The 124,545-nt window shown below is 42.9% G+C and overlaps 2 protein-coding genes across 7 annotated transcripts; both read right to left on the bottom strand.

The window, feature by feature from the left end:
• Positions 1-16,656: 16,656 nt before the first annotated feature.
• SMIM28 (small integral membrane protein 28) lies at positions 16,657-23,037 on the bottom strand (the record flags this gene model as incomplete). Its single annotated transcript, XM_082756183.1, has 2 exons — positions 16,657-17,076; positions 22,927-23,037. The coding sequence occupies 2 exons, from the start codon at positions 23,035-23,037 to the stop codon at positions 16,657-16,659; spliced, it is 531 nt and encodes a 176-aa protein (XP_082612309.1).
• Positions 23,038-34,587: 11,550 nt separating this feature from the next.
• On the bottom strand, positions 34,588-123,145 carry ARFGEF3 (ARFGEF family member 3). 6 transcript variants are annotated; one of them, XM_082758376.1, is made up of 35 exons: positions 122,823-123,145; positions 121,756-121,807; positions 106,994-107,075; positions 102,939-103,070; positions 89,989-90,057; positions 87,334-87,465; positions 86,301-86,423; positions 84,638-84,680; positions 83,543-83,621; positions 80,095-80,199; positions 77,939-78,263; positions 76,483-76,595; positions 74,860-75,770; positions 69,988-70,154; positions 68,863-69,028; positions 66,863-66,970; positions 66,397-66,612; positions 66,033-66,143; positions 64,699-64,849; positions 63,831-64,145; positions 62,267-62,400; positions 60,752-60,897; positions 59,037-59,216; positions 58,174-58,318; positions 57,013-57,135; positions 56,631-56,728; positions 54,932-55,076; positions 51,774-51,902; positions 51,067-51,243; positions 50,372-50,486; positions 49,648-49,750; positions 48,891-49,022; positions 47,321-47,451; positions 42,325-43,549; positions 34,588-41,575 (listed from the first exon to the last, which is right to left on the bottom strand). In XM_082758376.1, the coding sequence occupies exons 1-35, from the start codon at positions 122,905-122,907 to the stop codon at positions 41,384-41,386; spliced, it is 6,660 nt and encodes a 2,219-aa protein (XP_082614502.1). In that variant the 5' UTR covers positions 122,908-123,145; the 3' UTR covers positions 34,588-41,383. The 6 variants fall into 6 exon arrangements, with proteins under 6 accessions (XP_082614502.1, XP_082614499.1, XP_082614498.1 ...); XM_082758373.1 differs by lacking the exon at positions 86,301-86,423 and having other exon boundaries at positions 34,588-35,130; positions 41,344-41,575; XM_082758372.1 differs by lacking the exon at positions 86,301-86,423.
• Between the last annotated feature and the right edge of the window lie 1,400 nt (positions 123,146-124,545).

The following is a 124,545-nucleotide window of genomic DNA, read 5'->3' as shown; positions in this document are numbered from 1 at the left end:
CCAGGACTGGGGACCAGGACTGGGGACCAGGACTGGGGACCAGGACTGGGGACCAGGACTGGGGACCAGGACTGGGGACCAGGACTGGGGACCAGGACTGGGGACCAGGACTGGGGACCAGGACTGGGGACCAGGACTGGGGACCAGGACTGGGGACCAGGACTGGGGACCAGGACTGGGGACCAGGACTGGGGACCAGGACTGGGGACCAGGACTGGGGACCAGGACTGGGGACCAGGACTGGGGACCAGGACTGGGGACCAGGACTGGGGACCAGGACTGGGGACCAGGACTGGGGACCAGGACTGGGGACCAGGACTGGGGACCAGGACTGGGGACCAGGACTGGGGACCAGGACTGGGGACCAGGACTGGGGACCAGGACTGGGGACCAGGACTGGGGACCAGGACTGGGGACCAGGACTGGGGACCAGGACTGGGGACCAGGACTGGGGACCAGGACTGGGGACCAGGACTGGGGACCAGGACTGGGGACCAGGACTGGGGACCAGGACTGGGGACCAGGACTGGGGACCAGGACTGGGGACCAGGACTGGGGACCAGGACTGGGGACCAGGACTGGGGACCAGGACTGGGGACCAGGACTGGGGACCAGGACTGGGGACCAGGACTGGGGACCAGGACTGGGGACCAGGACTGGGGACCAGGACTGGGGACCAGGACTGGGGACCAGGACTGGGGACCAGGACTGGGGACCAGGACTGGGGACCAGGACTGGGGACCAGGACTGGGGACCAGGCCTGGGGACCAGGACTGGGGACCAGGACTGGGGACCAGGACTGGGGACCAGGACTGGGGACCAGGACTGGGGACCAGGACTGGGGACCAGGACTGGGGACCAGGACTGGGGACCAGGACTGGGGACCAGGACTGGGGACCAGGACTGGGGACCAGGACTGGGGACCAGGACTGGGGACCAGGACTGGGGACCAGGACTGGGGACCAGGACTGGGGACCAGGACTGGGGACCAGGACTGGGGACCAGGACTGGGGACCAGGACTGGGGACCAGGACTGGGGACCAGGACTGGGGACCAGGACTGGGGACCAGGACTGGGGACCAGGACTGGGGACCAGGACTGGGGACCAGGACTGGGGACCAGGACTGGGGACCAGGACTGGGGACCAGGACTGGGGACCAGGACTGGGGACCAGGACTGGGGACCAGGACTGGGGACCAGGACTGGGGACCAGGACTGGGGACCAGGACTGGGGACCAGGACTGGGGACCAGGACTGGGGACCAGGACTGGGGACCAGGACTGGGGACCAGGACTGGGGACCAGGACTGGGGACCAGGACTGGGGACCAGGACTGGGGACCAGGACTGGGGACCAGGACTGGGGACCAGGACTGGGGACCAGGACTGGGGACCAGGACTGGGGACCAGGACTGGGGACCAGGACTGGGGACCAGGACTGGGGACCAGGACTGGGGACCAGGACTGGGGACCAGGACTGGGGACCAGGACTGGGGACCAGGACTGGGGACCAGGACTGGGGACCAGGACTGGGGACCAGGACTGGGGACCAGGACTGGGGACCAGGACTGGGGACCAGGACTGGGGACCAGGACTGGGGACCAGGACTGGGGACCAGGACTGGGGACCAGGACTGGGGACCAGGACTGGGGACCAGGACTGGGGACCAGGACTGGGGACCAGGACTGGGGACCAGGACTGGGGACCAGGACTGGGGACCAGGACTGGGGACCAGGACTGGGGACCAGGACTGGGGACCAGGACTGGGGACCAGGACTGGGGACCAGGACTGGGGACCAGGACTGGGGACCAGGACTGGGGACCAGGACTGGGGACCAGGACTGGGGACCAGGACTGGGGACCAGGACTGGGGACCAGGACTGGGGACCAGGACTGGGGACCAGGACTGGGGACCAGGACTGGGGACCAGGACTGGGGACCAGGACTGGGGACCAGGACTGGGGACCAGGACTGGGGACCAGGACTGGGGACCAGGACTGGGGACCAGGACTGGGGACCAGGACTGGGGACCAGGACTGGGGACCAGGACTGGGGACCAGGACTGGGGACCAGGACTGGGGACCAGGACTGGGGACCAGGACTGGGGACCAGGACTGGGGACCAGGACTGGGGACCAGGACTGGGGACCAGGACTGGGGACCAGGACTGGGGACCAGGACTGGGGACCAGGACTGGGGACCAGGACTGGGGACCAGGACTGGGGACCAGGACTGGGGACCAGGACTGGGGACCAGGACTGGGGACCAGGACTGGGGACCAGGACTGGGGACCAGGACTGGGGACCAGGACTGGGGACCAGGACTGGGGACCAGGACTGGGGACCAGGACTGGGGACCAGGACTGGGGACCAGGACTGGGGACCAGGACTGGGGACCAGGACTGGGGACCAGGACTGGGGACCAGGACTGGGGACCAGGACTGGGGACCAGGACTGGGGACCAGGACTGGGGACCAGGACTGGGGACCAGGACTGGGGACCAGGACTGGGGACCAGGACTGGGGACCAGGACTGGGGACCAGGACTGGGGACCAGGACTGGGGACCAGGACTGGGGACCAGGACTGGGGACCAGGACTGGGGACCAGGACTGGGGACCAGGACTGGGGACCAGGACTGGGGACCAGGACTGGGGACCAGGACTGGGGACCAGGACTGGGGACCAGGACTGGGGACCAGGACTGGGGACCAGGACTGGGGACCAGGACTGGGGACCAGGACTGGGGACCAGGACTGGGGACCAGGACTGGGGACCAGGACTGGGGACCAGGACTGGGGACCAGGACTGGGGACCAGGACTGGGGACCAGGACTGGGGACCAGGACTGGGGACCAGGACTGGGGACCAGGACTGGGGACCAGGACTGGGGACCAGGACTGGGGACCAGGACTGGGGACCAGGACTGGGGACCAGGACTGGGGACCAGGACTGGGGACCAGGACTGGGGACCAGGACTGGGGACCAGGACTGGGGACCAGGACTGGGGACCAGGACTGGGGACCAGGACTGGGGACCAGGACTGGGGACCAGGACTGGGGACCAGGACTGGGGACCAGGACTGGGGACCAGGACTGGGGACCAGGACTGGGGACCAGGACTGGGGACCAGGACTGGGGACCAGGACTGGGGACCAGGACTGGGGACCAGGACTGGGGACCAGGACTGGGGACCAGGACTGGGGACCAGGACTGGGGACCAGGACTGGGGACCAGGACTGGGGACCAGGACTGGGGACCAGGACTGGGGACCAGGACTGGGGACCAGGACTGGGGACCAGGACTGGGGACCAGGACTGGGGACCAGGACTGGGGACCAGGACTGGGGACCAGGACTGGGGACCAGGACTGGGGACCAGGACTGGGGACCAGGACTGGGGACCAGGACTGGGGACCAGGACTGGGGACCAGGACTGGGGACCAGGACTGGGGACCAGGACTGGGGACCAGGACTGGGGACCAGGACTGGGGACCAGGACTGGGGACCAGGACTGGGGACCAGGACTGGGGACCAGGACTGGGGACCAGGACTGGGGACCAGGACTGGGGACCAGGACTGGGGACCAGGACTGGGGACCAGGACTGGGGACCAGGACTGGGGACCAGGACTGGGGACCAGGACTGGGGACCAGGACTGGGGACCAGGACTGGGGACCAGGACTGGGGACCAGGACTGGGGACCAGGACTGGGGACCAGGACTGGGGACCAGGACTGGGGACCAGGACTGGGGACCAGGACTGGGGACCAGGACTGGGGACCAGGACTGGGGACCAGGACTGGGGACCAGGACTGGGGACCAGGACTGGGGACCAGGACTGGGGACCAGGACTGGGGACCAGGACTGGGGACCAGGACTGGGGACCAGGACTGGGGACCAGGACTGGGGACCAGGACTGGGGACCAGGACTGGGGACCAGGACTGGGGACCAGGACTGGGGACCAGGACTGGGGACCAGGACTGGGGACCAGGACTGGGGACCAGGACTGGGGACCAGGACTGGGGACCAGGACTGGGGACCAGGACTGGGGACCAGGACTGGGGACCAGGACTGGGGACCAGGACTGGGGACCAGGACTGGGGACCAGGACTGGGGACCAGGACTGGGGACCAGGACTGGGGACCAGGACTGGGGACCAGGACTGGGGACCAGGACTGGGGACCAGGACTGGGGACCAGGACTGGGGACCAGGACTGGGGACCAGGACTGGGGACCAGGACTGGGGACCAGGACTGGGGACCAGGACTGGGGACCAGGACTGGGGACCAGGACTGGGGACCAGGACTGGGGACCAGGACTGGGGACCAGGACTGGGGACCAGGACTGGGGACCAGGACTGGGGACCAGGACTGGGGACCAGGACTGGGGACCAGGACTGGGGACCAGGACTGGGGACCAGGACTGGGGACCAGGACTGGGGACCAGGACTGGGGACCAGGACTGGGGACCAGGACTGGGGACCAGGACTGGGGACCAGGACTGGGGACCAGGACTGGGGACCAGGACTGGGGACCAGGACTGGGGACCAGGACTGGGGACCAGGACTGGGGACCAGGACTGGGGACCAGGACTGGGGACCAGGACTGGGGACCAGGACTGGGGACCAGGACTGGGGACCAGGACTGGGGACCAGGACTGGGGACCAGGACTGGGGACCAGGACTGGGGACCAGGACTGGGGACCAGGACTGGGGACCAGGACTGGGGACCAGGACTGGGGACCAGGACTGGGGACCAGGACTGGGGACCAGGACTGGGGACCAGGACTGGGGACCAGGACTGGGGACCAGGACTGGGGACCAGGACTGGGGACCAGGACTGGGGACCAGGACTGGGGACCAGGACTGGGGACCAGGACTGGGGACCAGGACTGGGGACCAGGACTGGGGACCAGGACTGGGGACCAGGACTGGGGACCAGGACTGGGGACCAGGACTGGGGACCAGGACTGGGGACCAGGACTGGGGACCAGGACTGGGGACCAGGACTGGGGACCAGGACTGGGGACCAGGACTGGGGACCAGGACTGGGGACCAGGACTGGGGACCAGGACTGGGGACCAGGACTGGGGACCAGGACTGGGGACCAGGACTGGGGACCAGGACTGGGGACCAGGACTGGGGACCAGGACTGGGGACCAGGACTGGGGACCAGGACTGGGGACCAGGACTGGGGACCAGGACTGGGGACCAGGACTGGGGACCAGGACTGGGGACCAGGACTGGGGACCAGGACTGGGGACCAGGACTGGGGACCAGGACTGGGGACCAGGACTGGGGACCAGGACTGGGGACCAGGACTGGGGACCAGGACTGGGGACCAGGACTGGGGACCAGGACTGGGGACCAGGACTGGGGACCAGGACTGGGGACCAGGACTGGGGACCAGGACTGGGGACCAGGACTGGGGACCAGGACTGGGGACCAGGACTGGGGACCAGGACTGGGGACCAGGACTGGGGACCAGGACTGGGGACCAGGACTGGGGACCAGGACTGGGGACCAGGACTGGGGACCAGGACTGGGGACCAGGACTGGGGACCAGGACTGGGGACCAGGACTGGGGACCAGGACTGGGGACCAGGACTGGGGACCAGGACTGGGGACCAGGACTGGGGACCAGGACTGGGGACCAGGACTGGGGACCAGGACTGGGGACCAGGACTGGGGACCAGGACTGGGGACCAGGACTGGGGACCAGGACTGGGGACCAGGACTGGGGACCAGGACTGGGGACCAGGACTGGGGACCAGGACTGGGGACCAGGACTGGGGACCAGGACTGGGGACCAGGACTGGGGACCAGGACTGGGGACCAGGACTGGGGACCAGGACTGGGGACCAGGACTGGGGACCAGGACTGGGGACCAGGACTGGGGACCAGGACTGGGGACCAGGACTGGGGACCAGGACTGGGGACCAGGACTGGGGACCAGGACTGGGGACCAGGACTGGGGACCAGGACTGGGGACCAGGACTGGGGACCAGGACTGGGGACCAGGACTGGGGACCAGGACTGGGGACCAGGACTGGGGACCAGGACTGGGGACCAGGACTGGGGACCAGGACTGGGGACCAGGACTGGGGACCAGGACTGGGGACCAGGACTGGGGACCAGGACTGGGGACCAGGACTGGGGACCAGGACTGGGGACCAGGACTGGGGACCAGGACTGGGGACCAGGACTGGGGACCAGGACTGGGGACCAGGACTGGGGACCAGGACTGGGGACCAGGACTGGGGACCAGGACTGGGGACCAGGACTGGGGACCAGGACTGGGGACCAGGACTGGGGACCAGGACTGGGGACCAGGACTGGGGACCAGGACTGGGGACCAGGACTGGGGACCAGGACTGGGGACCAGGACTGGGGACCAGGACTGGGGACCAGGACTGGGGACCAGGACTGGGGACCAGGACTGGGGACCAGGACTGGGGACCAGGACTGGGGACCAGGACTGGGGACCAGGACTGGGGACCAGGACTGGGGACCAGGACTGGGGACCAGGACTGGGGACCAGGACTGGGGACCAGGACTGGGGACCAGGACTGGGGACCAGGACTGGGGACCAGGACTGGGGACCAGGACTGGGGACCAGGACTGGGGACCAGGACTGGGGACCAGGACTGGGGACCAGGACTGGGGACCAGGACTGGGGACCAGGACTGGGGACCAGGACTGGGGACCAGGACTGGGGACCAGGACTGGGGACCAGGACTGGGGACCAGGACTGGGGACCAGGACTGGGGACCAGGACTGGGGACCAGGACTGGGGACCAGGACTGGGGACCAGGACTGGGGACCAGGACTGGGGACCAGGACTGGGGACCAGGACTGGGGACCAGGACTGGGGACCAGGACTGGGGACCAGGACTGGGGACCAGGACTGGGGACCAGGACTGGGGACCAGGACTGGGGACCAGGACTGGGGACCAGGACTGGGGACCAGGACTGGGGACCAGGACTGGGGACCAGGACTGGGGACCAGGACTGGGGACCAGGACTGGGGACCAGGACTGGGGACCAGGACTGGGGACCAGGACTGGGGACCAGGACTGGGGACCAGGACTGGGGACCAGGACTGGGGACCAGGACTGGGGACCAGGACTGGGGACCAGGACTGGGGACCAGGACTGGGGACCAGGACTGGGGACCAGGACTGGGGACCAGGACTGGGGACCAGGACTGGGGACCAGGACTGGGGACCAGGACTGGGGACCAGGACTGGGGACCAGGACTGGGGACCAGGACTGGGGACCAGGACTGGGGACCAGGACTGGGGACCAGGACTGGGGACCAGGACTGGGGACCAGGACTGGGGACCAGGACTGGGGACCAGGACTGGGGACCAGGACTGGGGACCAGGACTGGGGACCAGGACTGGGGACCAGGACTGGGGACCAGGACTGGGGACCAGGACTGGGGACCAGGACTGGGGACCAGGACTGGGGACCAGGACTGGGGACCAGGACTGGGGACCAGGACTGGGGACCAGGACTGGGGACCAGGACTGGGGACCAGGACTGGGGACCAGGACTGGGGACCAGGACTGGGGACCAGGACTGGGGACCAGGACTGGGGACCAGGACTGGGGACCAGGACTGGGGACCAGGACTGGGGACCAGGACTGGGGACCAGGACTGGGGACCAGGACTGGGGACCAGGACTGGGGACCAGGACTGGGGACCAGGACTGGGGACCAGGACTGGGGACCAGGACTGGGGACCAGGACTGGGGACCAGGACTGGGGACCAGGACTGGGGACCAGGACTGGGGACCAGGACTGGGGACCAGGACTGGGGACCAGGACTGGGGACCAGGACTGGGGACCAGGACTGGGGACCAGGACTGGGGACCAGGACTGGGGACCAGGACTGGGGACCAGGACTGGGGACCAGGACTGGGGACCAGGACTGGGGACCAGGACTGGGGACCAGGACTGGGGACCAGGACTGGGGACCAGGACTGGGGACCAGGACTGGGGACCAGGACTGGGGACCAGGACTGGGGACCAGGACTGGGGACCAGGACTGGGGACCAGGACTGGGGACCAGGACTGGGGACCAGGACTGGGGACCAGGACTGGGGACCAGGACTGGGGACCAGGACTGGGGACCAGGACTGGGGACCAGGACTGGGTCCTTAAGCTTTCCAACCCAAATCAAACACTCACCTGCCAGCTTCTGAATTTGACCAGCTGCCCAACAATTTCACAGGGAAGTAACACCACCAGTTTTTTCCTGTTCTGATTTTTCTCCCCCCATGGTAATATCTTATAGCATCTTCAGAACAACTTCACAGAGATGGTTGAAAACACAAAGAAAAAACATCCTACTTTGGAACACCAAGTCAATTTCACCAGGACAGTGCATGGAAAAGCACTTTCAGTAACCTGAATCTCAAACTCCCCTAGAGTGGCAATTCTTCCCATAAGTCCTCATGCTTCCTATATAGCAAAGGTCAAATGATCCCCACCTGGCAGATTTCACTTCACATGTGTGGAGTCATGAGACCTTGTGGAATAGGCTCATCAACCTCGTTTCAATGTTTAAGGTTCAATTGCTCCTTATTGCTAACGGAAAGAACCTGACAAGGAGCTTAGTGGTTAGAGTTGACCTAATGAATTAAATACAAAAGGCATGTAAGGGTCATATTTCTGCTAGTCATTCTGTGAGGAAAAGTAGTACAGAGCCTGTTAAAATAAGAAAAATAAATATAAATAAAAGAAATAAATAAAAGAAAAAAGGAAATGACCTAAAAGGCAAAATTGGTGTCATAGATTTTCATCTGTCTAGTCACAACAGATAAAGAATATAGCAGTCAGAAAGACTTTACTTGACATTAATGTTGTTTAAATTTGCTTTTCTGAGATCTCTTCTTTATGCAGGACTTTTCAAAATCTAGCGCCATGACCTCCGACTGCAGTATTTACTTTGGCTGCATATAAACTATCACGTATAAATGCCAGGATCTGGATCCTCACTCCCTATTCAGGTCAAGGGCCGGGCTGAAAGTTTTGGCTTTAATTTGGTTACATGACTACATTGCTGTCGTCGTGGTTTCCCCCAGCCGGCAGCTAAGCACCACACAGCCGTTCGCACAGCCGTTCGTTCGTTCAAGGCTTGTTGGAGCTGTGCCGGGGGAACAATGGGGGCCCCTGCCTCCCAGCCTAAGACTCTCCCAGCCTCACAACAGTGCCATCCATCCAGCTGCTCTGTGTTGGCCAAGAATTACCCATGTTTTACCAACTCCACAGGTGCTGAGACCATGGTGGGGAATAGGTTGGGGGTAGCTTATCTGTCCTGTAGAGCGTTGACACATTTTCCAGCTGAGGTGTCAAGGGGAGAGAGGCCAGGAGTGTGCCATGGTCTGGTCCCATCGCTGTCTGTTTCTGGCTTTAAGAAGAGAAGGAACAACAGAGCAGCATCCCCGTGTGACCACGGGCAGCCCCTGCCTCTGTGCCCAAGAGTCTCTAGTGACTCACCAAGGCTGTCCGTGCCCCATCATCCTGATGCAACGGTTGACTCCCGTCCTGGCCCGATTCTGTCACCTTCCTGCTTGCTGTTGGAGCCTGGTGGGTGTGGGTTGGGGCGATCTCACCTGTCCTGTAGGGCGTGGAGAATTGTCTGGCCCAGTGCTGGCAAGGAGCGGCCAGGAGCATGCCACGGTTTAGTTGGGTCCGTGTGCTGTAGGGCGCTGAGAGCCATTTGAGGTGAGGGCCTGAAGAGAGAGGAGAGAGGAGCTGAGTTCCTCTGGTGGAGTTTGTGTCCAGAGCTGAGGCTGAAGCAGGAGCAGGCAGCTGAGCAGCCTCCCCGTCAGCACGGGCAGCCATGGCAGGGCTGTGTGGCCGTTGGGACCAGCGTTCTGGGGCCAAGGCTGTCCCCGCCCCTTTGTGACATGGGGCACCCCCTGCCTGCTGTGACATGGGCGCTGCATCCCCATCCCCATCCCCGGGGGGTGGCAGCAGGTGATGCGGAGCCCAGGCCCAGGCCGGGCGGTGGAAAAGGTGCCCAGGTGTTTGGGCAGGGCTGCGGAGCCGTGCCAGGCAGCTTGCGAGTGTGCTGGGGTCTGGCTGGGGCTGTGCTGCCCACCCTGCAGGGCTCTGAGAGCTCCCTGCTGAGGGGGCCAGGAGCGTGCCCCAGTTTGGTGCCATCGCTGCCTGTGCTTGTGGCTGGGAGAGGAGAGGCAAGCAGACAGGAGGCCCCCAGCTGCCCCCATGTCTGTGCAGGGTGACTCGTCTGTTCCTGCCCACTGTGGAAGCGAAGGAAGAACTAAATGTATAATAAACATTGAGAAGCCCAGAGCCATGGGTTGTGATTCTGGGGAGGGGAATCAAGTATTTCCAGCAGCAATTGCAAGAGCAGCTGCTCAGCAAAGGGGATTAAAATGAGCTTTTTCCAGCTAAAGAGTAAAGTTGAGGAAAGACTAGGGAGAGTTCTTTAAAGGAAACGTTTTGCATAGTTTGGGACAATATCACTGAAGAGTAGGTCTACTTAAATGATTTGAGGCGAGATGAATTCATCTTAAAATTGTGCAGTTCCATTGATTTTATAGCAGGATCTTATTTTTTCCTGGTTGTGAATCTTCAGTTCATTGCTGCTTTTTCTCTCTCTCTCTCTCTCTCTTTTTTTTTTTTTTTTTTCTTTTTTTTTTTTCTAATCCCTCTTCTCCTCCTCGAGCAGAAACCAGGAACGCACCTCTGTGAATGCCTCCAGCTGTGCACGGCTGAGTTTCAGTGCATGGGGCATCTCTGGATGCGCCTTCTACAAGAGTCAGGAGCGTGACTGTGCAAAAGTAGCGTCCCCTGGGCTTTTGTTTTGAATCCGTCCCAGTTTGTTTCTGGCAGTCGGGTTTGTAAGCAGGAGGTAGCCAGGCCGACTAGGAAGAAGTTGGCCTAATGTGAGCTGTGATGGCCAGCCATGGCAAGGCTGGTGCGTGTGAGAAATGTGCAGCAAAGCTATGAGAGGCACTTAATTTCCCAGATAGAAAGCATGGTTCTCTCTTTGATTTCCAGCAGTGGGGCAGCCCCCGCAGCAGCTCCACCTTGGGTCCAGCCCTCAGGTGTTATCCAAAGGCCCGGCTTTTGGGCCAGAGGTGTTTGTAGCAGCCTACGCTCTTCGTGGACAGTGACAACACTTTTATTTGGCTTTAAAAAAAAAAGGGGCAGCTTCTGAGTATGGGGAGGGTTTGGCATGTGTTGTTTTTTTTTTTTTTTTTTTTTTTCTGTAAAAAATTTAAAGGGAATTTTCTGGTTTAGAAAGTAGGAAGGGGACTCTCTTGATTGAAGAGTGACAAATAATAGCATACAAAGGAAAAACAAGATGAGAATATATCACACTGATTAACTGAGAAACATATATTCAAATCCGATTTTACTACTTGTATACACGTTTTAAAGTGAATTTCTGAGTTGTTGTTCCAGTTCTTGTATGTTCCAGAAGTTGGTGTGCTGTTCGTCACAGAACTGAGCGATGTTAAGGCGTAAGCTGCCTCTAACAGGTTGTTGGCTGGTCTCGGCTCCAGTTCACTGAGAGTGGAGCACGCACTCAAGTATTTTGCTGAGCTGCAGTATTTATGATTTAGACATGCAACAGCCATTCTGATATTTCTAGTAATAAGGGACCAAGAATATCTGGTCAGCCTGAGTAACTCCTAGCAATTACCAGCTGCTGCATTTATTTGTGGAATTGCTTCATACTATTCATTAAGCATCTTTTAATGTCGTGCATGAGATTTGCTGCGTTTTAGGTTTTGTCCTCAGAATTTGGGCTGTATTTTGTCCTCTGGCTCCCCTGGAAACATTGTCAGCTGATGGGAACCCAAGCAGGAACTGGCTGAGAAGACAAATTTCCTTTGTCATAGCACTGTACAGTGTAATTTCTTGGTAAAAGAGAGAACACCATTTGTCCTACCAGCTCCCTGGCAGTAGCAGTTTACTTCTCCACCTTGAAGTATCTGGTTTTGTCCTCTTACACCTATTTGATTTCTGCAAGGGGAAAATTGAGCCCACAAATACATATGGAATAAGGCAGGCATCTGCTTTTTGAGATCCTATTTCTAGTTTCCTCCTCTTTTTCCCATTTTTTCTGTACTAAAATACTATCTTTTTTGGATTTCCAAAGACTTGGTGTTTTCTGTAGCTAAACTGGTGTCTCCAGATTTATACCAACAAATTTAATCCACGTGCTTTCCATCTTCCCTTAACAGTCTCACTAAACCTACAGTAGCTGTTAAAGCAGTTCTGCTGCTAAAACTTATATTTAGCTTCGCCTTTTTTTCAACATCTCTTTTGGAAAGATTGATGTCTGCAGATACTTTTAAGCTTTAAATCTTTGAGTTTCTTCAGGCCTCGTAATTAGAGATGATGGGGCAGTTACCTCTGTCATGGAGCCTCTGCAGGATGCCTTGAGTGCGTGCAGCCACCTCTGCTCTGTAGATGGGGGTTACAAGGGGAGCCCAAACCCTTTCATGGCTGGCTGGTGTTAGAGCATTTTACCTGCTTTATTTATTTGCCACAGCTCCAGTGTTTTCCAAGGTGACCAGGAGATCTGCTTAGGCATGCTGACGGGTGTCAATGTAAATGGTACTTTCAGCCCACTACTGCTAGGATAGCTGTCCCACCGTCCTCTTGCTGCTAGCAGAAGAGGCCCTCTTGCTGGCAGTTGCAGTAGAGCAGCCGAGACTTGCACAATTTTTCAGTTCCTTTCCAGGGCTGGTGCTTTGCTGAGGATTTAGCTTTGTGGCTACTTGTCGTGGTTCTGCTCCAGTGGGCAGCCGAGCGCCACCACAGGCGCTCTCTCACTCCTCCTCCTCAAAGAGGAACGGGGAGAAAATATGATGAAAAGGGCTCAGAGGCTGAGATAAGGAGAAGAAGATCACGCAGTAATTATTGCAACTGGCAAAACAGACTCAGCATAGGGAGATTTATTGCTTATTACTAACAAGCTAGAGAAGTGAGAAACAAAGGAAAGAAACCAAAAGCACCTTCTCGCCCCCCATCCACCCTCTTCCACCTCCTCCCCCCGAGCGGTGCAGGGGAACGGGGGAATGGGGGTTACGGTCAGTCTACAGCACTTCTTCTCTGCCGCTCCTTCTCGGTCACTCTCGTCCCCTGTGCTGTGGGGTCCCACCCACGGGATGCAGTCCTTGATGAACTGATCTGGCGTGGGCTTCCCACAGGCAGCAGCTCTTCCAGAACTGCTCCAGATATGGGTCCGTACCACGGGGTCCATCCCTCGGGAGAAAACTGCTCCAACCTGGCTCCCCTACGGGCAGCAGCTCCTGCCAGGTCACCTGCTCCTGCGTGGTCTCCTCTCCACGGGCTACAGGTCCGGCCCAGAATCTGCTCCGGCAGGGGTCTTCCACAGGCGGCAGCCTCCGTCGGTGCAGGGCCACCTGCTCCACCGTGGTCTCCTCCACGGGCTGCAGCGTGGGACCCTGCTCCACCGTGGTACTCCATGGGCTGCAGGGGGACATCCTGCTTCACCATGGTCCTCACCACAGGCCGCAGGGGACTTCTGCTCCGGCGCCTGGAGCACCTCTCCCCCTCCTTCTACACTGACCTTGGTGCCTGCAGGCTGTTCCTCACCCCTCTCACTCTCCCAGCTGCTGTGTGGCGCAGCGTTTTTTTCCCTGTCTTAAATATGCTCTCACAGAGGCGCAAAACAACATCGCTTATTGGCTCGGCTCTGGTCAGCAGTGGGGCCCTTACCAAACATGGGGCAGCTTCTAGATCCTTCTCACAGAAACCACCCCTATGGCCCCCTGCTACCAAAACCTTGCCACGTAAACCCACTACAAGTATTAGTCCAGATTGCTGTATGCATAAAGCATGAAGGATTATTTTCTTCTGTATGCAGTTACCTTTTAAGTATTTGAAAACTTAATATCTCAGTCTTGTCTAGAGCCAAAAGTCCTGTGTCTTTCTTTTAGATGGTGTGCTCTAAACCTTCACCTTTCAGGTTTGTGGAGCTGGATATGATGTCTTTGTAGACTGTGAGCTATGTTTGCTTCAAAGGACCTGGTAACTGGTCAGCCACCAATAGCACTAATAACAGTAGTTCTATGGTTACTGCCCGGTATGTCATCACAGGCTGATATGATCAGTGGTAGCTGCTAGGCAATGGAGATCAATATTTCACAATGTTTGCACATGAGATCTCATTATTATTATTATTTTATAATTTATATTTTGCTTTACTGGATTTTTTTTTCCTTTGGAGTGGAGATTTGAGTGAGATGATGCTTGGGTTAAAACCTACCAGGGACAATTAACGTGCAATACCAGACAAAACTGTGTTGGAATGAAGGGACACCAATTATAGATGGGGGGGGGGGGGGGGAGTCTATTAGAAAAAACAATTGAAAACATGGCAGTATTGTTGCTAATTTGGATTTGAGCAAGTACCTGGTCTTATTGCTATAGTACAGCTAACAAACAGAAACTATTTGTCTAAGGTAGGATTTGAGAGTTTCCTGATAAATACTATGTGAGAGACGAACACTCACCATTCCTGACTAGTTCTAGAAGTATGTTGGTCCTGATCACAAGAAACAGCACCGAAGAAGTTATCTGAATTGTAACCAAGATAACTGGAGAGCAATTTAGAATAATGAACCTGGGGCTGGGTTTCAGACACTAATAATAATCAAGAACTTCTGCTGAAGAACAGTGTAACTAATTTCAGAACATAGCAGATGTTTTAAGGCAAAGTACACTAAACTTGATGCAATGAAGGCAGACTTGTCAAGCATACCTGTACAATTCTTTTGGAGCTAGTGGAGTATAGAGACACAAGAGGCAGAAATGATTCTTTTTGAGCCTTAAACCTTTTTACCTTGCTAATTAGCAAGTATATGTTGTTTGGTACTCTGCTTTCCATGTAGCTGGCAACAACTGCATGTACCAAGTATTAAGGAGGAAAACAAAATGCAAGGAGACAGTCCAATACAGTACGTTCAAATGCATTAGTGAATACTAGGAAATCATCCCAGATATGGTCTGAAAAGAAAAATGGTTAGTTGCACTTGCATTTATCCAAAACAATAGCTGCTGCTGTTCTCACTGTCTAGTAACCAAAAGTAGGCATTAGAAAAGGAAAAGATATCAAAAATTTAATTTAAGAAAATGGTGCCATTTCTGAATTACAAAGGGCAGAGCGTGGTATTTTTTTTTTTTTTTCTCCTTATTCTAAGAGAACCATATGAGTATCATCAATTTTGACCTGGACTATTTGGTGGTATGATTTGTGCCACTCTTGACATAACAACATGAAACTTAACTACCTATTGTTACATTAAGAGGAAAAAAAAAAAAGGTAGTACATTCACAAAGCAGGATGACTTCTACACTAGCTCATATTGACAACCTGTGAAAGTTACTACAATCACACAGTGCAAGTCAAAACAGCTTCGGTTTTAGGAGTTGTACCAAGACTGCACATGGTCATATATATGTTGTTAAGCCATAGATAATTGTAGTGTCATAGAATAGCTCACACCTGCAAGGAAGAAGCTGTCAAAACACATAAAAACTTCAGGTTTCATGATAGCCACCTTCCAGATGCTCAGAACAAGAGCATCTGTCAGCATAGTGAAAGTGCTATCCTGTAAGAAAGAGTTAAAGATATGCCACTGCCTGAAAGAAAGCATGTGCAAGCTCATGAGAAACAGAACTGGCACCAACGCATCTGAATGATACGTTGCTCTAGTGGTCAAGAAGTGAATATAATGCTGTTTTGAAATAGAAAACAGATTTTTTTGTGCATTTGATTTTATTTTTTTCCCCAGTTCTCTTACACACTGTACCTAAAAGGTCACCAGGTTTACTGTTTTAGACATGTAAATTGAAAAATAAGTCAAGTCAGTAGTCTAGAACTTCAGGACCTTGCAGACCTTGGCTTGCAGCAACAGTGTGGGTGTGCTCTTGTGTGATGGTGCTGGAGTCTTCCTCACCCAGAATGATCAGGTCATTCTCATTGTTCAACTGTAGTAAAAGACAGCCTTTAACAACAGTCCGTAGTTGAACTTGTGGGGACAGTTCCTGGAATCTTTTTTTTTTTTTTTTTTTTTTTAAAGATTTATTTGCTTTCCTGAGAGCTGTGTTCATTTCAAAGCACTGCAGAATGATATGCAATGTTTATACATGTTGATTAAGTAAATCAGCTTGTCAGAAATTCAATTAAAAATAAACACATGAAGTAGAAAAAAAAGCAAACTGGAATAGATTCATGCTAAGAGCCCTTTTTGTGACTGCTGAATCTGTAGCATAACTTATCATAGAATCATCTAGGCTGGGAAAGACGTTCAAGATCATGAAGTCCAACCATCAGTGTTATGTTTCTTGGCAGCTGAGGGATTTCAGGTGGGCACATTCTCATCTGTAAATTTAATCCTTGTATGACATACTCGGTTTTCTCAAATTCCAACATTAACAGCCTAGAACCGATTTGGTGTCACACTGTACATGTAGCCTTGCTACAAATGGAAGATAGAGAATCCTACAATGAGGTGAAAAGGCTCATTCCCTGTTACTCAAAGTTTCTTCCTTCATAATTCACTGGCTTTGGCTCATTTGGAATTTTTTTTGCTAATTTTAAAGGCCATAGCAGATCCCTGTTTGTACCATGAGGGGTTGCATGCTTTGGCTAAGGTGCTTCCGTAGGAAGTTTATTTGGTGCTGCTGGATGTGCCGTGCTCTCTTCATAAGGAGGCACTGGATCTGTAGAGAGCTCAATGTGAGCCTCGTCCAGGCTGGTCTTCATGGTGGCCTCCTCGTACGATGGAGGCAAACACACAGAGAGGAACGTGGCATCAGGGACCAGAGTGGAGTAGTGGAAACTCTGTTCACTGGTCCAGGGCAGCACAGAAAGGAAATTGGGCACCTCGTGCTCCGGCAGGGCCTCGGGGAGGTCGATGCTGAAGATCTGCCCCTGCGGGGTGGGGCGCTGGCAGCGGCGGTACAGGAAGAGCAGCAGGAATGCCAGGAAGAGCATCATGGTGGCAGGCAATATGATGCACAGAAACGGCTCTATGTCTTCTTTGGTTGAACTTATCTGCTGTCTGCTCTGTAAGTAAAGAAAATAGATAGCGCACTAGGTTCCTGGAGACTCCTTAATATAAAATACATCCTCCACCCCCCCTGCAGTGACTTAGCTGATACACTCCCAAGTTACTTTCTGCCTGTATTAGTGACACTCACCAATATGTTTTGCAGGCTAGTGATCTGTCAATTTTTATTTGCCCATTAAAACAAAATACTGTGACAACTAGACACAAATAAAATGAAGTTGAGGAAACCCACCTCCTTGGGAAGGGGAACAACAGACTGGAACTATATGTATTTTGGTGTATGTCTTTATTCCTCTGGAATTATGCTGGGACTAGTCCTCTTTGGAAGAGAGGTTAAACTTTTAAAACTTGAGGCAACACTGAATTGCAGAGTAGGGCTAGTGATCCACTGTCTACTGTTGTTTCTTCCTATTTGGAAAACTGTACTGTTTAACAAACAAATATTGTGACAACTTCCCCTTTCATCAGGACCTACTGCCTGCCATACCTGTTGTTTGGCTGCTATATTCTTACAGGCCAGCCCCAAATAATACTTGGTTTGTCAGGACAGCCTGGACTGGGGCCCTTTCTTGTACTTGTTCTGCCAGCTACCCAAGAACCAGTTTCCCTGTTTAAAACTGTGGAAAAAGAACTTCTAGGAATCTTGGTAGCAGCTGTGACTGGCTTGTCAGCTTTATCTCCTGCATAATACAGCACAAACGACCTCTGTCCTACAGCTGCTGAATTGTGCTGTAGTATTAATAGGAGTTACAAGCTAGTTTTGTTGTTGTTGTTGTTGTTGTTTTTTATAACATTTGAGCACTTCGGCTGTGTTAGTTTAATTTTCAAATGTTAATATAATAAACTTTCCCATTTAATTTGCTCTAGCTCCTAATAACTGGATCTCATTCACAGTTTAGTTTAGAGTAGGGAAGAAAACCTAAAATGTCACTTACTATCAATCGTTCCCTTTGCGAGTACACAAAGAGTAATCAGATTGCTTTTTCACATTGTCATGGTGAGACTAAATAGATCAATGTGTCAGATTTATTTTTTAATGAAGGTGGTTATTTTCAAACCAGGAAAATTCTAGTGTTTTTTTCCTCAGACTACTTGGAACAGGAATACAACAGGCTGTTTGCAGCAATGCTTCTTGGGGGGGGAGGAAGGAAAAAAAAAAAGGCAGTAACTGATACACCTTTTTTAATCTACTAATACTTTCTCTGCTTATTAAGAATCATGGTCATTCTGTTAGCTACAACATCAGTGTAACCTATATTCAACTGATTACCTACCGTGCATTTGTTACCTCTCCACTGCATAGTCATATTATTAAATTATTAGTATGTGGTCATGCTTCAGAAAAAAAAAAAAAAAAAAAAAAAAAAAAAAAAAAAAAAAAAAAAAAGTTTTACTTTACAGCAAAAGAAATAGTGTACAGGAGATTTCTGCTTTTTTTTTTTTTTTTTTTTTTTTTTTCCTTTTTATTTCTTTTCCCCTGAGGTATTGTGGGTCTGAGGCCAAACCCATTAAAGTCATTTTAAAATACATTGAAACTATCATGGACTCACTATTAAGCTTTTTTTTCCTCAGCTGTCTTTTAACCACAGAAATACATACTAAAGAATTGTCTCGTATCTACTGATCATTTCTTATTAAAGAGTTTCTGGCAGTACAAGCAGTTGTCTTACCTCACTGTTAAATGAGCTACAAGAAACAGCAGGGTTGGAAGAAAATGTCCATCTATTACTCTAATGCAGACATTAAATTATTTAATAAAATGAGATTTTTTTCTTATCAAGTTTGCTACTTTTTTTGTTGGTTGTGGTCTTAGAAGGTGCATAAAACAGTACACAGAAGAAATGAAGGAAGGATTGTGTTACTTCTGTGCATTATGGATATTGAGATTCCCTCATACAGTTACGCTAGCACGGCTTTTATAATGGATATTTAAAAGAGCTGAGCTTTTGTACAGCACTTTTCATGATCCACGAAAAGTACATTTCTGAGGTTTAAGTTTTGGGTTTAATTTGTGGGGAGCATGCTTTTGATCAGATTTAATTGTTGTTCTTAAGATCTGTGAGTTGCACACCTGTGGTTGTTGGTGAGGACAGAAGGTGAGACTGCCAGTGTTTCATATATGAGGCTAGTAGAATCTTAGAATCATTAAAGTTGGAGAAGACCTCCAAGATCATCTGGTCTAACCATCCCCCTATCACCAATATCACCCACTAAACCCTGTCCCTGAGCACCACGTCCAACCTTTCTTTAAATGCCCCCAGGAACAGTGACACCACCACTTTCCTGGTCAACCCGTCCCAATGCCTGACTGCTCTTTCTGAGAACAAATGTTTCCTCATTTCCAACATAAACCTCCTCTGGCACAACTTGAAGCCATTCCCTCTAGTCCTATCACTAGTTACCTGTGAGAAGAGGCTGACCCCCAGCTCCCCACACCTTCCTTTCAGGCAATTGTAGAGAGCAAGCAATGAGGTCTCCCCCGAGCCTCTTCCTCTCCAGACTAAACAACCCCAGTTCTCTTAGCTGCTCCTCACAGGACTTGTGCTCCAGGCCCTGCACCAGCTTCGTAGCCCTTCTGTGTACACACTCCAGGGCCTTGATGTCCTTCTTGTATTGAGGGGCCCATAGCTGAACACAGCACTTGAGGTGCGGCCTCACCAGAGAAGAGCACAGGGGGGCGATCACCTCCCTGCTCCTGCTGGCTGCACTATTCCTGATACCAGCCAGGATGCCGTTGGCCTTATTGGCCACCTGGGCACACTGCTGGCTCATATTCAGGTGAGCATTGACCAACACCCCCAGATCCTTTTCCTCTGCACAGCTTTCCAGCTACCCTGCCCCAAGCCTGTAGCGCTGCATGGGGTTGTTGTGACCAAAGTGTAGGACCCGGCACTTAGCTATGTTGAACCTCACCCTATTGGCCTCTGCCCAATGACCCACCCTGTCCAGGTCCCTCTGCAGGGCCTTCCTAACCTCTGGCAGATCGACACTTCCCCCCAGCTTGGCCTCATCTGAGGGTGCACTCCATTCCCTCATCCCAATCATCAATAAAAAGGATGGGTCCCAACACCGACCCCTGGGGAACACCACTGGATTTCACTCTATTCACTACCACTCTCTGGGCCTGACCATCTAGCCAGTTTTTAACACAGCAGAGTGTACCTGTAAAAGGAATATGAAGCCCGATTATCTCACCTTTAAGCCCAGTGAGCTTCACTGGAAGGAAGCTTATATTTTAATCAATAGCCAAGGACCACTGCTATATCCTTCACGTGCTGAGGAAAGCACAGCCTAGTGTTACAGCTGCATGGTGCTTCCTGGTCTGAGACGTGGTCTCGCACAGGGGCTCCATTGTTGAGAATCCACAGGATGGCAGGAAAAAAGAAGAGGGACTGATGGAATAGATGCGAATTTGCTGATGCCCATAACTTGAAGGATAAATCATGGTGACCTACAGTACATTTTGATATTATCTTTTGCCAAGCATTGTACATAAACTGGTTTTACATTGAGATGTGGCACAAGAAGTATTTACTGTAGTTGATGTCTTGTGGGTATATCCAAACACATCAAAAGTACTGGGAGACAACTGAGCAGTGTTGGTCACTGTTTTTCTGCTCTGTTTTTGTGCCTTTTCTGAGAAGAGTGGCTATGGGGCTACTGAAGAATGTTATGAAGATCTTAACATAAAAACCTGGAAAATCTTATAGCCGTAAGAACATGTATACCAAAAACTATAATTAAACTAAACAAACATCTTTTCTGAAGCTTTAAAGCTACAAAAGAAACAATGGACTGGTGGCTATAGGTACTGGAAAATAAGTGCTCTAGAAATGAAACTGAATCTTCAGTAATTGAAAAATGTAAGCAAATTAACCAACTGCTGTACATATCAAAAGTAAAATTTTAACATCTGGAAGTTTCCAAAGCAAACATATTAAGTCACTTAGTGAATTACTTTGTAGCATTTCCTTGATTGGTTTCTTTTGATACTATAGCTTCAGGTGAGGTCTGTAGGCTCTGCCTGTGTTACCATGAGCAGCTATGGTGGATTTGTTAATTGACATAAACAAGACTTGGACTTCCAGCCTGAGATAAGCTACAGACACACAAACATAGGAAAAACAGCCTGTATAAAGAGGAGAAAGCAGAAAAGTGTGCAGCAGTAAAAGGAATTAAGTCTCTAAAAAGTCCCCTCTTTTCCCAGAACTGATTTTTAGTAGGATGGTTTGGCCATTGGGGCTTATTTCCCATCATAATCATTCTTTTCATTTATACCTTTGTGAGGACAGAAACAAGGGGTCAGTTTTCTGCTATGTGTTCAGTATTTTAGAAGTAGTAAAGCCTTTCATTAGTAATCTGTCTGCCTGTGTTTGTGTTTTTTTTTACCATGCTGAGGATGTACAGTCGCCAGCTTACAGATTACATGACCCATATCAGTTCAGATGAGCTTTTGTTCATGTCTGTTGATAAAGGAATGAAATGGAGAGTGCAGAGTTGTGTGGCATTTCCATAATGAGTAATTTAATGGTTTTGGAACTGAACTTTTAGTATAGACAAAAGAAACCTAGTACCTACTTTAGAAGGGAATGACCTAATAAAGCATGAGTTTAAAGGAAGCTTTTGTGTAAGGATAAGGGGGAGAGGGGGGAAAGCTTGCTTGGCTTGCTTAAATTCCCATTGAAGTGGCTGTTTGGTGCTAGAATTTATTATGTGAATGATTTGCTAGGGCACTTAGACCTTTATTTACATGACTTTTAAAATATAGTCCATATTTATGCTAATAGTTTTGATATGGTGTTTGAAGTTGAATCAAGGAACAGGTACTTCTGAATGTTTTAACTGGATTTGGAGCAAAGTCTCCTTTGAAGTCAGTAGGCTGCAGCCCATGCATAGGTGCTTTCCTAAGTTCCATTCTGCTTCTCAGAGATGATTCATTATTGCTTGTAAAAAGCAAAAACATTAAACTTTGGAGAACAGAAAAACATTTTGACGTGCTTTTGTATCCATTAATAACTACACAATTTTAAAGAGATCCTAGACTTAAACTGCATTTTCAAATACTTGTTAGAATGTGCTGCTGGTGCTGCTGTGTGTTTCCCATTGTCAGACAAAAACAGCTTCAGGGCGTGAAGATGTTGCCATTCAAACTCTGGCAGTCTTAGTGATGAGGTAGACTATTAAAATCATAGAGGCATTAAAAAAAAAACTCTTACCCCCTTTCTTTTTACAACAGTATACTTGAATGCTAAGTACCATGGCCAGTTTATTTGCTGGTGCTACTTGCCTCAGACATTTACTAGGGGTATATGTGAACCTGAAATTTTTATTCCTCATCAGAGAACCCCTTTCTCTGCATCCCAGCCAAAGACAGAAAAGCAGGCTGTGTTTTCATCTCTCCTCCCCCCACTTGCCTGCCTGTGATCCTCTCTCTGAGAAGTAATCAGCGCACAGCTTAGAGAACAAGAGTTCATTGCTGCCTGCTACGGACTGTAAACGTCTGTAGAAAGGCTTCATGGGACCAAATCCAAAGAGTAAATATGTATTTAAAAGAAAAGAAATCAAGGAATAACAGAATGCATTATGCTTAAAAGACAAAAACTTCTTTAACTGACACTCCAGCAAGGTTTTCCTTCTGATGTTTATTTTTTTTTCACCATATCTATGGTGAAAAGAACTTAACAGCAATAAATAAATGCTTTGATGATATGTAATTGCACATTACTGCTTTGATACAGCTTGATACCCATGTATTAACTATGTACGTACACTGAGGCACTGTACAAACACACACACACATGCAAAGTCAAAGGAGATGCCACAAACACGAGCAGGAGGGTACAGACCTGGAGCTCTGTTTCCAGCAGTGGCCCACCTGGCTCATTGTTTAGCCAGTCGTAGTTCCCCCTGTCTGCGTGTCCGAATTTCCTCCAGTTGCTGCCCAAGAGCCACCTCATGCTTTCATCCAGCTGGTCTTCTGCCTTCGTGCCTCCACCTTGCTTCGCTGCTTGCCACCGCGTCCCCGCCTCCCAGCCTCAACCCAGCTGGGCTGCTCTCAGCTAATGATCGCCTGGAAACTGTATCTCTCCTTTACAGCACCGAGGAAAGAAAAAAAAAATAAATAAAAAAAATTAGACCCCCACCCCCCATCAGGAAGCCATGCAAGCAGATCTCTGATTCTCTCTCCACTTCCAACTCAATCTCCCTGGATTTGCTTCAGTGGCCTACATTACCAGCAAAGCTGGCATCAGGTATCAGGGCGCCGTGGCTGATAGCGCTCTGATTGGAGAGCTCCCCGCATTAGGATTATTAAAAGGGGAATTTGCATGGGAAGCTGAGACCACATGGTCCTGGCTCCATGTGGATAAATAACCGCCTATATTTAGGTATCTAATAAACACTTTTCCAACAAAAAAAAATAAATAAGAACTTCTGTGTCAAGAGTGAAAGTTGCCTCTCAGTTGCAGGGTGTGAGGAAGCACTGAGGATCCAGGCAGGTTTTTCTTCCCTGCTGCTGGCTCATACAGTAAACAGTGAGAGCAGCTTCTGGGTAGACAAGCAAGGACACAAGGCTAAATGCTATACTGAATTATTTAGCAGCTCGAGAATGTAAATGTTAATGATAAATCCAGAGAGAGAAGTCTGCCAGAGCAGCTTTGGTCACTGAGAGCACATGAGCACTTTCAATAATGAGTTGTCAGTGTAGTTAAATCTGGACTCACTAGGATGTGTGTTGTTAAATGGAGATTGTTTCAAGTGAGAAGCCTTTGTGGTGTTTTTTAAGGAAAGAAAATGTCAGTGATGTATGTTAACATCTGAAGGGAGCAATGTTTAATCTAAGTTGAATGAAGGTTTAACTCTTACTGAGAAGTTGGAACTGTCTTTTCCTTTTTTGCTCAGAGCAGAGGGAGAGGCTGTGGTTAATATCCAGTTCAAGTGTAATATATCTTGTGTGGCTTCTCAAGGTCAATGCATTAAAGCAAAATTTCTGTTCATGACTGATAATACAAAATAGGGGGTCATAATTCTCACGTTTTATTTCTTGCTTGGGCTTCCTTAATTCACTGCTCCCAGAAAACTGTAGGCCTAACTGATGGCAGGCTGAATTCTCACAACTCCAAAAGAGTCAGTAAGAAGTGTCAGTTCTTGACATGTCTAATGAGAGGATTCTGGAGGAGTCTGTTCAGAGATGGGCTTTGATCCCTGCAGCTTTGGCATACAGGGTGGATTTACCCTGCAGATAAATCTGGGCTGTAGGAGAAAAATGAGGTTGATAAACGCAGCCTGTGTTGTTACAGAAGTGAGCAGTGAACAGTGAGCAATGCTGACTGAGAGTTTGCTCTCAGTGCTAAAACAGCTGCACCGTTCATCAGAAATGGGATCCTACTCTTGCTGCTGCTGAGGAGGTTCTGCGTGAAGTGAGGAAGGTCACCTAAGCAAAGCTTGTCTGAAGACTCCTCCTTTCCTGGGACCCTCACTTGTCATCTTGGAAAGCACTTTGTGAAGTGGTGAAAGCATGCATCTGTGGGGCCAAGGTGTGAATTGCAGTGTCCCCTGAGCAGCTGGGTCCTAAACGTGACTCAACAGCACACGCCAAGATAGCCAAATACCTGCCATGATGTCTCAATACCTTGTGTGGAAGCAGGAATGACAACTATATTTCCCAAATTGTGGTGTTAAAATAAATTCCTAAAGGAGTTTTGTGACTGCATAGTTTAAATCTGTCATCTCACTAGCAGGAAACTTTCATATACTATCTTAATTAGGGTCTTATTACAGCCCCTAAGATTATTAATGCTATTTTTAAAACCTTGCTGTAAATTTGCTTTGGGACTGTCATGAATAATGAGGAGAAGTAAAAGATTATGTGTACTTAGAGTGTAAACACTCTGTTTGGTGCTCTTAGAATACAGTTAGATGAATTTTAGCCAAAATAAGGTGTGCGCTTTTAAGACTAATTGACTTGGTATACTAAGTGCTTTGAATTCTTTGTCTCTGGAAAATATTTAAGAATGATTTAATTTAGTAGAGCTATGGCCAAATGGGAATTTGGGGAAATGTGGTCACCTTCGTCATGCAGGTAATTGGAATATAAAATCATAGTTCTCTCTTTGGCTTTATAATCAGTGGACCCAGCAGGAAAATTACTGAGAGGATTGGAGAGAGTCTTTCTGCTGCCAGTGAGTGGTCTGAAGCTCATGTGGTATACTGCATTTGCATGTAAGACCTGCTTGTGCAAAGCTGAAACATGGCCACTCTGGACTTATGTTGTGATGACCAATCTGTCACAGATTTTTAGCAACTCCGTGAGTCACATGTGACTTATTTCTCCTTCTCAAAGAATTCATAGATATCACCATAGCTTGGGCATGCTTTAGTGTGGAGACTGAGAGGAGGAATATCCTTGAACCCAAGCATCGTGGCCAGGTGTTGGCTTGATGCATACGAATGTGGGGAAGGCAGAACATTGGAGGTCTTCAGACTTTAACAGGGTCAAAGCAGTCTCTTCACCCTCTGCCTTTTGTTCTTTGAAATAATTCATTGACTCATTGTGATTGATCCTGTCAGTCTGGAAAAAATAGCTGGCATGGAATGGTACCACCAAATTGATTAAAGTTAGGTAAAAACAAAGAAAAAATTACATTTGTCATTATCATTTAGAGTTGCTAATATCACTTCTAATGAGGAGGGAAAGAAGCCAGGGGATAGGAAGCCAGTGCAGAAAATGGGCACCTCCTCTGTTCTCCATCTGTGATAAATAATTCATATTTCTGATCTGCTGAGATGTTTGAGGCTAGTAGTGTAATTCTACGCTGTATTGCCACTAATATTAGCATGGAACAGAATGTTCACAGTGCCCTAAATGCCTTTGAATTTTCTTGATTTTTTCTTTCCACACATTTTTTTTTCTTTTTTTTTTTCTGCTTCAGTGGCAAACCTTCCCTGCTATAATGACCCCTCTATTTGAGGATGTGTGTGAGGGCCAACCTGAATAATGTGAATGTGATTAATTGTAGGGAAGGAGGTGTTACTGCTGTAACTGTATGATGTTATGAGGTGTAGGTTTATTGGATGAAGTGGAGGAAGATCCTAACTCCTGCCTATAATCAGCTTATAGGTTTAAGCCACAACATAGGTGTTTCTGTGTCCTTTGGGCAGGAGTGGTGTTTGCTCCTGTCCCTTCCTCTTTACTTGTGCAATTAAGCAGGTCCTAATGATGTGGTCTTTACCATATTGAGATTTGAGTTGTTGTTAGACATCAATACCTTTATTTTTCAAACTTTTTCAAATATTTTCAAAAAGAAAGCACCGTCTGAAAAGCAACCCTTCCCCATGCCCCACAACCTATCAAGCTACAAATGCGGTCACTCTGTGGGGTGGAGGGAATTGGGCATAACCCCACTGAAAACCAGTATCCTAGAGAGCAGCGTGTGTTGACAGGCTGAGCACACTTGTGGCCTACAAAAACAGAGTCAGGAGGAACTGGTTACAAAATGCTTCCTAGCCTGGGAGCTTGGTGCTGCCTGCCTTGGCACAGAAGCAGCAGCAGGATGTTTTGCTGAGCGCTGATCCAAGGCTGGGGGCTGGCAGCTGAGAGCAGAGCAGTGGCAGGGCCCCAGGGCAGGGCTGCGGCCGCCCCTGGGCTGAAGCAGCCAGGACTGCTGCAGGCCATGGCCTGGGGCTCCATGGCGTGCAGCTTTTGTATTTTTTTTTTCTTTATTTTTTAAATGTTTACCATTAGTTTCTGTCAGATTTGAGCCCCTTCCTTCACAGCTGGTCATCCTTAACCTGAATTCTTGTTTTCTCCTATTTAAGCCTGCCAGTGTGCCTTTATTTTTGCTTGAGCCCATGTCATGTTGCGTAACCTTTTGGCCATCTTGTCCATACTTTGTAAATCTTTCAGGGTGCTGGGGCACCAGGCAACAGGCTATATAAGAGCATAGTACAGCAGTGTGTGGCAGCCTTTGGTCTCAGGCAGAATCCAGTGCCTGGTACAGAAAGGTGGATACACAAGGGGATCAGTAGCAGCTGAGGTGCCATGACTTCCCCTTGCGTGGTAGGGTGCTGAGTCTACAGAGAGCTGTAACGCAGGCACTGTCTGGATGATTGAGCCCATCAGAGCAAATCTATCAAGCAAAATCCTGAACCTTTCTTTGGGCCTGAGCGTGCAGTGACCGCCTGTGAGCGAGCATCTGGAGGACGTTTTGCTCCTCCAGGAGTGGCAAAGGCTGGAAAGGGTGAATGTTGTCAGGAGCCACGAGGTTTAACCTTGAGCAGTGCGACAAGTTTTTCCTCACTCTCCTGAACTGTTTGTACGAGTGTGTGTGTGCACGTGTGTGACTTACAAGTTTGGGAACTGATTTCAGTCCCCATCATGTTTTAGAGAAAGGGAGATTGGGTTGTGAGTTTTTTTGGGGAACGAAGGATTAAATGCTGTTGCATCTTTCATATTTTCAGCCTGAGATATGCCTATTTTATTTATTCTATCGTACTGATGTTGTCAAGTGCCTCTCCTCCTTGTGATTATGGTGGTGAAAGTTTTGTTACCATCTTTAGCTCTGACTCTTTGCTATCAAAGTTGGTCCAAATTTTGTTATCAGTTCTGCATGAAGGGGCAGATAACGAGCTCTCTATGTCATTTTAACCTGTCAGAGCTTAAGTTCTTGCATGCTCCTGTTCAGTGGAATGGATTTTTAGTTGTGTTTGTTTTAGTAAAGTGCAACTCAGAATGTATTTATCAGGCATAAGGATTATACTCCAAACATATTCAAAGCAGTTCAGTTTCCACTGGTGTCCAAGCTGCATGTAGCTCCAGGTACCTGAACACTTACATAGGCTAACTTATCCTGGTGACTGTGTGGCCTCCTGGTGATCGTGTGGCCTTGTGTCACGAAGAAAGGCCATTCTTGACTGATTCTGCTTTTCTGTGAGGGACTGAGCCTTTCCAGCTGCCACCCACTACTTGTGCAGCTTTTGCTTTTCCACGGTATCTAACAGCTTTCAGTCAGCCTAAGTTGCAAAAAAATCTGTTTATTTTCATCAATAATCGAAACTGAACCTCCTAGCATGGAGACAGATAGCCAAAAAGTAGCTGCAATGAATAATAAGATATGTAAGTATGCATGAAGTACAGGAATAGAAAAATGATACTTAATTTGTATAATAACACTTCCACTATTTTACCATAAGTTTCCTAGCCTTGCTGCTGAGTGCTGGATTTAAGCTACTTTTGTGTGATTCAGAATTACCACTGCTCTCCTTGGAAATCCTATAGACCTTGTAAGCAATCTGTAAGTTTTTTGATTGTGTTTATTCAGTGTGTTAGGAACTGATGAAATAATGTATTATAGTGAAAACAAAACAAAACAAAAACAAACAAACAAACAAAAAAACTAGAAAACTTAGATTACCCAGATTTCAACTTCTCTTGCAGCATTTTTGAAAGATAAATACCAAAATGCCCATAGCATCCTGACATCTCTTTTACTATCATAATTGCAGGAAAAAAAAAAATATATAAAAGGGAGACTTCTCTTTTCTCCTGAATATTCTTGGGGTGCTGATTAAAAGTTAATCATCCTGTTTTGCATTTTTTTTCCATGATACAGGAGTTCTAACTGTCTTTCATGAGTATATCTAAGTACTTGTTTCTTGATCGGTAGGTAACTGTTTGTTTTGTTTGCTTGTTTTTTTTTTTTTGTTTTTATTAGATGTATGATTCATCCAGATTGAACCCCACTTTTTTTCACTGCTATTTCAATAACCTCTTAGTGCATTTGGATTTTTCTCCTTGTATGTGGTTGCAGCATCCTTCTGTACCATGCAGGAATTTAGTTAGTTCTTTATATTAATTATAATTAGTTATATTCAGGTTTGCTAATGACAGTGTGACAAAACAGTATGTAATTCTGGCTATTCTATGATCTTACTAAACCAATTCATCCCAAACAATTGCAGTCAATAATGATATGATATTTGCCTACCGTGACTGAATTTTAATCCATTTTACAAATTTTTGTGCAAAACTTTTTAACTTTCTGATAGAATATTGTGCATTCCTGCATCAAATCCCTTGACATTGTGTCTAAATACAGCAGTCTCCATGTCAGTATTTGTTGCTAGCATGGTATGTCTTGTACAAAAGCATGATTGTATTTTCATAGCCAGGTCTGGTTAACATAATTTGCTGCTAAAAATTTATCAAATCTCCGTGCCAAAGGAACAGGGTTCTTCCTAATGTAGGGAGCCATTATGGCCAGAAGCACTGTTTGAGAAGGGAACCCCTGTCGGCTCTTCTGACTACTAAAACCCACTCAGTTCTTCTCCAGATTGGAAAAAATAGATATTAGTGACTTATTACTCCTTTGTTATAGCTTTAAGGTCAGGAGCATCTCTAGAGCAGAACAACTGTATGCATTAACATCCTCCCTTGCAGGATCAGAGAAGCCTTGGTATCTTTGCTGTCATTAACAACGAGTCTGTATGACTACATTTGCTGTTGTTGAAACGCTCAAAACTTTTCAGAGCTTGAGAAATGCAGCTGTTGAAATACATTCCTCTCCCAAAGCATATTTAGTGATAACAGTAAGAATGTGTGAGCTGAAAACTCTCAATATAACCTGAAACAGCTGATGTAGTACCTGAGCTTGTCGAGCTGAGTGGGTTGCAGTTGCACATACACACATGAGGATGAGCTGCATGATAAACCTGACCAAGGACATGGTAGCGGGAGGCATTCAAGATCTGTAGAAAGTTAGGCAGTGCTTACCTGCTTTCCCTTAACCCCCTTTTATGCCTGGTGAGGCAGCTTTCCTGCAGCTGCAGTTTGCACCTGTATGGGACTGTACTGGAGATACTTGTTCAGCTCTATGCTCAGCTGTCAAGGAAAGGCCCTCCTTGGGGGAGAGGGAGGAAATTGCTCCAATCTGCTGACTTCTGCATGCATGTGAAACTTTCTGAATTGGAGTGTGCATTATTTAACAGAGCATCAGCTGAAAGGTTTTTGGCAATTTTGTGCTGTTTTAATTTAGGTGAACTGGAGCAGGACTTTGCTTGAAATAACACACGTTTTGTTTCAAATAGCACATGCACTGTTTCAATTTGGAGTTCGTGTCCTGAAGCTGAATCTGTTCTGAATCTGGAGATTCCTACTTAGAGCATATGGAGGAGGTGCACAGCCCACTGCAACCCGTAGGATAAAGTTTGCTATTGAAACGAAATACATGCAGAAAATCTTAAAAGTCCTGAGACATTGCAAAAGCTTTATTTTCTCAAGTGCGCTTGTTAATGGTTCAACTTCTCAGTAAAGTCAAGTCAAACCTCAATTCAAGGATGCGACCCTTGTTGCACAAAGGCAGGTGGGATAGCCTTAAGTGCACACAGCTTTACAAGCAGGGCTGATGGCATACATTGACCTCAATGCTATCTGAAGAGGCAGAAAGGGAGAGGGAAAAAAAGAGAGAAAAATTATTCCACCAGGCAGCAGGGAGACGTGAGGGAGTCCCAGGGAGGTGTCCTCCTTGGGGTGTCCACTTGGTTCAGGAGCTGCTCGAGCTCCCTGATGGTTGCTTTTGCTTATGATGCTGTCAGCGTCGACTGCATCAGGTATGATGTGGTGCACCTGTGCATGCTGGTTGGCCAATTACAAGGCTTTGTGCATGTGTGTTACTGGGTAATTTGTATTGGGAAGGCAAACAGCCATTGCCTGAGCAGGTGCTAGAGTTATCAGTGAAAAACTGTGAGGGGAGTGTTGAAAGGATCTCACTATGGAGCTGTAGATTGAGAACTAAGATGTGATAAGGCAGAGAGGGAAAAGGGATGATAAGAACAGGAAGGGCAGATGTTTTCTGACATAAGGGATAAAAAAAAGCTCCAGAATCAAGCTGTGCAAGGCCATGAGGATAAGAGCACTTGGGACACCAGGGAAAAGGCACTGCCATGGTGTCCTCAGGCTGGGAGACAAGGGTTGCCAGAGGTGCTAGTGGAGAAGACTGAAAGCAAAAGGCCCTTGATATTAAAAAGGTTAGGCACCATGCAATGCCCTGGAGAGGAAACCATGGGTGCGAAGACAAGGGCTTTAATTGTGACTTCTTAAAACGAGTGTCATAGCTGGGTTTGGCAATGGAAAAAGGAGATCACAAAATAAACATATTGTCTGGGTGATTGGAGGGGAATAATTGTAGATGAGAAATATTTGGGCTGTGTAAGGTGCTGAGGTATACTTACTCAGTGTGGCTACCATTGTGGATAATGGAGTATTCTTTTCCATCTGCTCTCGTCCCCCTGAAATGCTAAAGGAAGTTTGATTGGAAGCTTGTAAGAAAAAAACATCAGCAAACTAGATTTTAACTTCTGCTTTTCTTCTCCTTCTTCTTTTCCCCATGGTTGGCTTTGCAAAATAATAATCTAATAATCTTTATTCTCTTGGGCTTGGCGGCTGGTCACAAGAGCCTGAGACCTTCAATTATTTAGCATCCTTTCAAAAGAAAAGATATTGTATACAAGGGAGAAGTAAGATCTGCTCCGATGAACATCGCTACAGCTGGGACTGTAACAGAATATTTTTATCAGGGCACACAAACCTTCCCCTTGCTCTTATGGCGTGACCATTGCAATTCTATCCGGGAACTAATTCTTGTGTTTTCTCAAGAGAAAATTAATTGTTTTTGCAGGTAAGAGCCAAGAGCCTTGTCACCTTCCTCTCCTTACACAAGTTACTGCACTACAAAACCATTTTTTACTTTCTCATTATGTTTGACATTCTCATTTCCCAAGTCTGATAGTTTGTCTGTTCTGACCTCTTGGGCTTACTTACAGGGACAGATTTTAGTACAGCACCTTATCCACTTGTATTTCATCTGTTGGTCTCCCCAGAGTCTCTGGCACAAAGGAGACTGCTCTGAAGTACAAAAAAAAAAAAAATGGCCAGGAATGTAAGGTAACATTTGAAAATGTAGTAAAAATCATTAAAAAATGCTATGTAGGATAAATATTTTAAATTATTTTAATCTTAAGTCATTTTTTTTGACTGTGGTGGGAAACGAGGATGATGAGAGACAGAGGTGGTCACACTAACCACAGCAAATAAAGAGCTTCAGTGTGTCTCCCTAGAGCTGCCAAACCAGAAGCATTGTTCCTGCTTCATGGGTATAGAGCTCCTTTTTTTTTTCTTTTTTTTAAATGACCCAAGCCGAAACAATAAAAACACATTTAGTGCCTTGGATTTCTGAAGATTGCACGTGCAGCCTGGCTTTGATTTGTTCAGGAGTCTGTTGGATTTTGAAAGCTGGGTGCCGAGTGCGCTGTTCTAGGACGTTGTATTGGGCATATGGATAAAGAGTTCAACTTGTGTTTGTTTACAGTGACATTAGATGTTAAGAGGTTTATCCTGATGCTAGCTTCTTTGCCAGAAGCGCAGACACTGGAGATCACCCTGTGTTTCATGTGACTCAGCCGGCAGAACCCAAACCACCTTTTATTTCTACTTCTATCATAGGCATACTCAGTGGGCCAGTAGAAAGGTTTCTTCACCTGTAAAATGTCAATACCTATCTTGGAGAGAACATGCTCCCAGCAAGGTTACTGAAAATCAGTTCCCATTATTGCCATAGTTCTGAGTGCACGAGTGTGCCAGCGGTGTCCTATATGACCCTATAGTGCATTAGCCAAGTGTTTCCCTTCTCTTTTGTCCCATTCCTGCTATCCTGCTGGATGTGCTGCAGCTGCTCAAAGTGTCTCCAGTATTTTCTCTTAGGTTGAAATTCAGCTTCCCCTTTGTCCCCACATCAGTGTAAGATAATAATCTTTGAAAAATACTGTGATTTAAAGTATCAGATTTTTAAACAATTTGGGAAACTTTGAATTTCCCTCCAGGTAGGTCAGGACAACAGAAGTTTTAGTGTTTAGTTTGCCTTGCTGTTTATGCTTCCCATAAACTGTCTGTACAGTGGGTGGTTGTTGTTGTTGTTTCTTTCCCCCTCTGGCCAGATTATCCCACATGTCTACTGCCGTGGGATAAGCAAGAGGCCAGAGGACACAACATAGACGCTTGGGGGCCTTTTGAAGTCAAGGACAAACTTTTGACTTGCTCACTTTGTTTTCATCCCTTCTTTCTTTTGCGTGTATGTATGTGTATATATATACACACACATTTTATATATATTTGGTAACAGCTGTTTTCTTTACAAGTGTTTTTAATTAAAGCCAACAAATGGGAGAAGTACAAGTGTCCTATGTATAACTACAAAAAAACTTCACCATTTCCACCCTGTGTAGACCTCTTCCTCTCCCCGCAGTGGCAGCAGAAGCCAGGCTAACCTGACCCCGCTGTCGAGTGAGAAGACAGACAGACCTTGTTCACGTGAAGAGTTGGTGAAATAGTGGAGTAGAATTTTCTGTATTTAACCCGGTTGCTGTTTTACATTCATGAATGCTGTTGAGGAGGAAAAGAAAGTCTTTCTAATGGGATCTGAATGAGACATGTAAAGCAGCAGAAGGCAGCTTCCTGGAATTGAATTAGATCAGAATGTTGGGATTTAACAAACTCCCGTTTTGCCAGAAATGCCATAAGATTATTAAAGCATCGCAACCTCATTTAGTTGCTTTGTAATCTGCTCTAATACATTTCTTTTAACCTTCCTGCTGATGAGGCTGTTGTGTAACAGACATTGATGGCCAGACCTCGTGGTGCTTCGGTGCTTAAAACATTGCAGGGAGTAATATTATGGTGGGAATAATTGAAGAAAATACCCATTCAGAAGAACAGAGGTGAGATGTTTGCGTGGGCAGAGAAGCTCCTACTAGCTTTAATTTAGTTAGCCAGAAGGAATAACAGCAGAAACCTGGCCGTGCCAAATAAACTCATTGTGGCAGGGAAATACAACTAGGGAGTGCCTGGCTTGGAAACCCAATGCAATTTTGCTGTGAACTTGCATGCTGAGGATCTCCGTGCCCGCTGCTTGTGGTGTTTGCAGAGCATGGCTCTGATGCTGGGGACAAGGCAGTGCCTGGATTTCGGTGGCAATGAGGTGGTGTACTTTGATTTGGAACTGCTCTTCTAGAGTTCAGTCCCTACAGCTTTTTAGGGACACTGGTACGACTGGTGCAATTAGGACACTGGTTTTAACCGAAATTGATGTCTTTGCTGCCATGGTGTTTTCTCAAAACTGCTAGCTCCAATGAAATTAAAGTCAAAAATACTTTGCTGGATTTAATGAGGGGAGAAATTCTTGGCTTGTTCTGTGAAACTCTGCATTGTGTCCGCTTGCTCCTTCAGCTGTCTCAGCAGCTGGATCCTTCTTCCCACCCCTCCCTGCCCCTTCCCAGCCCAAACTCCGGCTGGAGGTGGTGTAGGGCTTACTCCTTGCAGTGCTTAGATCTCAGCTCCCACTGAGGAGAGAGAAACAACAGCAGCCTGCCCAGTTCTGTTACCTTGTACGTAGCCAGTAACCGTGAAATAATTATCTTTAGCCAAAACAAGAGCCAGATGCATTTTGCATTTGCTTCTTTATTCTACAACACAAGCAACATAAATAGTTCATAATTTTTCTTTTAAAATATTTCCACTTCAGGATTCAGTCTGAACAAAATATACACAAAATACAGGTTGCAAGCCAGCTTACAGCGACTGCCGGAACAATGGACGCCAAGGAACCAAACAAAGCTAGCAGCACGAAGGGACGCGGCGGGCACGGGGAGTTTCTCTGAGTCAGAGCAGAAAGGCAGAGGGAGGAAACATGAATGAAATGGGGGGACTGCAGCTAGGTATGAGCTCTGTAGAAGGCAAACCCAATGTAAGAACTCTTGACAAGGCGATTTACGGTCTCTCTCAAAAATGTTAGTGGCTCCTCCTGAATATACAGCTATAGAGATGAAGTCCTGGGAATAATGTTTTGTAGTAAACTGTTTCGTATGGCAGCCATCATCACGGAAATAAAATTTGTTTTTCATTTTGGAATAGGAAGGATTAGGTCTTTGGCAAAATGGAGTGTCCACTCCCTTTGGCTTTCGTTCAGTTTTCAGTTCTGGTCAAAGGGCCCATGGAAGTGCATCTGCAGTATCATAACTAATGATAAAAAGGAGGTGGATGGGGAGGGGGGAACTGAAAGAAGGTGCTCGCTCCTGTCATTGCATACTTTCAAATCTCTAGCTCCCACCTGCTCCAGCAAACTGTGCAGTCTGGGGCTCAGGTACCGCAGGGGTCTGCCCTTTCCCTTTGGTATCTCCCTTTGGTGCTTTCCTCCGCAGAGCTGGGGCCTCAGGAGCCACAGCCCAGTTGTGGAGGTGATATTTGTCCCTTGCTGAACCTCTGTACCTGGGCTTCTCTGCTAGCTCTGCGCTGTCTCATTTCAACTGGCTTCATGGGGAAGCTCAGCATTTCACTGCAGCCCAGACAAACCAATGTGTGAACAGAAAATAGGGCCCTAGTGCTTCATGGTATTGGGATGAAATTTGTGGAAATACATAACTACTTTTTAAAGTGCGATATTGGGGTAAAAGAATTGAAACAGAATGCTATGTTTCTTAACAAAAAAAACGCCCTCCATAAACCCAGTTCCCTGAAACAATGTGGTAGGGGAGACCCTGCAAACCTCAGCCCGTGAATTTGCCAAAAATAAAGAGGATTTGAGAGATCTGGTCCCACAGGCAAGCTCATTATTGCATTAATCCAGGATCATACAGTGTAGCTCCACTGATATCCACAGTCAGAATTAGGACATTTTCTCTTCCCTCTGCTTTTAGTTCTTGGACCTCTGAGTGTTAACTGAAAAGAATGATGCATGCTCATGCCAGGTGCTTTTTTTAATTGTCCTTTTAAATAGCCAGCCTGCTGTGTTTGTCCAAAGCTGTTTGTTTAGTATGAAATGAAATCATACAGTCAATATCACGTATAAAGTGTATATTGAGGGGAATTAGTGGAAACAGTACAGAGGGGGTAATGCTTCTTCCTTGCAGCCATACAACTTCCTGGAGAGCCAGGTGCGTTGCTGGTGAGGGCTGCTGATGGACCATCAGGTTGTATCCCTATAGAAGATCTACTCAAAATAGGGGGGTTCAGAGAAGAGGGGTCAGTCAATAGCTGCCAGATGTTATCTACATTGCATAAAATCCAATATTTGTGCTTCTGAGCTATGGTAACTTGGTCCTTTCCTATTAAAAAAGGATGATAAGGTATGTATAATTGATGGTATCATTTAATTTTTTCAAAGAATTGTGGAATGATCAAAAATTGGAAAAAAAAAAAAAAAAACTATCTCATTTCATGTGCCATGATTAGCACTACACACAGATCTTCCCAGAAATGATCATAATGAGAATGATAAAACAGTTTGCTTAAGCATAATCTTATCATACCCCCACAAAAATAAAGACAAGGGAAGAAAGGAGGTTCTTCTTTTTTTCTTTTTAAATTAGAAACAGCTTATCACTGAGTAATGGCATCTCTAGAACGGTTTGCTAAAGGTGAAAACAACTACACGGCATGCTTAGTTTCTGAATAAGCTTGTACACAAGAGCTAGGTAGAAGTAAATTACTTTGGCTCACTGTGGTCAGCTTCTTACACATTAAAGTGTAAGAAGCATTTTGCACTTCTGTGCAAAAGTGGAAGTTTTATTGGGGGGCACTGGGATGCAGAGGAGTATGATGTGCTGGCCCTTGTGGATTTTCAAGCAGAAGGGTATAGAGGACCACAGCAGAGAAAAGTGACATCAGAACTATATAAGACTTTCCCTTTCCTGAGAACTTGTGAACTTGAGTGCAGGGACTGAAGGATTTCCCCTGACTTCAACAGCTTAGGCATTTTGAGCATGGGCTTAAGTTGCAGCAAGAGAGCAAGTGCGGGCAGCAGGCAGAGCTGAACCTCTCTACTTGTTAGCTTGTTGGCCACTCAAGTTTCATACTGGTCCTGCTCTGAGCTCCACAGCGGAGATACCAGCGTTGATATACTACTATATCAACAGCAAATGGAGATTACGTAGGGTAACACAAGATATTAATAGGTGGCAGTTAACCTCTGTGGCAGATGAAGACTTGTCAGTGAATTTTACTCTAAAATTAAACAGAACTTGAAGCTCAAATTAAAGGCAAAGTACCTTACTAGATCAAGTTACGGGTGTAAACTCTGCTTGGCCTTGCCAGGAGCCAGCTATACTCCAGAGGACGTGTATTGTGTAGCTGTGATGAGACAAAAGCTGTGTTGCCAGCGTTCGGAGTTTTACAAGGAAAGTTTTGCCCAGGTCTATGTAAATCTTTCTCTAGTAATTATTTTTTGACGTTGAATTAAGTAAATTACTCTAAAGTGTCCATTCCTAGCAGAGTATTAAATTTGTATCTTAACATCCGAAGACGTGAAAACATGTCAACCAGGAGATGGTGTTGCCAATTCTGCGGCTGCTGAGTGCTCAGGGAGGAGTAGGGAAGTTACCAGAAGGACTGTGCTAACTGCTGATGCCAGACGTCACTGCTGACCTAATGCAAGCATTGCCAGAGTGCACGGTGAACATCCTGGCAATGTACCTATCCCTCTGCTAACATGCAGAGTGCTCACAGTGCCTGGAGCACAGGCACAAGCACACCTCTCCTGCGGTGTGTCTGCATGTAATGGCACTGCAGAGTGACGTGACCATGTGCACGAGGCCTGCAGCTGGGTTGGGCCCTGCTCCTGTACTGTGCAAGTAACTCCTGATGGATGGGTGTGCCACTTCTTCCAGCTTTAAATATTCGCATGGTGAAGTTATTCCTTGTGAGCAGAGGTGTTGGTTTCTGGCTAATGGCAGCTTTCTCTGTCAGTGGCTGCCTGAAACATCCTCTAGAAGACAACGCTGCCTCTCCCTGCCGCAGAGGCCTGCGGGGACGGCGTGAACTGAGCCAAGGCAGCGGCCAGCGTGCGGCTCGGGTACCCAAGCAGGGCTGCAAACCACCATGTCCCTTTGGAAAGCAGGTCACCTAAACAAAAATCACTGGCTACAGAGTTTTAAAAATAGCTAACTTGCCAGTTAGTTAGATGAAAATCAAAAAACAGCTCCTACAGAAGCCTGTGTCAAAAAAGAAGGTGCGAGATAAGAACGTGGTCGTTAACCAGAACAGAGGATATACAGACTGCAGGTGGGTTGGTTGTTTTTGTTTTCCCCGAAAATAAATGTTACGATTCAACTGTGAAGCTGGTAATATGCTGCTGTTACCCTGTGCGTTAGGTGATATGAATTTGAGACGAAGAAATTTGGTAAGAATTTGAATGAGTTACCCAAGAAAGACTGACATGTGGAGACAAGGGCTATTTTGTGCAACTGCCTGAGGTGCCTCCCCACTCAGCAGTGGAAAGCAGAGGAATGGCTGTAAGGTGGTGCAGCTGGTCGTGCCTGGTGAGGGCAGAATTAGGGAGTCCCCTTCTGAAGCTCGTGAGGGGTTGCTGCCAGTACTTTTCTCCTGAGCCTGTGCTGCACAGGCACCTTCTTTGGGCTAACAGCTCACAAGCAGCCCTAAGTATGCATGAAACAAGAGTGCACAGGCCTGTGAAATGGTGACTTTACGCACTTAGCATTTTACTTCTTCGGGGCTTGCTGCTTTCTGTGGCTAAACTAGCAACAACAACAGCAAAAAACTGATAAACCAATGCCATGCTCTTTTTTTCTATGCATAAGATTAATGGTTCCTGAAGTGGCAAGGAGTTGTTGTGCTCACTGCTTTCCATTTCACAAAGAAAGAAGGAAAAGGAGGAGTGGCATCTGCTAGACTTTGCTCATTTAAAGCCTGCTACTACAAAGGTTCCTTCATCCTCATCCCACTTCTGGAGTTACTCAGTTACATCCTCTTAGGGCTGCCTACGGGAGGGGTGTGAATGAACAGAGGCACTGAGGGTGACAATGGGCACTTAGTGCGTAACATGGAAGGAGAAGTTTGAAATAGGGCAACAGCAATATTTTGAGTCAAGCAGCTGGCTAATCACATAACACCAGGCTATGCTGTGTTTGTAGGCCTGGGTGGGGCAGGTACTTTCATTCCTAGAGCTTTTCTTTCTGATTTACAGATAACATAACCACAGTGCTTCCTAGATACTGGGATTGCTTCTGGACTCCTGAGTGATTCTATTGGTACTGCTACCAATTACACTTCTCTAATGTGTTTCAGGGATTTGCTTGGTTTAGGTAAGCACAGTGAAGAGCTGAATCCCTTAAATGCAGATATAATGAAAAATAGCAGTTAGGGGTCTTGCATAAAGTTTATTCTGATTTTGGTTGCTGCTAATTAATGTACTGCTTTAAAAGCAGTTATATATAGATGCCCTATAAAAAGATTAACAAAAATATAACCACCCTTTTACTTTACCTAATGATGTGTAAGAAAGACATGGCAACAGAAATCAAACATTGTCACCACTCCTATATAACAAGGCCTAATTTCACCTGGCCCCAAGGGAAGGACTCGATCTGTTGTGAAAACTGGCTTTGTAAATAAATAATTTAATGCCTTTATCAATTGACAATGTAGGTGGTGAGAAAGAGTTGTTTTTAAGGATTTTTTTTTTAATGTTCCTGAAACAATTTAACAAAAGGAAATTTTGAAAGAGAGGGAAACAGTGTGACTGACACTGTAGGATGCTGTAGGTCCAAGTATGCCCTGCAGGAGTCTAGCAGGTGACGGACAGGGAGTGGGTGATGGAGGGCAAAGGCAGGATGGTGGTGGCAGACTCTTAATAACACATCAGCTTGGGTGATGGCTGGTCAGTAGATCCTCTTGGACCAACCCTTTTTTCTTTTTTTTTTTTTTTTTTTTCTGGTTCAAGATGCTAAAAACCAGTTAGATGTGCAAAGTCCAGGCCTGATAGAGATGATGTTTTTGAGGATGCTTTGTAGCAAGGACTGAAGCTGTATATTTAGTTGGTGTGCACGTTTTAAAAAGCCTTGGGATAACATCATTAAGGGGTCACCCAAGATTAAATTCAGTTTCAAGAAATTATTTAAAAGTTTGATCAAATTATGTAGCATGGGACTAGGAGATGGAATGTCCCAGGGGCTGTGACATAATTTGGGTGGCAAAGTAACCCTTCACTGTGTCTAGTGTGAAGAGCACCATGTACAATACAAGTCAATCCTTCCCTTTCTCCCCAGTAACCATGTTGGTAAACCACAGTAGTCCTTAGAAGCGCTGCACAGTGGGGTTGTACCTACATGAGGCTCTGTCCCCTTCTGTTTACAGTAACAGCTGAGAAACAGGGAAGTTAGTTACCTTCTTTTCAGACTATTTTCCATCTTGATTAAGCTCAATGTGGAGTGATAGGCTAAGTTTGATGGAGGTGGTAAGGGTCCTCCTGGCTACAGCAGCTCTACGCATAGCTCCATAGAGCTCCAGTAGAAATACAAGCCAGCTTAGCTGCAGTGGTGCTTGAACTGGAATGCTTTATTCTGCTGAGTGTTGGGGACTGTCATAGGGCCTGGCTGTAGCTTTGCTCGCGGTGTCTTCCCCCGTAGCATCACAGGAAACAGCAAAGCAAACTTCCCTGGTGCCCCTGGGGGGAACTAGTTGCATGTCAGAAAATGATCAGCTGAAGTAGCCAGGGTGGTGGTGTTAGAGGACAGCCGGACTGTGCATTTTTTTTTTTGAGCAATACTCCACAAGGCCAATGAAAGGATGAATAGCCTGTGCTTGGTTCACCAGTTTGAGACCTGGGATACACGAATTGTCACTCACTAGCTACCCTGAATGTGGCCAGACTGCAAAGGCTCTTCTCAGACCAAAATTATCTTCAACTTTCTCTAGTGATCAGGACACATAGTTATTACAGTAATCTTTATTTGGCTTTCTTATCTCTTGCTAATTTCAGAAGGGAAGTTACTTCAAACAAGTGCCACTGTTTTACTTGTCCTGCAGCCCTCACCTTTTTCCTGCCTTTTATTTATTTAGTTTTAGTTATGTAGGCTTACTTGCCTGGTGTGATACCTAGATGACAGTTTCATTCACAGCTAATTGCAAGTGTGGAAGTTCACCTGAGTTTGATGTGGCTCCCACTGTTGCAAATTTCAATGAAAATGAAGGCTACTGAAATGTGTTATGCCTTTAGGTGCCAGCCTGATTTACTGGCAGCTTCTGGGCTCTGGGGCCGTTCCAGAGCCCCCTGGACACATTCAAGCTTCGCCTCCTTTGCTAGTGAGTGAGGGACACACAGTCTCAAGTGGATAGAGGATACACATCGACAAGCTCATTGTTTCTCAATTTATCACCAACAAACAGGCAATGAATGAACCCCTAATACGTCTTTGCTGTATACCTCGGATGTCTTCTCCCCTTCGCAACAGAGCCAAGCGGGTTTACACGATGATGTCGTAGACGCGGCCCACTCGTCCCAGCCATTCCCGCACCGCCTGGCGGACGCGGATGTCTGTAACGTGGCAGGTGAGCTGGCTGATGCAGGGGAACACCGCTGGCTGCAGGGCCGTGAACGTCTGGTCTGGCAGGGCCTGAATCTGGTTGAGAACGGTCAGCACCATGTTGGTCCACGCCTACGAGCAAAGTGGATACAAAAGACTCTTTAGAAGACCTTTCTGTGGAGAGGGGTCCATCTGTTGAGGCAGAAAGAAAGGGATCTTGTGGGTGCAGCCTCATGAAGAGGGCTGAGTAATGCCAGCATATTAATTTAACATTCACCGTGTATGCATAATTCAGCACTGTAAGGCACTGTTCGACTTTATTGCAGGTATCACGCTCAACCTCGATCAGCTATTATTTCATCCCATGGTGAACAAAGATTTCTAAATTTGACGCTTCCCCTGATTTGCTTACTTGGACATGCAAGTAGCAAGTTCCTTTTTAGCAACAGAGCCCAGCATTTCTGCTCCAGAATTAACAAAAATCTTCTTAAATAGAAAAGCATTGCAGCAAGTACCCTCACATTTTCAAAAGCCTGTAAGTGGCATGGAGCCCATAGCATTAAGCAATGAGGAGACCATGGGTTGATAGCTCTCAGGGAAGAACAGCTCTGGCTCCAGTTACAAAAGCATTCTTGAAAGCTGTGCTAGTATATGCCTGATAACACCTGCCCTGAAGACTGATCTTCTTTTGATGGGAAAGAGTTAGCTTTTTGTCAGTGTGAGACTCTGAAATAATCAGCCCTCATCATGATGACTTCTTTAGGTGAGGAAGACATTTAACGTAGAAATTATAATCACTGTAATAAAAGCAACAGAAAAAAATATTTATAGGTATCTTTAAAATTATTGCTATTAGTATGAGCATTCTACAGGTGTCCTACCTGGATCTGGGCCTCGGCATCCCTAACAGATATATTCAGGGAGCTGACTGTGGATCCTGAGCGTGGTCTCTTCTCTTGTCTCAGGACCTCTGGGCCAGCACTGAACGAATGCCTCATTTGACCTTGGTCTATAAGATGTTGTGGCCGCTGGAGTATTGGCGAGTCCTGCCCTCTGGAGCCCAGGAGCTCCCCTTTCTTTTCCACTTTGACCTCTTTGGTGAAGGATGTCATGGCCTGTTGCTGCTTTCTTTTCTTGTATTCTGTCATGAACTTGGAGATGGTTTTGTCAGCGGCTATGGTGTAGATCTTGTTGCCCGCGTTCTCCCACCACTCTTTTCTCCTTGTTTGCTCTTTTTTCTCTGGTTTAGGACTCAGGGGCGGGGGCAGCAGCAGCATTTCTCCACTTCGGGGTGTCAGGCTGTCTCCCGGCTGGTCCCTTATTTGACTCCGGTCATCTTCTGATGGTGTGTCCTTCCCAGACTGCCCTCCAGTTGATGGGGTGGAGGTTTCTGAGTGAAAGGATGGTAAAATAAAGAACGGGTCGCCTTTGAACACTGGAGGCTCCTCTACGTTGTTCTCCAGGTCTAGATGCATCTGGATGTAGTTGTTGCACAGCTCCATGCAGAGCTTGTGAAGCCGCTTGATTAGCCACCCCCAGTCTGCGTTGCTGACGGGCTGGACGCTCAGAGATGGTATCCGAGCCCTCCACTGCCTCTTCTCCTTCCCCCGGGGCGGGCTGACCTGGGCAGTTTCTTCAAAAATGTCTTCATCTTCTGAAGAGCACTGCTGCGATGAGTCTGTGCTTCTCTCGTCATCTTCAAAGAGGATCTTCTTCACTTGCTCTGCGGTGATGTTCTCCTGGTTTGTCAGGATAGCACAAATTAAAGCATGGAAGTAGATGTTGAAGCTCATGGCTGACTGGCGGTACAAGTTGGCAGCTCCGCTAATGCCTGACACTTTTTTCAGCAAACACTTCAACCCAGGTCTGGTGTCAAACTCTCTGGCTGTTCTGTAGGAGTCCAGCAATAAGTCAAAGATGACAGCCAAGTTTTGCATGGAGATGTACCTGAGAAAGCCAGCCAACTTGTTTTCTGGTACTTGTATTGTCATTTTCTCCTCCAAGTTAGAAGGACCTTTGACAAATTCTTCCAGTAAGATGTCATATAAATTCTGGAGCAGTACTTGGTGGGACAGCAAGCTCACCACTATCGTCCTGAAAGGAATACTTGGTAAACCAAGCATGGGAAGGAAAAAATATATAATTGTATCTTATGCTTTTACTAATAATACAGGAGTACTTAATAGTTAGAATCCAACATGAAGGATGCAAATGAAGGCTCAAATTTTCAGAGCCTTGTTACAAAAAAAGTGGAGGAATGTGAAGTGGTCTAGAATGGTCTCTCAGCTATTCTTTCAGACACTTTCCTAGAAGGGAAGGCACTTGTAGGTGTTAAGAAAAATAACCATTCACAGCAAGCACTCTACTGGAACTTAATGCAGAGGCAGTATTAAAACAAAGCTCTGTTATATATATTTTTTCCTTTTCTTGAGACAGATTAAATACTCTGTATTTTGATTTCATGGCAGGTGCAGGTACTCTGAGCATTTCAAACTCCTCTAATTGAGGAATTTGTTAACATATTATGCAGCATCTCTGCCACTGGACCCTAAATATATCTTCTATTGTTGTTGTTGCTGAATGTCAGTTAAGTTGAATCACTGCTAATACTCCTCCATTGGCATCTCAGCAAATTTTAACTTTGCCACGACAAAATGAGCCCTAAGCTCCTTTACCGCTTGGCTTCCATTTCTAGTAATGCCAGGAGTACCTCTTAAAAATAAAACACAAAGAGCCAACCAACCAATACGAAAAATGTGTAAAACCACCAGCAGTGCAATGGAACTTGCAAAGAAGCCCAAGTCCTGCTGAATGTTTAAGACTTCAGCCTGAATACGCAGGTACTACCATGGAAATGTCTATCACTAGCCCTGATTCTCACATGTAATACTGGGTGATTCTCTCCTCTTAGAGAGATGTTTGAGTTCTTTATCTCACTGATTTTTGATTTGCACAGGGAACCTATGAACAGCAAACTCTGCCAGACAAAGTTTTTAGGTAATTCATTAGTAAATAATATTGAGAGGCAGAGGAAGTTAGGAAGAAAATGCGGATAGGACTGTTGTTAAAGCATGACATTGGTATCTCACAGATTAAAAATTACAGACTGTGAAACTTCTCTGAAATAATTTTAATAGAAGTCTTTTTATCAGGTTACATCTGTTTCAAATACAGATGATACTCTCATAGACGTAGCAATAATTATTTTGATTTAGGGAACTATAGCAGATCACATTTTAAGTAGCACTGCTACCAGGTGAGGAAAAGGTTTTTCAGTTTGCTTGCAATACTGAAGTCTTAGGTCTAAGTCAAAGTAAATCTTCATGCAACATGAGATGTTCAGTTGTTGGCCTATAAAATTTTGGTGCAAAATTATTCTACTTTCATTAAACAACTTTCAAAAGTGTTTTCAAAGTACCAAAACAAAATGTTTGAATTCTTTTCTGGATTGCTTTTTTTGGGGGGAAATTGTATCAAAAAGTCAACTTAGAGAATGTAATGTTGACTTAAAAAAAAAAAAACCACCACCAAACAGAAGAACAGCTGCTTTAACTCTCAAAATTTTGCCTTATATTAATTGATTTGTTGATTGATTCATAAAACCAAACAAATGGTCCTGATTTAAAAAGAAAGAAAGACAGTCCTAAGAGTTTTAAGGGATTTGCATACACTTGACCATGTAGAAAGTTAGATTAGCTAACCCTAGAAGCACTGTTATTTCTGACCTATGTCAGCTCACTTACCATGACTATAGCTGTCAGTGCTGATACATCAGTAAAATTTAATAGTCTTATTATCTGACAGTGGAAAACTCTTGATGATTAATACATACACTGGAGCTCTTTATAGGGAAGTAGTTTTATGCTGTAAAAACTCTTGGAAGCCTTACTCAGAAAAGCTCTTAAGAGCCCATATAAAGTTAAATGAGTGCTTCATTTCGGGAGGCTAATCCTGTTCCAAATGCAGGATCAGAATGAAGGAGATCTGCTTTATTTGCAATAGCCATAAAGCCCAATTTACATGGCCAGTTTAAAGTACTGCTTAATTCTGAAAGAAACTGGTACAGAGCTGGTGGTGAAAACACGTGATGCCAAAGCTGGATAAGGACAGTATTTTCTTATTCTGCCCGAAGTTTGGAACTGGAATATATTATTACTTTTTAGGAAGAAGAAAAGCTCCCTTACCCCAGCTTCCTGTGAAACGATGCAGCATTAAGGAAACAAAAGCAAAAAGGGAGAAGAGAAACTCCACTAAGGTTAAAGTAAAACTTTTGAAAGGCCACAGTTACTAGCATGCAAGACTGGCATATTACTGCACTGCTGTAGCAAGTAATATGAAAACTAGTGGCACAGTCAACTTTTTAGCCCCATTTAGGTGAAAAATGAACACTGCTGGGGTAACATTTCCCTGTCAGGGAATACACTTTTTGCAGTTATTTAGACAAAGAGCAGTGTGAAAGCATTCAGAGTTTGTATTAATTGCAAGCTTCATTTCTTTGTTTAAAGACAAACATGCTGCCTTTACAAATGCACTGTTAGACTACATAGCATTACGTGCTGTGAAGGGAGTATTCCAGTCTTTTGCTTTGCATTTGTTGTTACAAGAAGGAGGATCTGCAAACATTTAGGATAAAAAAGGTATTTTCCCACCAAGAAGGAAGGGGTTAGACTGTAATCTCAACCTTTCTTCATCTCTGTGCAGGGCCCTGTCCTGTGACATTAATTAAGGCAACAGAGCACCTGCTCTTGGGGGAAACTTGTGTGCACCTGCATAAGAATGGAAACGTCTTGCACGGTCTTTCCTCCTGTCCATCACATTCTGTCTCCTTGTTACATTCAATAGCTTAGTTCTGAAGAAGGATGCCTTAAGTGGTAGCTAGCGTAAGGGCCATACCACTTACACTAGTGTATCTAGTATAGGACAGTTATATGCCATATATTACATACCTTGCAATACAAACACAAACCCTGAATGCAGAATGCTAATTCTGAGCCCTATTGATGTTATAGTGGTTGTTCAAACAACCAAGTGCAAGCAAAAAGAAATATTCTTCTGCAGGATAAGACTAAGCATCATGCAAACCCATGGGTCTCTGGGGTGGTAACATACAGGAGGATTTCCTTAAAAAATGAAAAAAGTGCCAAGCAAAAAAAAGTTCCCTAGATCAATATGTTGACAGTTTTGCAGCTTTGGGTGTGACCTCTTTAATTTATACTGGTCCAGATTGCCCATTAGATTTTCTCCACCTCCTTAATCTGACAATAGTGAATTTAAGACTATCAGTGAAGCAGACGTTATTTCATTTGCTAAGTATTATTACAAACATAACAACACTTCCAAAATTTTCTTCAAAAGAGTATTTTTACTCTACTTTTTTTTTTTTTTTTAATATCTCAGTATGAGAAAGGTTTTTCCAATATTTCCTATAAGAATTCTTTTCCTTATTTCATCTACGTTTCCTTTACTTGAAGGGTTTTTGTGACCTTGTATATATGTATTCTTCAGGTATTTGCAACCTACCAACTCTTACTACCTATTAAGAGCATTTTCCTCATCTAGTTTTCTAAAGGTCACGTTACAGAAACTGCCACAGGCCTGTCTGTAACTGTAACAGCTCTTGCACATGCCTGCCCTAGTGAATGATGATGTGAACATTTAAAGAACATATAGCAGCAAACAGTTGTCTCCTGTGTCAAAAAAATAAGTAAGTATACATATTTCATCAGTGTATTTCTTGTTTTTGATGAGACCTGTAGAGAGGCATAGCTTGCTAAGGCCCTGTTCATATCTGACAATATTTTTATCTAGCTTTTAATACAATATTTGTTAATACAATATTAATGACAATATTTTTATCTAGCTGAGAAGCTGCTTTACCTTCTCTGGGTATGCCCATTTGGTTTTTTATCTGGTGGCAGATCAATAATGAGCACACACGACTGGGCATGTTCAAACCCTTCCTTGTTGCTGGGGGTCTTCGGGGAGCACTGAGTCTCCAACATGAAGACCTGGAAAACAACAAGTGATAGAAAACAATCAGTTTAGCACTTGCACTGGGTCCTTCAAGAGCCTGACAGTAGGATTTCCTGGATTGTGACAGATCTGGTGTGACAACTTATTTATAGAGATTAAAGGACTGCAAGGTATCCACAGCAGACCTTCCCTGGAGCATGCTGCTTTGATAAACAGCCTCAAAGCCATGGGCTGCCTCCAGACACCCAGCAGAGCACATGGAAAATGACACACATCTTTTTTGCTGAACTTGTAAAAGATATGAACTAAAAGCCAGAACAAGCTTTATGCTGTGTGCTACTACCTGGAAGCGTAACATATAGTAGAGACAAGGACCTGTCTACATAGTTCATCTGTTCTACCTAGTTGGTTGATGGAAGGATCACTTTCACCCACAATCAGACAACAGACACCTTGCTTGTACTTATTTGGGAGGGAAGTGGGGAAACTGCTCTCAGTTGCTGTGGCTTTGTTTCACAGCTCAGTAGCTGTGTCAAATTCCCACTCAGAAGGACTCAGGCAGTGCCACTGAAGGGAATCTACTACAGAAGTCTAAATGCTACGTTCCCTTTTTTATGAGTTTTGCCTCTTTAAAACTTTTATTTTAAAGCACTTTTTCCATTGAAAGCCTACCACTGTCACATTGTTTGTGATCACAAATCTGAGACATCTCAGATTTTCAAGCAGCATCAGGGTATGATTAATCAAGTCAGAAATCGACATCAAACATCTGTTGGCTCTTTAATCCATCTGCTTTCTCACACTGAAACTGTCATATAGTATTGACAGTTTTAAGGCACCCTGTAGGTCATTAAGTTCAGTCTGCTGTATTTCAAGGAACTTATTTTCTATAACCACTTTCTCAGAATGAAAAATCTATGCATTTATACTTAACCCATGTATTTATAGATATAAAACCCAACTATATACTCCTCTGCAAACTCTGCTTTGATTGGTTGAACAAACCTAGTTTGTCTAGCATCACATCACAGTCTCTGTTCTAATTTATTTTTTGCCCTTTGAATCTATCACTCTTACAGAATAGCCAGAAATGTGTATGACATTTTAGATGAGAATTCACAGTGATGCTACTATTTCTCTATCAGAAACACTTCCAAAGCTGTATGCTAGGATTGCCTATTTTAGAGCTATGTTGTACAATAGGCTCATAGTCCTGATTCAGGTATTTTCCCCCACCCAAGCATTCCTCATTTCTGCTTATAGGGTAACAGTTTTATTTATTTATTTATTTTCCTAGCTCTTATTTCTTTTTCTCACTACTACTGTTAGATAAATAAGTGTTAATCTAGTGACGAGGAAGTATTTTTCAATTTGCCCATAGGGTTTGTGAGGAAGGTTGTGGTAAAAATGTGCTCCAAGGAAAAGCCCCAGGTTTAAAAGATTCTCTGACTTTCCCTGAAATGTCAGTCTCTACCTGTTGTGCCATGGCTCTGATTCTCCAGTATTCAGCTTCAGCACTCGGTGAGAGGGAAGGGGCTGCCACCTTCACTTCACAGGCATCTCCACTAAAGCTTTCAGAACCACTGTGGAAATAGCCCAATAGGTTCTATAGAGAGACACAACATCAGACTTTCACTGTGCGTTAAATTAAGTCAGTGACTGTAGAGTTGTCCAGCCTGTTCGTGGTAATACAAGATTCGTGGTGATCTCTCCCAATACCATCAGCCGATCACCTGCTGTTTAGCATTCAGTGTATTTGATGCAAATACATTACAACTTCTTATGTAGTCTGGCCTGTGATGACTTAATAGGATTTTTTGTTACAAGACAGTGAATTGGGAAATAATCTATATGGAGCATGCAGCAACAGCATCAAGTAAGCAACTTTGTCTTCTGTCTAGTTTCAGACAACCCAGAAGAAGAACTGGATCAAAAAGTAAGTAACTCTTCTGATTTCATATTGGCAGGGCAATTTAAAATAAGTCTGCACTGTTAGTGACTACTGTTGTATGTACCATGTTTAGAAAAACTGATTTCAGTCTCCATTGTTGATCCAACACCTTTCATCTGAGTGAATAAAAAGATAACAAAAGCAACAACATAATCTTTAAGCCTCTGTTCCTGGCTCAGTACCCAAATAACTTTTATGGGGGAAAAAAAAAAAAAAAAAGCAACCTGTCAAAAGTTAGTGTCTATAATTAGTTTTGACTGACAGCAAAAAGGCAGTTTACCTTCACTGGCTCCAGAGTGGCAGAGAATGCATCCTGCAAGGCACAACATGCAAGCCTCCACATCTCCTCAGTAAAAACAGGTCCTGCTGTCACTAATACATACCTATGAGTATGGGACACAGGAAAACATTACTGTAAGAAAGAACTAGACAATTCTCTCCTGTAATGGGAGCAGGTTGAAAACTAAAGAAAAGGCCCACTCAGCAGCTAGATAATGATTAAGAATTACCAGTTGTCCTGACCTATTTTTGTAATTACACTGTACTTCTGAACTACTTTTTCCTTTGATTTTCCTCTTTAAGCAGCCATCTCTCCAGGACAAGAACCATAATGGAATGCTTATTTTGACTATGATTGCAGTAACCTGGAGACTGTGAAAGGGATTAACTACATCCAAAGACCTGTGAATTCCAAAAGAAAGCTCCTGGATTATGTTTCCTAAGGACCAATTATTGACCAACTACAGATAAATACTGTACAAGTGCTTTTCATGGGAATGTTACACATAGCAATGCCCAAAATTACAGGTTCTGAAGAAGAGAGAAAACAGCGAAAAAGGCTGGTAAGTCTAAAATTCATTGTTCAAATAAAAAGAGATAGATATATTGTAGACTTCTTTTGGGATGCTAGCCAACTTACTCAGTCAGAGTATGACTTCAGAGTCATCTTCAGAGATAATAAAGACACGTTTTTTGAATATTTTACAGAGTAAATAGATTGTTACCTGATACATGAGCAGCCAACTCTGGAAATGATTTCTGTTGGCTCTGCTACACAGGCTACCAGTAACTTGAAAAGATCTTTTAGCATAGCATTGATCATATTTTCATAACCGATATCTGTAAGGAAAAGATACGGACTGGTTTTATTTAACATCATTGCTTTTCATTATAATTAAAGACAGACTTGCTAGACTTACTGCCATTCAGAGACATTGCAGAAACAATTATTTTTATGCCGATAGCTGTAGAGTTCAATTTGAAACATGCATCGCATCAAACTGAAATAAGAACAGTCCTTTTGATGTTAACAATACAAAATATCTGGATTTAAGTGGTACTAGAGAAATTATGTTAGCTCCTGTTTCTGGAATATTAGTTCTTTAAGATCAAAGTCTTGCTATCCTCTTTTGGAAAGCATAATACAGACTGTGATGATTTAATTTTGAAGATAGCCCTGCTATGAGTAGGAGGATGGACTAAGTAATACAAATAACCTCCATAGTTCCCTTACAAGTTACATTTTTCCATAATTACAACCCCTTTAAACACTATTAAAAAGGAAAGCAACAAATTCTCAACCCTCCTCCTCTTATTTTATGCTTGAGTGACCAAAAACCAATGAAATCACCCTTCCAAGAAGCTGTTAATTAACATGCCACCAATGACTGTCAGTAGAGGTGATGGCGTAATGACATACCTGAGTGGATGAAATTTTGGATGTGCTCCACTACAAGTTCACAGGAAAGGCCAATGGCATGCTTGAAATTAGCGGATGCCACATCCCAGTAAGAATGGTCACCATGGCTGCGATGGAGCCAAAGGGACATCGTGGGAAGAAGAAGATGTACAACTGCATAAATGCCAAATCCTGGGCCTTAAAATAAACACAATGATGATTGTATATTTTTGCTTACACAGCCTACGTTTACAAGGTTGTTCCAAGGTTGAGGCCAGGGGTGATGCCAAAGAAAGGAAGTTCTGAAACTTTTTTTTTTTTTTTTATAGGATGAGAGGGGGAGCAGTTTTGGATTTAATAACATGGTAGTATATGAACGTTTACCCAGCTGTGTGTCTCCAGTGCTGCCCAGCATGTCTACGGGACTGTGTAACTTTATCAATTTCCTGGACACCAAGAAAACTTCTTCCATGGCTAGAACATTGATAGAGTACTGCACCTCTTTAATTGTGCATGTGGAACTGCAACTGCTACAAGGTGCCTTTTGTCACCATAAAACAATAGGCTAACTGGAACCACAAATCATGTTTTGAGAAAAGCCCTTTGTATTTGAGAACATCTCTGTACAGCTCTAGCATGAGGAATGCGGTTTACAGAGGTTGTTTAGGATTCTAAGAGTGTCAGGTCAGGGCTCTAGTAGCTCACAGTTTATCAAGACCTTTAATTACCAGGAGTCTTGGCAATGTCCCTCAGCAATTCAAAGAGCAGATCCAGAGTCGGAGGTTGGTGCTGGCGGGGACAGTTGGATATGGCAGTTGTTAATTCTTCCAGTAGAATAATCCAGACATTGATAAGACCTACAAGCAAGGAAGCAAAAATTAAAAATCAGTATGAGTGAGGGAGTGCATTGACCACAGGTGGAACTTGCCCTCAGAAAGTGATGGAGACTAAGAAATTAATTAACTTAAAGATCATGGGTTCTTACTCAATCACTGCTGCTGTATAATGGTGGTGGGCAGTATCACTTTTTGAAATGATGGTCCCCTTTTCTTTCCTTTTTTATTAGGTTTCCTGTGTTGTCCCTTCCATCCTGCTCCACACACACCTTGTTGTGGTGTTTTTTATTAATCTGCTGCTCCCACTGGTCCAGATGTTTTTTTTTTACACCCTCCATAATGTATTTTAAAGTCTAGTATTGGCATCAGCCAAGTCAGTCGGTGAAATTTGTATCTTTTAGCTTTTTCCTTACAGAACATACAAAATGTGAAGTCCAATAACCAAATGAATGTCCTCTGAAGTGTTTCACAGCAGTTTTTTTTTTTTTTTTTTGCTGTCCAAAAAAAAAATTCTCAACCTTTTCCAAAGACTTTGAATCACCCCTACAGAAAGATCTTATTAGAGTAAATACTGTGTTTTATTTACATCTTGAAATTTCACTTGGGAAAAATCAAAACTGTAAGAATATGAAGCAAATCCTGCAAGCAGTACATGCATAATTATACATGAAGCACAGAACTCACTAAAGGATCTTATAAAGAGTAAATGCTGCCTGGAATGGTTTGTACCTGTTTTGGCTATGCTTTTAGATAAGGGTCCTAATGTGACCATCTGTAATTTAACTGACTTGATTTCGTACCCAGAACTGAAGAGTAATAATGCCTCATGAAGTATCATCGGGCTGCCTCACATGTCATCTTTAGGTCACCGAGTATTAAATATGAATACAGCAGAAAACTGCTCGAAAAGCAATCAGGATGCAAGCAGTACTGAGATTTTGTACATTAGCAAACCCTTAAAACATTATAGGATGCAACTATTTTTCAATATGAATTTGAGAATGATTAGGAACTGCTGCCCTTTAATTTTTCACCAATCACTTAAGTACTTGCTCATTTCCTACATTATATCAATGTTTAGAAGGATCTTGCACAGTTACTCACCGCTCCTGTAATGTATTGTGTTACTCTTGCGGTAAGTCTCCTTAAAAGCTATGGATTTATTAGGTTAAAATTGATTTTACTTTGCTTTGCTAACAGGCCCATCTTCTCTGCCACCTGTAGCCATGCTGATGCAGTTAGTTTGTGTCTGCGTGATGCTTGCTGGTTAATTATGTTACACAAGCAATAAAAAAGTCTGTGAAGGATCGTTAAGATGCACCGAATGTGCTGACTGCAAAAGTCTTCCTGAGAACCAAGGAAAACAGAGTGGGATCCTTCCTCAGTTACTGCATTGATCGGTCATTTATTTACACCACTTCCTCGGGGTACATTCAGTATGTGTGGTGACATTGTCCAGAACCATACAGATTTATTTAATGATCTTTCTAAACAAGGAAACAGCACAACTCACTCAGCGCTAAGTCTGGCTGTCTTCAAATCTGGAAGAACTGAGAAATATCCTTGTTTAGAAATAAACTCGAGGAGTTTGTCATGGAATCCAAGACAGCATGAAAACACACTGCACTGCCGTGAAGCAAAGTAGGCTAAAATGTTTTGTTCCTTCTTGGTACTGACTTTTGGGACTTGAGTACCAGATGAAGCATGGTCTTTTGTCTTTCTAAAGTCAATTTTCCTAGTGTTCTTTTAATACCATTACCACCTAAATAAAAATTGGGTGAAAGTTTCAGTGGTTAGTTTTGATAAGAACCAGATCAGAAGGCTTCCCTGCTGCAGGGTGGCATTTCTAATCACAGCAAGCAACACAGTGACAGGCAGAGCCACTTCATAACAGTAGGTGAGTAGTGCTCACCTGAGGTGGGGAAACCCTAGATTAAGTTCCAAGCCTGACTCAAAGCAGAGAATTCAGTGCTTTGGGTCTCCCACATCCCAGGTAAACATCCTAAAATTTCCAGAGACAAATAAAACTCAAAAAACATAGAAAAAAAGAAAGTCCAAGTGTTTTTTTCTTTCTTTCTTTCTTTTTTTTTTTTTTTTTTTTAAATGAGGACTTGTGGTTTGCTTTTTCAGAGAGCAAAAAAAAAGGTTTTCTCTCCTTTATCAAGGGCAGCAGTAGAACAGCATAATCCATGTGATGAAAGAGCCTAAATAAAAGGAGGTACCAAGAACGGCTGCTGAGGCACCTAAATTAAAGGCATTGGAATCAGCCAAGTTTTCTAAATGGTTGGAGCTGATTTTTCACAGAGGTATTTGGATCTGAACAGCTCTGTAATTCAGAGGTTCAAAAGTGACTGTACTGCTTCAAAGGGCCATCACAGGTCCAGAAGCACAAAGTCTGCATTCCTCTACTGCTTGGCTCCACACACATCTTGTTCTGAGGTTCACCTGGTTAATCCACAACTCACATGAGCAACACTGATAATCAGGAGGTGAAATGCTGCTTGTTTTTTTCTGGAGGTCATAGTGCTCTTTATAGATTTTAGAAATACATCTTATGGTTCAATAGACCACAGGACATAAGTTTGGGAACATATTTAAGCAAGTATTTTTTATCTTTCCAAACTTTAACTCAACACTGATTTTTTTTTTTTTTTTAAAGGCAGGACTGCCAATACCAACCTTAAAAGGTTTCACTCCTTTAATGAAATTGTGGTCCAGAAGGTATTCTTATGTTAGCTCTTGGGAATATATATAGTTTGTCTTATGAATGTCAGGACAATTAAAATATTATTAAATTAATTACAGTGTTATTACCTTGTCCCAAGAGACAGGCTGTATTTTTCTCATATATGAGCTGTGTCTTTTAACATAAGGGTGTTGACAAGTTCCAAGCTGTGTGTGTGTGGGTTTGTGTGTGTGTGTAGACAACAGAGGCAAGCTATGAAAAGCTTTTCCCTTCCCTTTTTGCTTTTGGCAGCTGGCAAAATTTATGGTGACGTGTGGAGGAAGCAATCGATTCATTCCTCATTTACTGCTTTCAGTGCACTTACCAGTGTCGTCATCAAAGTCAGAAAGGATGCACTCAATACCATCCTCACTGCTGGCTGATTGTTCCTGCACTCGTCGGGGCAAATTAACAAGCCGGCCACTGAGGAAGATAGGTTTCAGGGGCATTTTATAGATTTTGGCTAACAACTGGAGAAAAAAAAAAAAAAAGAGAGAGAAAAAATACATTAGAGAGAAAAATATATACAGGAAGGTGTGCAAAGGCTGTCACATACTGCACAGATAATAAAATAAGATGAAATGAAAATGAAATGAAATAAAATTAAATTTATGAAAGCAGCATAGTACCAACATCTGCTCTGATCACCCAGCAACAGTGTAAATTTAAAACACAGCGTGAACTCAGTGACCTTCTGACTATTGACAAGAAAGGGGTTGGGGTGCGGGGGGGAAGAGAAGGAGAAAATTAATTTAAAGAACATATTTTGGGGAAGGGAGTGTGCTCCTCCCTCATTTGTGGAAGACAAACACTACTACTTACCGATTGCACCTATGTCCTGGGAAGCTCCATTAACTGTACACAGAGTACTTTGGAGCTCCGAAGGGCTACATAAATACTGATAAAAGCACCTGTACTGGTCTACTGCAGAGCTTCCATTACACAGCAAATATAAAATTTGCAGAATTACGGTAATAGAGGAAGTTAATACTTACAAGTTTGGTAAGCTGGGATGCTTACCAGAGTTTTATTTCATGGGACTTTCTAAAGTAAACCATTTTTCTGCAATATACAAACAGGCTTTCTTTTTAATCAATCCATTTTTTCTTCTACTGGATAGTTAAAATGTATAGCAAGACAAAAATGCCATAAATGCTTTATTTTAAAATGGAGAAAATGTTTCTGCCTCGCAGTGGACTGGGGTTTGTAAGGATGTGATGTGATGCACATAACGTATAGGTAGAACATACATTAGATATACACACTATATTCAGTATTTTTTTTTGAGGCGAGTGTTTATTAGACTGAGCTGCCTTATTCTTTCTTTTTCTGCCAGTCAGTGTACTGAATACACCTGTTATCACTGAATTTAGATAGTAAGTCATTTCAGCTATTGCAATGTCCTTTGCTAAGTGTTTATTATACCTAGAAAAAAGATGCCCTGGGTCCAACACAAAGACCTGCAAGTACTACAGAAATACAAACAACACCATAAAAATCACACAAAAACATCCTAATAACCCTGGACAGTAATCTGTGCTACCTGCATGGAGAATACAGGGAAGATGCCAATTTTCTAATTGTTAGAGATTTGCCCAGAGCTTCAGATGTATTTTCATGGTACAGATAAGCTGCTGCTGTGTTCTAGGAGGGTATAACTTGTCACTCTTCTTAAGATCTGAGAACTTTAATTGACTTTTTCTCCTTTATTTCAAATTCTGTTTACAGTAACTGTTTAAACAAGAATTAATGTAGCTTTGGATGTGTTGCTACTGGGTTTTAAATGTTCACATTTTCCCAGGTGCTCCTTGTTTCTGAGTGCTGTTACCTCCTCTGTTTTCCCACTGTTTAGCTGGCCTAGAATGCACGACACTTGTTCAGATTGCCACTCTATCTGGCAGTGCACCCTATTACTGCTGGATTTATAACAAATTCTGTGGTGTTCATGCAAATTATCTGATTTTTGATACTGATGCAAAGCCTGGAGGTAAGGACTGTTTCCTGTATAACATTATTCAGCATACCTGAGAACATCTCCTGAGGTAATCAAGCGCGGGAAGGCACAAGTCTGTAGATGCTGATCCTGGCACACAGTCACCCATCTCCTTACAATCTACTTCCCCTGAGGATGGCAAAGGCAGCATTGGGAGGGACAGAAGAAGAGAAACAAAGTTCCAGTTGACTGCTCATTAGAAGTTTTGCATTTCACAGAAGGAAAAAAAAAGTCAATGCCACAGTTCAGTGAAAAGTGTCAAATTCTAATGATCAAGGCAGCATTCTGGACTCAACTTCTTCACTGCCTCTCTCCTCCCTACCACACTCTGCATTATGTAATAAGATTCTCAGCTTCTGCAGAATCTGACGTACTATGGCTTAACAGAATAAAAGGAAAGTAAGAATATTTACCCAGTCCTTTCACAAACTTCATAAGGCACATAATATAACTGGTGGCGGCATTAGCAAAGACCTGGATGCTGTCTGTGTTTAGAAATGCTTCAAAGACATCAAACACCGGGGCCTGGCGTTTCCCTGTGGAAATAACAAGATGAGACCTTACCCCCATCCCCCATAAAGGTGATGTTCCCACAGTTTCTCAACAATTTAATTGAATCTGTAGAATATCTTCTATTCTGGGCAGAGACAGAAATGCTCTAGAAGTAAAACCTAATATGCTTTCTTCTCTTGCTCCTGAGGCAATTTGTGTAACCCTATACAGAAAGTAATACAGACTGCCTTGTTTTATCACTGCAGCTTACCACTGCACAAATAGCAAGGAAAGGTTTAAGCTCTTGAACTCAGGTGAGTAGCTAACAGTTCTGTTTAGTGGAGGTTTGTGGTTCAGTCCTCAATATAACTGTCAAGATGACAGCACCCTCAGGGAAAACTATTCTGACTATTCTGATACAAAATACCCTTGTTTTTCCTAAGTAGTTTATCAATCTTCAGAAGCTATGTACACTTGCATTTTGCCATTGATCGTAACCGATCTGAAAGACAAAATTTAGGAGACAAATCATATCAGTCACTACTACTAGAGTTCGCTGTATACTTCTATACTAGTAATGTGAATCCCTGTGGTTAAGTGCTTGGACAAGCACCTGCCTGGACTATCACACTAACTGACCTTGATGTGTACGAGCACCATGTCATAGTAAGAAAAACCGTCCACATAAGAAATGGTGGCTATATGCACTATGCTTCCCTGCCCAAGCCCTGCAGTGATGAGGGCCCAGCCATGCTTGGTACTCCTGCACTACCGTTTTGCTCAAAAATGTTCTAACAGGCTTGAAGCATGTTTTTCTCATTCTACTCATCTGCCAGAATCTAAGAGATAAAAACAACATTACCTCTGCTTTCCCTCCCAGCCCAACTAATAAACCAGATACTTCACTACTGTCTTAGAGTATTACAGCACCACCGCTACATTGTGAGCTGTACTGTTTCAGAACATCTGTTCAGGTGGGGCATTTAAAACATACCGAGTTATTTACTATGTCCCCAAGGAATAAAGTAGTGAAATAAAAGCACATACAAATAAAATGCACAGTCAGTGCAGTAAGTCCTTACCCATAGAGTATTCTCCTACAAGGTATTCTTTAACCTCTGACTTATTGCCGCTGTGAACTGTTTCCAGGGCACTGAACAGAGGTCTCCATCCTGACTGGATCTGGGTAGAACACATTTCCACCAACTCACCTATGGAGGTGACCACCTGCAGACAGAGTAGGAAAGGTTGAAAGAATAAAACCAAAAAACGGAACTGATACATAGCTGGACCCGCAGAAGGAATAAGGATAGCTTTAAACCCATCTTGAATTCACTCTGTTTTATCTAGATTTGAAAATCTAGGCTATTATCTTAGGTATATAATAGAAAAATGTATTTAATCACTTTAAAAGCAGGTGTACTTCTACTGAAGAACTGGTCTAACAAAAAAACAGGTAAGTGACCAGGTGTAGAGTTCTGAAAACACAGTGCTTCTGCGATTCTGCGTAACCATTCTTTGAAGGCACTGTTCTAATTAATATCTGTTATGCAAGAATCTCAGGAAAAGAAATACTGTGGTAGGTGTGAATATCGCCTTTGGGTCTGTTTCTGAGGGAAGACCAAAATGAAGAACAGGGCCTCATAGACACCACTCAGCAACTGCTTTGCAGAAAAATAAAACAAAACAAACAAACAAACAAAAAAACCACAAACAGTAGGTTACGCAGAACTAGAGTAACATGTCAGTGCTCTTTTCCCGTACAGAAAGATACCTGTACTCTACCACAGGTCGGCAGAGTCCTTCTGATTCCTTTAAGATAATTTGGGGACACCATTTAAAAGGAATTTGGGAAAGGAACCCACAGACCAAGTGCGCTATGGAGACCATTCTTCTTATGGGCACGGTGGGTTAGATACAGATACACTAATCAGGGCTGACTTGCCTGGTCCTGAACATCCTCGTCACACAGCTCTAGCTGCATGATACGCTCAAAGGGGCGGAAAAGCGACTCGTTAAAGTGAAAATGAGAAGGTTCACTCCAGTCTATCAGCACTTCAGTGAGGATGTCGTGGATGAAGGAGACAGCCTTCCGAGACACGTGTCTCTCCTTATGACAGGCAGCCTGCAGGGAGAACATGAGTGTAAGACTTCGCTCAAACAAAAAAATTGCTTTTAGTAAGACAATTTTAAGGGAGGCAAGCATTTCATGTTGCTGAACCCTGAAGATAGCTTCACCATTAATGTGACTGGGGACCCCACTGCAATGAAAAAGGACTGCTATGGAAACAGATGACTGAGAATCTGAGCTGCCTGGGATCCTACAGATGCCTGAAGGTTTGATGAAAATTCAAGAAGCACAGAGGCTAAAAATAAACAATAAAACCCACAGAACAGATCTCATGTTAAGTGCTGTCTTTTGTTTCTACTATGTGACCATTTTTTCCCTTCATAAAAGTAGTTTCTGCATATACACACCGTAATTGAAATATGCATGATCAATGCCACTTTTTATTTGGCTACTTATGAAAACTGAAAGTGAAGAGAACCTGCTCACTTTGGAAGGGCTGTGAAAAAAATAAGTACCAGTGAATCTGGACATAAAGTTGCTCTATTTTGACCCACCATGCAGGTTATACTGAATTCCTTTCCCCGATGTTGCTCCTGCCCAGTAATGCCCTCATCTTCACTGAAGTCAGCCACAAAGATTGACCACCTCTGCCTTTGAAAAACATGGAAATGATTTGAGGAGTATAAACTGGTTTGGGATATTGAAAGGCTTAAAAGTGCTGAAAACATGGAGAGTATTTAAAATGGTCTCAAGCTGGCATCCAAAGACAAGTGAGACTTACATTTTCAGGATAAAGGGCTGTTAAAGCGTACAACGAAATTACTATCTGTAATTTCTACTTCACTTAGAGGTATTCCACTGAGATTCCCCAACGTCTGAACTCTGTTGTAAGATGCTCCACACATTTTCTTGAGTCAATGAAATTAAGCGCTATGGCAATTTACTGAATTGCTTGCTCATCTTAATCTTTCAACACACCTAGGCACATGATACCAGGTGCCTCACTAACAGCAAACAAGTACTGCACATTTATTAATATCAATGATATAAATCAAAAAGCTCTGAGAAGTCAATGCACCAGCATTTCACCAAATAAGACAGAAAGTTTGGTTGAGGAAACGGATTATGTGGCTGCTACTGGCATGCCACTGACCAGAGTACACAAAGAATAAGAGGAAAAAAAATTTAACAATCTTCTCAGTTGTGCTGTCTTTATATGGGCTTTTTATGCATCCTTTTATAGACAGACTTGTAACGATGCAAGCCTTGACTCAGAAAATAGATGGAGAACTTGCTTGTAACCTCTTCGGGTGGTTTCAGTTTTTCACCACAGACAAACAAGAAGTATCACATAACAAAAATCCAATGTGCTGTCCCTAGACCTAGCCATTTCAGTTAGTTATTTAGAAGTACAATCCTCGTGGCAGTATGACAAGATGACACAGTATATACAATACTGCAACAGGACTGAGACAAAATTGGACATAATGTTGAAGGTTAATATACATTTTAAGAGCTATCGAGCCTTCTCCATCTGTTTCAGCTCTGCCATCTCTTGCACCCATTCCCATTTTCTCCCCCACTCCTACCTCCACCAGGTGAGGTGCCACCAGGCTCCAGCAGCGCATGAGGTGGAGCAATGGGCGGGATTTACTCCTTACGATTCTGAGCATGGCATCACCAAGGCGAAACAAGTGAAGTGCGCTTCTCCTGTCCTGGGTAGATTTTACTTCACCTACAAGGAAGTAAAAGCAAATAAATGGAAGCTAACAAACAGCTGTTCCTCTATCTCTGGATGTCTAAAGAGGAATTTAAATCTGGTTAGAAATTAATACAACTCAGCTAGAAAGAAATCCTAGTTATCCCTGTGTAGGTAAAAGAACAAGATATGGACCGACCCAAGCTTTAAGAACAATGTACTAAAATCACTTCATTTTTATTTAAGTGATGAATTTTTTGGGGAGCACTTTTAAGACATAAATAAGTGGGAAGCTAATGCATTATAATTCTGTTATGATGTCCAGTACAGGTAAGTGCAGACAAATTAAGCAAGGAGTTAAACAATTGATACAGAGAACCAAAACAGTAGTTGCAAAAACCTTTAGTGACATCTACAGGAAAGAACACAGACTGCAGATTATTTAGCTTTGGCTTGTCTTTTGTATTTCTCGCCAAGCAAAGGATGTGAAGCAGAGAATTTGAGAAAACGATCATCTGCTTGTGAGCCACTAATACACTTTATTTTCTATTGAAAAGGATTCATTTTCCTTTCCTCTTACAACATTTGGAAACACACTTCAATGTCTCATTAAAATATGGGCACAACACTTTTAATAAAAAGATGTATGTGCAATTAATTGCTCTGTCTTATTTTAATAGCATTATTACTAACTACTGTTGATTTACTGCTACATATAAGTCACTATTTATTAAAGTGACATACACAGTCACTATTTATTAAAGAAAGTGATCAGCGTTGAGGCCTGGAGACAAGACAATAAAAAATGAAAAATTATGTTTCATATTGAGATAATGACAGATAGTACCTCAGGGAGAGGGAAAAACAATTGAAGTGGAGACATACACAAGATAAAATCCATGTCTGCCACAGAACTGACAACATTTTACAGGCTTTGTACTGTAAGGTATATGCTCCACTTTTCTGGGGAAGAGCAAGCAAGACAATTTTTCACATCCTTCAGTTGTGTGCTTTGTTTGCTATCACTTATTTTATGAAGACATCTGAGGTTATCCCGAGTGTCAAATATTTAAGCTAAATCCACTATCTTAGCTCTACATTCACCCTGAGTTTCCTTACCAGATCTGGTTCGAAAATGGAGCTGTGATTAAATATTGGTGAATAATTAATGCCACAAAGTCCAATAACCAAATGAATGTCAAGTGTGGATGTAGTCTCTGTCCAAAAAAAAATTCTCAACCTCTTCTAGAGATTCCTACAGAGAAATCTTACTAAACACTGTTTTATTTATACCTTGAAATGTCACTTGGAAAAATCAAAACTGTAGTAATACAAAGCAAATCCTGCAAGCAGTACAGTTGTACAAGAAACACAGAACACTGAAAGGGATCTTTAGGCAATTTACCTGGCATTGCTAGAGAGTAATCAACTGTATCTGTGACTGAATGGAAAAGCTGGGCCTGAGAAGCCTTCTTGAGCTGGTAAAGAAAGCCTGCCAGTGCCATCAAGTTTAACTTGTCAACAGCATCTTCAAAGAGCCTGTGACAAAAAGAACAGAAACCAATTGAAAAATTCATGATACAGAGACTTAAATGTGTGTGTAAGAGGAAAACCCTTATGTGTCAATAGCTTCAGTGTGTTGCCTCTGGCAAAACATTGGTTTATAAGGGGTTTCTTTATTTATATTGTGCTACAGAAAGACTTTGATACCGAAATATTAATTGGAGAGTGGGAAGCAGAGTGCCGTAGGACCAACCAGAACCTTTCCAATATCCAACTGCAGCACTAAGACAAAAAGTCACTTTTTCAAAGAATCACCAGTTCCCCATTACTTTATCTGCCATAAGCAGTTTGCGAACAGTGATTCAGAAAATTGAGAATATGCTCAGTCCTCACAGTTAACATCATCATAGCTTCAGTGAATTTAGAGTTGCCGCAGTTTGTTCCATCTGAAAAAACCCTTACATGAAAACAAATTAATTTAAGTCTTAAACTTAAAGTGGCTGTATCTGAATTGCTATTTAGGAATATAAACAGTTGTTATTTTCAGCTGCAATGAGCATTTACGATTTAAGAGTTAAAATATGTACCCTTTAAAGCAGTGAAATTTTGCTTAGATAGGAGGTAGGTTTCCACAGAGATCACAAACAAATTCACATGGTACAGCCAGAAGTACAATTTCCTGCTGCTGCTTTTCATGAAGAAATTTCTATTGTCCTGGGAAACTAGGCATTGAGTCCTAATGATGTCTGCACTGAAGGAACAAACCTGTGTCCTAAAATTACAGTACTGCTGTTATTTAATCCTTGGAACGAGGCTGGAATCGTGAGCTTAGTGAATAAAAGGTACCGTCCATGCACAGAATCAAACAGCTAGATAGCTGACACAAAAGGATATTAGAAGCAAGCAAAACCAGGAAGTTTTCGACTGTATCCTTGGCTGACAAATAAATGGCAGAAATAGCAAGAAAAAAGTCTGTGACACATCAGTCTGCAGACTGTGCTGTAGGGACATTTAACCTAGCCAGTCTGTGACCATGCATGGCAGCTTTCCCTCCTGCAGCACCTTGGGGCAGGCTGACAAGCTGTCCACGTTGTCTTGACATTCCTAACTGACATTGGTCTTGACAACTACATTTTTGTCTGCTCTAAGGAGCAAAGACAATAGATGAATGTACATGCCAGCAATAAATCTTCTACTCCCAGGATGCATGTGATTTACATGGCATATTCACTCTTGTATATGCACGGACATACTCAGCCCAGTGCTTCTACAAAGCAGGGCAGGTACAGCAGAGGTGCAGAAAGGCAGGTATTTTAGGAACTGCTGGTAGTGACACGCACGTAGCTCTCTTGTGAAACTCAACTGAAACAAGTAGCTGCAGCAGACATAAAAATCAGGCCCCACTGCACCACAGAAAGGTCTATTTCATCCTGTCCTGTGAACATGGACTCTAGTCATGCTTTTACCTATCAGCCTGTGTGGAGAGTGTGAGAACAGCCTTGGCAGCACTGGTCCCACACAGCAGGCTGCCCCCACGGAAGTCGAAAGCTCTGCCCTTACTGCTCTCCTTGATGAGCTCCTGGATGGAAACCGGCTGAATAACAGGATTGCTGCTGAGGGTGGTCTCTTGCTCAGGCGTCAGTTCCTGGGGGGACTCCCCCAGCTCCGAGTCTGGTTGCAGGCCTCCAGGTGCCTGCTGTGACTGGGTGATGGTAAGGGAGGGCTGGGAAGCACCATCGCTGAAGTGGGTGTGCTCCAGCGTGCTGATGTACTCACACACCCTGCGAACAAGCAGGAGAAGGAAAAGATGGATAAACACCCCAGAACATCAACTCTTGTGTCCCTAAAATCAGAGGACTTGCTGAAGAAATGCTTGGATCTGTACTCCAGAAGGAGAGTGTAAGTGAAGCTCTCAGCCAGACCCAATACAACCATAGGTAACTTGTCTTCTTATAGTCTAATAAGTAACTTATAGTTACTTATAGTCCAATAGTAACTTGTCTTCTCTTCTCTGTCTTTCTTTGGCCTCCCATGCTTCTCAATAGCAAACAGCTTAGCTGAGGAGCCTGAAAGGCCTTTTGAGTTCCTGGGTCTGCAACAGTTTTCTGGTAATGCTGAAATTTCTAAACATTGATTTGAAGTTTCTAAGCATTGATTTCATCTCTAAGCAGTGGTGAAAAGAAGTGTCTTTTCTCTTACAGATAATAACAGTTAATTCACTCTGATACTTGTTATACAGAAGACTACCAGAGTATGTAAAGTCTTTAATCTCATTCTGGTACTTTCAGGCAACATGGTATAAATTCGGTTTCTTTTGGGAAAGCTGCTGAGTACCTGAACACATGAGGCCAGCAGTCCTGATTATGGCTTCCCATCTCCAGGCCCACGTTAAGGACTGCATCCATACACAAAACATGAGCAGTGTGTAGGCAGACTCCCTGCACTTTCCCCATCTGCTCCAGTTTCTGCTCCACTTTCTGTTTCACTGCAGCATGAAAAATAAAAAGAACGTTACCTTATTCAGCTTTTCAACAAACATTTGTTTGGATGTATGGTGGAGGTAAATGCATACATTCTGAAAGGTACAAAAAAAATGGGGATTTCAGACAAAAAACAAACCACAGCACCCCATTTCTTCTTCATAAACATAGGGCAGTTTTAAAATTAAAATTCCATTTGGATTGATTTTATGAGCATGAAAAATCAGTCTGAGACTGACACTCCTCCACCCCCAAATTCACATCTTGTTGCCCAGAGAACAGATGCAGCATTGCCAGCAACATTACATGTTTCTCTTTGGAGCTGGCTGGATTTTTATTTATTATTACCAAAATCTTCTTTGCTACAGAAAAAAGGGTTTACTGATTTTACATCTATTTCCATATGAAATTGTCATCAAAGAGCTTTTGGTAATAGATACTCTGTCAAAGCAAAATTAATCCCGATCTGAACTACCAAGCATTTGGATCTCATTCTTTTTCATGAGAATCTCTGAAATTTTCACGTTGCATTGGATTTGAAACAATTTTTGAAGCTTTTTAGGCTTTCATAAAACAGATCTGTTGGCCTCTGGCCACCACTGCTGCCTCCTCTTTGCCTCAATGTGGCCTGGCCAACTTGCTCCAGTTATATCAAGCAGAGTGATCCCAACACAGATTGTGCTCAGGCCTATTCAGTTTTGCTTTCTCTACTGAGTCACCAAGCAGGGTCATTTGTGCAACACTATGTTCTGTTATTATTTTTTTTTTTTTGTCATTAGAAATCAGATGTTATCTCGTTTCACACCAGGCATCAGAGACAACAACTGACTTACGCAAGCTCAGCTTCTGTTACCACACAACACATTACCAAACTACTGTTTCTCTGACGTCCTCTGGTTGTACCAGGATCATAATTTTTAGTGCAGGTTTCAAAATGCAGTTAGCCTTATCCGTTGTTTTACTGATTTCAGTTCTCTCTATATAACAATCAGCATGACATAATGTTAAGAACTCAGGACAGCAGGACATGTATTGAAGCCTCTAGACTTACATCCTGTATGCTTACAAGTGAGTAATGCACAATAGTGACATCTCCTTCCGTCGTGCTTCTGTGTATAGCAAAGTACCTTCCAGCTGCATCTCTGCAGACAATGTGAGATAAGGTGAATCACTTAATCACATTGTTACCTTGAGCTATAGCATCACTGGGCTCTTGGATTTCTTTCTCCTCTTTCTCTTCTTGGACACAGGAGGCAGCAGCCATTTGGGCAAGAGCAGATGCACAGTTAGCAGCAACACCTGTAAAGCAACAACACAATGTTGAACCAGCATTTCCTCCCCATCCCCATGCAATCTGAGCAACAGTTTGTGTCAAGGGAAAGATGGATGCACTTGTTTATACTGTAGGTCAGAGGGGCTCCAAGGGGAGTTCTACAGTCCAGGTTCCTCAATCATCCTAAACCACAACAGGATGCTGCTTTTCTCTCTCCCAAATCAATTCAAAGTTATCCTAGTTTATAAGCCTGCCATGACAACCCACATACAGCAGTACCTAGAGCACAGCTCAGCCGGGCTGCCCTCCTCAGTCCATCCAGGCTCACACAGATAGAGTCCTTCTCCTTTTGGTTCTGCTCCTTGGCTCCTTCTGCTCCCAAGATGAATGCCAGCCCTTTGGAGCTGCCTGCCATGCGACCAGTTAGCGGTGTGGACAAGGTGTCAATCATGTTCTTCCAACAGCCGATTAAGAGGTATCGGGCAAAAGCAACTCCTGGAGTGAGAAATGCATTACTACTACTACTGGAAAATGACTTAATAGCATTGGTGGTTAAAAAAAAAAAAAAAGAAGTCGTAATTATTCTATGCATACTGGACTGTCTATCTGATTCACATGTAGGATGTACTAACATACTTCCCTCAACCCTTAAATTGTCCCTTTAAAACCCAATTTTTATAAGTTTATGGTATAAAACAACGCATTGTCGGCAGATACACTTGTACTTACAGTACAGGCTCAATACCTGCAACAACAGAATCATCTGTCTTCCGGTTTTGGGAAAGAGGAGATTGTGCTGAAGCAGATGCCATCAATTGGCCACCAATTGCACTGCTTCCCAAGCCATCGATGTCTGCCAGAACATTAAAAAAAACACACAGATTACTATGCAACACGCAACACACAGACGACATAGAGAAAGCATCTCTTACTGGTTCCTTGTTCAAGTAGGTTCTAGTGCTCCTGATTTCTCAGGTATGTCTTTTAGTTCCTTTTTTCTGGCAGCCTTGTGAAGCCTTGCTATAAACATAAGCTGTGGCACCTTATGCTTTGCCCAGGATAACCAACCTTTTCTTGGAGAAGGGAAATAACCCACTCAACAGAAGTTACACAGTCAACAGAACTCTTAGTAAAGATTTCATGGTATTTCTTACAGTTTAGAGCCTCCTGCACCCTTAAATCTCTGTATTTCTGAGTATTTCATTTCAAGTCTTGCTAAATCCTGTTACTGTGTGTTCCTAGACACACTGGGATCCTATGGCCTAAACGGGATTTTTAGTAGATTTACGTGGGTTCAATCTCAAAAGAAACACAACCCTTTCTCCAACACAACAAGATTATCTTTGTAACAAAGAATTTAATATTAGGGACATCACATTGATTTGCTTTCTAGAAATTCCCTTCTCTCTCTTCACCACACAATTCACACCTATTATTGTTCTGAAGTGTTTTCTTCAGCTTTCCAGCTGACTATTTATCACTCAACTCAATATTTAAAGGCAACTCTGAGCTCAAAATGATAAGCAAAAACCTCTCAGAGCATTGTTCTTTGATGGCGTTGCTCTTTGTTAATGAAGCCAGTGTTCTCCCTGCATACAATGTTTTAATTACCTCATCATAATCATACCATACATACATTCAAACAGTGCATTTTATATCAGTACAGTATCATAGACATCTTGCTGCCTTTCAGCAGATCCCATTTAATTTCTCTCCTCAAATGAAGCTAAGGGTTGTTTTTCAGCACTTGTTAGAGGTGCTGCGGGTCTTCAGCTTCTTACTACTGCCATTTGGCATACCTCTGGCATAGCACAAATCTGAACCAAGGGGAGCCCAATCTTTGGAAGGCTTCCAGGATCAGACTCCACTACTTCTATTTGTATTGCACCACAGGCATACTGAAATGGCTTCGCTACGACATCAAGAAAACAGCAGCCTTATTGCTTGTCATTAACAGGTACCAAGCCTACCATAGTTGAAGCTGAAAGAATTAAAATAACTTTGGTTCAGTGAACAAATCTACCCTTCCTGTCTCCATTATACTTTTAGTTATTTAAAAAAAAAAAAAAAAAAACAAAAAAAAAAAACACAAAACAAAACACAACAGTATGTTATTTTCTAAAGGTAAGCAAAGTTTGTATTATTTTACAGATAGGTTTTTAGGAGTAATAGTAGGTTACTGGATCCAAAAGTATGTAAAGAAGCATATTTCTTCCTGAAAAAAATGCCTGAAGTCTATCTGTACCTCTTGAAGTATCAGGCAGCCACCTTTCTGAGAAAATAACAGAACCATTTTTTTGGCTGTATCTTGATTATTCATCTCAATTAGCAAACACTCCTCTGCAGGCAATAAAGAGGGGGTTCTGCTCATTTGGATCCTGATAATTACTGTGACTTTGGGACACTGCCATCACACAGATGGTATTGTACAAGTCAAGACAACAGGACATTCCAGTCTGTTCAGCTTTGGATGCCACTGGCCACAGAGAATCAAGACTACTACTAAATTTCAGCGGTTTTGTTTGTTTTTAAACCCAGGCTCCAAAAGCTTTCTGCCTGATTCAGAACATGCACTTAGTATCTGCTGCAGCTGAGTCTGATTCTTTCTTTACTTGTACTTCAGCGAAACACCACACATTGAATGATTACACACTGTTATGTATGCAATGTAGTGAAGCAGTGTGCTATTGTAGCTTTAGACACACGTTTGGAAGTTATTCCCTGATATCAAAATATAGTACTGACCAGTCAGCATGGTGATAAGTGGAAGGCTGTGCTCTTCAGGGCTTCCCCAGTATCCAGCTTCCCCCAGCATGTTCCTTTCTAGTACCTGGTGGTACAGCTCTTCAACCCAGGCCTGGGAAAACACCATCAACACTCCGCTGGACTGGACCTGCTTCATGAACTCTTTCTGCAGACAACCATAAAAGCCAGATGTAAGACAACAGTAAGTCCTATAGCATGAGCTTCAGGCACTAGATCCATTCCTGTGCATAACATAATGCAGGAGTAAAAATGCAGTTATAGAAAAATAAGAATAAACCGAGGATCACAACGGCTGCCCCTAAAGGAAGTTCTGAGTTACTGATTTGCTCTTGCAGCTGCTGAAAAGCATACCAGAACTGACGATGATGGTCATAACCAGTTGTTTTTAGTACTTCCTAGAAAATATCTTATGTGGGAAATTCAGCAGGAATGGTACTTTTTGACAGAATGTTTTGGCTTGTTCCATTTATGTTTGTTCCTTGGTTTTGGATTATTATTTTTTTATTTCTAGGAAAACTGGAATGACTCACCTTCAACAGCTTAGTTGAGAAGCACAGATTCAAGTTTTAGAATGCCTGTAGCCTCTAAAACAATTTAAAACAAAACAACAACAAAACCTGAGGAATCCCAGGTGTCACAAAAATTACCGGTTATATGACTAAAACCTAATTATCTCACTCAAACTTCTCATGTCTTCATCTATGTAAACACAAAGCTAGTATTAAGCAATAAATTTGTCATTATGCTCAAACGGAGTTGCAAGATTAACGTTTGTCCCTTGACAGTGTGCACTAACAATACTTGCTCCATTACACATTGGTAATGAAGATTTGTTTTGCAGATGCAGTATCCATCAAAATGACTGTTACTGTAATGATCATCAGTAAGCAGCATTCATTCCCCCTGAATTTCAGAGAAGCTGTGTAATTCAGAGGCATGACATTTATCATGCAAGATTCATAAGTAGCGTGGAGAATGCTTCATTTGCAATTATTATTTCTCCACTTAGCAAGCAGCATGAAGAACATTTATGTGTGGGCTGCTTTATGTGAAAGGAAACAAAACGTTTTTTTCAAAACAGTTTTCCTGTATTCCATAACTCACCAGCAACACAGGGGCTTGGGCAGGCTTCTTCCTGTAGTAATCCGAGTTGGCCAATTTTAGGTTCAGCAGCAGAGTATAATGTGAGACCATGTAGAGGCTGTCTGCATTCATCAGAGTCTGGAAGCTGAAATTTGGGTTTCCCTCAAATCCTGGTGAGTGCATCATACCTAACAAAAACACCATGTGAACTCTCACATTTAACAGAGAATTTGCCTGGAAAAAAAAAACATCAGAAACTAACCCTAGCATTTCAGCAGCGACAGATTGCTAGAATAGTTAATGAATCATCAGTAGAAGTGACTCTATTAAATGAACTAGAGTAGGGAGTGGAAAACTAAATAGTCCATCTAGAATGCAGTGCTGCAAGGGAAATTGAACACTCCAGTCACAGTCCAGCAAAGCAGCAACAAGCTTAATTTGAAAGATGTGAGTAGTCATCAGGATGACTGCCAGGTACAAAGCAAAGGGCAGGATATATCTATAACCCTAACCAGAAAGGTGAGCTGGGAAGGGAAAGAGGCAAAGCCTGTGTACTTATAGGAAACTGAGCATACATGGCACCAAATGGTGCTAATGAGGGACAAAGCTCCTTTAACTTCCCAGCAAATCGGTACCAGATACATGAGTTGTTGGATGGGGACTGGAGTGCTCAGTACCTTGCAGGACCAGGCTGTAATCATCATCCTTTCCATGGCCTAGAGGTACGTGGACAAATATTTAGGGTCAAGCTGGCCGGGACTTGTTACAACTCCAAGCCCTGCTTAGTTCATACAAGACCTGCTTTCTAGACAGCTGAGCACTTGCAGCTTTGTCAGACCCAAAAGCCATCGTCTGAAAGCACTCAGTACTCCTGAAAACACTATTTGTATGAAACTACGCCCCTACAACCAGGCCCAGTGGTTCAGTGCCTCCTTCCCAGGTGGAATGGGCAGCACATACATTTTCCTTGGAGTTAGCTGACCTACTGGTAGAAAAAAATACATGGAGTATGAGAGATACTTAATCAAATCTCTGCGATCTGTCATTTGAGACATGAAAAATCCAGAAATATTTGACTCCCTCCCCCCAGGAACCACAATATTTCATGGTTTTCACAACAACTGTGAAATCCATTCATATAACATCAATTAGGGAAAATTAAGGAGTGAGCTTTCTCCTACAGGAACATTTGAAATGAAACAAAAACAACAAAAACAAAAAAACAGCTTTCAAGGTTAGTTACATGATGAAGCAAAGCTGTGTCATTTGGTAGCTGCTGAAGTGGTTTTCTGTGAACATACTCCTCCCACCACAAAGCTCATGCCTGTTCTTAGACAAAATACAACAAACCATTAACAGTAAGAAAAAAATAAATAAAAAATAATCCACACACAGAAAAGAAGCAAATGTTTTTCTTGCCTCGTGAGGGTTTGAAAGCTCTGTGCTGCTGCCTTCTCGGACTTTCCACTGACGTCACTTTGGGGGCGTGGATAAGGTGAATAACTGTTTGAGGTTGGATTTAGAGAGAGAGTAACTGTTCCAGGGTGGGTCCAAAAAATGAACAACTCTTTCAAGGGAGCAACCTTTGTGGAAGAGGGGTGAGAGGGCTGGCCACACACTACATCCACACGGACCTCCGTGCGTTTGCGGTAGGTTTCTTGTGGTGAATGTTAACGGAGAATCTTTGCCTAGTCCCAAAATCATGACCTGGTGCTTCAAAGGAGGCCTGTGAGTAGCTGCGGTGACCCCACCACTCAAGTTAAAGATGCTTTTTAACATGTTACTGGGTGGAGGAACATGATATAGATGTAGCTAAACTATGCTGTTTTGATGTTTGATGTCTCTTAAATAAGTACCTCAGGGACTACAATCAGCTACAGTAAAAAAAAATAAAAAATAATAATTCAAAGTAGAGAGGTATATATAAGAAAACATGGGACAATTGCTTAAAAAAGCCCACCTGTGTACAGTTGCACATAAAAGTGGCTAGTACCAATAAGGTATGTCTTTGAGCACCCAGAAGTGTTTGTAAAAAATCAGACCCCTATCTCCCTCTGAAATACTGGAGAACAACCAGTTACATTTGACAGAAGCTCAGCTCACAAAGGGAGAGGATCAGCTGATGGGTAAACTTGCACTAATGCTTAACATAAAAACCTTGCCACTAAAAGCTGTTGAATCAGTACTGAAACAAGATGCTAAAATTTTTGCTATGCCTATTAACACAATGGCACACAATTGTTAGAAGTAATTCCTTGATACTGCAATTCGTGGCAGTAGTTGAGTCTGAATTAAGATAATACTGATCATCAAGTTTAATTATAAAAATCTGCCAGCCAGAGCAAACAGTGAAGTTAGCACGCTATCTTAAAGGAGACAGCTCATTTACATTGGCAAGGTCAAAGGGGGTCCACATAAAATGCAAATAATATTTTGTGCAAGTCAACACAATATTAAGAATTTTCAGATATTTCAGTACTTTTAGATAGACATCGCATTCCAGTGTCACGAAGGAATTTTTTTTAGCATTGGTTTTATCTAGCAACAAGTAAGGAGGCGCTTTCTAAGGGAAGATCATAACCAGCTGAAAATGGCTTTTAACCAACTGACTTGCAAATCTTACTTTTAACTCTCTTTAGCTTCACTTTTTTTCCATGCTTATGTTCCTGTGCCAATGCCTCAAATTCCTACCTCCTTTCACTGTGTTTCAGACCTATGAAAATACAACATTGCAACACTGTTTAAGCACCTAGCTTGTAGGAAAGACTGCTAAATTGCGTACTAACATATTTCCCCCTCCAACATAAGAAAAACTGATGAACGAATCAAAGCAGCTGGGTAAAGACTCAGAAACATAAAAATACTTCTTTCTGTCCTGTATGGTCCCAGAACTGCACCTGTCTCTTATTCTCAACTTGGATTTTAACTGCTACTCATACTTCCTAATGCATTCTTCAGGAATTATACATGAAAAGACATTGTCCATAAAAGTAGTAGGACCATTTTTTTTTATATTCATCACCTAATTTGTGTATTGAATTTCTGGTGCTAATGAGGAAGCCCTGGAGTAAATACTCCCTGTGAGAGTACTGATGAACTTCTGCTTAAACGGGCTGTTTTCAGCTGGACTGGGTCTCATGCCAGGTTTCTGTCTGAAACATGAACTGCACAGACTCTCTTTGTGAGAGTTCAGAAGTATCCCTCTTACAGAGGGAAAACACTAAGATACATCACATAGCTGTAAAAACAGCAGTAACTTGTTATTGTATTTGTCCGTGATTCCTTGCTGAGTGGTATTTTGTCCATTACTTCACCAAGTCAGACTAGAAATGTGGTGCACATTTTTAAATACAGGGTTAGCCACGTGGCTGCCTTTCTTAGGAATGCAAAGGGCTTTCCTCAACTCAATGGTCTAAGTCCATGACGGTATCTTTTTAAGAGAGAAACCAGGAATTATGGACTTAATGCAGAAATTAAGTAATATCCTTATATCTTTGGCACTGTATTAGTCATACTGAATGATAACTGAAGATGCATTTAGCCTTAAGAACTGGCAATCTGTCAGGTCTACCTCTTCCAACACTTTAAAATCTTCTAAAGGGATTTGACAGACAAAAGGTTAAGAGAAAATAAGTTTTTTGCTATCAGGCAAACAAAAGTTAGAGCAAGAGTTCTAGTCCTCATCTTTTGCTAAAACCTCACTATTTTACAGGAAAAATAAATTCTTTGTGACAGGAAGGATGCTTCTGAACACCTCAATTAAGAATGTAGTTAATATTAATGTCCCTTTTAAGATACCTCCTTTCTGTGATATAAAAAGGCTACTGTGTTTCTTACAAATTTCATTTACTATCTTCCTGACTTAGGGAAGGGCTTATTTGGGCAGCATTTAAATGGAATATCAGGAATATCATCTTTGTGTGGTTTTATCAACACATTCACCCAGCTTCGTATCTAAATTATGCTGTATGATGATGGAAGGCATCCCTTCTGACTCTGTATCAGTAATGTGTGTGAGAGCACAAATGAATGAAGCAATGATTAGGAGAGGAGTGATGGAAAAGGCAGTTGTGAATTAAGAAACAGAGAAATATATTTTAATGAACATTTCCACCTTGGCCACTGTCAGGAAAAAGAAACCTTTCTGAAAATATGTATATTTGTACGCATCTCAAATATACTATCAACATGACAAACTTGCCTTTGCATAGCCCTTTTTTGTTTGATTGACCAAGTTAAGATCCCAAAGAATCTAACCCTGAAAGAAGAGCAATTATTTCATATCTTGAAAGGTAAGATCTTTAACTATTTTTCACTGGGACTGGGCTTTGAGCTTCAGATTTCTGACATAGATAGCGGCATAAAATAAGAGAAAAACAGGAGCTGCTCCTCTTCTCTTATTCTTTCAACAGCTTACTGTTGTGGGATTCTTATCATCTTCTTTGCACGGCTTGGGTTTACTAACAGTAATGAAGTAATATATTAAGCTCCTTGAACCCCTTTCAAAATGGGTGTTGGTCCTCCCCATTCCCCAGTTTTCATGCCAAGGGGCAACCCCAACCTCTCCCTAATGACAGCACATGCAAGTTTTGTCAAAAGATCTTCACAAACCCGTGAAGAGGTATCTCACTACAGAAAAATTGATTTTTCTATCCACTGAGGACATAATCCAAAGTCTTCTAAGAGTGGATTGATCTCCCTTTGAATCATCATCTGCATATTCAATTTGCTTCGCCCTAAATGAAATGTGCTATTGTAGACGAATGTGCTTTGTAGAGCACAAACCACATGATTCTGAATATGTTCTCTGAAGATGAACTCCCACAAGAGAATCTGTGTACAGTGCTGTAACAGTGTGCATATTGGTTAGACAGTAAATATTTGCTTGCAAACCTGAGCAGAAAGTTGAAGAGAAGCTCTGCAGTGCTCCATCTACTTCCTCTATGCTGGGGAGAGCTATAAGCCGAGGAAGAAGAGCTTCAAGTGACTGGATGAACAGCCGTGCACTGTGCTGGTCTGCTTCCTGGTTTTTCAGCAATTTCAGAGAGAGAGCAGCACTACGTAAGGACTTCTGACCTGGACAGTCCCGTGGTGTCTGCTCCTCATCGGCCAGGGAGCAATTGTCAGAGCCTATGTCCGAAACATCTGACCGGCCAGAGTCCTTCTCTGCTGCCATGGAGTACTGATCGCATGAATCAAACTCAGTCCTAGAAAGATCTTGGTCGTCAACACTGAAGTTACTTTCACTGTATCTGGATCCATAGGACCGGGTCTTGCAGTCCACTGATAAGAAGTTAGTTATATCTGGATAGACTATGGTGTGGCTTCTCTGAACGACATCTGGCTGGTCAATGGTTTCTGCCTCTGGTTCTCTGTAATGAATCTCTTTGCTTTCATGTGCAGCTGGAGATGACAGCGAGTTTTTTTGACTTTCTGGATTATCCTCTGGAGTTGTCTGTCCCATATCCCCTTCCAAAGTGGTCTGACCAGTGTCTGTGGTAACACTAATGCTAATATCAGGACTCTTCTCATTTCCTGATTCCCAGGCAGGATTTTCTGAGGACAGGATGCGCCTCTGCCACCGAAAGTCAGCATCGTTGATCTCCATGGAGTCCCTGCTTGTCTCGGTCCCATCCTTCAGTTCTTCTTGGCGCCGTAGGAGCAAATGGACCTGCTCCTCACTAAGACCTCTGCCTTGGCTTAGCTCATCCAATGCTCCGAGCAGGGCAAATACACATGACACTGAAGCATAACATGCTTCAATACCACCCTTGATGCATGCTTCTGTCATCCCATCCATGATACTACAATTAAAACAGAGAGCTTTTCTAAGAGATGCAGCCTATTTAGTGAGCTCATTGCAGTCATCCAACACCATCCCTCCACAGACAAGGAAAAAAAAAATCATCCTGTAAGACTACTTTTGAGAAAGACAACTAGTATTACACAAATAATTACATCTCCCAGGTGGACATGGCCATTCTGTAAAGGGACTGACAACCAAAGAAATAGTTACTGTACATTTGTATGCACAGCATATTTTCCCTTACAGACAAGCCCTTACACTAGAAAAACAAAAACACCCAATTGAAATTAAATATAAAGTCACATGAGTCTTGAAAATTATCTTATTGACAAGATACATTCTTTATAAGGACTGAGAATGCTTTTTGCCCAATTTGACATTTAAATTTGGATCAAATTTTTTGACCTTAGTACTTCCAAATAAGCATGATTACTTCATTGAAAGGTTACTACCCGAAACCTAGAGTTTCCAGCTATTAAACAATTTATTACAGGGTATTCTGGTAAACTCCCCAAGGTGGTTACCTATGGCTTTACAAACAGGCCCAGACTCACTTTAAACCAGAGAAAGCTTTTGCTCGTCTCATATTTTCACAGCTTATTTAACCCTGACTAATTTTTGGATATGCTTCAGAAGGTACAACTGTTTAACAACCATCATGTGTGCACACGTTTAAGAGAGAAGAGGCTAAAAGAGGAAACCAGGCATACAGCTTGAGAAGATCCAGATGGGACTTCCTTTTAGAAATAGACCTCTTCCTGGATTCTGACTCAGAAGAGCAGGGCCCTGCCAAATCACAAAGCCTCCGAGGACTGCCAAGTATCTGAAAGGAAATAAAGCAGAAGTTACTAGAAGGTGATTTAAGCATCTTTTAAATATAATGAGTCATAATTCTGTCAAGTCCTGGAACCTGAGGTAGCAGTACTGTAAATTCTCTCAGCGAAGGAAAACAGCACACTAATGTTCTATATATTAAAGGTATCCTTCCTCTTTTTAAAAGGAGAAATACAGACAGAGAAAAACAGCATATGCAACATGAATCACACACAAAATGTTCTCCAGTGCTTTACATTTTTGACTGAATATGCTTCAGCTGAACTGCACACAAGACAATCTCTATGCCAAAATACAGAGCAAGTATCTTGCATTATTTTATATTGTATACTGAAGAGAGCCTTGCTCTTCAGTCACCCAGTTACAAAATGGTAGTCGTTTCCTTCTGATTCAACCTGCTGGGTGGCAAGTCCTGTTAATGCCAACCAGGACATACAGGGAGAGAGCACATTAATGAGCAGAAAGAGACAACATATCCTGCAGAGAAAAAACATTAGCTAATATTTTCCTAAAACTTCCTGAAAATGTAATGCAGATTGTCACGTTGCTATTGTTTAAAATTAGAGGAAAGCAACTGCCAGCAATGACTGTGAGTTCAGACAGCAACCCAGTGTGGTGTCAGGTGAGATCTTCAGATGCAGAGCAGCCTATCCATGTACAGCTAGAGCAAAAACCTAAAGAAGACTGCTGTTCATCAAATTATGTAAGCTGCTTTGCATTCCACAACATGAGAAAAAGGCTGCTCACGTGAAATGGAAAAGCCCAGGATTTCAGCTGCTGCTCAGAGAGGTCTCACACATGTTGTCACAGATACTGGGTGACAGGCCAGAAAGGACTGTTCTTGGCATGGCCACTGGAGACATTCCAGATATTGTAATACAGCTCAAGGAAACAGCATTTCAAAAACCTGACACAATTAAAGCATATGCTTAACTTAATGTCTAGCATACTATACTGTGAGGATGTCTCCTTCTAGAGGGAGCAGAGAGTGGGGAAAGACGCCAAAGAAGTTGAGAAGAGGATCACTACACTGTATCTCATCCAAAAGAGCAGTCATGACTCAGTGATAAAGGCCTCCTCCATGCAGTACCACAGCATGAACAGAGTTGCTATAGCAGCTTGCATTATGGAGACAAACATAGCTATTATGATTTGTAAAACTAAAAATGTTTGTCAGAGTGGCTTTGACGTACGAGCTGTGCTCAGAAAGGGCAACTTCAACATCCCTAGTGCTAAAGAATGGAACGGACGGGTATGTGCATCTCACCAACATTTACCATAAAACAAACGTTTTGCTTTATTTGTCTGGATTTGCACCTGCAGTTATCCTACCTCTTTCATGATTTTGATGGCTTCTACTCGGTGCTGAGGTGGTGGGTAAAGCAGCATGCGGTGATACAGAGACTGCAGCACGGGCTTCATGGATTCCACCGACCCCACCAGCCGAACCAGCTCGGCTGCAATGTAGTAGATGGTCCGTGCAACAGGTCCGCTAAGGGCAGGTGCCGTGGATGAACAGCCTGAACCCCGGCCGTGATCAGAGACCCCTGAGGAAGGCGAATCTGCCTCAAGACAGATGCTGCTGTGGGCAGAGGTGATGGTTTTGTCGTGGATCGGATTTCCCAGGATTACTACTAAGGCTGGACACAGTTGCTTCCTGAGAAAAAGAGAAAAAGCAGCAGATGGTAACTGTAAAAAAACCTCGCAGGAACAGACTGAAAATAACCCACAGTTAAATGAGATACACACTCTTGTTTTAATGATCAGTCAACAGCAGTGGTTAGATTGAATAACAAACTGTGCCAGGCTCTTTTAATCTCCCAAGCATCAGCATACTAGTATGTATGGAAATACTTTTGGGTGCTTTATAAACACGATACCAATTTTGTAAGGTCATTAACAGCACCATGCTGTCCTTCACAGGACAAGGACCTGCCTCTTTAATTGGCTGCAACCTACCTCAAGGTAGGAACACTAGTTTTCTGCTGCCAGGTGTATTTTCTTCTGTCCAATTGGGAACTTAAAAAAAAAACAACTGACCAAATGAAACACAATCTCTGTTAACTAGAAGGCCTGATGTTCCATAACTGACCTGAACATGCAAGTATTTTAGTAAGCACCCTTAGTTGCGAGCCTCTGTTTTGATGGCTTTTTACAACATAATTAAAGCCCCCTACAGAAACTCAAAGTGTGCACTGTAACTCCTCACGTGCCACTAACCACACCACCCTTCCTTAAACTGTCTTTCTGCAAAACACTCAAGTGATTCCACACCAGCAGATCACTTCTCCTCACCAACACAGTGGAATCTGAGCCAAAATCAACTCAGCACTTAGCTCAGCTGTTATTTCAGCTTTGCCCTCATGCACTTGTCATTTTACTTTGGTGCCCTAATTTAAAAATCCAAGTGCTGTATGAGAATGCAATCCCAAACTCAATTTTCCCCCACACGTCTCAAAAGTTAGCGCCTACAACAAGCACTCAATGACACGTAATGCTTCACCATAAAAAGAGACACATCTTCATAGGTATATACATCTAATTTCCCAAGACTTTCATGTTGCCTGGAACTTTCATTGCTTCTCTTAAAGTGCTTGCTAAAACAGCTTGGCCTCCTGAAGTCACAGTAAGAAAATCTTTTTTTTTTTTTTTTTTTTTTTTCTGGGACAGCAAGGCATGCTCTAAGTGCTCCTATACATTGCATCTTTAAAATTGGGCCAGAGCCTTACAATTCAGTTTCAAAATAACAGGGTAGAAGTGCAAGAAACACGTCTGTCATTAGCAGTCCCATACACAATCACCTGCAAGATCAGAAGATGGACATAGACTTGATATGGGCTTTACATTATGGCTTTATTGTTATGACTTAATTATCTATACGCTATAAAAAGCACTGTTGCAAATAAAAAGACAAGGATTACTTCAGTCACTCTGAGGTGATGGCATCAAACAATCTACAGGTAGAAGTAAACATTAAAGACATCGAGTCTTTCTGGGGAAGCATACTAAAGAGGATTTCTTGATAAAGTGGAAGTACCATAAAGACCATTTAACCTGGGCCCTTATACAATACAGGTCATAAATATTTTTGTTCTCCAACACAGCATCTGACAGTGATTCTGCTTACCTTCCTGTATTACCACACTGGACCAGGATCTCTACAGCACCTTATTCTACTAAGCAGAAAAACTGTGTGTTTAATGCCACACAGCTCCAAACTCTTGCAGAAAGTATATGAGATTTTCTGTTCTGTGTGAATATGTCAGACTTCATGACAGTGACAGTTCACTACAGGATTTAATGTGCTAGCTGACCTTGAGGTCCTACAAAATCTTGTATGAGGCACAAAATGAACTGATAGTAGGTCAACAGAGAGCTCTGCTCACATCTGGTGATTTACTACAGGTTCATTTGTACGGGTGGTGTTGGGGAAAGGCCCTTTTATACTTATAAACTGAGTATTTGTATTACTCTTCAGATCGACTCACCATATGAGATCTGTGAATCCTTTATGCTGGTGCATGCTTGGAGAAGAGCTATTTAACATGGAGAGGATGCACTCCAAATAAAGAAGCTGAAGCTGCCGATTGTCACTGGCAAAGAGAAAATATGCCATTCATGTTGCATTGAAACAAAGATTATTTCATTTAAAGTAACTACATTAGTTCACTTGAAAATTGTACCACAGTTTATAGCAGTGATTTATTTTGCTTCTTCCTATGGACTTACAATGGTGTGATCACCTTTATCACCCCATTTATTTTGTATTGATCGCATGCAGCAATCTACTACTTTTTGTACATACTACAAAGAAAATGGATTTCAATCATCAAATTTCAGAGTGAAGAACAAGAAATCTGTGTGACAGAAGATGAGAAAATTCACAATAATTTTTCACATTCAATCTGTAAACTTGAGGTAGAAGGAACCTTTAAACAGAGGAAAAGGAGACAACCAGAAGATGTTGGAATATCAGACAGCTTCTTCAGGTAATTTGAAAGGCATTTAGGCTGCTCTCTTCCAGTTATTTTTTCTGTTTTCTTGATGACAACCACATTGGTCACAAGTCAATGTCTATGGGCATAAAGTTACATGTTCACATGGCTACCTTTGAGGGACTTGTCAGTTACTCTATAAATCAAACACAGCCTCAAGAGGAAGAGTGTGAAAGAACCTGTGGTCATTTGAAATCAATGTGATTGTAATGTACGATGTAGTTGTACCTATTCTCAGAATTAGCTGCAGGATTCAGGAGACAAACAAAGCTGAGGTCTGCCATATGAAGGTAGCTTCCCATGCCAATTGCACTCACGTTCTGATTTCCATTTCTAAAAAGAAATGCTTGTCTCCATGCTTTTTTGGTCCAAGACGAGAGCTGGAGGAATGCATTTTATAACATATGACAGTAGGTAAAGAAAGCTGTAAAGAATGAATTTATCTTAAATGAAATTAAGGAATGAGAAAAGTCTGCTTTCTGTCACTGTCTGTCTCAACACCTTCTGTTCACCTCAGTGAATTTTCATCCAAGCAGAACAGCATACATTTCACATTCCATATCAAAAATAATGAATCCTGAAGTTGAAGCTAGATTTCTAACTCTGTGCTATGGAGGGCTTAAAACTGATGGCTGGTATCTCTTCGTGAGGTGATAGCCTTTTCTTCACAACAGTCCATACGTATCTGCACACATGCATATATTTCAGTTACAATTGCCTTCTTTCCTGACAGCTTTTTTTACAATATGTCTTAATGCATATTATCAACATCTTTCAATTGATACTTGAATGAGCATGCACAGGGCATCCTACATTCCTGATTGCTTTGATCCCTCTTACCACCGAAATGTTGTGCTAAGAAATTAGTAGTGTACTCCTGCAAAACTCAGTGTAGCTAATAGATTTACATCACTGCTGCCACAAATTCCAGAGTCACCGGCATCACCAGTGGTCCTGCGACAAATTTCAGCTCCCTGAACAATTTCTCATCACTCATACTGTGCCTCCCACAAAATAAAATTTTAATAAGCTTGAAATTTAGAAGAGAGAATTAAAATAATCTTCAGACTAAGAAACTAGAACAGGCTGGATATTGTACCAAAACCTCACTTCACTGACCTGGAGGTTAGAAAGGAGTATTAGCTGCTGCCAGCAAGGTCTTTTGAAGGGGGTACCAAAATTGGCCTTGAAAGAAATAAAGGCTTTTCATTCATGAAGTTCGTTCTTTAACAAGCCTCATTAAATTTATTTCCCTCAGATTTGGTCAGAATTCTTCACTATACTTTGCTCATAGAGATGCTAACAGTCTAGGTACGAGCATGAAGTAAATCATGGATGAGTGAGTTTTTGTAAGTCCTATAAATTTCATACTGTGCTTTAACAATAACATGTCTGAATCAGTTCCAATTTAGCACAGTTTTACAAGGAGGGGGGATTGCAGGTAACTTTTTAAGACTTCTTGTGATTTTGACATATCCTGTCAGTCAGTTTAGTTTTGTTATTTCATGGTAATTCAAAGTTATTATCATTTGGTGGACCATACTTAGCAGATGATAGATGTTTACAGCTTCACACATAGGCAAAATTACAGTTTGATACAAAGAATGAATCTTTCAGCTGTTTTTGCTGTCTGCTATTTTTAGATACACACTTTTGAAGGTGTCATTTTATTGCCCTGTAACTATGCACACAACTTTAAAAAAAGTTCCTTTGGAAGATTCAGAAACACTCTTTCGCTTTCCCAAATGCTGATACCAATTAAATAGTGCTAAGTAAGGCACTTGTCCCTTTCAAATCATGCTGTAATTAGATATGCTTATGGGAGAAAAGTCTAGAGAAGAATAGTACACAAAGATGTTTGTACAGACTTCAGCTCTCGTAGCTCCTAAGCCAAAATTCTCCTGAAAAGGGTAAAAAAAAATAATATAAAAGGATGCATCAACATATGCTTATTCTTTACTTTTCTCCCTTCCCTGCGTTCCTCACAGGCTGCTTTCAGAGACATACAGAGCCTGGTGGTCCAACCAAGGAGACAGCATGATGCTAAATGTAAAATAGTTTAAGATCACTTTTTTCACTAGCATTCAGATAATATTCTTTGCACCTGGCAGGAGCAGCAAGTTAGTTTTATTTTACTGACATGATAACAATGCTGTCAAGTATGAATTTGTTTCTCCCCTTAAATTTGAAAAAAATAAATAAATCTAGTTTGCTATATTTATATTATTTAAATAATTTTTGTATGGTTGCATTGCTTTTGGTTGTTTTTCTCTCTCCTATATTACTTAAGGCTTTCTTTTTTGGCTCATTTCTTAACAGACAATTAGTCAAGCAATGCTAGAATGCCACAGGAAGTAATTCTTAATGCATCAGTAAGTATTTACCAACAAGAGACTCTAGTATTTTAATGCAATGTAACATCCTATTCCTGCACATAATAATCACATTTTAAAGTTAGACTCATGCATTTTTAGGTAGAGCGTATGAAATTTCCAAACATAAAGAATGCTTTTAGTAATGCAAATTATTTCAATCTGATAAATGCTGCCTTTCCGAGAAGGACATGTTAATTCATTCTGCATATTAATAACTGCTATTATGTTTTTCCACGTCTCTTGTAATTGTTCTCTCTACAATGACTGTTTTCATGACACCCAGCAAGCCAGAAAAGAAAACTTCTCCTTTGACAAGCATTTCACTATTGCATGGAAGTTACTTAGAGATTAGATTTACTGGAGGCTCTTTAAAGCACAAAGAAAGCAAATTAGTATCTCATCTCAAGTGAGGATTAAATTAATGCATGATGAACAATACTTCTTCTAACAAACACTTCATTTAATCACAGCTTTGCTCCGTAATCCCAGAACTACAACAGGATAATCACACGTATCAGTGAAACTCTCCAAGTAACAAATTCAAATTATAAACTGAAAGAACTCACTTTATGACAGCCTGGAGCTTCTCACAGAGCACAGTGAGGACAGATACAACATCATCACAAAGAGACTCAGCTGAAGTACCTCCAAAAAGGACAAAAATCATGCATTACATATGCGTAGCTAGACTGCAACCTCAATTCACTGCACGGACTTTCAAAGTTGGTCGGAGCTTCTAAATAATGAGCAGGACTGTGAAAACTTAGATGAGATACAGTAGGAAAAGTCCAAGATCGGAAAATGATCTCTGTACAATGAGAAACCAGTAGTCTTAAATCCAGAGAGAGCATTGATCACTTACATGCATTTACAGAAGGTTAGCTGAAATCTAGTTAAGATAATAAAATAAGCAATCATAAATAATAAAAAATCAATTAAAAAAAAAAAAAAACAATAATAAAAAAGGACTTGCTCCAGTACTTCTGTGAGGCAGCTAAAAATATCTGCATCTCTCTACACAGTTTGTGTCTACACAGAGGATAGTTGTGTACTTCTAAGATTTTAGCCTCCATCCACACAAGTTCTCCCGCAGAAATCCCTCAGAGAAGATGAAAAGCAGAGAATATTTTAAACAACCAATGAAGATGGCGGATGTTAAACCAGAATGGGAGTAAAAGAAAAAAATCTGTTATAAAATAATTGTTTGGCAAGTGTGAACCCACTTTTGCTAGTGATGAGCTTTCAGAAGCTGCCATTACCAAAACCCTATCTCTAGCCTGAAATACAGTAACACAGTCATTTCCAGATTCTACATCCTACTCTAAGAATCTGCTTCAGTTTAGGAATCCACTTAATAAATCTTCCTCCAGAGCACTGAAACACCTTAATTATGGAAGTTAGTGCCTTGAAGCAATCATTTATTACTATATTGAGTACAGTGATGTTAACATGGTTTAAGTGAAGACACAATTGGAAACATCAGGAGCTAACATGGCTGTCTCAGTTCTTATCCCAGGTAAAACACACAACATGAAGCTATGGAGAAGGTAAGAAATCCTTAAGATGAAATTTCTGTGATACCAACAGCAGCGTGCTGATGAAAGTAAAGTGAACATTAAAAAAGCTGGATTGGAAGGAATCACTAAAAAAGTGGTAGATACCTTGACTCTTGAATTTCTGCAGGGTGTCATTATTTTCAATTGTCTGTTGAGGAAAGAAAAATGTCATATAATTAGTGCACGTATTAGGAAAAGCCCTGTAAAAACAGTGCTGTCTTAACAGCAGAGCTTTCTTAACAAACCCATGTCTTCTACTTGTTTTTTTCTTTATTTAAATTTTAAGTGAAGCTTTTGCATAATGTTTTCAAAAGTACCTAAAGATCTGTTTAAACAGTCATTTAGATTTAAGAAACTCACATCTCATTTAGCTAAACTAGGACCTCTAAGCCCTTAACGGATTTACTATACCTAGGAGAACACAGCAGTAAGCAGGCATGTAGGTCCCACTGAAAACAACTGACAGGAAAGTACAGTCTAGATTTCACACAGTACTTAGAAATTAAAGTAATTTAAGTATTGGAGTGTTTATCACACCTTTATCACTGACACTACAGTGCCAACACGATTAATGGCAACCTGGAAATAGAAACAACCTCTTACATCATTTGGTTCAGCTGTGGTACAGGACTCCTCTATCAATGTACAAAAGGTTCAAGCCAAATTCTTCTCTCAAACATCAAAAACAAATTGCAGGGAACTAAATGCAGCTATCACATACTTTCAATTACTCTGCAGTTAAGAACAGAACTAACAAAATTTCAAACCCAAACAAAAATTTCAAAACTACCATTTTATTTTTTTCTAAACGTTTTGTCTAGTAAAATGAACCTGCTTAGCATAGAGAAAGGATAAGTTTAAGTAAACCTATGAATTCCATTCTGCAGGTGCTCATTAGGATAAAAATAGTCTAGTCTAACAATGTAAAACAGAAGTGGTCACCTTTAGCCAAAACTGGTGTAAGGAAAATAATCTGAACAAATACAGTCCTTAAAGTTTCCTAATAAACACAAACTATAAAACCCTGTGTGGTGCCAGGAGTTGGACTTGATCATTTTGTGTCCTTTCTAAGTCAGGATACTCTATGATGCTATGAAACAGAAGTGGCCCTTACAAATAATACTTTTTTGATTATACACAAAGAAGCATGAACAAATATAAGAAGCTGATGCTGTTTCATATACTTAGAACTTTTACAGTTTTCCTGATGATGTGCTGGGATTTCATTCAAACAGCTCTCATGGATTTTAATAACCCAATAAATGGAACTTTTGGGTAACAACCAGGCAAAGTATTCCTTTGAATTATCTTCAATAATAATAATAATAATAATAATAAATAACAATATAAAACTCCATTACCCTTTCAACAATTGAAAATTGGTTTGAATTATGTAAATATTTATCATGAAAAATATTCTGGCAAAAAAAAATTCAACAAACCTTAGGAAATCAAGCAAACAACATTAAAAAATGGTAAGGAAAAAGGCCAAGGTAGTCTGACATCAGGACAAAGCCTCTTTTGCTTAATGGAAGGACAACAAAGATCAGCCAAGCGGGGCTGACAATGCGAGACTTGCGTTTCTGATAGTCTGCTCTGATGCAGGTGCCGAGTCAGAGACCAGAAAAGCTTTCAAACAGGCTTAGTTGTGGAAGTTTCAAATAAAATCCATAAGGCGCAATAAGCCAGTACAATACACTGCATTCTGAGAAACAAAAATGTACGCAGTCATGGAGGTGGAACCATTTGTTCATGCCAGAAGGCTCACCATATTTTCTTGCTTTTGTCGTAACTGTAAAGTCAAGTCACTCAACATTTGGCTGAGGGTTGCCCGCACAGCGGTGTTTATGCTCCGCTGGTGACAGCTAGATACATATGTCTCAATGCACACCTGATGAGGAAACAAGACAGCAATACATAGATATGAACTATAACTTACCAGTAACACACTTTTTAAGAAGATACCAAGGTCTCTTGCACGCAGATAGTCAGCCTTCCCTATTATTCCTTATTATTCCATATGACTCTTTAGTAGCACACAGAAAGTTTTCAGCAATATGGATAACTGAGTAAAAAGCATCAAGAAGCAGCATGCAGATCATCAGTCAGTAAGTCTCACAAGCTGCAGGAATGGTAAGGCAGAACTGGAAAATCTTCCTCTTCTGTCAAAACCAAGTGAGTTTGGCACTTGCACTGTACTGTAAACAATTCTTTAAATAATTCTTTAAAACATAGTTTGATTGTTCGTTTCTTGATACCTATTTGTTACTACCACTCTGCAAGGCTGTATCTGTAAGATAAATATCCTCCAACTCCTAAAAGTTGTTGCTATTGTCATATACCTACTTGCCACATTTTTCTATTATTAATTAGTAAATACTGCAGCATATATGCACACACATATATGTATGCAGTATTATTTACTAAAGCGTGTGTACTTACATCTGAAAGCCTTTGAAGGGCTTTCCTACTACCTGGACCAACTGTTTTCAGTTATCTCCCAAACTCCAGTGGACAAAAAGTCCTGAAGCCGCATACAGCCCTTTGCAGAGGCCAAACCACACAGTGCTGCTGAGCTGCTGGCAACAGCGGCACGATTATTCTCTGGTGCTCTAACTCTTTTTCTGGAGTTCCTGAATTAATTGATGAAATACCATCCTCAGTGATAGGCTGACTTTCTGGAAAGAGCATGGTTGGTATCTTCTTCTTCCCTCCCCTCCCCATGCCTGCTGATGAGCAACAGTACTGTCCAACTGAGCTCTGATCTTACAGAAGGCCTCTGTAACAGCTGGGCAAGGTACCTTTTGAAAAGCCATTGATGAAGAAGCACCAGTAAAAATTCGAGAGCTCAGGGCCCCAAGGAGGTATGCAATGGACATTTTGATCATTTCATGCATTCGGGGACTTCCAGCTCTATGGCATGCAAAGCATAACTACAAGCAAAACACAGAGGGGTTAGCCAATGAGACAACGGAGTCAAACACAGCAAACTTACAAATGGTAGATGGGAGCAACAAATACACACATAAAAACAAACAACAGTCAGAACATGACTAAACTTTCTTGCAGGAATCCAGGCAAGCATGAGAAGTTGCACACAGCAAGATCTAGTCTGTTTTCAGTACTGTTAATACTTAAGCCACATTGCATAGTACTCTTCTTGTTGCTTCATTAATTTGCGACTGATAGTATTCAGTAGGATTTGAGGTGCCAATGTTTTGTATACATGAATTGAGACTTGCTTGTCACAGGGAGTCCCCAGAGGGAGTTCCACGTACAGGCAGCACCTTTCCAATTCTGCAGTGGCTCCCACTTTGCTACAGAGGGCAGGCGAGGAGAAGCAAGAGACTTGGAAAGAAATGCCAAACAGCCGGGGCACCGGAGCATAGAGCTCCTTTCGGCCACTTTTCCATTACAGCGAGTCAGAACAATAAATACTGAGGTTAAGCAAATGCTGAACTCTGAAATCATTTTCTGTTTCCTACTGCCTACACCCTGCAGAATTCAGATAGAAAGCAGTATTGAGTCCAACTGCTAAAGCCTGTGACTTACCTAAAACCTGGCTGGGAGGAACCTGAGGAAGCATATAGGTGCTTGGTGGGATTTGCTAATTAGAAAGAGCTAGGCATTCACTGAGACAGCATTTTCTCAAGGAGTGAGGGGAAAACAGCTGTACCTCTGAACACACGGAAGACAAACACATGACTGCATTACAGTTTATTCTAATTCCCTGAAGGAAATAAAAGTTCTGTTTGTTTTAGTGGCAGATCTCATCAGCCCCCATCAGGGATCTTGCGCATTTCAAAAGAAAAAAAAACTACCATTGTGCTAAGTTATACCATTATACTAGCAAGGGGTTTTAAGAGCCAGGCTAGCCTTCTGGGAAGTGAAGTGCAACTACCAACAACAGCAGGGTTTAATTCCAATCTATGAAAAAATATTTTCAGGATGCTTTAAATGAATAGCAGGCCTATTGTTATTCAAATTTACAGAGAGAACAGAAAATATGTTTTTTGATACAGCTTATAGCACATGGAGCATGACTGATGGATCATTTTCCCCTAGTCTCAGGCACTACTCTTAAAGGCTGAAATCTGAAAGGTTTAAGAGCCATTAAATGTTCTTCCCAGCATGTATTTTGTCTAACCTAGAGCTCTTTACCTACAACAGAGATGTGTTAAGCTGAATTCATCAGTTTTTGCTCTGCATGTTAGAAAGTTTGCTGAGAAACACTGCAGGAGGGGAAACTATCTGTATTTTTTTATTTATTTTTATTTTTTTTTTGCTGTGGTGCATTAATGAAAAGATGGTTTAGTAAAACTTAAGAAGTTGTAGCTGGCTCTATATACCAGTTCATCCAGTTGTACATTAGAATTTTATTTTCCTTTTTAAATTAAAGAATTCCCTTCCTCCCCCCTCAAAAAAAAAAAAAAAAAAAAAAAAAAGAGAAGGAACACAGCTCTAAGAGTTTATATATATGAATTTCACTTGGAGTTTCCAAAGAAGCGTTTTAAAGAATAAGGGGCCCCTAGCCATAGTCCAGGCTGAAGTATGGCAATGCTAGGGACTGACAGGCCTTTTTTTTTAAAAAAAAGAACAGTTAACAAATATGTTGGAAGTAAGGAAATGGTACATGAAGACCACAAGGACATGATGTATATAACCCTTACATTGCTCCATGGGCATCAGCTCTCCCCTATACCACATTAACAATATAATTTTAGAACACATTCTGCATATATGTGTGCTGTGCAGGAGATTAAGTGCGTTCTCTCTAACCTGAATAAACAGTCCAGTGCCTTGCTACACACTGCACTAAAAATATTACCCATGTAGAAATACTCACTTAATAGATCTGTACATTTGTTTTTCTACAACCAAAGCTACTTTATAACTTAATTTGGACTAAAAACTAATGAAGAAAAAAAAAAAAAAGGAGAAGAATGACTAGTACCACCAGGACAATACCATATATATAGAGTTGTAATAAATCCTTTACCTGGAAGCATTAGGAAAAAGACAAACACAAGGCTAACGAGGCACACTGCGGCACTTGTGCTGACAAAGCACTTTGTAGTCTATGCACCTCTCTTGATGAAGATTCAGTAGTTTTAGAGTTGCACCAGGTGAGCAATCAGCACAGTGCTGCTATAAAGAACTCAAGAATTTTTTTTCTATTGCAAAATGCAAATCAAAATAAATATGAGGAATACTGAACATGCAATGCTGTAGTATACAACTGTCAGTCAGTTTCCAAAAGCGTGCCTTCTCATGCAAGCCCATCAGCTCTGTCCATTTTCCAGCTATTTCTTCATACTAGACATAAGGTAATATCGGTCCCTAAGATGGCAATTATGATATGGACTACTTCAGTTTCAGGATGCACATGGAAGACACACAACAGCTAGCGGGGAAACACTACGTGACACCAACAATGGTATGACAGAGGCACTTACCTCAGCAATCTTCAACACTGAGCTCCCATTCAGCTCGAATGTGGAGGTATATGTTATACAGAGCAGGACCTTGAATTAAAAGAGAGAGAGGGGGGAAAGAAAATTTAAATTTCATTTGTAATTGCCTCCCTTCCCCATCCACGTGCTTTTAGCCACAACTCCTCCTATTCTTATAGCAGGTACCAGAAACTTTTTAGCATCACATGTTACTGGAATAAATGAGTTGGCACAATCAAGGTGCTTAGCTTTTTCTTTCTGAAAAGCTGAAACTGTTGGCCCCAAAGCCATAGCCCAATGGATTATTTTTCACTGTCTCCTGCACCTGACCAATGAAAGTAAGACAGTTCTGTGATCATCTCTGGCCTTGAAAGCCAGAGTTGATTGCCAAAATCTGTTGATATTTTATCCACAAGCTTTGCATGATTTATAACCAGTCCTTCCATTTATTTCTATTAGTATGACAAATGAGAGAGGAAAAATGCATAAAATACAAATTATCACCCAGGTGACACAGATACACGTGTATTCTGCGAAAATAGCCATTAATTATTGCTTGACATGGAAAGTATTTGCAAGCCTAGGATATTTCCAGTAAATGGATTGTAGTCACTTGATAATGAGCAGCTAAAACACAATTCATAAGCCCCAATTTATGAGGGAAAGCTTGTCCTGTCTTGAACTCAGCAGGAGGAGTAAGAACTAAAAGCTCTGTACCTTCCCTTGAAGAGAAGAGGAGTGGAAATACCAGGGGGCAGTGTGGTGGGTGAGTGGGGCAATGTGGTGACATGCTGAGGTGTGATGCCTTCAGAGGCTGGCGGTGTCCTGACAGAGTCTGATCTGCTGTCCTTTCTCCTTGAATGTCTGAAATTCTCTGTGTTGGAATTTATGGTTTGCTTGAAAAAGCTGAACCAGCCAGAAATTTCTTAGGACAAGTGTGCCAGGAAAATATCAATCACACTAACAGTAATATATTGGTCCCTAGAACTTCCTTAGTCCCTAAGTACTACTGTTCTCTACTTCAGAGGAAACTCAGGTCATCAGATAAGTTAGCACTGCTGACTCTTAATCATTTCTCTCATTTATTACACGCTTCTCAGTGGAACTAGGTTTTTATTTTATGGTTCAATTCCTTGACAGTTATACGTGACATCCTTGGGTAATCTCCTTAGCATAGTGTGCAAAGCAAATAACTTTACCACAGCATGTCTGATCAGATCTTGCAAATTACACAAACAAAAAAAGGAACCAAAGGGACAAATTTGGGAAGGTTATTGCCCTTGAGCATCATTTTTTTGACCTTTCATTGTATTGCACAGTTTCCACATTACAATGGAACAGTAGAAAATTGTAAAGTAACAACTTGAAATAGCAAACTAGATTCACCTCTCGTTTCCAAGCTATAACATCTCTCTAGGTAGTAATGATCTCTACAATCATCTCAGAGCCTTCATAAAGAACAACAGAAAAAGCAGACAACTCCTCACTGTAGTGCTGCTTAAGCAAGCCGCAGCCCCTGAGCCCCCATCCTTCCTACTTCATCTGTTTGGGAGAATACTCCTCTGTGCAGTTATTTTGTACCAGAGGGGAGAAAATCCATTACTGGTAAACATGCATTTAATAACTTCAGGGGAATTTCAACTCTGTACACGAGAAGTTTTGCTCTTACAGATGGGGATAGGAGAATCTGTCCATGGATGAGTGCGTCATTTTTCTGTTGAAGGACATAAATAACCTCCTTTGCATTTTGACAGTCAGTATGAAAAGTTTCTATGCACTGAAACGCACTGCATCTTTACATTTTTTTCTTTCTATTTTTTTTTTTCCAGCAAAGCTGTATTTCACTTCAGGTTGTCACACTGTCACAATTTTCTTTGCTGTTTGCTTTGTTTTAATCAAGAAAATACCCATTAGGAGCTTGATCCTATTCTTACAGAAGATGATGGTTCTACTATAAGAAGTGTTTCAAGAAAACCATATACAATGGCAATTCTATATTGTCTATATATGCCATCCTGCCCTGATTTCACCCAGTCCTTCACAAACAGAAGCTATTAATTTGGACAAACACTAAAGGTAATGGGAACACAAAAAGACATGCTACTCTTCTGAAGTACAATAGCCCTGGGGCTATAACCTCATTTTTAGATATTTAGTGTTTAGCTTTAGAGCAAAACAAAGTTTCGGAGCCAAGTTCCTTCACAGCTCTCAAACCACAGAAACTTAAGTTATCAGTCAGACTTTTTGCATACTCTTGGCTTACTCCACTTGTTACCATCTTTCCTTACAAATCATTTCTAAGATCTGGAGGATGGTCTTTCACCGTGTATAAGACTGCTCTCAGCTACGATTTTCATCAAGAGTGCCGCAGGGCTCATTTATAGTCTTGGCAGTGTTCCAGACACTTAACTCACGCGTCTTCCCATTTCTGTGGAACGGAACAGGAAGACAAGCAGACTTCTCTTCAAGATCACTGGGTGAAAGATGGGATTAAACAAACAAACAACCCCAAGTCATTCAGTTCTGCTAAGGACACTGATTCTCCAGACAGTAAATCCAGACAGTAAATCCCTGCAGTGGGTTAACATTGGCTAGTCTCCAGGTGCACCCCACATGGCTCTCCCCCTCCAGATGGAGGGAAAAAACACGACGAAAAACTCATGGGTCAGGGTAAGGACAGGGAGATTGCTCACTGGTTACTGTTACTGACAGAACAGACTCAACTTGGTAAAGATTAATTTCATTTATTGCCAATTAATAACAAAGTAGGATAGTGAGAAATAGAAACAAAACTATAAACACCTTCCCTTCCACCCTTATCATCTTCCAATCCTCAACTTCACTTTCAACTCTACTATTTCTCCCCCCCTATCAAGGGGGACAGGGAAAGGGGGAATGGGGACTGCGGTCAGCCCCTGATGCTTTGTCTACACCACTTCTTCACGGTCACTCTGCCCCTGCTCCACGTGGGGTCCCTCCCATGGGATGCCGTCCTTCCTGAACTGATCCTGCAGTCCTTCCAAGGGCTGCAGCTCCAGCCCAAGTCCTGCTCCTGTGGGGGCTCTCCATGGGCCGCAGCCTCCTCCAGGCCACATCCACCTGCTCCACCGGGGGCTCCTCCACCCATGGGGGGGCTGCAGCGTGGAGATCTGCTCCATGTGGGACCCATGGGCTGCAGGGGGACAGCCTGCTCCACCAGGGGCCTCTCCATGGGCTTCAGGGGAACTGCTGCTGCCTGCCTGGAGCACCTCCTGCCCTCCTGCTGCACTCAGCTGGGGGGCTGCAGGCTTACTTCTCTCAACATTTTCTCACTCTATCCTCTCACAGCTGGAACTGGTCCTACCCAACATGGGGGCAGCTTCTGGTCTCTTCACACAGCGGCCACCCTGCATCACCCTACTACCAAAAACACATAAACCCAATGCGATCCCATAGGCTGCTCCAACTACTCATGAGAATACCTCAAGCAGTCTGCATTTAAAAAAAAATAAAATAGAAAAAATAGAGAAGCCTTCTTGTGCAATGGCATTTTGTTTTCACAACCACTTGTAGTAGAAAGGAATTGATTTGTAATTTTTTCCCTTAGCACCTTCAGTACAAAACAAAATTGAAAATCAGCCTTTTCTGTGTGTTACATTTTAGAGTCCATACTTTTTTTTTTTTTTAAGAAGGAACTCAGATAAATGTAGAGTTAATTTCAAAGTCACAAAACCTCCAGGATGTTTTAATTGGCTTGTATTATCTTGCAAGTGCCCAGATGAGATCGGATTTCTATAAAAGGCTTATCCATAATGAAAGCATTCATTTTAATTACTGTTGAAGCTTTGCCTGCCATGGAACAAGAAACACAATTCCAACCCTCTGGAGTTTTAACAATAGGTAAGAACAGAAAAACAAAAAAGTGTTTCTGATGATATTCTAAGGTCAGTGGACATAAAAACCAACTGTACAGTATTTGAACTGCAATGGAATTAAACTTATGTTATAATGTCTATCCCAAATCTTAAGAGGTCTTTTAAAGAGGCAACATTTTTAGGTTATAAGAGGGCTAAGTGATGCCAGCCAAATTTCCTAGATGCTTAGTACCTATTTGCAGTAAAAAGCAATTCTCATATTGAAGAGCTTACAGTGGAGTCACATGAAATCAACAAGGTCTGAAAGAAAGCAAGCAGTGTCCCCCAAGCTGGAGAATGAGAGAAAAGGTATAAAACTTGAAAGCAACTATAATCTACTGTCACCTGAGGATGCTTCAGTGATTCACTGCATGTAAGTGCCCAAGTCCAGCATCAATACACCACTGCCATCCTTCTTCTGTTCCAGCATTCAAAGTTCAATTAGCAAAATCCTCTAAACATCTGTTTTTCTCCTAGCTGGGAGGAGTGCAGCCACTTTAGTCCGGAGAATGCTGCATTTTGCAGCCACCTCTAATCCCTTTACAGCATTCATAAAAGAATCATTTCCTGACTTATTTTACTTGCAGTCTAGTAAGCTTGCATGCAATGTACACTTGACTGATTCTCAAAACCTCCTGCTGCCCCCAAAAGAGGGAAAACACAGAAGACAAGGCAGGAGTAGTCTTCTTCTCATTTAATAATTCAACATTTAAGGCAGTCACTCAGTATTTCTGCAAAATAGTTTAAGCAAGATGTGTCCTCATATTTGGCAGAATAATTAGTAACCTGGTCATGCCTATTTCTTTCGCCCTTGTTTTCCTAAAAGGCTAAAGAATGTAAAGGCATAAATGAACTTATGTACATCGTGTCATCATGTATCCCCACACAAAACACAGCAAGATTTTAATTATGCAGAGAAAGGAGACAGCATCTCCCATGAATCAGTCAACCCATAAAAGGTCTTGCTATCACCAGCAAATGGTGCTCAGCATTATGAATGCACCAGGGCTTCAAACAAAAGGATTGTATCTGGTACAGAAGGACCTCACAAATTATCAGTGGTGACATTCTGAATGCTCCCAGAAGACCATGCCCATTAGTTCACTAGACTAAAACAGAACTACTGCTGAGCACTATTTATGGTGGTATGAAACCAAGTGAAACTTCTGCTTATGTAGTACAGTTGTAAGAGGGAAAGAAGTGATTTAAAGCAATTGCTTAATAGACAGTTAACAGGTTTTCTTAACAGCTCTGACCGTGTCTTTTATCTTATTCGATTTATAACAGTTAAGAGCAAGGAAGATTAAAAAAAAGGCTGACTAGCACTGCTACGATTGCAGATTACAATGTACTTAGGTATACCACATTATTTTATAAACTAGAAGATTGTTAAACTGAGCAAAAGAAAACTGAAGAAGAAATACAATTGAAAAATGTAAAATGACCAAGTTTTAAAAGTTTAAAAATCATGGACGTTCTAATGCTCCTTCTCTCATGAAGAATGAGATTTTAAAGGGAGGTTTGAGTAGGTCACTTTTTTTTTTTTTTAATTTGTTTCTGTGCTATGCTGGTAAACTATGCTGGTATAAAAAAGAAAACTGTATAATTGAACAGAAGTTGTAGGTGGGGGAAAAGGCCAAAAAAGGAAGGAAATAAGTGACCACCAACTAACATATACTGCATACATTCATGACAGTAATTTTGCTATTTTTTTCTTCACACATGGTGAAGCTTTTCTTTCTGTATCAAGTTAGTTCTTTCAACCACTTGGCAAATTGCACTAATTGCCCTAAATGTTTCTGGACAAAAAATAAATAAATAAATAAAATAATAATAAAAAAAATAATAAAAAAAAAATCCTGCCTCTCAACTGCAATCCCTTCCCTTTGAACTTAGTTCCCAAGTAAAAATGAAGTTATATGCATCCACTACCCAAAATGACTGGAAATTAAGTCAACGTAGTGGTCTAAATAAACCTCAAGCCATGAAGGAAAAAAGAATTAGTGCATTCCTTGACTAGAAGATTTTACCACTGAGTAAATCTTTTTGGACAGGGAAGAGGGATGAGAACTTCTTTACTCTCAGCTATAAGGAGAGTAGTTGCAAGGTTTCAACTAAAGTACACCAAAGGAACCAACCTTCTGTATGGCAACGTGCTTTAGGAGAGCCAAAATAAGCTTATTGTTTTCAAGTTGCTAGATTTTTGGCAAGATGGCCTGAAGACAACCGAAGGAGTGGTGTCCCACAGGTTGTCCAGCCTGCCAGACCACTTCACCCTGTCCAAGACCATCTCCTGACCTGCATCCAGGAAAGAGATAACAAGAAGCCAGATAAACTGTTTTGTGGTTGCAACATCAGCCACTACCACCTGAAGTCCCTGTACAAGTGAAGAGCCCTAGGGAAGATGACCCAGAGCTGGCTGGCAGTGTCACAACAGCTTACTAGGACAGGTAGGCTCATGAGCAGGGGGAGTCTGAGCTGGGTGCACGTGGTCTGTGGCGCATTTACAGTATGTGGAAAACTGCAAGTGAAAGCTATGGCAAGAGACCCTTCCCTTCCCCTGTTATGTGGCCAGCTTTTACTGTAACCCTCAGTAAGCAGTAAAGTCTGGCTGCAGGGCAAAGATTAAATGTCAGTATATGAAAGTTAAAGGGTTTCTATACTGGGCTTTGTCATCAGACAATGCCTTTGTGGTTTACCTCCATAACAGGTAACTGATCTCCATGTTCTTGCTGTATAAACAAAGACTAAAAGTCTGTAAGAACTTGTACTTCCCCTCCACATTGGACAGGTGTTAATGACACTTTCCAGAACTAGAGACCTGCCTATTTTCCACGTGGCACAGGAAAATCTGCAGGTATGACTCAGTGATTCATTGCTTGCGTATGCTTCACTGCATGGAACAGCTCTGTGATAAAACTGCTGGTGTTCCTTTATTTCTCTTTTTTGAGACAGTTTTTCTTCAAAATCAGCACTTTTGCAACAAAGAATGCCAGTCAGAAGCACTCCAGAATAACAAAAAAACTCATATGAACAGCAAAATCTATGCAGTATTAACTTTGCTTCTGAGCATACGTACAGTAATATAGCATTTGATCTGTGTATAACAGGATTTTTAAAAATTTATTATTATTTTTTTTTTCCTTCACAGACCAGTCATTTGTTATGTAATTTAGGAAGAAAAATATTGCTGAGCTAACCTAGCTTACCCATGCTAGAGACTGAAGAAGGAATCACCACAGAGGGCCAAAGACAGAAATCCTGCCCTGTTACACTTTCCTTCTTTTGTACCTGATATGGAGAAAACTCGGGTATTTAATTCAGGACTGTGGATTCTGCTACAATGACCAGGCACCTAAAAACCAGGGGAGTTCCTTATGATTTTATAGGCACATCACAATCTTAATTATAAGTACAAAGCATTTACCACAGCCCTAATTAATTCAGGAAAGGACGAGCTTATCTTGAAACACACAAGGTAGGTCACTCAATCCACTGGAATTAACCTGGTTATGTAAAATTAAGCAAAAGAATAAAGTGAATTAAGAAAGGAACCAGAAAAAAAAAAAAAAAAAGCAAACCCAAGAGAGTCTGGATTTGTAACTGGTCTACATTACAATTAACATAATGAAAAGGCTGAACAGGGGAGACACTAAAAACCCTAGCTTTGCTAGGTAGGACTGATCTTAAATGAGAATCTTATTTGTGTGACATTATGCAAGTTTTTATAGATTTCCCTCTTTGACAGTGCAGACTGCTAATGTATTTCTAAATTAGGGACTGGACAAAAATCAGTTACTGCCTATTGCTCATATCAGGCAGCATTGTTACAAAACCTGATGAACTCATTCAAGTGAAACTTTCATCTACAAATTTTCAGCATGTTCTTTACTATTTTTTCTTCCACCTCCATTTAAAAGTTACAGCTTTACTGTTGCACCGGTGATTACTCATTTTTAAATGGGCAGTGGAATCACTCTTTTTACTCCCAAATAAAACCATTATACATGCCGTGTCTCAAAGAGGCAGTACAGAGAATATAGTTTATATATATATATATGCACTTTTAAATCCAAGTTGTTTCAGTCCAATTTCCTTTTCCATTTGATTTTACAGGTCAAGCAAAACACTTGCAAATAATATTCTATAAAGCATATTCAAGTTGCATGTGGAAAGACATTTCATAAACATTAACCTTAAAACAATGGGAAGATATGCATATTTGTGAAAGTTCATTATGCTGATCAGCTCATTTACCAGTATCCAAGAAACAGGTGTAAAATATAATCAGAGAGGCTGGGATTTTACAGTTGTGTTCTTTCAACATTACAGATCAAACAGTTTAGAACTGCTTTTCAAATACATACTATAATTTGTTCTCTATCAGAGAGCCACAACAAGAAAGAAAGAAAAAAAAAGCACAATCAAGCAGCCCCCCCACCTTCCAGCAAACCCTCCAAGTCTTGAAAAATAATAAAAAGAAAAAAAGAAAATTGAGGCTTCTTGGTTCAACAGCAAAGTTCCTGTCAGCTTTTCTGAAAAAGTCAACAGTCAGTTTTGCTTGGTTGCATGAACGCAACCCAGTTTAGTCCAATATTTGCATTAGATCAGGACGGTCTACCTGAACCTATAATGACGTGGTTGTGAAGAATGTAAAACAGGTCAGCTATGATTGTTAAAAAAAAAAATAAGAGCAAACAAAAATCTTCCCCAAGCTTTTGGCTATTCTCTGTGTGTCTTAAATAGGGATCTTCTCAAGTCGCAACTAATTTGACTGTAATTGCAGCCCATCCAATAAATATAAGCTATTGATGGATAAAAGAAAAAAAAAAGACGAGGAGTTAGCTCCACCCATCATCTTTTAGAGCATTATGGTAGTAATCTTGGAAAGAACAATTACGACTACTCAACCTAAAAAAGGCATTTCAGAGGCAGAGTTATTTGTTCCATTCTGCCAGTCCATATAGAAGCTAATTTTTATCACAGAACTCTAATTTAAATTTCATTTCTGAATATAGCCAAAACCAAGAACTGAAATCCCAAAAAGAACTGTCTAGTGTTATGACTGGAGAGTTCCCAAATGCTGTATTAATGAATCAGTGAAGAAGAAGCAAAAAGATTGCCGTAACACAGCAGATTTAGCAAGGATCATTAAACCTCATTCAAAGCTTAAAAAGAGTTTTGGCTGACTGTTCACGGAAAGCCTACAGAATCAAACCGGAAAAGTTACGCTCATCAGTGTACAGTACACCTAATCCACTGACAAATGAAAGCTGGAGTCACTGGGAATAAACTAACCTTTTCTAAATGAAATTGCTGTTCACCGTGAGTAACAGGTAAATACAGGGATTAGAAGAGCCTTCTCTCAAGCCACTCTGGAAGAACAGATTCTGGTTCCAAAAGATCCACAAGTCTATTTCAAAAAAACATCACAAGCACAGTAGCCAGAAATAAATTAATCTTCTCAGAACTGTAAAAGCTCAATCACGCCTTTCTTTTTTTTAAAAGAAGTGCTTGTTTGCTGTCAATTCCCACCACATTACAGTGTATCCAGCTTATCTGGAGAGCTTATTTCTGGGTGATGACTCATCTAATAATTAGCAATTATTCATTAAATGTTTTTTCCCCCCTTTTTGTTACTTAGAAAAAAGCTATAACAGATAAATAGGTAGAGATAAATAGGTAGAGGTGCTGCCTTGTTAAGAAGGTTGTCAAATCATAAATGAAAGTCACTATAACTTTAGTGGAAAGAGGAAAAAAGCCATTGTGGCTTTGGATTCTTTCCACCCTAGCCTCTTCCTTCACACTGGGTTCACCTGCTTTGGCACCAGAGTTATGTACAAAGCTAAATTCTAGTTCCTCCAGCTGAAAAATAACCAAAAGTCAAAGGAAAAATAAAAACGCTCAGCTACGCTTTAGTTTCTTTTTCCACTGCTGATCTGGCCACATCTGATAGTGCTTTTGTCAACACTGCATGTGTTCCTGCAAACAAAGGTCTAATTACACGAAGGAGAATTACTTCAGCCATTTTAAATTCTGCAGCCAGAATTTAAAAAACACCTAACTGGGAAAGAAATCAGGATCCCTACCCCACAACCAAACCCAAACCCATGATATTTACCTTCAGTCAAGAACTTGCCCAGTACCACTTTCTGCTGCAGACTATCTGTTTGCTTGTTTGTTTTGAGCATAGGTAGACAAAACGTCCCTAATCCTCAACACATAATACATCCTGGCATTTCTTGCAGTGTTCCTAATTCTTCAACTTCTCTCCTGTAACACAGTGCCCAATGCGGGATCTTGATTGACTTTGGTCACCTTTTCTGGGCTGTATTGTTGGTTTAAGGTAAAGTTGAGTTACTCCCCCCAGCCCTTATTTTTTCTATAAACCTGTAAGTGTGTATAAATAGAGCAGTGAGTCACTTTGGTGCATCACTGATAAAAAATGGAATTTGATTAGTGATCGATATATCTCTCCCTTCCCAACTAACATGAATAATGCAGTGTAGATACGCAAGTAAAAATATTCAGATTATGCCATTTTAAACTGTAATCAAGCTATTGATGGATTTCAGGAAGATCAACAACAAGGTACTGTAGGGTTGCGTTATTTTCCATTCCCTTCACACAGCCAGCTGAGCATATTAGAAGCAAATTGGCACTATGTATATGAGAAGACTTTTCAGTGTGATAGTGAAGTATCATGGCAACAGCAAGGTGAATGCTAAGGCGGCCTTGTGTCAGATGCATTGCTCCCTCTGGTCGCACGTTCTGGATTCCTTGGTTTCTCAGCACCCTTTTAATATGAGTTAAAGCACTTAAATAACCCCTGTTTACTTCGCAGTGTGAAAATACTTATAAATCGCTGTCAAAATGTATTAGAGATACTGAGAATACACAGACAGCATAATCACTGAGATACTCTAAAGACATACTAGGCTCAGCAGTTAAAAGCAGTCAAGTCTCATACACCACAGATGGCTTTTGTTAGTATGTGGGAAATCCAATGCAGTTTGTATGTCTGTGTTTGTTGGAACCCTTGATGCTTACATTCTCAATACTTGTGCAACTGTGCAGCAAGCAACAAGGAACCAGGCCAGTATCACTGCTGACCCACTTTCACACACACCTCACATTCAGGGGTGTCTGAGATCTGCAATGCATAAAAATGTATTTAAAGCTCCTCAGGATGGAATAACCCAGTCTAATGTGCAATCACACGCTGCCTTCAGGACACAATTTAGCACAGATTTAGGGATAAAAATGCATTGCTGAGACCAGCTGCTTTAAGGCCCCTGAAGGCTTTACCACCGCTCAGCCAGACCTAGATTACCTACGATTTTTTCAAGTGTTGCAACTGCATCCGTATCCTTCAGGTTACAATGTAAAAAGATCTCTTGCTTAATTTGGCTTCTAGGCAAGTCTCAGATGCAATGCCTCTAGAATTTTAACTGCCCTGCTTACAGGTTTTGGCCCTCTTTAAGTAACTAAATCAAAATACAAGTCTTACGTTATTCTCAGGCTGTAAAGATGTGGCCTCATTTTTACCATACATCCATTTTTGCCATTCTTTTAAACAGGACTTTAGGAAAGGATTTATACATTAATGTTTCCACTCAGTGGAATGAAGACCATGTCCCCCTTTTTCTTTTGCAGTAAACTGGAACTAACCATGTTGATTTTTGTTGTTGTTTTTAAGTGCACCTTTTTTTTTTTTTTTTTTTTAATTTATCAAGACAACTTTACAAGATATTCACTAGTAACTGTGGGAAAACATAGCATTCATATTGTCCTCAGTGTGGGGCCAATGCATCACAAATATGTATCAGTTTTCAAAGAAACAGTGTACCTGCAGATTAAGAACCTGCAATGCTTAAAGCTTAAAAAAAGTGACTTGCAAAAAAAATACTCTGTACCAAGAGAGACTGGCAGTTCCGAGGTGCCACTTCTTAACCCTTTTCCTTTTCCACTGCAAAGAGGAGGCAGGAAAGAGGCATGCTGGGTCAGGGCTGCAGATGGAAGTGCCTCAAATTAAGCCTGTATATGGGCAAAATCCTGCTTCCATAGAATGAGGAACAGTTCAGAAAAATGCTCATCCCTTTTCTCTATTGCTAGGCTCAACCTTCTGCATGTTCTGGCACAAAGCACATGCTGAAACCAGGCAGTCGGCCTCGTTGGCAGAGTACAGCTAGTACAGAACCATTCAACAGTGAATAACATACATTCATTAGGACAAGGATGACATATGTAGAAAAGAAATAAGACACCCAATCTATGCACTCAGAAGTAAAGGACAATCAAACAAGTAGGCTCAAGCATATCAATCAGTGGTAGGTATGGCAAACATCCAAAAAAGAGGTTTGTTCTGGAGGGGTTTCCACCAGTGATCAGCTACAGCACAACAAACTGCAGTACAAATTTTTGTGGCAATACTATCAAGTCATATCCCAACCCAATGACACGGCAAGGAAAATTCACAGCATCGCCTTTCCAAAAGAATACCTCCTGGAACCTAGGCTTCCTAACACGAGCCAGAAGACTGCTACAGCATTTCTAGAAATGAAAGTTTTCACTGAGCATTCAAAGCAATAAGCTCTTATGCATTAGTTCAGGAACATTTTGGTGCCTAGCCAAATGATGCACCCTCTTTAGCATCTTACAAAGGGAACATATAGCTCACAGGCTAGGAAGCACATATCCACATGATCCAAAATTACAAGGCTTCACAGCCCAACTCATGAGCACTAATGCCAAACACCAACTTCCATATCTGCAAGTCATTTTCACGTGAAATACCATAGAGTGAATTGCTTGCCCTATTTCAGTTTGCTAAAACTGGGACTGCTACTGACTCTTAATACAACCTACCTCCTGTTTAACACAGGGAAGCATACCCCGAGTAGAAATGAAAACAACTGACATCTGCCAACAGGAAGGAAGAAAGGAATCAAATACTGTCCTAAGGTGAAGATTTCCAAGGCAACGGCTAATTTGTTTGCTAAGCCCAGCATTCAGTCACAGCCTCTCTGCTGCAAGCACTGACGTGTGTGAAACACTAACCTTCATCACTTCAACCTGCAGGTCTTCATTGAGCGAAGGAGTCACTTTGACGGCATTCAGCATCTGATTAAGCAACTGTTTCTCATCTGAGTCTGTTTCCACAGATACAAACCTCTCATCAGACAGCAGCTTCTGCAGAGAGAAAATGGCAATGCACAGGTTGAAGACAGAATGCCCTTAGTTCTGCTGTAAACTGCTACACCTAAACCTATTAACGTTTGATACTACAGTGCCTAGGTTTTATGTACAAATTTAATGGTGATCCAGTATCATCAAATAAGAAAGTGCAGCAAAACCCGAGAAATCCATGCCCTGAGTAAACATCTTTCAAATCAGCTGCCATTCCAGCATTTCCTTTCCCCACCCCACCTCTTGTGTGTCCAGAAGAAAAAAAGAGATCACAAACCACTCCAAGTAATGCTTCCCATCCCCTCTAAATGAATTTAAGCAAAACAAAACACTCAGACTAGTGTCCTGGCCTCTGGCTAGCAGATACCCTGCCTGGCAGGAGACAAAGATTCAGGTGTCTAAAATCCTGCTAAGTACAGAAAAAAAGCATGGTGGAGGTGGCATTTCTGATCACTGACAAGATGTGTTTTATGTCATTCAAAAGCTGACTAACTGTGGATGCTGTCAAGTCCTCAAAAGGAAGAACACTGCTAGCGAGTAAACAGCACAAGGACCACAAATGTGTGGGAGGGTACCCAGGAGTGGGTTCGATACAGATTGAGTGAACTTCAGACCGATCAGATATCCTTTGCCTCAGAAAAGCCAGTACCAGAGCCAGAGTCTCCCAGCACCTGGGTATATGCGAGGCTGAGGGATAACTGAGGAATCAGCATGAAAATATTTGTGGAATCAAGGAGACTGTCACTAGGTTTCTGTGGAAGCCTATTTTCATGCTTGAAAGCAGGACTTGGAGCATCACTTAACAGCTCTTCGTGTTATGTTCTCACATCCCTGAGCTAACAACACCCAATTTCAAGATTTCAGTTATTTCACACTTCTTCCATAAGGACCAACATGTTTCTAAAAAAAACAAAAAACCAAACAACGTCCTCTAACATTGCAGCCTCAATTTATTCACAGCCAGTTCATGACCATAAGCTTTCCTCAGTTATCAGCTGTCAAAATAGAACACTATTTTCTCTTCATGCTTTCCCTAAAGTTCATTTTTTTGTTTTACTTTTTGTTTTTCTTTTTTGTTTTTTTTAAGTATTTTTTTCTATTGCTCATTTGTTTTTTCTTTGTTTTTTTTGTTGTTGTTTTTTGTATATTTTTGATTTTTTCTTTTTTTGTACTTTGTTTTGTTTTTAGGGGATGTTGTTTGTTTTGCTTTTTGTGTTTATTTTTGTTTTTATTGCTTTTCTTTTTTGTGTTTTTATTTCTTTTTATTGTGGTTTTTTTTTTTTTTTTTTTTTCTTTGCTGTTTTTGTTTGTAGTTGTTTTTTTGTTTGTTGTGCTTTGCTTTTTGTTTTAAAACCCCTGCTTTTGTTCACTGGACCTGGACAAACCAGGCTCTACAAGAATTCTCCAGCAAGACTGACACTCTCTCAAATACTGTAACAGCTCATCCCCAAACTGTTTTCAGTGCAGCCTTAATAAGAACAGAGAATTAAATCAGAACCGTGTAACTGAAGCACAGGGGGTTCTGACTCAAGACAAGGGGGCAACTTCTTTACTGTGAGGGTGACAGAGCACTGGCACAGGTTGCCCAGAGAGGCTGCGGAGCCTCCTTCTCTGGAGATACTGAAACCTCACCCGGATGCCATCCTGCAAAATGTGCTCTAGGTGATCCTGCTCAGCAGGGGTGTTGGACTAGGTGATCTTCAGAGATTCCTTCCAACCTCAGCCATTCTGTGATTTGGTAAAACATCACGAGGACATGGCCAGTGTCACTATTTCCTCAAAGTTCTACTGGAAACACATCTTCCATATAGTCCAGAACCACCTTCGCAGGTACCTCTCACTGGTGACAGGCATCCTGCAATAGATGGACCCACTCAATTCTTTTCCCAGAACCAGCCTTCTTAGAAGCTCCTATTGCAGCACAAAACTACCCCGACTTCGTTCCCAGGAACAAAACCTTGCTCTGTCCCAGACCAGACTTAGAGCAGCCCACTTTACCCTGTACATTCTGCACCACTTTTGTCCCAAGGCTCCTTCCCAGCTTTAAGTCTGTAGCACATTTCACTGGTTCATTCCTACTTTATATTTTCTGCACTTATACTAGTTTTAGGCTGTGATAAAGTTCATTTTCTTCACTGTAGCCCACGTGGTGCTATGTTTGTGACCAAAACAGCACTGATAACATGCTGATGTTTTAGCTATTGCTGAGCAGAGCTTGCACAGCATCAAGGTCTTTTCTGTTCCTCGTGCTGCCTTGCCAATGAATAGGCTGGGGATGCACAAAAAGCTGGGAGGGGACACAGCCTGGACAGTTGGCCCCAGCTCAAAAAAGTAATATTCCCTACCAGTATGGCATTGTGCTGAGCAATAAAAGCTGGGAGGCAAAAAAAATGAGTAATGGGTAATAAAAAATGTCTGAACATCTGCCTGCCAATGGCAAGTAGTAAATGAATTACTTATTTTGCTTTGCTCGTGTGTGCAGCTTTGCTTTACCTATTAAATTGTCTTTATCTCAACCACAAGTTTTCTTACTTTTGCTCTTTCAGTTCTCTTCCCCATCCTGCTGTGGAGCAGCAAGTGAATAACTGTGAGGGGCTTAGCTGCTTACTGGGGTTAACCCACAACATTTCAAAGAGTTTCCACACAGTAGTATTATCAATTGTTTTATCAGCATTCAGCCTAACAAAATATAAGTCAGTGTACAAGGAAAATATGTTTTTCTATACAAAGGAGAAGACATTTAATTTGGTATGAGAGATATGGAGCTAGTGGAGACAACACAGTGAAGGGTCACAAAGACAATTAAGGTACAGGAGCATCTTTTCTACAAGGAAAGGCTAAGAAAGCAGGGCCTCTTCAGCCTACAGAAGGCTCAGAGGAATCTTATTAATGCATATAAATACCTGAACAAAAAGGAAAAAAGGTGCAAAGAGAACATAGATGGGCTCTTTTCTGTGGTAAGAGATGGGTTTCTTTTCAGTAGCAGGACAAGAGACAGTGGGCACCAACAGAAGTTTCCATCTAAACATCATGAAACACTTTCTCGCTGTGTGGGTCATGAAGCACTGGCATAGGTTGCCCAGAGAGGCTGTGGAGTCTCCTTCCTTGGAGATCTTCAAAAGTCACCTGGACATGGTGCTGTGCATTTGCCTCCAGGTGGTCCTGCAGGATAGGACCAAGTGACCTCCAGAAGTCCCTTGAAACTTCAACTGTTCTGTGATCCTGTGACCTACTTTTGCTGAATGCAAGTTGTACTTTATCTCATTTGTCCTTCTATCCTACTTTTACAGTATCCCCACGTGTTTGTTTGTTTTTGTTTTTAATTTTTCATGAATCTACACGTATCTTAAATGCAGATGAAGAACTGTTTTGTTGTCTGGATTACTCTTTTACTCTTCTAGATGGGCATTAACACTTACTTACATGTATGGCACCATGCTATAAATCCAAAACCTTGCAATTCTAGTTCTTACAGAATCCAAGCATACGTACAGCTACACATTGACAGAGTAAGACAGAGTAAAAGGATAATAAATTTCATCTTGACTGAGCGTTCCCAAGAAATGCAGCGCCTGGACCCTTTAGTGACCTCTTCATCGCTTGACTCAGTTTAGTTTTTAAGAAATTAAGCTTACTGAGAGTAGCACAGGGCCACACAAGGACGACTACACCTCCATCTCCATGCTGAAAGCCACGAACTCTTATGTATCTCCAGAACATTTTAAACTTCCACATAATCTACAGCTTTTACTTGCACCCTAGATTATGAACTCCGTTACAGAAACATGAACATCATTGTTACACCCACCAGGAGACAGACATATTTTCTGTAGTATTTTTCAAAAGAAAAGCCTAGATCTCCTTGGCACCTGCTACCTTTCCTACTACCCCCTTCCTGCACCCTCCTCTCCCCCCCAGATCCATACCTGCATCCCTGCTAGAGCCTGCTGGGCCAGCTTCACACTCTTCGATTCCAGCGCCAGTTGGAGAGGAAGGAGACACTTCTCCCTGAAGTAAAATAAATAAATAAATGTGAGAGGTAACAATAGAACTAAAAACTGGTATTCAAAAGAACTATGGTTCCAGAAAGGCTGTATCACTTCCAATAAAATAACACTTGGATGCAGTAAACAAGGACAGTTTCACAACAACTCTGTGAGACACTTTTCCCCTCTCAAGAAAGCTAACATATGTCTTCACATTCTGTTAAAAATGGCCTTTTTAATCGAAATTTCACAAAATGCTTCCTAACTGTTAGCCCTCTGTATGCATACCCGAATGTGCAAAGCATGAAGGGGAGGTTCACAGATCACTGGTGGTTCTTCAGCTCAGTGCTGTAAGCATTATGCTTCAGTCTCTTGACTTCTGTTTAACATTCAGACTGACAGAAAAATAGTTTCATATTCCACTTGCTGCTTTTGACCCAGTGCTCACACACTGAACTTTTATTTGGTGACCAAACCAACAGTGCCTGCAGCTGTGACTGCTCTCTTTACTCCTTGTTATGAATCAGAAAGGGTCTGCAGCACCTGGAGACCCTGTAGCAGCCGCAAGCCTTTTTAAGCAAATCTTGCTAGCTGGCAGGAAATTCATTTCTAATCAGAGATGTTTAGCCCATGTCTGACCAGTCTCCCTGAAGGTTTGCAACTCTTTATTAGGTCACATATCATAAGAGGTCCAGTTTTTGTATTTGTACAGACATGCTTGTTTATGGCAAAGCATTCTGTGCCAGCCATTTTGTGGAGAGCCCCAGCTCTCCAACCTTCTTTGGGATCACCTGCATGAATTTCCCACCCATGGAGACAAGTAGGTGGAAGGCAAGAAGGAAAAGACAACAACTAGTTACTTTTGTATTTAACTGGAAACTAAAAAGCCCCAGATTTGTTCCATTCAGAGCATTCTCTTGTGTTAAAGTCTCAGTGCATTCAAAACTAAACCCATTGGTCTTCTCAAAGCAGAGTCAAAAAAGTGTTTAATCTCTAAAATACCAAACTGAAGAGTTTTGCCTCTTTTTCTATTATTTACTGTGAGCCACCTTGGACTTGATTTCACTTAGTTTCAGTTGACCAAATGATGATTATTTGCCAAAAAGTATATAAAAATAGAATTATCTTGGTATTCTTAAGGATCAAGTTCTGATGAAAACACATGCATTACACCAGGGTGCATGATCTGCTGCTCCTTTTGTAAATCCTCCCTTCCTAACTAGCTAAGGAGAAGCCCTAGGTTAGAGCAGCAGTAATTGCTGCAGTTTCAGGCAATCTTCAAAACTGCCTAAGATCATGCTTTGCCACAATCTGCCCATAACCTACCAGCCTCCCTCCAAAACTGAGGGTCTACAACATGAACTTGCCTTTTTTTTTAAAAACCAAACCAAACCAAAAACAAAAACAAACAAACAAACAAAAAACACTAAAGGTGGGATTACCAAACAGTGGCCCTTTCAACTTCAGGGAACCTAGCTCACAACTCATTCATTAGATACCATTTGCAGCAGGGACTGAATGTCCACTGTGAAACTTTTTTTTTTTCCCCTATGGGTTCAGTTTGTATTCCTTTTTCTCCCTCCATCTGACCCAAAAAGGCACTCAAATCACAAGGTCCCCTAAAGGGGCACAAAACTGCTGATTGTTCTTTGAAATGCAGACCCTCTTCCTTAACAACAAATTAAAGACTGGTGTCACAGATCTTAACAATAAATTAAGGACTACTGTCACAGGCATGACTCAGTTAAGCAATCTAGTAAGCTTCTGTATTTGACAAAGATCTCTGGAGAATCTGAAGGTCTACTGTGTTTGTACCTTCCCAGGTTACAGGAATTTGTAAAAGGTCATTTGGCTTAACACTAAAAGCAGCTTGAATATATCCTCGAATTAACATAGATTTCTAAAGACCTTCAAGCAGACTACATGTATATCTCAAACTAGGTTTCCCACAAAAAGCTCGCCATTTGCTTCACTCAGGATATTCTGAGAAATAGGCAAGCATAAAGCCCAATTTTCTCAGAAAATCCTTTCTTGAATGCTTCTGGAATCGATTTAGCTAGATGGACTCTTAAAACCTGCAAATTTCACATCCAAAACACCTACAATTATTCAATATCTGGGATACATGCCCTCAGAGTGTTCAGTCATCGAGATCTACAGAAACTGCCAAAACATCTATTCCAGGGTTCAGACAGCAATTCTTCAGCCAGGACAGAACTGAGCACCAGCTACAACTACTGCCAGCTTCGCCTACGCCTGGGAATGCATGTAGTGTGCAGGTAAATTGGGAGAAGACTTACTGGTTTAGAGAGGTGCCACAGCCGTACTTCTCTAACACACAAAGCACGTTTAAGTGCTTACCTTTACACAGGCACTTTGACTTATAGTCTCTTATCATCAGTAAAATCAGTAGATCAACAGGTGCCAGAACCAGGTCCCTGTCCATTAACTAGTATTCAAACATCCAGAAACACATGGGAAAAAAAATAAAATTAAGAAAAAAAGTCACAATAATGTATAGAACTAACTGTAGGGATGCTAAAAACTGACAGTTATTTAGACCTGTACCTCCTGAAGGAAGAACATGGTTCTTTTAGACTTTCTACAGTTCACTGCAGCAACATATGAAGATTTGAGGCATTACTAACAAACAACAAACATTCTCATAGTAAAGCGGATGGAGTAGAGGAGAAAGGGAAGGCAGTCGTAAGTCACTGGACTGCATCCAGTTTAGTTTCATTATAATGAAGACAGGTGGGAGCTCCTATGGCTTATGTGTAGCTACCCTGCACATCAGCATGGTGCCTGCCATCTGTCGTCACATACTGTAATCAGCAGAGAACAATGAGAGCTGCTTCTTGAGATACCTCCCAAAATGAAGAGCAAAAAATGACAAACAGGAGGATGGAAATTAGAACAGATTCAATTAGATGAACTTCTCATCCTTGCTAAAAATATTTTAACTGAAAATCTAATTAAGGTTGCCGCAGCCTCTGTGCACACTATATTTTCAGAGAAAATGAATTGCCATTGTGTCACTTCCCGTTCTTCTTATACATTCAGCCTGTTAAATCTTCAGCATTTCCATGCTACAGCTATAAAACACCTGCAGAGATACCTCACAACCTCTGATTAGCTTGAGCATCTTCCACACTTGGGTTTGACCTGCCATTTAAGCTCATCATCTGCTGGTATGAGAACACAGAGGGTCCAGACAGACAATCCTCAGTTAGAATGGGAGATGATGTAAATTAACACAGTTGGTCCTTATTAAGATCTACCATTAAAAACTGGATTCAATAAAGTTGCACAAGAGATAACATCAACCATAATTTGGTCTCAGAATGCAATTAAGGAAGGGAGTGAAGTTTCCCTTATGCCTTGCAGCCATTTTACGGCAGCAGCCAGTTCTGAGTGGTCCCATGGTCCCCTACCACAGGATCACATTGCTTACTCCCACACGTGCAGGTCTATACTATCAAGTGACAACTCATTCAGCTTGCATGGTGCTACACATATACGACATTTCATGTGAAGTTCTCAGAATAAGCTAGTGCACATTGATATACTTTAAAACAAGTATGTTTTCTGTTTAAGTTACCGTAGAGATTCCAGTTTCACACTGGAACACCTAAGTTTCCTTATTGATACGGGCAGGTGTTCACACATACCCTTACAGATATTGGCACAAATACCAGCTTAAACCTGAATGAGGTGAGTCAGGTACAACACTGAGGGGGCATGAACAGAAAGGGGCACCTCTGACTTGCAGAAGAGAAAGCTACCAAAAGCTTCAGGATATGGTACCCTAGTCACGAACATGAAACAAAGTACTGAAAATGGAAGCTGGAAGGAAGCTTAGATTGTATAAAGAAAGACTGACAATGAAGAAAAAGTGCGCTCAGATTGAAGTAGTATATTATACTGAAATCTACATCACACATTGGAAAACATTGTTTGCATATGTCCATGCAGTAGTGCTCCCAAAAGAGCTCAGTTTAAAAAAAATAAAATAATAATGTGTGGCAATAAGCATGGTAAGTGTGGACCTTGTTTCATGCAAAAGAGTCAGCAGAGAGCACTACAGATAAAAACTCAGCTCCTAATGAGGCCAGCTGGAGCTTTGCCACTAGACCTCTGTGGTGTGTGGACTGAATCCCAAGTGGCCTGCCCAGGGTCAAGCAAAAATGTCAGTGACGGAAGCAAGCACGCACCCAGGAGCAGTATCTTCAGGAGCACAGGTTGTCCCTCCTGAGTCACCCCAGCCCACCACTGACAGCTTCATGAACTGCAGAATGAGCCATGGGAAGGTAAATAGCCTTTATGTTCAGCACTCTGAGTAAAAACAACCTTTCTAATAGTCCGAGCGTGCCACGGCTCATCAACCTGCCTCTTACCCTGCAGGTCTGTCACAAGGGATGATCCAACAGGCCAGTCAAAACACTGTGCCAAAAAGGGCAGGCAGGGCAAGGCAGCCGACTATTTTAAATAAGAGATCATAAAATCTTTCTATCCTCATTATAGTGGAAAAAGCTGAGAGAATAATGGCTAATTATTCAATCTCAGGATGAAAATCATAACGATGACAGGGAACAGCACATTTAACTCTTTCTTGTTAGTGCCCAGCACGCAGCCGAGGGCCCACCGTCACCTCCACCACACTGACTCCAGGGCAGGGGCACTACGAACCAGGTATTTGTCACCAGCACAGAAGTTATTTCCTTTCATTTAAACCACGTTAGTTGTTTTAATCTCCTTTTAATCCATTTCCCAACATCTCCCTGCGTTATCTTTGCCCTGAAAATTGTATCGGAGAAGAAAAACTCAGAACCTCGGGGCTGATTACCTTAGTTATCAGCATGCAATTTGCCTTCTGCAGGATAGCTCACAACCCAGTCAAAGAACAGGTAATGACTTGATTCACTGTTGTTGCCATTTTTCCAATAAGCTGTTTGTTAGGCAGCAACACAGTCGTAGCCAGAGCCTGACATTTTTCAGTCAGAGCAGCACTGACAGCAGGGAAGGGCTCCTCAGTCCTGGCTGCTAAAAGGAACAAACTCTCACAGCATGCAACTCCATTAACCTCACTCACTCAAGCAGAAAATTTGGCCCACCACGAGAAAATAAACGGTAAAAATAAATTCTCAAAATTCTGGACATACTCCCAGCTGTTACCATTAAGTACACTAAACACAGGCAAATATTGTCCTCACATGAAAGGTATGGATTTAATTTGTGTAAAACAAATTCCAGCAGGGTCAATACGAACACATAGGCTTGTAGAAATAGAAACATCCGTAATTCTTGTCAACGTTCTTCAAGCCACCACAGGAAAACAAAAGAGTCCAGAAACAACTTTACAGATCAAAATGGAAGCACTTAAACCCTGGAGAAGTGGAAAATAAATACTACTTTTTTCAAGCAACAACTCTTCATGAAGAAAACAGATTTTCAATCTTTGCTCATGTTCAAGATAAGTGGTTAATTTTATCTACAGAAGAAACATGAATGTCCCACTTATGAAGACTATTAACAGTCAAGCTTAAGACAGAAGTTTGGAGCTCACAGCATACAAGCACAGGGCAAGTTCTCAAGCCTCAGTGCAGCAAGTCAGACCAAATGACTACAACTGCCATGTCATTGCAAATACAAGATCTTGGATAGCATTTACAGAACTGTCTTTTATCCTACTGCTCTAAAACCAAAGCCTTCCAGTGAGAACCCTCCTTTTCAGGGGAAGAAAAAAGCAGAACAAAACAAACAGAAAACTTTACGACAACCATGCACTGTGAGACATCAGCATTACAGCACTGCATAAGAACAAGCAGTGCTGAAGTTTACAGGTCCTAAAAAAAAAAAAAAGTTGAGACACTGATGTTTTACTAGTTGATATCAATTCTGACTTGCTTTAACAGGGCCAGGATTTTACGCAGCTTACTCAGACAAGGAGAGTCGCTTGTGAGCATGCTTTCCCTATGAAGAGGATTCCCCCACATAACCCGGTAAGATTCCACCCTCACTAATAAAGGTTCGTAACTTCTTGCTGAAAGCATTTTCATTTTTCTTCCTCACCGCTTGCAGCTTCTTTTTTTTTTATGCCATTCTTTTTCTGCCTACACAGTAGAAAACTCTTCTGCACACGTATCATGAAAAGGGTTCTTGTCACACGGCATGAGGTTTAGCTCTCCTCTTCTATCCATCCCTGATTCTCCCTCACCTGAACTGCTGACATCAGCTCTCTCCAAGTTCCCGCTAGGTCTTTCCTCCAGCTCAGTATTTCCTTCCTTTTTACTCCACGTATTCCCTCTTCCCTTCAGTGCTTTTACTTTACAAACCAAGGCACAGAGTAATATCGTCACCCTACAATCAATTTGTCTCTGGAGGGAAGCATGAGTTGTACATCAGAGGAAACTTTATGACACACAAGAAAGGAAGAGGGAAACAATGCCTGAATTTAGCTTCATACAGTTTGATAGCTAGAACTTGAACAATTATTCAACCAGAAATATTGAATGAGGTTGTAATTTAATGCCTCTTGGTATTAAAAAGGTTAATTTTTTATTACCTATTTAGTTTCCAAGAGAAATGCATTTGCCTTAATAGCAGAAGTATAGGTCTACATACTTCATGGGAAAGTCAAACGTAACCAATTTAATCTTCAATCTAGCCTAAGGCGGCTGACACAACAGAATTCAAGCCGACTATAACAATTAAACAGCTCAGAACCGTCACTCAGCTGGAGAGTGCTTTTAAGGTCGCTTGCTTCCTTGCAACACTGACTAATAACATCTTTATTTCAACACAAAGTTCCCAGATAGTAGCCTGATACTGTTGTCAAGAGAAAAAACATAAGAAAACATAAGCACGCTGTGTACCTTCGCTTGAGAGAAGGGAGTCAACAAATGATTATACACATATTAAAGCGGACAAGGGTAAAATGCTAATCAGGATGCTTCCAGTCTCCGAAGCTGTAGCTGTGATACATTATCATCACTCTCCCCAAAACATCCATCCCAGTAGATTTTTGCCCTTTGTGCATGAGGTAGGACAGCCACTTAATAATTCTGCTCTTGAGGAGTTTGATGACACATGTAAACCCCACAAGGTCTTCATCATAGAACAATCTGTATCCTTTCATCGATTTTATTTATTATCATGTGAAGCACAGCATAAAGATGAGGTGAGGATCACTGCGTCCATCCTTAGCCTTAGGCAGAGCACACGCTGGACTAGCTGAGCCTGCAGTTCTGAAAGCTGATCGAGCTATTCCATGCAATCTCCTCCTCACATTTGGTGAGCCTGGAAGGGAAGCTGAGGGTTTTCCACTGAAAATGTTTGTTTCAAGATTTCAGTACCCCGAAAACAACAAATAAAGCATTTCACAAGAGTTAAACATCCAACAGAAATTTACAATGCTGGGACATGTATGATAGGAGCGACAGAGAAAAGAAACACAGAGATAGGGCAGCATAGACATCCCGTTAATGACCCTATTTTCTCCATTGCAGCTGGATGACTTAGTTTCAAAAATTTGATGAAAAATAGGAAGAAGTATATTTCTGTTTGTTATAGATATGTTTTGAAGGTTAATACTGCAACCTGTAATCTCATTCAACTTTCACAGCAGTGCAATCTTAAATCTTGACAGACCTAGGGGATAGTTGTTAAAAGTATCATCACATTTGCAATGCATTGTGTATTTTACACTCCCTGCACCTTAGCACGCTCAATTCCTTAAACAAACAAGCAATCAAAGAAACCAAAGGTAGCATGTTTCCTGCTGCTTTGTTGCCTTTTATGGAAGGTAAATAAAAACTGTGAGAAAAGACCTTTATTATTCTCACTCACCCCTTCATTTTCTAAACAAATAAGAGTCGTGACTTGCACAGCACAACAAAGACCACAGCATAGTTGAGCCTCATTTTTAAGGAAAACAGTTCACACAGTTCCAGAGCCACTTTTCTTACACCCCCTGGATCCTCACCCCCAGCCATGCTTCTTTCTCTAAGGCAATTATCAACAGCTTCCTGATTTTCTCACTTTCTTCACCTTTTCAAGTACTAAAAGCGATCAGCAGTTTAAAACACACTGCTGTCCTATTATCATCCTTAGATCCTGAGGGCAGTATTTCAGTTGTTAGAAATTGGACAAATGTTCAAACCTGACTGCTTTAATCCTTTATTGGTGCTATTCCTACACTGAACAAGTTGCTTAAATCATACAGCAACAGCATGCTTTTGTCATAAATCTAGAATGGACTTTCAGTAAAACCCATAAAAGGTACAAAGAGCCAATGCAGTGGTAAATATTAAGGTTCACTGCAACAAAAAATGTCAGGAAGGGCAGGAAGTTAGCCTATGAAACAACAGCCACTATCCTTTAAAACCTTTCCCTGGCCCCAAATAAGAGTAACAGAAATAATGTTTCAAAAACCATGCACTTTTTTCCCCAAGACAATACCAAACTTCCTTTGATACCTTCAAGAGCCGTAAGCCTGGCTGACAGGTTTTTAGGGATTCCTAGATCAAGAGGCCTTCCAACATTTCCAAAACCTCGCCTGGACAGCAAGAATTCAGACATGCATAACAGACACTGGCCCTGTACACCCCCTTCTTCTTCAACACTTTTCTTTTGTGATCCCAGAACAGATGCAAAACTCTTTTGAGCCAAAAATACCTACCCATCAGGCAAGAAATTGGGCCAGTTACATATCTCAGAATAAACACCCAGACTGATCCAAATACAGTATCAGACAGTGCTGCACTGCCTTTCCCAACACTTAGTCACGCCCTCCATGCACACCAGAGCTAGGAATACAGCTCTTAAAATTGAGATCAGAGCACGTACACCACTCAAATACACCAAACTGTAAGTGCCCCCAGAGGTCTGGATCCAGACTGACAACAGAGGAGATGCAGCTCAGCAAACCACACTGCCTGTAAAACCTCTTCTTGGCCGGATGCCTCCCAGGCAGCTCATCATCCACCTGCTGAACGCCAGACAGCGGCTCTGCAAGGGCTGAGCAGCATGAGCCACACAGCCAGCGGTCAGGTTCAGGAGGAAAGCCTGGGAGGAATTACTGCCAGGTGGCTGTGGCACCAAGAGCAGGAAGCAGTGTTTTAATAAAGTGTAACACAGAGAGATATGTCCAAAACATCCCCCTGAAAAAACAAAACAAAACAAAAAAAAAAAACAACACACAACTCAGAGTCATTACTCCTTCCCCACTCCATTCTTCTCGTCAAGTCAACTGCTACACTCATAAACCACTCCCAGACAAAGCAATAGGGGAAACTCCGGGAAGCCAATGCAAGGAGGAGCCCTCAGAAACTAGCACCAAGATGAACGACACTTGACATAAACACAATACACAGAACTGGACAGAAGCTGGTTATGATTGACAACCCTGCTCACCACAAACTCCTGATTTTTTCCAGCTCTAATCCCCAGAAGAGCTGGCTAGTTTTGAGAGGCCAATATGAAATACCAGAGGGATGCAAGCTTTTGCAGTAGTGAATACAGGAACTGCTTCTGACACAGACTTACAAATGCTCAGCACCTCTGAAAGCCAGGATCTGGCCAGGTTGGGTATCTCTCTGATTAGACACACAGAACTGGGGTCTTGAATGCTTGAGCCTGTTCCTCCATTTAATTTCAAGTACTTCCTGAAACTTTAAGGTACAGAAAAGTCCAGTGTACAGATATGCTGAAGAGATAAGTAAGCATTTGGAAGGTCTTTCTGGTTCTGTGAAGAAGGAATGCAAACAGGATTAGTTACCGTGCCAAAACACTTCACCCATCAACCTGTCTCAGCCATTACTTTAAAGTCCATAGAGAAAACTTTAAGCTGGCACTGACAGCAGCATATGCTATCGACAATCTTGTCTATGCATCATCATCTGCTTTCAGTCACATTTCTCCAGGAGGAAAGAAACAACAGCCCAAACTCAAGTCTGCAATGATGTTTCCGCTCTACTGGCTAAAGGGTAGAGGAAAAAAACAAACAAACAACAAAAAGCAGTAACAATAGGATAGCAATAAGACCTGGAAAGTGCAAAAATGTCCTAGAATGAGACACAGTCTCTTGATTGTCAAAATGTTTTTCCAAACAAATTACAGCAGGGATGTAGCAAGAAATTCTGTATGCAAGATTCCAGGCTCCAGTGGGGATAGCAACACCAACGCACAGCAGCTAAACTAGCCACCAAACCACAGGCTCCCCTCACAAGTCCCAGTCAACCTCCTCTTTGCAGGACCAAGTCCACACTGTCAGAAAGCCACTAGGTTTTATACAGCCTATAAGGCATAGCAATTATATAAAGCATGCTAAAAGCCCATTGCTTAACTAATTTGTTTTAAAGTGGTATGTGTCTGTTAAGCAATGTCTAGACTCTTATTTTATTCTGGTGTGTGTATACATATTATTTCCTCATGAATGATGATCTGCTTTGATCAAATATTCTTTTTTAACACTCGTTTTCTGTGTCTGTTCATTTACCTTTTATGGAACATATTTTTAAAAATCACAATGGAGAAACTCGCCAGGAATTAGCCAAAAAGAGCCACTTACAGCTCAGCGTAAGTGGCTGGCCTTAGGACAGAACTTGGCATTTGAAAAACACTGAAATGAACGTGGCCCAACTTAGTAGCAAATTGCTGGTTGACAGATGACATTAAGCTCTTTCTTAAGCTATCTTCCATGATCAGTTCACCAATTAAAACATCAGCACATCATTTTCTTTTACCTAATTCATTACTTCTGTTATTCACCCAGTCTCCTCAAGCACTCAGTACATATTTAATTTTCACAACACCTGTTCATCAAAAAACATCATTCTACTGCAATAACAGCCCAGGTGGGTTATGACTCTTCCTTCTCAAAAATTCAGAGGACATCTGTGGGAAAATCTTGAACTAACTTAAGGGCATTCTCATCCCAGTCCACTCCAATTGTCTTTACTATTTCACACCCTTACTCAACACCCTGTTCAGAGGTTAAAGTACTAAAGAAGCACACACACATTTCTACCTCAAGGCAGAGCTGATGGGACTCGGTGGGGAAGTCTATATTTGTTGGAGATTTGTAACTCTTTAGGAAGTGAGTCATTTAAATAATGCCCCTCTCTAGAATTAATATTCAAGGTCATTAACTGGGATTTGGATTCATAAGTCCAATTAACATCAAAGGAAGCTGAACAGCAAAATAGTCTCATTTAGCTCTCCGAAGACATGCCCAATAGATCACCATTAAACTAATTAAAAAATGACATTCCAGGCTGAACATCCAATCACCACATTCCCTTGGGGAAAAAGTATCCCAGGTGCTTCCAAACATAGCAGGTATGTGCTGTCTAAACCACCACCAGACAAATGCTGGAAACAGTTCCCATACAAATGCTACAGCTGAGCCTGCTAAATAATTGCACAGACTTCAGGAAAAAACTGAGCATTGCCTGCCTTATGCTCAGTAATAGGGGCTGAAGACAAGAGAAGAATCTACAGATGAGAGCAACCCAGGACAAAGAAAGTCGACCCCAGGACTCTAGTAGAGATAAGCATGCAGCTTACTTAATACACGTGAAATACCTGAACTCATTTAGTCAGCTGAGGAAATGCAGAAACATTTTGTACTCCTATCCTCACACTAGGACCACTGTCTTAAAACACTATAAAAGACCACTACTCGTCTAAAACTGTGGTTTCAAAAGCCGCAAATGTCCTTTCATATTTTAAGGGGGAAAGGACGGAAATGGCAGGGGGGAGGGAGGGAAAGGAGTTAGGCAGAGAAAATAACTTACACTTTCTCTTTTTTTTTTTTTTTTTTTTTTTTTTGTGAGCAGAAATCATTATTCAGTTCTAGAAGGAAAAGGATTTAAGTAACGGCATGGTGATTCCATTAAAAGGCACAAACACCAGCAGAAGCAAATAGCTGCTGATAGCAGAAGCCAGATGCTGCTTTGTGAAGAAAGAGAAACTGACTGAGGTACTTACCAGATTTGCTATTTCTGGAAGTGAGCCAGCATCCACCTCAACTGGACATGACAGCTCATGAATCCCTGTCCCACATTCTTATGCAGTAAAGATGTGCCCCAGATAGTGATTATTGGCAAATTATAATGTAGGAAAATACTGACGTATTTTCTTTGTATTTGGTATATTCTAAGGACACACCAAAATTTCCTGTTAAACAAGTTGGAATATTCTCTCTTCACATACAGGACTCAAAACATTCATTTAGCTGCTATTCTTGGAAGAGACCTCACAGACACATATTCTTCTCCTGAACTACCTTCCACATTGTCTTTAATACCTTCAGCATGTTGCAACTATGGACTTCAGATCCAAGTTGTGGGCTAGGGTCACTAGATGGAAAAGTGATACATACCTACACACTAACTCTGGCACCACAGGGTATTCTAGACTACATCCCAGGCTCTGCTACTACTCCCAACAATGTTATAGCAGAAAAGGTGTGAATGGCAGATTCGGAGTGGGTAAGCAGCCAAAGGCTGGTGTGTGTTTAAACAGATGATGCAATCTGCCACCGATCAAGATGAAATAAGGCACGGTGCACAGTTTGGATCTCTCCATGGTACATCTATCTCGGCTGTATTTCTGGTCTTTGTCTTTGCCCTATTTTCAAGGCTATCCTTTTGCAGTGTTATGGACCAAGCTGTCACGGTGCTGTTCTTTAACAAATACCAAGCAAAGATGAGCTTTTATCACATTTTCACTGGTACATTATAAAGGCAAATTCCAACCCAAGAACTGGCCCAGAGTGCTCATTTGGAAAAACTTAACAGCAGTTTGCTAGAAAATGAAGAATAAACTCAGAGTATTGGGGAAGTTAGTATTTCTCAGGCACCATCTGAGGTTACATCAGTGCCTACATCATAAAGATCACATTACTAAAGCTTTTACTCAAGTTTTCTAACATACTGTTTATTTTGTTAAGAAACAAAACCCACCCTCCACCACACACACTTGCTTCACAGCTACACTTGCCAAAGTATTACTTTTATATAAAAAATAAATAGGATTTACAGTGGAAAAAAAAAAGCTAACTAAACAAATACAACATTAAAACATTGGAAGAAGAAGAAAAGGAAGATGCATCTGTGAAGAGGTAGTGAAAAAACAAAGAAATGTATTAACAGCTAGCTAACAGTCTTACGGAATGAGAATAGTACTTATATACAAAAAGACCATGCCCTGTATTAAGTATAGAGGCTGATAAATGAAAAGATAAAGAGTTAAGTGTTTGTTTTGCACTGTAATTGGAGAAAAATCTAATTCTAATGGAGCTACTGGGAATTACTGATCCAACTGCTCTCAGCTGTTCAACCCGTGTCAGAAACGCAGGGATCTGGGATTGGTCATGTCAGACCCGTGCTACATCCATTCCCTATTGACACCAGGCCCCTTGTGGACACTGTAGCTGGCAGTCATGCAGAGCAGCAAGAGAACTGCTCTTATTCCTTCCCTATTTGATGACTAGTCCGGAATAAGAGCAGTTCTCTTGCTACCTCTCCAGTTGTGTAATTTTCCCTGCACAAAGCTGCACCCAGAGCAGCGTAGAGAAATGAGGTGGTAAAAATACTCCCAGGAGAGTAATACCGTGGTTAAAAGCATCACTTCTGTCAGCAGCTAGTAGTGATTATCCAGAAAGACTACAGGACAGCGCAAATTCATAGCAACACTCCTACATATTCTCTTACAAGCTCAATTATCTCTTGCCAAGATACTTCTGAATTAGAAGGGGTACTTTTGCATATAACAGACCTCAATCAACTTCCTCCCTGGATTTGTTGAGGTGCTTTTCGAACCAATGCAACCTTTAGCATCGATGACATTCTCTACCAAGAGAAGTTTAAGCATTCCACATCTTAACTATAAACTGCGTGAAGTAGCATCCTTCTGTTTTGAGCACTGAACTTGCTAGTTTCTGTTATGCTTCCTAGTGAGTCTGTTGGGAGGGACAGTGAATGATTTTGGCTATGTACTTTCTCCATAGCAATCAATTGCTAAAATGAGATACTAAATAGCTTTACAACAGGGGGCAGTGCCTCCTCCACCATTTTATAGGTGGCCAAATGAAAGCAAGAGGAAGAGACAAGACTTACTCAAGATAACCTAACAGACTAAAGGAAGAAGCAGTCATAGGAACTACATTATTTAAGTTCATACCCATTGTCCTAGCTATATATTGCCTTTCTGTTTTCAGAATACTTTCATAATTTTTTAGATAATACTTCCACGATTTTTAGAGTACTTTTCATAAGAAACCACAAGACAATGTTTTCAGTAAACAGTAACTGGAGTTACTGTTTCAGTAAACAAGAACTGATCTAGACTTAAAAGAAATTATACGCTCGGGAAGATTGAGATTCATCATCACACTGGAGACTAATTTAGAAGGCAAACAGTATCAGACCATAGAACAGCCCTCCTTTCTAACCAAGTATCAGCATTATAGATACTGTTGCCCATTTTAATACTTTTCCTTACAGTTTATTCATGAATGGAAGCCAAGGACACATCAACAAAGTATTCATCACAACTAACCTAGAAACGTGTATATATAGACTAAGGAAAACACGCAGATTCAGACCCTTCCTAATTACTTAGTTTGTGATTCCAATTTTGACTTCAATTTTACAAATACTCACAGCTCCACCAGTCTCAACATTACGTGTTCTTACCTTAGCTGATACGGAGGGATCTTGACAGCAGCATCAGGAGAATCCAAGGTTTCTGTGTGATCAAAGAAAACAATAAGATCTTTAAAAGAGACTTTGAGTTCAACCCTAGTCTTACATCCAGCTACGATCTCTGAACCAATGATCCTCAGGTTCATGCCTTCTGCACCTGACAGAACAACAGTCACAGCCGCCTGTAGGATTTACGTGGCTATCAGGACACCGGGCACCCAATGAGAAGGCACCAAGTACCATCTTTTGCTCAGTGAGTTCCCTTTCACGTATCAGCACTCCAGCAGCAGCACGTCTGCTGAAACTAGAACAGCACGGAGGATGCTGGCATGGCTGCTGTGCAAGGATAACACCCAAATCCGTGGAGCAATCTGCAGAGCATCCAACTGCAGGGCCAGCAATGAGACAGCAACAGGTGTGAGATTTCACAAACTCTGTTATAACCACGTACAGATAAAAAAAAAAAAAAAATAAAGATTGCTATCTCGTGAAAACTATAGCAATGTTATGTATCATGGTCTTTCTGATGTAAGTTAAGGATCTTGCTGGCTAAAGCTCCAAGCAGTTAGTGCCAAAAGCACCTCAAGTCACAGACAACCCACACTGAAATTCACCTAAGCCTGTGTTCCCTTGGAGGAGCTCCTATCAGTGATTATTAGTCCCATTACACAGCAAGAATAGAAGAGCTCATTGCATCCAGCCGAAATAAAAATGCAGCTTTTCAAAAAGCTGGCAGAACACAAGCCAGCAGTAAAAAAAAAAAAAAAAAAAAAAAAAAAAAAAAAAAAAAAAGTCAGTCCTAGGGCTTCCTTCACCTGCGATGATTTCGGAAGGGGAGATTTAGGATTTCGGAGGAGACAGCTTGGGGCAGACGACGCCCCCGCCGGCCTCGCAGACCCCCGGCAAAGCCCAGCCCGGAGCCGCCCGGGGCTGCGCACCCTGTGCGGGGAGCCCTCCTGCCCCCGGCCCCATAACAAACACCTGCCCGGCCCCATAACAAACACCTGCCCGGCCCCATATCACCTGCCTGGCCCCATACCACCGCCCCCGCCCCGTACCGATGGCCCAGGTGCAGCTCTCCTTGATGGCCCGGTGCTTGCTCCCCGACGCCTCCTTCTGCAGCTTTCGCAGGATTTCTTCCATCTTGCCTCCCCGGGGCTCCTCGCCTGGCCGCGGGGGCACGGGAGCGGGCGGTGAGGAGGAGGAGGAAGGAGAGGAGGAGGAGGAGGAGGAGGAGGAGGAGGAGGAGGAGGATGAAGGCGGTGCGGCGCTGGGGCTGCCCCCGCCGCAGCCGTGCCTACGCGGGGCCGGTGCGCGGCTCCCCGCTACCGCCCCGCCGCCGCTGATGAATCACGGCGGGCTCCATAACGGGGACACGTCAGTCGGTGCCGAGCCGGAGTCCCTCCTCCTCCTCCTCCTCCACCACCCTGTGGCGCAGCCGGGCTGGGGCTGAGCCTGGCCCCGCCCGGGGAGGATGGAGCGTGGCGGGGAGGCTGCGGCCTGGCCGGCTGCCATGGCGACCGCCTGTGCCCCCAGCGAGCTAGCTCCAGCCTTCCTCCTCCTCCTCCTCCTCCTCCTGGCCATGGGGTGCCCGAACTCCTTCCCTTTCCACTTTCTTGTTTCCCTGCCTCATCCCTAGGGAACGCAGCCTGCTCTTTGTGTGACTGCACCACTGAATGTTCAGTCACGGCTTTGGTGCCGTTGCCTTGTTGTAGGATGCGTTATCTCTCAAAAGGTACGGGAGGACAGACAAGATAGGGAAGGAAGACAGCAGATAAGGGAGGCAGCGCAGGTAGCAGCTGGCTGCCTTGGCGGTTATGTCTCCTGCTGCTAATTGGAAGAGTACCAAGGGTGAACTACCAGACAGAATATTGGCTCCCGGTGAATCAGCCGTAGCATTTCCCACAGGATATCGGGCTTTCAGAGGCTGTCCCTTATCCAAAGTCTTACAAGGGTTGATCCTGCTTGTGCTTGGAAGTATAATGAATGCATAATCCATAGCTGCATTTTAAAGCCAGGGTGTAAAACTTGTGTCTGAAGAAAAGGATTTAAAATGATGCCAGAGAGGTCTGTAGATGGATAGGAAATGTCTAGAGTTACAATACTAAGGATTAAAAAAAAAAAATGCACTGACAGAAAGACCTTTATGCTTCAGATTCCAGGGTAAAACCAGCCTCTAAGCAACTGGAAGCAGTTTCCCGGAGTTTCTTGTATCTGACCATGCCTCACCACCTTCCACTGTGATGGTGTTTGAGGTATTTTTAATATAGAAATGATATACCACAGATAATTTGGACCCATAGAATACTGATAGATAAGTATGTGTCTATTGATTATAAATAACTAATTGCCTATTTTCAGGAAGCCACTGATGAAACTGAATTTGTTTGGAATTTTAGATCATTTTCCTGATACATGAAACAAACTCAATAGTTAATTTCATTGTGGTCTCTACAGGAAACACTTTGCAGCAGAAATCCTTACCAGAGCTACAGCATTTTCATAGATGCTGATGTCACTGAATCAAAACTTGCATTTATTTCATTATTCACTGTCCGATCACTTCCATGCTGCTAAAATAAAATAAATAAAATTCCATCATGCTGCTAAACACTTTTTTTTTCCCAGATGTAGTCAGCAGAGTGAGAGAACCAAAGGTCATGTTCAGGCTCTCGAGAGCCTCTTAAGATATGCCTATAAGATAATGCAGATGAAAAAACAAGTACGCCATGATGAGTTTTCCCAAGGAAATGCATTTCAGGATACCGTGAGTCTGTTTGC

The sequence above is a fragment of the Aythya marila genome (genome assembly GCF_965140915.1).
Source record: "Aythya marila genome assembly, chromosome: 3".
In the NCBI taxonomy this organism is placed as follows: domain Eukaryota; kingdom Metazoa; phylum Chordata; class Aves; order Anseriformes; family Anatidae; genus Aythya; species Aythya marila.
The sequence above is the reverse complement of the archived record's forward strand: the minus strand, read 5'-3'. Positions and strand labels throughout refer to the sequence as shown.

What these genes read in the sequence shown, in the direction of transcription:
- ARFGEF3 (XM_082758376.1), bottom strand. Translation starts at nt 122,907, where the DNA reads ATGGAAGAAATCCTGCGAAAGCTGCAGAAGGAGGCGTCGGGGAGCAAG. An exon ending in GGACATTGCCAAGACTCCTG is followed by an intron (nt 51,244 to 51,773) that starts GTAATTAAAGGT and finishes GTTTATTTTAAG; the next exon opens with GCCCAGGATTTGGCATTTAT. An exon ending in ATGCCGAGGCCCAGATCCAG is followed by an intron (nt 41,576 to 42,324) that starts GTAGGACACCTG and finishes CTTTGCTCGTAG; the next exon opens with GCGTGGACCAACATGGTGCT.